We start from the raw sequence: 144,179 nt of genomic DNA, 5'->3' as shown, positions 1-144,179 counted from the left end.
CATGGACTGCTGGAGACCATTTCTGACCCGGATTTTTACGGGTGTGACCCAACAAGTATGCCTCAAATTCAAGCAAAGTACATAGAATGTGATTAAATTTCTTTCAACGTGTCCACATGATATCTAACATGTAATATATTTGCCAAGAACTGATATTCAGCAACCCAGGTTGTGGCGACTAACGGGATGGGATGGTCAGACTTGCGGACTTGTTTGTCATCATATTCCAACTGCGTAAAACGAAGTTCATGATGTTGATCACTAGATTATCTGGTCCAGACTCGACCTTTCCCATATAGCTGGAACACTGCTCAATACCAACCAAATATTTACCAAGAAAACGCGTCACGAAAATAAACCTGCATCAGCTTAAAACCTGATACGGGAGAGAGCTAAATCCCCCGAAATGACATGCATGGAAAAGTAATTGTTTTTATTTATAAACTCTCTTGTTGACAACTTGGGGGCAAGGTGACGAGCTGACTAAGAGGCGCTCGGTTAGTCGAGAGAGTCGGAGGTGTCGGGATCCCTGTCACCGGGTGTCAAAATTTTGGAGTCAACCTTGTGAACAGACTCTTTCTGTGTTGTCAGAACCGCTAGTGTACAGTACACAACCCTGTGCACTTAAAAGTAATTACGTTATATATCCGTTGGTATATGACCAGATGGTGGCCACAGGAATACGTGCAAACACCTAGTTGTGGTTACAGCAGTGTGCGGTAAACGTGGACAAAATGCTATCACTGTGTGTCCCCGGGTCCAAGCATCTGTGAATGGGTACCTCGTAAGAACGAGAAAGTCCCAATACTTCTGTGCGCGTAGGGGCTGCAAGAGTTGTGTGATTGACAAATTGACATCCAGTGATCGAGGGTGTGGGTGGGGAGGTGTATGTTGGATGGTGGGTGGTGGAGGAATACCAAGGACTGAACATGTACTATTTTCCTGAACATGTGCACTGCATAAATATCCTATGAAATGTCGATTATGCAATGAATTTACAGAGACTGTTCATCTTAAAAGAACATGATGACATGCCTCGCTGTTTTAACTACCGTCTTCGCCACGCCTGTGGCTTTGACTTCGAGGTCCATCAGTGTTGCGACCCTGAACATGTCCAGGGCGTCATTGAAAATGATGCTTTCAAGTTTCTTTGGAACAGGCCCATATGCAGCCTCAGAAGAATTCCTGTGAACAAACCTGATCTTGTCCTTTTTGGTAAAGCCAATGGATTAATTTATATCACTTAATTTTCTAACCCTTTTAACAGCAATGTGATTGGCACGAAAAGTGTGCTACGTATGCGGGCCTCGCCTTTGAAACGTCTCGCTTACATCCCAAGTACACTGTCGTCAGACTCCCCAGCTGTTCTCGGTGCGGTTTGGTACCTCCGGAACTCTTGGCGAAGATCAGGAGAGTGCCTGGTACTCAACCGGAAGCACAGCCCGACTAACAGTCTCGGTGTAATGCAGAAGGCTGCAGTGTTGGGAAGTCTACGTATTCTCCGAAAAGTTCTTGGTGGGTTCGACTAGGCTGCGCTTCTTGGGAGAAGCCCAGTTCGCTCTGTGGGGTGCTTGTAGAAGGAGCAAGGGTCCCATGCTGATGATGAACCTTACCAGCCTGACTGTGCCAGGATCTCCCTAACCCTCTCTGCTGCACATCTATCTTTAATCTGTGAAACATTATGATAATGATACCAGCCTGACTGTGCCTGGATTACCCTAACCCTCTGTGCTGCATTTTATCATTTTAATCTGTAAACTGTAATAAAAACAACAAGGTTATGTTTCAGGAACATTGTACTATTGCGGTCCTTCACCGACGGTGTACATTTCAGGATCGCCCCGTCGTCTTCCTATTGTTAACCCTTGTTTTTATATTGAAAGTGGATATGCTGCTACTTATGCACTGTTAAGAACACCGTGAGTAATATTAGATATTTCTTTCTGCTTCAGGTTTCGTTTTTTTCATTTGTAGCTTTCAAGTTAGTTTCCACATCCGCGGCATGTTCATTCATACTCGTATTTACATAATGACTTTAACTTTTTGTGTTTGTTTTTGTAGCATCACTAACATCTGACATTATACTGTTAAAATGACAACACTATTTATATCGCCTTTTCTCATGTATTTCGGGGAAAATGACATTGGAAAAGTGCATAATGGAAACCTTATTTGAAAAGTTATAAAAGTAACCTTGGATAAACATGTAGCAATATAGTTGATGTCACGTATCACGTGCAGCACGTGCACTTTGTGCACAATAACGTTTTAGTCACGTTTCGCGTTATTTTTTACATCTGATGTTCACTCACCTTATGTGGGGAAATGAAGAACGTTTGACTATTCTGAATGGTGTGGAAAACACGTTAATTTCAGTCTACGCTACGTCATGCCACGGCGTACTGAAAATCAGCGTCACCGCTCTGTGGATTTGCCAATACGAAGTGCCAGACATTTTGGTGTGGATCGAAACACGACCTAACCCATATGGAGGTGTTTCGAGCATAGTGGGAATAGTGAGACAACTTGGAAAACTACATTCCACTGACCAATCTAAGGAAACGATTCGAGACTGCCACTTTGACTGCTTCGTCGACTCTTGCCTTACGTGCAATCCGTTGTACAACTGTATGGAACCGACTTAGGTGGCACAGCATCCGGCTCCGACGGCCTGCAATACGTTCTGTTTTGCCCCAACGTCACCGACAGGCACGTCCTTGTGCAGACAGCATCTACGGTAAGGAGTCAATATCGGGATGGTGTTATGTTCACGGACGAGTAAAGATTTCTGGACAACCGAGATGGCAGGACAAGGGTGTACAGACCGCGAAGTGCGCGGTAAGCTGATGTGTGAGTTGTTCAACGTCTACAGTTTGTTAACGGAAGCATCTCATGTCAGGGACACAAACATTGTCATGTCAGTCTGACAGGTCTACCGTACAGGGATGAGATCATGGGCCTCGTGTACAGCCGTTCTTTCAAGGACAGAGACTTAGCTGTGACTTAGCTCTTCAGCAAGAAAATGTCCGCCCACATGTGCTGGTGTTGTGACAGATTTCCTGTTACAGCAGAACATTTTGGTACTCACCTGGCCAGCTATTTCTCGGGACCTGTATCCAGTACGCTTGGGACGAAATGAAGTAACGTTAAGGCAAAGCCCGGAGTCAACCTCTGACGTCAACTAAATTGGGACAGATACGGAGCAACATTCCCCCAGCTTTCTTCAATCGCTTTGTGTCGTCTTTGCGTCGTTGTTGTCAAGCTTGCATTAACGTCACTGGTGGACACACACGATAATGAAATTTGTGAACTGACTTCCCCACGTCTTTTCACGGGCGTACCATGATCCAAGTGTCGAATCTTACAGCTTTCGATATTATCCTGTCAACAGTTAAACACTGATTAAGAAAGCGTCACAAATCACAGTATCGTTTTTGTATTAAAATGGCATATCATCAAATAGTTCACAGTTACTTCATTGCAGGTCTATATATGATAAACAGCAAAAGAAACGAAATTTTCGAAAACATGTAATATTTAAAAGTAAGCGTTTATGTCGTTTATTTAAATACTTGGCAAAAAGCCAGAGCTGCGTTTCTTTTGCTGTTCAGTATATTCAGCATGCCAATTCGTATCTTTCTCCGTGCAGCTACTCATGTATTCTCTTCCCACAGTGGTTACTTGTCGTATCTTCCTGCGAACTTCAGTTCTAATACGGCCATATTTCCAGGTTCTCATGAAATCCCCAAGTGGCAAGAAATCACAAGACGAATCTCCCTTCTTTCTATCTTTCGACTTATATCCAACTTGACTAACGTTACGAGTGTGTATTTTCTGTATACATGTATCTTTGTTATTGATTCAGTAATAATTATTACTGGGTCACAACATTTAGTGTTTTGAATAATAGCTATGATAGGCCACAATTCGTTTTAATAGCTGGCCAACACTTTTAGCATTCTGGTTTTCCGGAATTTATGTGCTCCTAGTTTTCTATGTGTCTACTTCCGGGAGACTTATTCGAGGGCATTCTAAAGTGTTCACGATGTTCGTTTGTGCCCGAACTTTCGGGAATGACTTAGTAAATATATAAAAAGGATGGATGCCGTGTTGAGGGCGACACTCACATTCATTCATATTTGCTGGAGATATCTCTGCCACGCTTGATCATCAAAACCCGTCAACACCTGACCCACATTATCTGCTGTCGCACCGGTCGCTGTGTTGACAAATATCCCTCAATCTGCTGGGGACATGCGTTGATGTGACACACCAGAATCTAGCGGTTCTAGGTTTCCCTAAGCATAGGGGAATTATCGAGGCCTTACGAATTCACTGTTGAAATAACGTCGCTGACTGAACAACTAAACCTGATTGCAACCAATCACGAATCTTGAACTCTTACAGCCCGTAAGGGTCGTATTACAACATAGGGTTGTAGTAAGGTATGACAAGTAACCTCTGCTGGAAGAGAACACTTCTCATCAACCTTGGCATTACAATCACATCACGCATCTGACGTTCAAAGAGAGTTCGAATAGCTAAAACAATAAACTGATGAACGTTTCATGATGCACATAAAATATTGAATACTTTTAAACAACAGGGAACTGGCTGTGATGTGGAAAAGCGATCCCAAGAAGAATTTTCGTTATTCCCTGCAACGCCCGGTTTCTAAAGGAGGTCTAAAGGTGAGGAGATGTGAAAGCTTGTACTCAAAAATTGGCGCCCGTCAGACTTGACGGTGATAGTTGTATTGCTTTTTTGTGGAATTTAGATAAACCTGATTTGTTTTCTCAGAAAACTAGGACTGACAGAAGAGATCGATAATCGGAAATACCGTCGTCAGCAAACAACATTTCACTCACCAGTGATGTGAAATATATCAATTTTTTTCAGACTTCGTATCTTATCAATATTTATCGATAATTGATTGATGTTTAGTAATCGATTATCGATCATTCACACCGGTACATACTGTAACTCAGTAGTTTATCACAGGCTCACGAATGTCATGGCGTAAGAACAGGTGTCTTTATTACTTGGTTTATGGATCCGTAGGTTACGCTAAGAAGGAAAAACAACAAGGCATACAAGGCATAAAAAATCCAAATAAATAACTTAAAAACCTACTTTACTGAAATCGACTTTTGGCATGAATTTAGCATCGTTACAAAAGTATAAATACTGAAATGAGTTAACGTTTATAGTGGGAAAACATAAGAAACAGACTTTTTTTACAGTACCAGGAATATTGCTTTAAAAACAAGTAATTAAAAACGTGTGGCCTAACATACGTTTTGCGGCTCCTGGTTCTAGACATCCTGTCAAGCATTGAGAGATATGTAATCCCTGGCTTGGTATGTATTACGGGAGTGAAAGAGTCAATACCGTACATGATGTTTATTGGCTAACAACTAATCTACACGCTATTTTACTTAAAGTTGATGGTACAGACTTGCTAATTTGTGTGTTCATATATGGTTTAAAACAACATTCTCTCATATAATTATGTTTACTTTTCAGGTTTTGGAGTAGGTCGGTCGGTGAGATCAGGGCCATGTGGTGTACGTAATCGCTTATAATAAATATAAAAAGAACAAACAGTAAGTCAGTTCTTTCTCAAGTACACAAACACAACACTGCAACACATAGATTCATCTGCGAGTCATATGAATAGGCAAGTATGGTTTTACGCTTCTTTTTGCAATATTCCAGCAATATTTGGGGTACACCATTTATATTTTTGGGGTTACACCAAAACTGTGCCTCACACATTGTGTCCATGCGGGGAATCGAACTCGGGTTTTCGGCGTGAAGAGTGAACGTTTTAGCACCAGGCTACCCCATAACCCAGGTCTGCGCATTTGGGATACCATGACATGTTTCAACCAAGTCAGCGAACCAGACCACCCGATCCCGTTGTCGCCTCTTACACGACAAGCATGGGTTACTGAAGATCAATTTCTAACCCGGATGTTCACGGGTCTAAACAATCTACTCAACTGGGATGCAATGACATATGTAAACCAAGTCATCGAGCTAGACCACGCTATCCCATTGGTCGCCTCTTACTACAAGCAAGGGTTACTGAAGATAAATTCTAACGTGAATTCAACTCCTACCTCAAGCATGGGTTGATGGTCAGTTCTAACCAGGAACGTCTTTGATGAAGCACTTGATGACCCAGTCTCGACAATAAGATTGACAGCACTTGTCTTGTTAATCGATACAAGTACTTTCTCGTATTGGTGGATGTGATAAAACTGTATGAACCGATTTTTGTGTCAAACAGCAGCGTGCTTACATCAAATATTTATGCTTTAAATAACTCGAACTTTCAGATGGACACCTTTCCATTTACATCGAAACATATCCCTGCAGTTCTAGCCATTGGTATTCATATTTCAAAACTTTACACACAAGCTATTTTCTTTCAAAACTACACCAACTACTTTCATAACAGAAAAGTTTCATATTATTGGTAAAATCTGATTTTGAATATGGCACTTCTTCAACTGGGTCGAGTATACATACCATAACATTACAGTCCATTTGCATTGTGCTAGTTACATGCTAAAGGCTTGTTGAAAGTGCACCGTTGAGAGAAGATTCGGGGAGGAAAAGCTTGTCTGAAAAGATAGGTTTTAAGGCTTGTTTTCAAAGTTGATAGATAGATCTCCAGAGATACGAATCGTCAGAGGAAGAGAGTTCCAACGTGTGGAGGCGGCAAGACAAATGGACGTTGAGGAGAAGGTTGTCGTTCTGATGAGCTGCTTTGATTCGGAGCTCAGAGAACGGCAGGGGACGTAGTGGTTGAGTAAATCAGAGAGATAAGAAGGGTGATTGTTGAGGCACTTGTAGGTTAGGCAAAGGACCTTGGATGTGATTCTGTGAGAGACTGGAAATCAGTGTCGGTTCCTTATAATTCTTGTTTCGTGGTCTCGTTTCTGACTTTTTGAGATGACTCTGGCGGCGGTGTTCGGCACTCGTTGGAGCTTGTTTAGGATCTCCATAGAGGACACCATTACAATAGTCCAGTCTCGAGCTGACGATGGAAAGAAACACAATTTCGGTGGAGTCAGCTGTCAGATATTTTGTTAAGTTCACGATATTCCAGAGTTGAAAATATGACACTTTGACAGGATGGTTGTCACTGTGCATCCTCGCATAGTACACTGATTGAGGAAAGTTTTACCCCGTCAATATTCCAGTTGTATGGCGGCTGTCCGTAACTAATCAAGTCTGGACTAGACACTCGTGTGATCAGCATCATGAATATAGATCAAAGCAGTTGGAATGCGATGACGTGTATCAACCAAATAATGTGACCACCTGATCCATGAATTCCAATTCTATTCTGGATCTTCTCGGGTGAACCAAATAATATGACACAACACACAAATCATATTGCACTTAAGTGGATCTATGCTCACCCGATTGGCTTATACAACCTCTAATATTTACATATCACTGCCACATAGCTGGAATAGTGCTCAGTGCGGCGTTAATTAACACACAAGCCAACCGTCACTCACCGAAAAGACCGTAAACCCCAACAAGAAAATAAGTTTTACATCGGACATTTTACTGAATATTTGATGTACTACTCCTAAACCCTTCTTTTTCAGTAATATATAATTCACATCCGTCCAATTTAGTCGAGCGCTATCGGCGTGAGAAATCGCCCCGGTCGTATATCTCGCAGATTAAACTGACAAAGCAAATATGGACATTGACTCATTGATTCTTCACGAGTCCTTGAAAGAGGTAACAACATTTATGTATACGTCTTTTTGCAAATATGGCGTTAGAAAAATGTGTCATAATTTTTGCAGCTGTTTGCATCGCACGTGTGAACTGTTACATCAGAAATACGTATCTAAAACGAATCGGAAATGGGATGTTAAATGGATCTGTGTCTTCAGCTGCATGTTGTACCGAGCTTGACTGTTTAACGGATACATTGACAAAGGAAGAGGATATACATCTCTCTATGATAATACAGTGCAACTGCCAAATCCTTCACAGTGATCTCCACAAGAAGACTCGATGGAAAGTTATACATGAGAAAAAAGGAACTTACTCGCAGGTGAAGAATTCGGGCTAAAAATATTCGAAAAAATACTGTTTAGATGAATGTTTAGGAATGTTTAGATGATATACGGTTCTTTTCTTCAATGAGTAACCAAACTATTGTTTTGGAAACTCAGTCTCATTATTAATATGTTTCTAATTTGTTGTTTATAACCTCGCTCAGTAATATTGCATCTATATGTCGACGGTTTGTAAATATTCCAGCTATTTGTAGGCGCTCAGTAATATTCCATCTGTATGTCGACGGTTTGTAAATATTCCAGCTATTTGTCGGCGCTCAGTAATATTGCATCTATATGTCGACGGTTTGTAAATATTCCAGCTATTTGTCGGCGGTCTGTAAATATTCTAGCTATTTGTCGGCGGTCTGTAAATATTCCAGCTATTTGTCGGCGGTCTGTGAATATTCCAGCTATTTGTCGGCGGTCTGTAAATATTCCAGTTACACCAGTGATTGTCATAATGAGCATCGGTCAACACGATAGGGACAATCGACTCTTTAGTCGCCTCATAGGGACAAGTATAAGTGAAGAAAATCAGTTCTACCTCGATGTTTGATGAATCCATTATGGTTAAGTCAGCTGTCATGTCCTTTTCGAAATAGTATAAAACTATGAGGTCAAACCTACCATGATTTGACCTGTTGAAAAGTCATACACATTTAGCCATTTTGTTTCACAACGTCACAAATCTCGGGCTTGCCAAAAGGCGAGCATGTCCAATGTTCATGCAACATGTTGAGTGATATAATTGCATGCCATTAGATTTCACCATTGCAAGTGCCGGAAATAGGAAAATAATTTCTGTACGTAGAAGTGCCTCAAGTAGGGTAGAAAATATGAATTCAGACGCGGTTAAATCTGTGTTAATGTCAAACATGTACAAAATCGAGTTTTCAGGAGGCTAGAAGCAAAGAATAATGTTCCGTTAACCCAGCATGATATGTTTTCATAGCAAATAATGTGTGTCTCGTGTAGCTGATCTAATAATGTGTGTCTCGTGTAGCTGATCTAATAATGTGTGTCTTGTATAGCTGATCTAATAATGTTTGCTTTGTATGGCTTAACCTGTTAGAATTACTAACGGGATCGGGTGGGCAGGCTCGCTGATTTGGTTGACACTTGCCATCGTATCCCAGTAGGGTTGTTCGATGCTCATGCTGTTGATCGTTGGATAGTCTGGTCCAGACTCGAATATTTACCGATTAATTCCATATGGTAAGGATATTTCTGAATACAACAAACAAGCATTTATTCCTGCCACACATGTTGCTAACGGTCATCAGTCGCAACGCAGGCTACTACATGTATTTCAGGTTCCTGAAATCACCTACACTAGGCGTGAAGAAACTGATGCATTTAGCTACGTCAACGACACCAGAGTAAACACAACAGAGGGAAAGCTAAACAAGGACAGCATGGTTCTGCCTGCAAAGCTGCTGATGGACACCGTGCCTTCAGTCCGCAGGCAATCTACAGTTGGTGAGGGCATGGTTTCAATCAGTGCGGACAGAACAACTGTTGGTATGACGAATCGGGAATTGTCGCCACAAGGAGATAGTAGGTCCAAGCATGTCACGACAACTATTGGTAAGAAGGATCAGGGATTGTCGCCACAAGGAAATAGTACGTCCAAGCATGCCACAACTGCTGCCACAAGTTCAACTAAGGGTAGAAACTTTTCCACTCAAATGCCCGAGCAACCTCCAGGTTAGTTCGCCAAAATCAACCCATCATTTCCCCTTCTACACGGCGAACATATCTTATCATAACTCTGAAAACGTGAAAACGAGAAAGAAATCGAAGACGGGGTCACCAATTAAGTCACTATTTAAGTCAGATGGAGTTGTATAATTATGGATTCGAAATCGTATAACTATGTGTTTCAGTAACTATAAACAGTAGTTACAACTAGTTATTATAAACTTCAATTTTATTGAATGGCCTTTTGGTTGAACGTTTAGTCATGATCAGGGTTCGATTCCCCGATAACACATACAATGTTCGTTTTGCTGTCTTTCTCATATGGCGGAGGGAGATGCTGAAATAGGTCTACAGCCGTATCAATATACGCTAAAATAAGGTAACCATACATAGCAGTATCTGTATTTCTAACTACATATAGCAATTACAAACTCTTATTTTCAGATGGGCCCAAGGACGGTGGCTTGACCCACTGTCATTGGATCCAGAACAATATCTTCTCGATTACCAGATTTTCACTGCAGAAGCAAATGCCATATTGACGGCACTTAAATAATTCAAAACACCCTAAACATAAACAGTACATAATCTATTCCGACTCTCGTTCTTGCCTTCAGGCTATTAAAAATTTGTCTTGTAAACATCCACTTTTAATTGAAATTATTGAAATGTATAATGATCTTACTACTGGCCAATACGACATCGTCTTTCGTTGGTTACCCAGTTAAGTAGACATTTCAGGGAATACATTGGCTGATGTTGCTGCAAACGCAGCGCTCAACAAATCTGTGACTCCACTTCCTGTTCCATACTCAGACTATAAATCTGCTCTTGGATCTTATATCCGTGATCTGATGCAAAAGAAGTGGGACACCCAAGCAGGCATCAATAAATTACATGAGATAAATCCTTACATTGGTTATACCCACTTGGGTTGTCAGTCCAGATTTGAAGAGGTCATCCTACGACGAGGTCGCATTGGTCATACGAGGTCATACACATGCATACCTGTTGAAAGGTGAAGAGCCTCCGTTTTGCATTCCTTGTTATGAGAGAACCACGGTCAAGCATATCCTGCTTGACTGTGTTGAATTCTCCATCATAAGGGATAAATATTTCAATGTAAAAAACACTTTCTGGTCTTTTTAACACAATGCTCATTTAATTATTGGATTTTTAAAGGGAATTGATTTTCTTGTTGAATTGTAATTGATATGTTCTGTAGATAGTTGTATTCAATAATTGGTAGCATAGATTAGAAACATAGATTATTACAGGCGGTACCCTCAAAGGGGGTTGAAATATTGTAAAATTATTGTCCTCCTGTAAGGGTACGAAAGTAAAAAAAATTCAAAGTCAATTTATACTTACCAGGATTTTTAAGCGTAGTATTTTTGTATTTTTAATTTGGCTAAAATTTCTTGATGGTGTAAATCCAACTAGGGTCCATACAGGTAGCAAAGGTACTGTAAGTCCCCATGGTACTTTGTGTAGTGATCTAACTTCCGTTGTTGGCGATCTATAGCCTGTTTTTATACTGTATCGTCCATACAATGAAATCAGTTTTAACTTTCCACACTAGTTTTAATGCTAATTGTGATATTCTAGTTGTTTTACTGTTCTTCGTTGACAGGTTTTATAATGTACATATGGTCATTTTCATTGTTGAAACATTGCCGATATGACTTTAAATAACTCACTCACTTTGTATTTCCTGTTTAAAGAATTGCTTTGTATTTATTTCATAACAAAGGGCAAATACAGGGTTTGGTGCCAAAGTAGCCATGATCAGAAGCTGTGATTGTCAGATTTTACCTCACGGGAAACGGTTTCTTAAGCGGAACAAACCTATGAATGGATTAATTTTATTATGCTATTTGTTTCAAAGATGTTCCTCATGGTAATGACTCCTAACCCTACCTACTTCATGACATGACATGGAGGTGGGGTAGCTAGCATGGTGGTTGTTGATCACGAAGGGTGTGTGAGTGTAGTTTTATCACTTTTTTAGCTTTCATCAATTTTCCAGCAAAATCACTGCGGAAGACATCAGAAATGGGCTTCGCACATTGCACCCATGTGGAGAATCAAACCCAGTTCTTCGGAATGCCTTAGCCACTTGGAATGCTTTAATCAGTGTGCTATCCCATCGCATGGGTTACTCTCACTCACTGTTATAACAGTAAATTTGAAGTTAGACGTGAAATTTTTATCCTGAACTTAATTATTGCATTAATGCTGGAACACAATTCTTTTCATAAGTCGCAGATGTTTCTCCTGGGAAGGACTTTTTCATCGTTAAAGACCTGGACATGAAGCGAGTCTACCTATACAGACTACCCAACAATACGTACTTTGGCTATCAGGAGCTTCGTGTTGACGGGAACGTTACTGCCATAGAGATCTGCTTCCCTAACCATACACTACAATGGTTTTTAGACGATGGACGGACTTGTTTCATGAATCACTCGAGATGGCAGTGCACAGACAGAGACAAAGAACTGAGTATGTTGAAATTATTTTTTTCTTAACCGTGAAGATCCGTGTAGGAATTATCCTCGATATGTCCAGGGTATACGTTCAGATAAGTCTCCACTATACCCTGGATGCATCTACGGGTCGGCCAGATAATTTTATTGCCTCCCTTTCCTCATTCCGCATTCTCACAGTAGCCTAGTGTCAACAAAGATAGCGGTCGCAGCTGCGACGGTTTGTTCGCAGTGCAACTCAGATTTGGGGGAAATCATACAGAACAAATTAACAGGTCCGAAAATATATGCAAGAACACTTTCTACCTCTTTCAGAGAACCTCTGCATGGTTTGTGTTGCCAATGTAAAAAGCGAAAGTGAGTTGTGATTGGTACGCTCAACATCCCGGCGTAGACACCTGATTGGCTTATAAAACAGCTAAGGGAGGTAATAAATTCATGGGGCTGAGTCGTAGATGCATCCAGGGTATAGTGGGGACGTATCGGAACGTATACCCTGGAGATATCGAGGATTGGTTAGAATTGGTGTCCAGTAACCCTTGCCTGTCGTAAGAGACGACTTACTGACTTGGTTGACACGTCATCGTATCCTATTTGCGTATGACAGTATGGCAAGTAAGAAGAATAGGCAGAAAGAATATAAAAATCACTTGATCATTTACACATGAATTAAGCTGAACGCAAGGGCAAGTCGCGTCATTTTCACCCGTACAATCGTTTTTAGTAAAAACATGTCCCATCAATGGCAGGTGAAGCTAAGTTCATCAAGTGTGACGACAACATAATGCTGTTCATGACTGACACGGAACTGAGAAGAAAGACGGGTGCAAACAGACCAACAGTATTGAAAGCTGTGAATCAATCAATTAATATGATGATTTCAACAAAGGAAAAGTAAGTCGCAAGCAGTTTATGCCAGTCCAGTATACCAAGAAATGGCAGAAATATTTTCGATATGACCATAGTTAATAAACGCATGTACAGGACGTTCTAATAGACTGACGATCAAAAGAAAGTTGTCACATGTTTTGGTGCTTTATTAAATAAAAACGAACACCCAGGTAATGTTGATGTAAACAAATATTTATATATGTTATTCATGTGTTATCATTCTTGTGCAATATCGAGGCGATGGACTTATTCACACAACCTGGAATAGCAGCTGTGGCCAATAACGGTGAACTTTGTGACTGGTGACTTTAGAGACGGCATCAATACCTCGTGTGGCAAGAATGCATGCTTCACAACGCCTTCTCATGGATGACGTCAGCTGTCGGATGACGTAAGCTTGATGTTGGGCGGTCACGATCGGTAGGCTCTGATACCTAAATGAAGAAGTCGTCTCCTCTCTCTGTGTCGACTTACCCGGTGACCCAAAGCCGTTGCTGCAGATTCCGTCACTGTCAGGAACCGATTGCATAGATGTAATGTGCGTAGATATCTATCTTCTCCGGGTGTTGTGACGCGTGGTCTGCCACTCCGAGGTCTGTCACAGATTCTGCCAGTCTGGTTGCACCGCTGGAACAACTTAGTGGTGGTCTGACGTAAGCATCCAAAGGTTCTTGCAATACGTGTTTTTGTCGTCCCCGTCATGGCCATGCCAATGGCTTTCTCCCTCTCTTCTGCGCTTAAACGTGGCATCGCATTGATGTTTTTTGGGTTGATGTGACAGTGTGTGACCATTTGGATTAAATATATAGTGGTATCTGCATGGAGATTCGTATTCGAAAAAGCGTATTTTTGGTTTTAGGGTCGCAGCATGTGCTTTGACGGGTGCATGAGCAGGGTTCTTTGCAAATGGGTTGATTGTGTTCGCATGCAGTGTTTCCGTAAGTCACTAACGTGTTCTCATCCGTTTTGGAACTATTCGCAATTTCAACGTGACAACTTTCTTTTGATCGTCAGTTTAGTTGTTTCGTCGTCTTGGGTGCGTTGTTTAATCCATGGAATTCTGTCAAGATGATTAATATTGAAATGGACAACATCAGTGCTTAGCATAGGTTCCGATCTGTTAATTGCTGAGAAGTCAATAAGTACAAATACTTGATTTTATCACTGATAAAATTTGAGGGTAAACAATTGAGACATCAACAGGCATTCCCACTGGAACCACTGGTGCTGCCTTTTTAAGAGTCTATTTCTTTAATCATATGACTCGTGGAGGGCCGGTTTAGAACTGATCTTCAGTAAACCGTAAGAGGCGACTAACGGGATCAGGTGGTCAGGCTCGCTGACTGAGTTGACACATGTCATCGTATACCAGTTGCGTAGGATCGAGGCTCTTGCTGTTGGTCCCTGTTGTTTCTGGTCTAGACTCGATTTTTAACAGGTCGCCGCGTGGTGCCTATGTACTATCTATCTCCTTGGCAAAATCAAAACAAGGTAATTCGACCAGGAAGTGTAGATTAAGGACAAATGTTGATTTTATATCATTCAATTTGGTTTTGATAGCCAATGTCCTTCTAATAAACCTACCCAATTTTGACATAAAGGAAATAAGTGAGACCACATCGGTTTCTTATTCTGATCTGCGCTTAAAGATTTGGAGTGACGAAAACTTCCACAAAGCTGTATGACAAGAGTGATGACTTCAGCTTTCCAATAGCTATTTCACTTTTTGTCGAGCAGTACTCCAACAGTCCCAGCTGCAGCTCTATTTACATTCCACTTTTGAGTTACTGTCGAACATGCTTTTTCAGCAAGATTTGTCACATGACGTTTGTTCAGAAGTTGTTTGGTCAATGTCACATTAATAAAGGTCAAACTTGACGTGTCTGTTACAAACATGATGTCCATCGCAATTTGCTTTTTTTAAACTTGTACCCATTCCAGATACATATCCCTAACACTTTCCCATTTGGATTCCCAGATGTGTCTACTGGACGTCTATACTTCTTGGCATGCCGTTATTGTCGAAGATCACGTATGAGGGCAAACCTGAGACACTGAAGAAGCGTTACTTTCCTAACGTCAAATACATAGACACAGAGGGTAAGGTAAAATATTGCCCCGAGACTGACATCAGTAGAGATTTCAGCCAATTTTGCGGGCATGTTGATTTTTCTGCCACCACTGCTGAGTTTGATCCATGTTCAAAAATATTTGGAATTATTCGATGTATAGTTGCTCCAAATTCGCACAATAGTGCAAATTTTTTTATCAAATCCTACCTTAACTGCACCACTCAATAATGATAATGAAGACAATCTTTATCAATAAAGATGTACATAATACTAACTTTACAAGGAGAGTGTGTGAGTTTAGTTTTACGCCGCTTTTAGCAATATTCCAGCAGTACATATCAAGGTGGATATCCCAGAAAATGGGCTCACACAGTGTAAACATTAAGGTAATCGAACCCTGATCTTCGGCGTGAGGAACGAACGCTTTAACAACTAGGCTACCAACGCACTTGATGATCAACGACATTGTTCAAAACATTGACACAACACTTGCCGTACCCACTCGTACATAATCAGATCAGAAGTTTGCAAGCAGGTGTGTTTTAACTTAATGGAAGCTTCATTTTCAAAAGACTTCTATGGTGAACCACAAAAGAAACGCGATTTTCTCAAAAATGAAACAGATAAAAGTAAGCGTCCATGCTTTAGTCTTCTATTTACAAAATTGACAAGAAGCTGAGTGGCGTTTCTTTTGCTGTTCAGTATATATGTGAACTCTACTCAGTAGATATTTACCTGTATGAATGGATGTCGACAAAGGTGCTTGAGACCTAAGGAAATTTAGCATCTAGCCACCAAGTGTTTTCTTGCATGGTGAGTTACAGCATGACCTGTTAGTATAAAGAAATACAAATGATAGTGTAGATAACACCGAGAAGCCTCATTAGCTCATTGACAAACTTTCAAAACATCCCATGACATCATGAGGGTAGCCTAATGGTTAACGTGTTCGCTCGTCACAGGTTCGATTCCCAGCATGGGAACACTGTGTGAAGACATGTCCCATTAAATATTGTTGAAAATATAAGTATCCATTTGCCCATTTGCTAGTGCTCAAAAGAAACGTCCCACTTGGTTTGACCAAATGGGAAAAGAAAACAGGAAAAAACAATGGGAAAAGCAAAGATAAATGAACTTATATTCAATTTCAATAGAATATTCAATTCTACTGCAAATGTTAGGCGTGATACGTTGCCATTCCTCGCCAAGACATTGTTCCAGTTCTTGAACGGTGGTAGGTGGCGCTGGGCGTCTTCTGACATGCCGATCCAGGTAGTCCCATAGGTGCTCGATCGGATTCATGTCCGGGTACATCGCTGGCCATGGCAACACAACGACGTTGGCGTTCTGAAGGAAGTCGTTTGTGAGTCTTGCTGTATGGGGTCTTGCGTTGTCGTGCTGGAAGACAATACCACGTGGCTGTTGCCGGATAACTGGTCGCAAAACCTCGTCTCTGTATCTTTGCATTCAGGTTGCCATGAATCGTCACAAGTGGCGTTTTGAGATCACCGCAGATCCCTCCCCACACCATCACACTACCGGCTCCAAACGGTCCGGCTTCCTGAACACAGTTTGGTGCTAAACGTTCACCGACACGTCTGTAAATACGAGCCCGGTCGTCATTAGTATACAGAGAAAACCTACTCTCGTCCGTGAACATCACACGCTGCCAATCATACATCTGCCATCGTAAAACTCGCCTAGCCCACCTCAGTCGACGACGTCGGTGTTGAAGAGTGCGGTGCGCACCACGGTAGGGGCGACGTGCTCGAATACCACGTTCCCTTAGTCGTCGGTACACTGTGTGTCGACTGATGCGGTGTCCTAGTGCCGTCGTTGCCGATGACGTCGCCGTCACAAAACGATTCCTCAGATGAATTGTCCTGATGTGGCGGTCCTCAGCTGGCGTTGTGACACGTGGTCGACCACTCCCAGGCCTGTCTGATGTACTGCCTGTCTGCCTGAAACGCTGCATAAGTCTCGTCATAGTTTTTCGGGAACAGCCGAAGGTTCTTGCAATGACGGCGTTGTAGGCTCCCTGTTGCGCCATTCCCACAGCTCTCTCTCTTTCTAGTCTCAAACGTGGCATAGTTCTTCTGTTTTTCTGTCGACTGTGTTGCTAACGTGTCCCTCATCATGCACGTGCATTTCGTGCCACATCAGAAATTGCGTTTTTTCACATCTGGCGTTTGTGCGGTTCATTCCCTTATTTCACAGTTTGTTTAAGAAAAGTGTTCGCTTATCCATTTGTGGGATGGATCAATATGGTTTTATCACTTAATTTTTACTTTTTTTAATTTTTCATGTAATATTTTTAGGTGGGACGATTTTTTTAGCACTAGTTTATGATGCAATTAAACGTTGTTAAAACAAACTTCCAGGGATCACTTAGATTGGTTCGTTACAGCATTGGTTCGTTATACACATTTCGATTAGAATATAAACAGGTAGTCGAAGAAAAGACTCTGATTTGTGTATTTTGTGTTACGACTGATTAGAGTACGAAGTGATGAATTTCAATGGTATTACCAGCTGTTTATACCACGACTGTTCATTTTAGGTACACATGCTTATTCATGTGCTCCAGCACCAACATTTACAACATTGAAGCTATCGACGTCTCACCCTTTCATGGTGAAACAGATCACAGCGTCATGTTTAGATTTTGCCGAGTATAGAGACAGACTGTACATACTGACACCGTCAAGGTAAGGCCATCAGTGTTACCCTACTTGTTGAAGATCCGGGGTAGAAATTGTTTGAAATACTTTCCAAATTGTACTAGCCAATCGAGCCGGCCATACCTGAAAGTTACTGGCCCACAAAGTAATTCACTAGCCCGACATTTGAATGTAGAAACAAGCAAAGAATTACAGAAAAAATGAGAATAGGATATTGTCTGCATGACACGGTTTTCATCATTAACCTGTTTATATAATGAACATTTTCATCGGGGCATAACCTTGCACGATTTAAAATTGTATTAGAACTTAACAAATCGTAGAGAGTGATATGTTTACAAAGCGACCCCATGAAAATTCACAATCCAGTTTTGCCAGTGACTGTGGAGATTTTCTGGCCCGACTAGATTTTTTTGTAGCCACCGGCTAGCGGGCCAGTAGAACTGGTTTTCAGTAAGAAGAAACTTACGGGAACTGGTGGTCCGATTCGAATGACTTCAATAACGTATGTCATCGTGTCCTGACGAATCGTTTTATGTCCTTTTCTGTGATATTCTAGTTGGTCTTGGTGTTTTTAACTGGTGTTGGTCACCATATGGCTTAAATATTGCCAGTGTGACTGTACGTCTTAACTCATTCACTCACTCTACAACATCATTGTCCACTTGAGCTGCCTATCAGCGGCTCCTTCCGTAAAGCAGTCTTCACTAAGGTTAACCTTAACCCCCATTCCTTATATTGCACTAAGGTTACTTTAGTGATTTATGATCACCTTAGTGTTTTGTGAAAGGAGACCAAGGGCGCCATCATGTGTGTTAATCTTGAATCGCATGGGTGAGTGTGAGTGTTAGTTATAACACCTCTTTTAACGTCACCTCATGACTCTGGCCATAATGGTTTTTGAGGTTGTCCGTATTGGTGTGGTTGTGTGCCTTCACTTATGAATTTCTGTTTTAGTGGAATATTTATAATGACCCGTAAAAACCACACAAGACAAGAATTGCCATACAAACAAAGAATTACACGTGGCGAGATACAAGTAAGTTGAAACATAAAGCTATGGTCAACTATCAGACCCCTCTCTTTCGCTCGCTCTCTCTTGTTTTGCCTGGGTGTGCCAGTTTCTTGCTTTTTTTCTCTCTCCTTCTCATGTGTCTCTAACGCTCCTCTCGCTGTCTCCTCCATCTGTCCCGACTCGTTTCTCTCTCACTCCTCTGCCTCTGCTCTCTCACGCTCTGCTCGCACTTGCTGTTTCTCTCTCTCTCTCTCCTGTTTCTCACGCTCCTTTGCTTTTTCTCTCTCGCGCGCTTTCTTTCTCTCTCTCCTGTGTCTCTTCTCTCTCACTCCTCTCGGTTTGTCCATCTGTTTGTCTGTAGCTTTCGCTCTCTCCTTTTCAGTGTGCCTCTCTCCGTCTGTGTGTCTCTCATGATCCTCTCGCTCTGTCGTTCTGTCTGTGTCTGTATGACTCTCTCTCTCTCTCTCTCTCTCTCTCTCTCTCCCCTCTCTCATCCATTGCAACCCATTTTACAACCATGGAAAAGTATTTTCTAATCCTGGTTATAATTGTACATCATTGGCAGATTGGTGGCATTAACGAATAACCTTTCCATAGGTCTGTTCTTGACTTGTTTTGCCCTTTTTGTCTGTAATAATAACGGCTGGCGATCAACTTAACCTAGTCCTTGCCTTAGAGCTGGCCTTCAGCAACTCATGGATGTCTTAAGAAGCGCTTAACAGGATCCTGTGGTCAGGAACGCTTACTTGGTTGATACATGTTTTCGTATGCCAACTGCGTAGATCGATGCCGTTGATCACTGGATGTTCTAACTCGTTTATTTACAGACCGCTCTATAGCTGAAATTTGCTGATTGCGGTATTAAGCAACAAGCAGACAAACTGATGAAGTAAGTCTAACATGTTCATGTATTTTTACCGAGTAATATCTCGGTGTCGTATTTTATAGGTTGTAGCGGCCGTAGACACACGGAATACTCCACAAAAACAACGCAGGTCTAAAAAAGGCAAGTTAAAAATAATTTCATTGAATTTTGCTTTCAGTCTAACAGATGTATAATTCTTTATGTAGATCGCGTGTCGAACAAAAGTTCTTGGCTTTTCAAGGCAAGATCGTCATTTTTGGCGCTTGAATTATCTCTTTGACCGAAATGTGAAGAAAATGACCGTTCGGTCGATTTAGAACTGCAAGAAAAAGCATAGGTTCTTTGTTCTGAGCTTGCATTTGAAGGCTTCTTCACATCCTTTTTCAACTGGTTTACAGTCTCTCTACAATTCCTCGATCCCTTTCTAAACCATTATCGGCTGTGTTGCTGTGGAATTGGTAGCTCGGAACATTAGTGATTGGCTGCCACATTTGTTTTGGTATTACAAAGGCTCACAGTGCACGTATACAGTATGTTTTCGCATATAAAAGCATCGAAAGTAACACATAAATGAGCATGCAAGATCGAAAACGAAACAAAGCAATGTTTTTTTCTAACAGAAACAACATTTAGTTCATTTCAGGTTCACACTGCTTCAAGAATTGTAACAGAGAACATCTCTTAAATATACGAGTCAGAACTATTATTTCGTGTATTTCAGCGTTTACCTCAAAATTTCAGGAAATAAGAAAACTAAGGTTAAAAAGGATGCTTCCTTGTTGGTAATGGCAGCAGAAAATAAAGCTGCGTACGAGTTCCAGCTGCCCAAACCCAGGAGAGCCATCCAGATCAGTTTTCCGAAGAAGAACAAACTTGTAGCTGTGGAGTTTTGCCCATTCTATGATGCACTGAAATGGGTCAGCGAAAAAAGTGTGTTTTCATCAGATCTGGTGGATAAGGCTCCGAAAAGGTTTACTGAGATGTATTGGACACAAGGTATTTATCTAAAACTGTATTCATGTGCCACGTCGTTTTTAAGTTTTCTAAAATTAGTCGTCACAGCTTACCAATTTCAAAGACACATTGGAATCGTGCTGTAGAGATTCCTCTCGTGACATTGATGATGTCTTTTTTGTAGCAGTGTCACCCGAGCAGATGTATGCTTCTCCATCGTGTGGCACTGCTAGAAAGAGGCGTACATAATACAGTTACTGTATTACCCGATGAAGCATACAACGTATCTTATATACATACATACATACATACATACATACATACATACATACATATACATACACATGTACTTTCTGAAATAACTACACACACATACAAACATACATACACACACACACACACACACACACATACATACATACATACATACATACATACATACATACATACTGTGATAAACAACAAACAAGCTGACAAAAGTGAATCTGTTCCAACGAATGCATATCTGTAAAATGATTATGATCCTTCAGAGTATACAATTTATTAGACTGTTCATCGTAATTAGCGCATGATCCAACTTATATTCCTGCTGCTGAAAATCGGCTGACTTGACTGAAGTATGTCTTCGTAACACAAGTGCGTAGATCGTAGCTCATGATATCAGTCACTGGATTCGATTATACCATTTAAAGAACGCTTCACATAGCTTGAAAATTACCGAGTACGGCGTTAAAGAGTAAGTGAGTGTGGTGTTCCGCCTTTTTAACAATGTTTCAGCGATATCAAAGCTGTGGTTCAAGTGCGTATGTGGATGACATGGTTTGACAACAGTTAAGTTTCACATACTCTATTCTGGTGGCACATCCCATTTACAAATTTCCAGCAATATCACAGCTGGGGACACCAGAAATGTGCTTCACACATTGTACCGAAGTGGGGACTCGAACCAGGTTCTTCAGCGTGATGAGCGAACGCTTTAACCACGCCTCCGCAATGCCTTTTATATAAGCTGTGCTGCCACTCGCACAATGAGATTCAAAATAGTTATTTCGTGAGCGAGTGTGTGGTTTTACACTGCTTTTAACAATATCACGGCGTACACATTGTACCCATGTGGGAATCGAACCTGAGTCTTCAGCGTGACGATTAGACGCTTGAATCATTAGGCTACCCCACCAGCCGCAGCGTAAAGGAACTACCTGAGTAACACTGAAGAGCCAGGAGCGTAGCTACCATAATGTAAAAAAAAAACAGAAACAGGGCGTACTTGATGGTTGCTGGATGGTCAATGTGACGAAATTCTCGCTTTTCGTTCAAGGCACACTGGTCACCGTAAAGTATGACAGTAAAGCAAAGCTGATCTTCTACGTGACAACAAATGGCATACACAAGATGAAATGGAAGACTCCTAATAAACCGCGGATCATTGCAAACAGCATCAAGCCCATACACGTGGAACTTGACGAAGATAAAAGGTACAGTTTATAGCAAATTTGACTTTTGATCTGCATCAAACCACAGAGTGAGTGAGTGAGTTTAGTTTCATACCGCTTTTAGCAATACCCTAGCAAAACCACGACGGGGGACGCCACAAATGGGCTTCATCCACTATACCCGTGTGAGGATTCGAACCCGGGTCTTCGCAAACTTCATAACCACAAGCAACGAAGGCTTTAATTACTAGGCTATTCCACTAAAAGATGTCAAATAGTAGTATAGGGAATGAGGGTAAATTTGGGTTTAGACTTTACACCATACCCTATACTACTTAAATATATATACTTGGTTATCTGTCAACTAATTGCCGATGCTATCGTAGGCTAATCAGGGGGAAATGGGGTAACCTAGAGGTTAAAGCGATCGCTCGTCACGCCGAAAAGGGGGTTCGATTCCTACCATGGGTACATTATGTGGACCCCATTCCTGTTGTTCTCTGCCGTGATATTGCTAGAATACTGCTAAGGGTGGCGTAAAACACAACTCACTCTATTGGATTCGAATTGAAAATTCGACACCAGTTATTACTGTAACGTCGATGCTACTTGAACCAACTGAACTATTGTCCAGTGTCACGTCATATAGGTCATCCAGTTTGTTTCCCTTAGACACATCTACTGGTCACAAAAAGAAGCCGGTTCGATGACCTTTAGAAGAGTGGATTATGGTGGGTCCAAGGAAGAGAGGATTGCTGTACTAAAAAAGAGAGAGGTGTACAGATTTAGCATTTTTGGTAAGTGTTCTTCTTGTTTGTACACTAACAGTCTGCTGATATAAACAGTCACACTGCTTTTTATATGTGCAGGCATGATAATAAACTACCGTCAGAGCGGTTTTTCATGTACATCTATTAGATGAACACCTATTTAAATGTATTACAAGCTGATGAACGCCCTATTACTTGTACGGCTAATTGATGAAAGTCTTGGTAAATGTACGTCTGGTTGATGAACTCCCTAAAAATGTGCATCCGTTAGATGAACGTCTATCTAAACATATAGCTTGTTGATGAACACCCTATTATACGCACATCTATTGAATGAAGATATGTCTGTTTGATGAACTCCCTGATAAATGTGCATCTATTAAATGAACGCGCATATAAACGTATAGCAAGTTGATGAACGCCCTATTACATGTACATCTAGTGGATGAACACCTTGGTAAATATTGGTTTGTTAGATGAACTTCCTCATAAATGTATACCTATAAGATGGACGTTAAAGCCTATTTAAATGTATAGCTTGTTGATGAACGCTCTATTACATGCGTGTCTAGTGGATGAACGCCCTGTTAAATATACACGTAGGTCCGTTAGATGAAGTCCCTGATGAATTGACTCCATTAGATGAAAGTCCATTTAAACGTATTGCAAACTGATGAATATTCAGCCAGTAGATGAAGCTCCCTATTAAATGTACATCTGGTCTGTTAACGCTCTGATATACATACATCTTGGATATGAACGCTCTGATATATACGCATCTAGTGGAACAACGCTCTGCCAGTGCACCCTCTGACATATGTAAATAAAGAAGACAAGCGCTCTGGTTCTTCTGGTACATTTAAGCTCTGGTAATACACTCCCTGGCAAATACCCCTATACGGAAGATGAACACTATTCATAGTGGAAGGTGGTGAATATACCTCCACTAGATGTACATGAGGGCGATTCATACAATATGAAGAAGTATGTGCAGTGATATAACAAGAGTCGTAGGTTAGCGTCATTTAGTGTGGCGAGACGAGCATAGAACCACTCACTTTCCGCTCTCTGTGCTGACCTCTGCCGGGGAACGACACAATGGGGATTTGGTAAAGGTATTTAATAGCTGCAAATATGATAGACATTGTTATCACTACAGAAATGACGTGGTGTCTTGAAACTCCGTATAGCGGGTAATAGTGAAGAATCCAGTTAGTTTCAATTTACTAATACAGTAACTGAGTTTCCAACTAGATTCCATTTTTGATTCTGTGCTTTTTCTGTAAATGGAAACAAACAAGAAACTAAGGTCACAGGTTTCGTGTTTTCCATTCCTGGAATCTGTAATTGAAGATTTCTTTAAATGGAAATGAACATAAACCATAAAACGTGGAAACCAAGTTGAAACCTTCACTACACTAAAGTAAAACCTGGAAACCATCTTGTTGGAACTCACTGAAAACCATCCGGAAATGGTGCAAATTCAATGTCAGTTTTCATGGAAGCCACAATGAAACTGTGCGAAAATACCAACTGGACATGTTGGTTTCCGTTGCGTTTATTCTCATTTTCAGTGCTCCTGAAACTTTTATTTGTGGTGATATTATCCGCGTTCAACGTAACCGGGTTTCAATCTATTCAATGGCTTTTTGTTTGTTTGTTTGCCTTTAAGAGAAATATATCTACTTCTGTGGGCCTGTACCTCAAGTGATGTATCGGAAGAAAACAGTGGAAGTCTTGGACCCCAAAGAGAAATGCTTGCACGTCATCCGCCATAAGGCTGTTGTGTATTACCTCACACATTCATCGTAAGTGTTAATGAACTTGTCCATAATGGTGCTCGCAAACTTAGAAACGTAATCACGGACAACGATCAGAGCTTCCTGTCGTACCAAAGGCACGCAACTCTTTTCAGCAAAATATGATTTTAGGATCTATAATCATAAGAACGACATCATATGATCAGGGATCACCCCAGCGTGTTTCCGTGTCACATTTATCTCATTTTAAGAATAAAACATGTATTTTATACTCGTCACAGGTTCGCATAATGCAATTATGTTCAAAATGTGAATGAAAGAGTGATTATACTGAAAACTGATGGTTACGATACGAAGCCACGGCGTTTATAACATCTATATGTAGCACTCGAAAAATGTAGGGCATATTGGATTTACAAGATTGATAAAATGCAAATGATGACGCCGAGTAGGAAACTGATGAGGAGGAGAAATTAAGGAAAAATGTGACAATTTATTCCATTCCTTTGGAAATGTCTCATTTGTATGGACGTGTATTCCTTTTTCACATATACATTGGCATTTACTAGTGGTGTAGAATATCAAAATGAAATATCCCCTACTTTTTTAATGGTGTAAATACCGAACCTTGCCTTTTTTAGCTAATGCCTATTGTTGCCATCAAATCTAAGACCATTATTCATGGTCAGTGACTATCAGCTTTTACTTTTCAGTAACGTGAAAGTCTGGAATAGGAAAACTGACCAAAAAAAGTTGTGGTCTCTTCCCCGAGACATCACCACAGGGTTTCTTCAGGTGAGTACACGTTAAACAATGTCCTGCCATTTATTCGTATATTTATAATATGACGGACTCTGTATACTGACAGTGAGGTAGCCATGTGGTTAAAGCGTTTGCTCGTCACGAGGAAGACCCTGGTTCGATTCTCCACATGGGTACACTGCATGTCCCCCGTTATATTGCTGGAAGATTGCTGAAAGCGGCGTAAAACTAAGTCACTACACCCCTCCATAAAAATGTTTGTGTAGCATATTGGTAAAACACATTTTACTCTATACAGTGCGTATATATCTACAGATGACATAGCACATTAAACAATAACAATTTTTCAAGTATTCTGTTTCATTATCTCAAAAACAAATTGTTTTTCTTTATTGTCAAACATCAATTGTAATATGCGTTTCAGTATATACGTATTTAGCATGTTCCAAGACTAACCGGGTTGGAATTGTCATCTTGCCAACATCCGTGCATCACAATATCAGTCAACACCAACCACTTTACCTACATGTCAGATAGTGGTGCTTAAAGCAGTGCCCTAAACACCAACCAATGTACCTAGATATCAGTTTATCTGCATGTCAGACATTTACCCTCAAACAGCAACCAATTTACCTACATATTAGATAGTGGTGCTCACAGCAATGTCAAAAACACCAATTAATTTATCTACATGCCAGATAGTGGTGTTTAAAGTAATGTCCAAAACATAAACCAGTTTACCTACGTATCAGATAGTGGTGCTTAAGGAAATGGCCAAAACACCAACCAACATAGTGGTGCTTAAAGTTATGCCCACAATACTATTAACTATGAGTTCCTCTAGAGCTTCTGTGTGCACACGTACCAGTTGTAGATCATGCATGATTTGAAGTTTCATCGGTATAAAATGATGTAACGCGTCGGTAAGGTGGATGTGCACCTCAACATTAGGTAACTGCAAAATCGTTAGTTTCCTTCGTTTATGGTGGGTAAATATGCGTGGGCCTGTGTAGGTCCTTTGCATATATTTCTGAATAAAGAAAGTCGATATCTGTGCAACTCTATTGGACTTAATTTACAGCTCGTTGGAGGTGGTGAGAAAAAGGCAAAAAGCAAACAGAAGGACAGACATAAACCGACCACGAAGTCGTCAAGGAAAAAGAAACAGAAACGTAAACCCTCGAACACTCGTAGAGACTCGTCCAGAAGGTCCAAAGAGTCACGCCCCAGCGGCTATGACAGTTCGAGCAGTTCGAGAGGGTCACGTCCCAGCGGCTATGACAGTTCTAGCAGGTCGAGAGGGTCACGTCCCAGCAGATATGACAGTTCTAGCAGGTCGAGAGGATCACGTCCCAGCAGCTATGACGGTTTTAGCAGGTCGAGAGGATCACGTCCCAGCAGATATGATGGTTCTAGCAGGTCGAGAGGGTCACGTCCCGGCTTCTATGACAGTTCTAGCAGGTCGAGAGGGTCCCGTCCCAGCAGCTATGACGGTTTTAGCAGGTCGAGAGGATCACGTCCCAGCAGCTATGACGGTTTTAGCGGGTCGAGAGGATCACGTCCCAGCAGATATGATGGTTCTAGCAGGTCGAGAGGATCACGTCCCAGCAGCTATGGTGGTCCTAGCAGGTCGAGAGGGAAACGTTCCCACGGCTACGATGGTGATGGGCGGTCTACATGGTCCAGTAGCAGCTCCGGTATGTTAAACACAAAACGTTTCCATGTGAGAAATCGCTTTATATGTGTCATATGTAAATCGCAACTAGGAAATATATTATTGAATGCTTAAATGATACAGACCAGGGTTTTGGACTGAAAGAACCTTAGTCTCCGCCTTTACGAACAATGCAGAAACAATACACTTCCCTGTTGCGTAATGACGTATATTATGTAGTGTATATTCTTGCAAATGAACGCTTTAACCACTTGTCTATCTTGACGCCTAGACAGATTTTGTATTTACTGACAATTTGACAAACAAGTGAACATGTATGGTACGTGTGGTTGTGTGTGTGCCTGTCTCTCTGCCTGTCTCCCTGTGTTATTATGTACAGAAATGAAAACCTACCATCTATTTTATGAGACTGTAATGCATTCTAAATATGCCACTTCAGGGTAAACTGCAGACCATGGTTTTACAACTTTTGGAACAATTAATTAGTAAATAGAATGCGTCGTGTTGATTTTTTACGGATTATTGTGGAAGTATATGAATAAACATAAGTAGCCACTGCAAGATTATAAGATCAGAGAAAAACCCCAAATTATGCAGTTCAAAGATGTTTACCACGTTGTGGCACTTTACAATCACATCATGGTAGTGAGTTGCAGCTGCAGTCTGTCCGAATCAGACAGCCCAAAACTTTAAAACTACAGGATCCTGGATCATCTTAGCAAGGTCACCCCGACAACAAACTGTGGCGATTCAGACCCACTGACCCCTGACTTTTTCATACTTGCCGTACAATTCACTGGGCAACACTATGCTATTTTGTTTACCAGGGCATCTGTTGGTAATGGATCCCCAAAACAGATTGGTGTGGAAGATAAATCTGTTAAACTTCAATCTCAAGTACGAAATACGCCTACCTGGAGACGATCGGATAAAGGACATTGAATATTCTGTGTCAGAGCGGAAGTTGTTGTGGATAAGTTCATTTCAGATTATAAAGACACCCTTAAAGACACCTCGGAAGTCAGACATGTCCACAACGTCGTGGGTGAAAAGTGGTAAGGAACATGTGTAAAACTTGCACACTTCGCAATGGTTATATGTACGAGGTATGGTCCTTTTGGGACATGAAAGATGTTTCAGTCTCTGGTAAATACCAATATGAAAACTATCTGCAGTGAGCAATGTTGCAGTCTCTATTGATTTACTAAAATCAAAACTATCGGAGATAACACTTAACACTATTTGTTTCACCATAACACGTGATCATTTCCTGAAATACGTCACCAATTTCTAGTAGGTGAAAATACGGCTTTTACTCATAATGAGACAAAATTATGAGCATCTTACCCTGACATCTTTGTTCAACTTGGGCCAGCACATGCAGTAATATTTCAGCTTAACACTTCATGAGTATGTTTCCTTGATTGTCGTAAGAGGTTACTAACGGAACTGGGTGATACAGGTTCGTAGGCATGGTTAACACTTGCCATGGTATCCCTGTTGCGTAGGGAGCTGAAGCTGTTGATCATTGAACTGTCCGGTCCAGACTGGATTATTTACAAACCACTTCAATGTAGCTGGAATATTGCTGAGTGCGGCGTTAAACAGGAACACGTCTCCATGCCTGTTTTGGACATCCACTTTTCCTCTTGCCTTGTGGGTTCCAGTCACGCACTTGTCTCGCGACATTCTTGCACTTGCCTTAACAGCAGAGCAACAGATTAATACATTCAGACACTGCACTTGCTCCTGTAGAACCCATTGAGTGGTTTAAACCTCGTTTCGTTCTTGACATACAGGATTAGGATTATAAGTGATCTTCAGCAGCCGTTTGCTGTAATATTAGTCTTAAGATCAGAATGATGTGAACGTGATCAATGATGTCAATCACTGGATTGCCTGACCCTTGCTCGAGTATTTACATACCGCATTCATATAGTGTCAGTTCATTAAGTAACATGGTTGTTCCACCACCGGCTGAACATTCGATTGTCTGGTCCAGGCTCGATTATTTACAGACCAACGATTAGCTGGGACTGAATATTAGATGGCCCCATTTTTCTCATATGAAGTTTCAATAGGTAAATGGCACATAAAAGCTTGAACATTCAGTGTAACTTTTAGTTTTCATTGATGGAGAAGATGCACGAAATTCTCAAGCTTTCAGTGATCATGACATCATTTAGAAGACGTCCCATGTATCATGTGTGCTCATTTTGATCCGTTTTCTTGATTTGCAGAGAAGCTCCTGAGAGTGAAAACTGGCAACCGTCAGATATTTTTCATAACGGTGAAGAACATATACAGGGCATACATGCCTTTCGATAAGAAGTCTCACGTGCACTTCGTCACTAGAGTTCATTTACCTACAGATGCTGCGTTGGACGAAACAAACGAGCAAGTATATCTGTAACTGTAACGCTTTCAAATCTAAAACGTTATTGTTTAGTACACGCACACACACATACACACACACACACACACACACACACACACACACACATGATATATATGGTGTGTGTGTGTGTGTGTGTGGCGTTATTTCATGTTTTGCTTTAAATCTTTAAATCAATTGTCTCGTCAGGAAGTTTGTTAATTTTTTCTGAGATTATGCTCTAATTTCAGTTTTACTTTAAAAAATTATTTCAGGGAAAATACTTGAAATGTAAACGAGTGCCGATATACCACAACACTGCTATATTCAACGTTTTCTATTTCATGTTCATAAACTTTAGCAACATATGTATTTCGTGTATTTCAAAAGTTCAAGGAAGGTGAACCGGAATAATGAAATGGTTTATCTAACTCTGACATAGGTTTTGTGTCAAATTTGCAAAGTAGAAGTCATACCTAAAACATGCCATGTTGTGTTGTGGTAATATTCAGAATAGAATGAAATATGTAAAAAAATGAAGATTTTCACACAATCGCGCATTTTGTTGATAAAACAACTCGAGCGATTGTTATGGGTTGTGGGACTGGATGTGCCTGTTAAGAGGTTGCGTTCATCAATTTTTGTGCAGTTGCATCTCTGAGGAATGAGATCAAGATTCATGTGGAAATCATTGAGAGAGACTCACAGTAGTTTGGACCAGTGAATTCGGGTTAGAATTGATCTTCAGCATTTCAGACTTGCTGACCTGGTTGACATAAGTCATCGTAATAATGGTATATACGTTCATTTGTATAGTGACCTATATCCAAGTATCGATTGGCTGCACACCGTATCCCAACAGTGTAGATCGATGCTCATGATGTCAATCACTGGCTTGTCTGGTATTGAGTTACACAAAAACACACTAAATAAAACCGTGTGACTTTATTTTGTAGGAACGTGTTTTGGACTGAATTGAGCCGTGGACTCTACTCTGTTAATCGGATTTCATATTCTGGCGGCAACAGCGTAGCAGTGTCGCACTTCAAAGCTTTGGCTGGATTTACTGTTGGTCCAAACGGTAAGACGATAGGACAATTCGCTTTACATACACGTTAAGGACAGCTTTGGTAAACTATCAGAGATGATTGTTCACTGACATGAAAACATTACTTAATTTCCTTTTAAGTCTTCTGTTTCGGGTAATTTGGTGCTGAGAACCTACTCTGGCCGAAAGAGGCGCCAGCTTTGATGCATGGAATGGTCTCGTCGGGCTGGATGTCTGCCACCCCTAAAACGTCACGCGTTGCCTAAACTGACTGATGGAGACTGAATATTTTCACTCATGTGTAGATTAAAATTTAATATTGTTGAGTGCGGAGTTGAAACTGTGAACTGAGGACAAAAATTGTTCGTTCACAATGATCTGTGGTGTTCATTGCTGCCAATTTCCTCCTGAACGCAACATGGCACTGTGTTCACCCCCTCTATCAGCTGTTAACCGACGGAACCTGATTCAGTCAGTGAAGACAATCTTCTGCCAGTCGCGTTAGGGCCCGTCTCAGTGTCAGAAGACGATACGGTTTAAACCTTTTCTCTATTAGCCATAATTCCTTCATCCCTGTGTCAAATTCGTTACGAGTTACCTTGATGGAGTTTCTTTGCTCTCTTGGCAGGAATTATGTACCTGTGTTCACCAAATTCGGCTAAATTAGTCATGAAATCGAATTCAAGGCCACAGTATTTATGGGGCCGAAACAAATGCAGTGATATCACATCGGATGGTAACAAAGTCTACATGTTGGAGCCAGCCGCGTACGTATCAACTTCATACTTACCACAGTCACTATGTTTAGATGTAGATAATGACACAAACTTCAAAACCTAGGAAAAAGCAATTACAAAGCAAACTGACCCATCTGTCTTGTTCCATCGCTCTTACAGTGCTGTATGTAAGTATGTATATCTGTATGTATGTTTGTATGAATGTCTGTGCTTTTGTTTGTGTGTCTGTACGTATCTTTGTATGTATGTAAGCACGTATGTTAGCTTTGTATGTACATCAAAACGTATGTTTGTACGTATGTCTGTACGTATGTTTGCATGTATGTAAGTACGTATGTTTGTATGTATGTAAATACGAATGTTTGTAAGTATGTAAGACTCATCGGCTCTGACTGGGTTCGGTATCACGGCTGCTTCGTTTCCAGGGAGGTAATCCCAAGTACACAATATTGCACTTAATTTGCGATTATACTCTTATAATCTTATATGTTTGTTTCTTCTTAATCAACAATGCATTTTATATATCATGAATAAGTGATAAATGTGTTTTAATTATGTTTAATTTTTTGGTTGCGTTTGACTTTAAACTAACTCTCTCACTAATGAATCCAGTGATCTGACCGCCGGTGTTAGCATGCAACATGTGGTTTTGTATTAATGCATTGCCAGTTCAACACACTAGACAGATTTACATGTCTTCATGATATACCGGGAACCCGTCAACATCAGGTTTAGGATTTGATAACCCATGCTTTTCGTAAGATGCGGCTAACGGGATCGGACGGTCAGATTGGCTGACTTGATTCACAAATGTCATCGCATCCCAGTAGTGTAGATCGATGCTCATGCTGTTGATCTCTTATTGTCAGGCCCCGAGTCGATTATATACAGGCCGCCACCTTAAAGCCGTAATATTATAAACAACAAGGAAACAAACGTATAGCTGGAGTATTGCTATTTGCATTATAATACGACACACAGTAACCATCAACTTGTCAATGTCATCACATCCGTGAAGATCTGGGTTAGAATTGATCTTACAATGCTTGTCGTAAGAGACACGCTGACTTAGATAACACATGACATCGTATCCAAAATGCATACATCGATCCACATGGTGCTGTGACTGAATTGTCTGATCCGGACTCGATCGCCACCATATAGCTAGAATATTGTTGAGTAAGGCGTAAAACTAAACTCACTCTTTCAGGCACTCAGTGTCATGAAGCATCCATGTCATGCTTTTATTTCCTTCAGCACACCAACGACATTATTTTTTATTTATGTATTGTGGATATGTAACCAAATTGTTTAACCAATGTACCTGAATGTTTGCACTGTTTTCTAAATGCAGAACAATAGTCGTGGCCCGGGCTAACGGAGACCTCTCGACCAATATGAGGCGTTATGCTTTGGATAGTAACATCGACAGGGGTTTCCTTAAAGTGAGTTTGGAACATGACCTCATCTCGATTGGATCTAAAACTTACATTATACATTAAACTCAAGAAACTTAAAAATGCAGGACATAACTGATCTTCAGCGACCCACGCTTTCCGTTAGAGGCGACTAACATTGACATGGTAAATGTGATAGCAATTGATAAATGCTCGCCATGTCACTTACTTCTGGCGCAAATTTTATTATTTACACACAGGCATCTGACTGCTCTAATGTTGCTGAATGGGGTGGCGAGTAAGAAAGATAACAATGAAAAGTGTTTTGACCTCATGCAACGTCAGTGCGTGTAAGTTCTGAAAACGTTTTGAAACGCCTGACCCTCTCTGCTAAAATTCTTGAACAGACAGTATGCAGTGTACACCAACTTTTGTATCGCTTGTTATTGCTTAATGTACTTTCTTCTCTTCTGTACTTTCAGATCATCGATTGAGACTCTATCACACCTCGCTCCCCATATATGCACATTTGTTATACCATACAAAGGAATGCAATTTTACTAACATTTTATTAATTAAGAATGTAGGACACTGACTAAGGTGATCAGTCAGCGCCGTCAGGGCAAAAAAGAAATACCCTCATGTTTAACATTGACTGATGCCGAAACAAAGAAGAAATGATTGCGATGATTCACTGGATACTAAGTTTACATATTTTGATAACGTCTGTAACCGTTTCGTCACAACCGGTTTTCAAGCCTCTTTTGCCTGTCATTTCATACATGTAATGCATTCTGTATAACAACATACAGAGGAAGCTTCCACTGCAGATATCAAGACAAAGTGGATCTTGTATAAACAATTTGCATCATAATGACACACATCAAATGGTTTAACTTATCTGCATTTGTTGATGTTCATAGTACATTGTATTCGATACATACCAGAAGTGAAATTTAGAAGGTAATTTCAAGAATGGGGACATTTATTTCCGCATTTTCATTGTGGAAAATGAAGTATGATATACGGAATATCATATGATACCATTTTTCTCATTACATTTCTTATCATCAGTTTTCCTCTAGGAACCAAAAAGGTTACAATGAATACTCATAAATTAAACCATACTCATTAGCCAGCAGAGATAGTCTGAGGCTAGTTTGACGTTTTGTATCAGATTGAACACAAGATATGCGGGAGTATTTAGGACTCAAGCTATAATGATGGCGTGTGTTCAACCTGCCAATGAAAGTTTAATTTCATCTTAGTCCTAATGAATGTTTACTATGGAATCAGTACTCAACTTGGTTCTCATGAACGTTCAGTTTCGGATCAATGTTCAACTTGGTATTAAAGAATGTTTAAATTCACATCAATGTTCAATTTGTATGAAAGAATGTTTAATTTTAGATCAGTGTTTAACTTCGTAGCAATGAATGGCCAGCTCCAGATCAATGATGCAATCCATATCAGTACACTATTTCTTATATATGTTCAGCTTGGTTTCGATGTTAAACTTTGTATCAGTGTTAATTTTGTGAAACCGATAAGTTTGGTACTATTTATTACTCTTGTGACAAAACATCTGTTTCAAAGATTCATCTTGAGTTTGGCATTAGAAGCAGAATGAGGAGGGTTTATTAAGGCGGCAGAATGTCGCCCAGGAAAAGGCAAAGACTCGTCCTGACATATGGAAGAGAGATCAGTCGAATCTGTCGAATGTAAATACGCCTTCATTATTTCTCTTTCTTCTATGTTCATCTTTCTACAACAAACCAACACCAACTTTCAGTCAATAAAGCTACAGCTGCTCTACGCGATATGTCGTTGATCATTTGGAACATTACATTTAACTATTGGATTACGCCAGTCCAGTCGGTGTCCTTCTGAACTGCGGACAACAAAGAAACAAGCATATAGCTGGAGTATTGCTGTCTGCATTGTATAACGACGCACAGTAACCATCAAGTTGTCAGTGTCATCAAACAGGTGAAGATCCGGGTTAGAATTGATCTTCAGCAACAATGCTTGTCGTAACAGGCGACTAACGGCATGGTCAAACCTCCACATATAGTTGTTTATTGTGACTAAAAAGTCAACGAACCCAACTAGACCGTGAAGTCCGTTTTTGAATTGCGGTATATGACACCAACCTTTGAATTAAGGCCCAACTAGATGAATGTCTTACATCAGAAGAATCGCTGGAATGTACTTTGATTCCTTGTACAAGATGTTCGACGAAAACCATTGTGTAATTATAATCTGATTACTAACTCGGGATCACGACTCTGATGAAGTAGAAAGAACTACCAGGTAATAGACACACCATGATGTGAGGTATGATCTAGTAGGAAGGAAGATGGCTTTTTTTATTTTACATACATACATACATACATACATACATACATACATACATACATACATACATACATACATACATACATACATACATACATACATACATACATACATACATACATACATACATGTATGTGTCAACCAAGTCAGCGATCCTCATCACCCAATCCTATTACCCGCCTTTTACGACAAACCAGAAATTGTTTCAGAATATGTGTCACAACAATCATCTTCTGTAGCGCAGTCTCCAAACACCAAGTGATAGCTCACGGCGCTTAATCAGAATCTGTTTTTGCCCAGGATAACCCAGGCTGCCTGCGTTACAAGGTTATAGTCATATGACTTTATCCAACCTGGTACCCATCTTCTGCTTTCTGAACAGAGACAATTTTGAACAAATTCACTAGCTTAACGTGAGACCACTTGTGTCAACTGTGCTTCTTTGTGAGGTAGGACTGAAGTCCTAGAAACTCTCAGGAGTCAAGCTGCGGTAATTCAACGATGCAGTATTCAAAAATATATTATTTGAAAAGTAATCCCATAAGAACCTCAACCTATGGATCATAGTCATTTGAAGGATTTGAATCAAGTAGTTTTCAATCATGAATCCATATACCTTCAACTCAGAAACATATTACTGCGACCACTTTCCTGCATAATACGCTATAAATAGCCAAAGATCTTCAGATCCATCGGAGTATAATAACACAGGTTTAATTTGCATGTATGATGAGGACATTTTATGAACGATAAATTCTTAGCCAACTACAGACTTGGCTATAATATGGTATGTGGAAAATTCAAGTGGAGAACCGGTTCATATCTCTGCTAAATCCAAACTTAGCAACAATAAACGAACAGATAAGTATTTCAATAAATTCCATTGAGACAAACATTACAGAATTTGATTGAAACAGAACGATCAAAAGTGCAGAATATGTGAAACAATCTCCATGAATAAGATTCACACAGACCAGACCAGAAGACGAAGCATGAATGTAAATGTTGTTCTCACCGTGTACCTCGTCACGCTTATAAGACACTGGATGTATGCAAGAAAATGTAAGTAAAGCCTTCAAGATGTGTTTCCCTATGAGTTATCTAAATTAGAACATAATTTTATAATTTTATATGCATGAAAATTGCCAACTTCAAATTTGTATAATAACTATTTTTCCAAATAATTTTTCATCGCCATGGAGTGTTTGTTTTTCATGCCTAAGATCAGTTTATCATAACATGTCGTGTCTATTTTCCTTCCATTGTCATTTCGAAACGTTAAATTTTGAAAATGAATATTTTCAATACTATTTCTAAAATAAATAGTGCATATAGACGTCTTCCTTCTACAGGATGTTGTGTTTGGGCGTTTGAATCAAACGTAATGCTCCATCGTTACAGCACCCTTGTTTTTGACGTCTGTGACAATGTTTCACTTCAATCAAACTCAGCGAATAATACAGTTGCCTCCCTGCATGTTCTAACATGTCGTTTAAGTGTTCATTAGACACCCAAACAGTTGCATTTATTGTAGAGAATACATGTCCTCATCATGTTTAATTTTAAAAATAGCTCTCAAAAGTAGGGCGTTCCCATCATTTTTGTTCGTGGTATATGTTTGGCAAAATTGTGAAAACCCGGTTTCGATATTCATTACGAAAACTATTTTGACCCAAAGGAACTGGAATGGAAACTGGGCTAGAGTTATTTTAAGTTCTTGCATTTCATCAATTACTGCAGCGTAATTATATCTCTAGCGAATCATATATTAGTTTTGAAAGTGAAATTTATTTATATATAAAGTTATGTTTGACGATGCCAAATGTATATTACCCATCAAATGTTTTGACTCACGTTTATATGTATGGTCACACTGAAGATGAATTTTTCCACTAACGTTCGGGAACCAACTGTAAACCTCATACAGATGAACCTGACGATGCATCAGATTGCTTTATCGTGTATGTGAACTGTTGCGTTTTGGTGTATACTTTTGTTAAGAATTCGCAAATTTTCACTGAGTTTCAACATTTAATGAACTCATAACAATAATCTTTTCAAAGTTACGAATTAGTTTTACAAATGCATCCGTTCATGTGTAAACAGTACCTTTAAACCTAATTGAATATCTTGCGAATTTATACTTAGAATATTTAACGAAGTGGCTACATTTACACTCTGGAGTCGGACCTTTTGATGGGTAGAATATTTATTATGCTTTGAATAAAAGAAATAAGTGTGAGTATTTACACAGTGTATACCATATATACCCTTGGTCGTGGACAATGTCATAATTATCGCAAATTATTAACACTTGAAGTTATACAGTGTGTATAATCCTGTACTGAAGATCAATATATTGTCAATGGCAGTATTATCTTTTTTTTGTTTTTTTGTTTTGTTTTAGTTTTTTACCTAATAAATTTGTGTCTTGTCTTTTCTTCAAAGATGTAATTATAGACCAGGTCAGTGAAGTTATTGGAATATTAGGCTGTGAAGAGCAGTGCCTGTTACATGTGGACTGTGTTGGTGTCAGAATTTACCACGTTCCGACATTAAATTGTCTGTTGCACCTGGAGGCAGGGGCACATCCTGACCGTGACGGCCCCAAGCTCTTTACTTACCGGTCAGATTTTCAAATGGTATGTTTTGGGGTTTTTTTTATGTTTTTGTTTTTTGTCTGATAAACTGCTTGTTCAGAAACAGACAATGCGTACCTTTAAGACGTTTATGGACTTCACGCAGTGTAGAAAAGGGATCGGACCTGGGCCTCACTTACATTGATACTGTTCGTTAAACATGTGTATATTTGTGTGTGTGCGTGTGCGTGTGCGTGTTTCGGTTCGTACAGGCGAGCGCGCGTTTCTGTTTCTCTCTCTCTCTCTTTCTCTCTCTCTGTGTGTGTGTGTCTCTGTGTGTGTGTAAACCGCTGTAATTTTATGTAATTCATTCATTTAATTTTCATCCCTTCTTTGATTGAAGCTGCATAAAGACACACATTCGCTAACGATGTGCTATAGACTTACCGCTTACCAGTTGAAATGATATGCCAGCTGCAAATTCGTGATAGTATTCGCTTTATTGTGTCTTTCGTGACAGTTACAACATTACAACTATGATCTATGTACATTGATGTATATGTAAATAGCGGCGTGTCTTTGCGAGGATTAAAGGTTTATAAAATGTTGTTGAGACCTCACGACTCGAAAGGCTTTACAGTCATGATTTATTGTAGCATTGGAGCCAAACAAAACTGACAATGGTGATAATGTTCTTGCCAACAACATTTGTCCATATTAATTGCAGTCCAGAACAAACAAACTGATGGTGCTAAACTGTTTCAGAAACTAAACGAACCTTGTCGTTCTACAGTATGTGATGTATCCAAAAGATGTCTTACTGACAGGCATGGGAGGCCTCGATGCGTCACGAATGGTATGTGCTTCAAGGTTTACGTCGTGAATGATCGATAATCGTTTGCTAAATATCGATCGATTATCGATAAGTATCGATAAAATAAGAAATCTGAACGAAACTGATACACTCCATATCACTGGTGAGTGGCGGTCTGTTTACACAGAGGTTTCTACCAAGGCATCGATAACAACATCGAAGAGACCTGTGAATACCGAACTTTATGTATTGTGTGAGTAAATTAAAACTTGATTCTGTCACAAATATTTATGAACGATATTATGACATGATGACACTGTTTTCATGTCGATAATCATTGATACGTTTTCCTTACGGCGATATCGAGCTTTTCAGCCAACCCTAATAGTTGGAGAGGGTTGGTGATATATCCATGTGGGACAGGTGCTCTCTCATGGCGACTAATGCCTGGGTCGATACACGGCATGGGTCAAATGTTTTACGTATATCTATAAAATTCCCTGTAATATAAATGCAATACCTATTGAAGCGACGTATGACCTAATCCACCAATAAGTGAGTTAGTTTAGTTTTACAAAGCAATAATCCAGCTCTATGACGTCGATATGTAAGTACTCGTGTATGGACCAGAAAATCCAGTGATCATCAGCATGAGCATCTACTCAATTAGGAACCGATAACATGCGTGCACCAAGTCAGTGAGCCTGACCACCATTTTCCGTTAGTCGCCCCTTATGGGAAGTATGGATTACTGAAAATCAATTCTAACTCGGATCACTTGGTTTCTGAGGAGCAGCTAGCTGTGGCACAATGATGCGACTAAAAGCATTTCATACGGTTTAATCCAATTAAAATAACTCATTGCGTATTACTACATCATTTTCATAGACACCGTGCAAGTTCATTCTCACCTTATTTGAATAATTGTTTGAATAGCAGTTTAAAAAGTAAGTATAGCGGTAAAGGTTTGAGTATATCTATATATGGCAATGCTTTTGCAGTGCAAGGCAATGATGCGACGTTATACGACCCGTGAAGATCCGGGTTAGAACTGGTCTTCAGCAAACCATGCTTGTCGTAAGAGGTGATTAACGGGATCGGGTAGTCAGACTCTCTGACACATGTCAATGTTTCCCAACTGCGTAGATGCAATCGGTGCTCATGTTGTTGATCACTGGATTGTATGATGGTGTATTGTGGCGCAAACAACAAATCAAACCGACTTAGGGCCGACACTAGATGGATGACGACTTGCCGTTTACTGGATGTTATATGTAGTTAGAGTATGGACTCGGGACAAGTCATAGCAAGGGCCTTAAGATGCTGCCTACTAAATCAGTTGTGACTGAGGCAACGCCTAGGTGAAACGTTTCTCACACATATGCGTCAGAATAAAGTCAGAGTAAACCATCTGATGGGGAGAATATCGCTGTCAACTTTTTTATTTGGAGGACCATGTTTATATCGCTATCACTATCTACTTTCGAGGTGTGTTTGGTTTCATTATTTATTTATTTATTTATTTATTTATTTATTTATTTATTTATTTATTTATTTATTTATTTATTTATTTATTTATTTATTCGATCGTTCTCGTTCGTTCGTTCGTTCGTTCGTTCGTTCGTTCGTTCGTTCATTCATTCATTCATTCATTCATTCATTACGTCATGAACCGATGAAGCAATAACGCGAAGGCATACTCTTTAATATAAGGGGGTGGTGCGTTTGCCTAGTGATTAAAGCATTCGGTCTTCACGCCGAAGACCCAGGTTCGATTCCCCACACGGGTAGAATTTGTGAAGGATATTCCTGTGTCCCTCATCGTGATATTGCTGGAATATTGCTAAAAGCTGCAAACTAAACTCACTCACTCACTCATTCGCTTTAATATTGGACACTGTAACCGCAGAAATATTTTGTTGTCTTTTATTTCTTTACGATGACCACATATGCGAATACTGTAGTTTTCAAACTGGATTTAAGTCGAACACTACATTTCTTAAATAAAAAATAATAACCTAGCGTAAACAATTATTTTTTAAAAGTGTTTGTATCGAACGTACACTTTTCTTGGACTCATGTCATGTCATGCACCTAACACTCTTGTGCAATATTTATATAAAATATTCAATATAACAAAACCAGAAACTATTTCAGGTAAACGTCAACTTGACAAGATACACACATAGTTTTTTCCTGTATGTATGCATCACTCATAATATAAGTAACTACTTGTTATCATCAGGATGACGTAAACACAATGGGATTAACAATTTCAACCGTATCGTAGCCAAGGGCTATCAGTCAACACTGTCGACACGGCAAATTGTATGCAGCTTGTGTAAACACGTCCGTAAATGTTAAGAACTAAAAGGCCAACTGTGTAGCGTGTACAAACACTTTCGTACATTCAAGAACGATGAAGCATGTATACATAATTTTAAAAAATATCATTTTGCCAAGCACTATCTGCTGGTCGTGCTCTCAAGTATTTGATCAGTAAACGAAGGAGCAAACTATTCTACACATATCACATGGTTGTATCAGACAGTTTTCTAGCTATGTTATAGACAGTAAAATGAATGAACTGATCACGTGCTTACTCATGTCTCAAACACTACTTTCTGCATGCTTATAGTTGTTTTTAAAATTAGAGCTCGCTGACTTGGTAGACGCGTGTCACTGGTTCCCATTTAAGTAGATTGATGCTCTGACTGTTGATCACTGGATTGTCTAATCCAGACTCGATTATTCACCGACCGCCGTCATATAGCTAGAATATTAAGTGTAGCTTAAAAGAGTTCTTTGAAGATCTCTTTCTCTAAAATATGTCACACAGCGAGCAAAACAAGTTAAGTCCGTTTCCTTGGGGTCAGGTGTGTGAGTTGTGTGGGTCAGGTGTGTGAGTTGTGTGGGTCAGGTGTGTGAGTTGTGTGGGTCAGGTGTGTGAGTTGTGTGGGTCAGGTGTGTGAGTTGTGTGGGTCAAGTGTGTGAGTTGTTTAGGCTCATTCGCAGTTATTTCGGATTGATAGATATCAAAGAGTTTACCAGAAAATCATTTCCAAAATTCGAACCTCATTCGGGATGTTAATTGTTTTTGTTTTTTTGGGGGGTTTCTTTTTAGAACACAACTCCCAACTGTAGTCTGAAGTTTCCGTGACAGATGGCGATTCGATGATGTCCTGATGGCGTCATGGCTCATTTGAAGAGCATTCGGGACGTTCTGATTGTATTCCAGGTACATTCGAGCTGTATTCCAACTTCATCTTCCCGATACATTTTAAGTATATTCCTCAATGAAGTCCAGCAGCAATCGACACTCTTTCCGACCCATTTAGACGGGCATTCGAGATATTCTGACAGGACAGTGACTTGCCTTTCCCCCTCGAATAAGCTCAGAATATTTAGAATGCAGGAACAATACATAAGTTAGAATGCAGTTCCACTGAAAAAAGAATACCTAGAATGCAGTCCGAATGTACCTCATATGCCGTTCGATACTTCTCCACTTCGAATGCACCTCGAAAGTTTTGAACATGTTCAAAACATTCCTGCATGTTCCAAGAATTGTCCGGAAAGGTTGGAATGGATTCGGAGTTCCCTATGACGTTTCAGAATTCAGTTCGGATTTCCAGGAAAATTTATTCCCGACAGCATACCGGCTCGTTCTGCCTTGAAGGTGCATTAGTTTTGTTTCAGAGTTTACATTTGGTTCATTTGAGGAAGACAACACTTTTTGTCTGATTCATATGACATATATAAACCCCAGCTTCAGGATTTAGATCTTAAATCCCATAAAATCCCATGCGGACGCATCCTTCCCTGCACTTAAACCGCTAAGGAAAGTTATGTCCATTATTCTTGGAAGTGTTTTCTTAGCACAACTGGTTAACCGACCAAAGACATTTCCTTTTGAAAACAATAAAATTGTGCTCATAAGTGTGCAGCGACGGGACACACAAATGCCCCTCCTCTGCGATAGGTCGGGTAGGGTTTGGGGTGGGGATGTGTGTCGTTGAGAGGATAGAACTGGGTAAATCGGCGTGAATTTCACTTGGTGTGGTTATTTGGAATGATTGGCGATGGGACAGGGTTGCAATGTGCTCTGAAGGGGATGGGTTCGTGGTTTGTTCGTTATAATTTCTTTTTCACTTTGCTATTGTTTTGTATGTGTGTGTCTGTGTGTGTCTGTGTGTGCCTCTGTATTCATACCGAAACATGAGTCTCATTGACCTATTCAGACAATGACCTACTTTTCATGCGATCCATATTTTGCTCGTGTGAGTGAAAATAGATACCACAAACACCTCTGGTTACACTGGCTTCTACACAACTTCTCATGTTTCATACGAAAATGGTATTTACAAATGAATTTTTATTTTAAACTTTAATAACACGGTATTTCTATATTTTATATCGAGGTTCAGGCAACATACCTTAACCAAGAAATCACAGACTCCTCCTGTTTGATGAGGTCGTAAAATGACCCACAATGCAAGAGGCTCACTGGTTACACATGTTATGTGTGTGTTTTAGTTTATTCAGTGTAGGACTGTAGCGCACAATGTCATTGATGCAATATCAATTCCGTACCAAAACTTTCTAGTTGCAGAGCCTCGTTTTGAAATTTCCACATATCCCAGCTTTCCGTTTGTCACAGATCGCTGTACGATGTGTTTGCAAATAATACTGATTAGTTTTTATGCATCCAGTTAAATTAGTTAGTCTAAAAATTATGGACTGGTTATCGCATTAAGAGTTTTTGCGCAATAGAACAGAACTCATTAAACAGGAAATGTTTTGACTTGTGAGAGTGTATACGTGTTCTTGCATGTGTGTGCTTACGTGTGTGTGTGTGTGTACTTGCATGTGTGTCTGTGCATGCGTTTGTGTGTGTGTGTGTGCGTGTGTGTGTACATGGTGACATATGACAAGGGGAGATGACATATTATGATTATATGGTTTACATGTAACTATTTCAGGTGTAACAGGTTGCTTACCTCCGAGATTTTACAATGTGCAGTTTATAGTCCAAACAACAAGCACAACGACTCAAATGGCCTGCCAAATAATGTCGATGGCTCTCGACTACGTCGCTCGCCCAACGATTCACACCTTGGCGTGCAGCGGAGGACACTGGAGTAAGGATGTGGATATTTGCAAGTTTGTCCGAAAAGTCGACATACAGGTGCGTTAAAACAAGTGAAGATCCGGGTTAGAATCGATTTTCATTAACCCATGATTGTCGTAAGAGACGACTAAAGGGATCGGGTGGTGAGGCTTGCTGACTTGATTGACATATGTCATCGTATCCTACTTGCGTAAATCGATGCTCATGCTGTTGACCACTGAATTATTTGGTCCAGACATGTTTCCACATAGCTGGAATATTGCTGTGAAATGTGTTAAACAACAAACCAACCTAAACAAAACCAAGGTGTGTTGTTCAGAAAGCTTCCCCGTTTATTCAACATTCCTCTGAACCATACACTTGTCCAACACTCGCAGGAATGTTATTGTGTTGTTCTTGCAACGCTGCACATTCATTAGCCATATACGTCAAGGTATGAGGTCACCACATCATTGTGAGCGAATGAGTCTAGTTTTTCGCCACGTTTAACCGTATTCAAGCAATATTGGCTTCACCCACTGTTCCGACATCGGAAATCGAACCCGGTCTACAGCATGACCAACGAACACTTTAACCACTAGGCTAACCTCACTGAGACAGCTAGTTGATCTGATAAAAGGACCGGTGGGGTTAGAGCGTTCGCTACATGGGCACAATACGTGAAGCCAATTTCTGGTGTATCCCTCCGAGATATTACTGGAATATTGATAAAAGCAGCGTGAAACTAAACTCAGTCATCTGAAAAGACGCTCCAGTGTGCCCTATTTACCTTCAGGAAATGAGGACTCCACAGTTCCGTGCTCTTTTACCTCTTCCATTCGACACAGACCGCACCATCATCCTCGAAGGTCAGCAAATAGCCAAATTCCAGTAAGTTTGTTTGTTGGCTTGCTTTTTTGTGCATCAATCATTAATATTAATTCAAGGCGCCGAATAACAGTAAGTAGCCACTGAGATCACGTGATAACATTTCAAACATCCACTGAATTTACAAAACAAGCAACAACGAGACTTCCTTTTTGCTTTGATAATTATCTTTGTGTGTGTGTGTGTGTGTGTGTTTGTATGTGTGTGTGTTTAGATTTATGATTTGTTTTCTTTGCTGTGAGAGAAATGTGTTCGATTTTTCTTTACATTCTTCTATCATATCATTTTCCCCGGAACTTCGTTACATTCATTTATTTAGATCATCTAGCCACAAATCCAAACCATTTGAAAACAATGATCCCATGATACTAGTTTTTGTTTTGCTCTCTGTTTGCGACATTGTTTGTAAACAGGAATGTTTATTTTTTCATATTTCTTTTCACAGAAACCGATAATGTTCATGTAAGTCGTATCCTGGTCAAAACTTCATTACAACAATTTCTTGTAAAAAATGTCAGTGTATATATTTTGAGAATACCTCATGTCCTATACCTACTATAGACAGATAGACAGATAGACAGATAGACAGATAGACAGATAGACAGATAGATAGATAGATAGATAGATAGTTGGATGTGATCAACAACATGAGCATCCATCTACTCAACTGAGTGAGTGAGTGAGTGAGTGAGTTTAGTTTTTACACCGCACTCAGCAATATTCCAGCTATATGGCGGCGGGCTGTAGATAAATCAGCCTGGACCAGATAATCCAGTGATCAACATCATGAGCATAGATCTGCGAAACTGGGAACCGATGACATGTGTCAACCAAGTCAGCGAGCCTGGCCACCCGATCCCGTTAGTCGCCTCTTACGACAAGCATAGTTGTCTGTTATGGCGAGCATGGGTAGCTGAAGGTCTGTTCTACCCTGGGAACTTCGCGGGTCATCTATTCAATTGGGATACGATGACATGTGTCTGTAATAAGCCTTATAGCCGGAAGGGTGCTGAGTGCAGCGTTAAAAGAAAAACAAAGAACAAAGTGAATTAAATTTATTTTTGTACTTAACAAACACAAACAAAATCTGGCATAAAATATTATCGTTCAATAGCAGACAATACTTTAGGGATGATCAAATTCTTTATTTAGACAATGGCGACTCTTTCAAACACATACTTAAAAACGCATACTTGAAAACACATGCTTGAAAACGGTATAAGAATCTTTACCGAGACGTCGCCATTGTCAAAATACCGAAGTTGATCATTCACAAAGTTTTTTCATCTTCAAGAATGGCACTCAGACAAATAATTATCGTTCAAGGTTCGGCTTCAACCTGCTGTTTATGAACAATACGATGCTATACTTCAATCCCCGGTTCCTGGTGAAGGACAAAAAGGGAAAGTTACACGATCAAGTTCTTTTGTTACATAACATCCAGGGCCAGAGAGTGACTTCAATCATGGACAAGCACAATCCTTTTATCTTCATGGGTCGGTTTGTTCTAAAAGTGGTCCACGACGACGGCAGATATGTGGTAAGACATAACTGATATATCCCGGCTCAGTATTTTTTTTTCAGAAAATATACACCGTTAAAAAGTAGGGGATGTTCCATTTAATATGTGTCCTTACAGATCAGGCATTTCCAAAGAAATGGAAGGATTGTCGCATTTTCCCTTCATCATCTTTTTCCTTGTTGGCTTAATCATTTGCATTTTATCAATCTTGTACATCAGTTATCCCTTACTTTTTAAACGGACATTATGTTCAGACGTCTTGTTCCCACCTTTTCTTTTTAACGTCGCAATGAGCAATATCTCAGGAGTAAAACAAATCCAGTCATGACCAGGCAATTCAGTGATTTAGCGTCATGAGCATCGATTTACGCATTTGGGCAAAACAAAAGTCAGCAAATTTGACGATCCATCCCGTTAGTCGCCCCTTACGACAGGTATGTGTTACTGAGGACCAAAATATGTAGTTGGTAGGTTGGTTAATGATTAACGATGCTCTCAGCAGTATTCCAGCAATAGTCCAGCTCTATGCAAATAATCGGGTATCAGCATCGATCTACTCAAGCTAGACCCGTGAAAGTTCAGGGGTAGTAGACATTAAGATATGGTACTTGCTGGTCTGACTGGTCCGGGGTAGAATAGGGCTTCAGCAACCCATGCTTGCCATAACAGACAACTATGCTTGTCGCGACTAACGGGATCGGGTGGTCAGGCTCGCTGTCTTGATTGACACATGTCATCGGTTCCCAATTGCGCAGATCGATGTTCATCTTGTTGATCACTGGATTGTCTGGTCCAGACTGATTTATTTACAAACCGCCGCCATATAGCTGGAATATTGCTGAGTGCGACGTAAACCTAAGCTCACTCACTCACTCTACTCATTTGGGATACGATGGCATGTGTCAACCAAGTCAGTAACCTTGACCTTCCGATTAGTTGCCTCTCACGACAAACAAGGGTCACTGAAGACCAATTCTTAACAGCGTCTTCGCACATTCTCTGACCATGCCAAGTCCGTATGTGTGGATCGTGACTTCAGGTCACATTACAATCCGAAATTTCTCAGCAGATGACTGTGAGGAGAGTGTTGTAAATTAAAATAAATACAGAATTATTGTATGGTCTCTTGCCGATTCGTTTATGCACAGCGCGCCATCACATAGCGTACAATAGCTCAGTGTGATTAAACAGCCAACAAATACAATGCATATCTGCACTCAACAAACACAAAGAATCGTTCAGCGGAAGTCTCACGTTTTCTTAGTGTGACACATTTTTAGTGCATGGTAGCATCTTATGTTTCAGGTGTCGTATGGGAAATTCAAATGGATGTTAAACGACGTCACGGGATTACCTCCAATGGAAATATTCATGTTTGGTGTCAACATGACCTCGATCGTGACCTATTAGGACAGTGTCAGCGGGTCCTGTGTCATGTAACTATACACTTAACTTGAATACAGACATTGGCTTCAGACAGTGTACCCATGTAAGGAATCGAACCCGGGTCTTCAGGCATTGCGCTTTGACCACTGGGTTACCTCACTGCCCATCATTGTACGAGAACACGAATCGCTTAAAGGTTTTGATGTTTGACGAAAGACAATTCAACTGACAGTAAAGACTGCTTTCCATCATGTGAAATGTTTAATGTATTTTTGTAGCTTTCCTTTTTGTTTTTCTTTTCTTGATTTACATTATTGGGATAAAAGTACTTGCAAAGGGTAGATAACTCGAACGATACCATTTTCCCAAGTTGATGCTTATCTAATCTTACCACATACACTTCAAACACTAACTACTGATAAATATACATATTATTACATAGATTATACTAACATATATATTCTGAAAAAAATTCCTGAACATCAAACAAAACTACTGAAAAAGTGCTACTTAAATATAAACAAGCCTATAAAGTCGAATTAAATATTTCTATTTATATTTTAATTAAACCTGTCAGCTATTCAAAGTTGACATATTTTTATAAAAAATTAAGGCAAGAAAGATTTATGGATGTCAACTTCTTTATAGTGAATAGCACGACGTTTCGGTGTGCATACTTGTTTCTTCATTCATTTCTCATGCATTCCACTTCTAACCGCTCTTCAAAGATTTTGTCAGAACTTCCTTTCTACTTAAATTAATACAAACGTTTCTGTAGGGACCCTTTGTTGCCCTAGAAACGCCCCCATAACAATGTAACATTTCTTGTGTCATATACTTTTGGCTTCTTGTCATCCGTTGACGTCAAAGACATGTTTATCTAACCATCCACGTGACACCTCGAATAAACGTGGTTACTTACTGACACTTCCAAAGACAATTTTAGTACTCGAGAAAAGAACATCAAAACAACGGCCGATAAATACTTCCAAAATTTTCTCGAGAAATCCACAATTAATTCTCTTTACTTTGATCTGTCACGAATTTTAATTTGTCAGATATTTGTCAGATTTGTCTGTGGCCGGTTGTTGTATAACTCCGCACTCAGTAATATTCCAGCTCTATGTAAATAATCGAGTCTGGACTGGACAGTCTAGTTATGATGTGTCAACCAGGTCAGCGAGTCTGACCACCCGCCCCTGTTAGTCGCCTCTCGTGACAAGCATGGGTTGCTGGAGATCAGTTCTAACCCTGATTTTCACGGGTGCCAAGCGAACAAATAGGTGTAATCTTTTGTCGTCTATTTGACCGAGAGGTTTATCCCAACAACTGTTGCTAGATGTTTTGCCTGTTTCATTTACCATGTCTTACAGCTAGGGCATGCTATTGCAAAGTGAATCCTTATGTACTGCTCTAACACTTCTCTCATATCTACATACATATGTGTTATGGACCAGTCAGTGTTGTACCCGGACTGCTGGACATCATCTGCACTGAAACGAATAAATGGACAAGGATGGGTTTCTAGGCCTATTCTAACCCAGATCTTCATGGGTAATTTTTGTTAGAATTGTGGCGTGTACCTAATAGTTAGGGGATGTCTCCAGTTATGGTTCAGCATGAACAGCATGTTAAAGTTTTCTGACAGCCGAAATATCAACAAATTATTATATATGATATAAGTCAGTGAGTGAATGTGGATTTACGCTACTTTTAGCAGTTATCCGATGTGGGGCAACAGAAATGGGCTTCATAACATTGTACTGTTATTGGGATTCGAATCTGGACTTTCGCTATAACCACTGGGCTATCCCACCGCCTGTGGATGTTGAGACCAGTAAGTCGAATGGTGATGTATGAATAAAATTATATAATAACTATCGGTAACAATCTGTATAACTATTTTGTGTAGTAAAATCTAGTAATTGTAAATGTGGTGAAATCAGTAGTGGGTGTGTTTGCTTGTTTGCTGAACGCGGTACTCAGTAAACATTCATCATGCGCACCAGTACCGCAGTTGCGGTGAGCCGCTTCATAGTAGTAGTAGTAGTAGTAGTAATAGCAGCAGTAGCAATTTGATTAGTTTGTTGTTCTTTAACACGGCACTAAGCAATATTCCAGCTATATGGTGGCTGTCTGTAAATATTCGAATCTGGATCAAACAATCCCGAGATCGGTCACATGAACATCCATTTACACAACTGGGATACGATAACGTACCAACCGATCCCGTTAGTAGCCTCTTGCGACAAGTGTGGGTTGCTGAAGATCAGGTCTAACTCTGATCTTCACGAGTCGCAGTAGTAGTAGCAGTAGCAGTAGTAGTAGTAGTAGTAGTAGCAGCAGCAGCAGCAGTAGTAGCAGTAGTAGTAGTAGTAGTAGTAGTAGTAGTAGTAGTAGTAGTAGTAGTAGTAGTAGTAGTAGTAGTAGTAATCGTCGCCGTCGTTAAGGCTTTGTGCACTGATTAACTTCGTTCGGAGGAAACTGGACCCAGAAAACACTCGGTGCGTTGAACACACTGAGTATCCTTTACCTTGCCCATGTACTGTTAACACATTCTTAACACATTTAACGTAATACAGTCGTCTATAGAACACACAGTAGAACACTCCATGAACCCAATAATTCATGAAGGCATTCATTTCTACAGACACATTGGATTACGTTCCATGCATGCCAACTACCATCGCACCAAAGGGAGCCTTAATCCTCGCAGACAGTAACATAACATGTACTCCATTTCCTTCTCATTCGTCATTCGGCCATAAAATAAACTCACTTTCTCTTCTGAACCTGTAAAAACAAAACGTTCACAGCTCGAGATTGGTTTTTAGATGATGTGTTTGCTCTGTCAGCAGATTGTTCAGTGTTTAAAGCTTCAGTTTGAAACTAATATTATATATGCAATGTCGGTTCTATGTAAATGCTGAATTTTGTTCTTCAGAATGATTGTGTTGGATATATGTGCCGTGGTAAAATTCACTGGATTTCACTGGTACGTTGGGAATATTTCAGCAAGAAGTAAACGTTTTTGGGTTTTTTAACTGCCTGTATTTAGTCTGTTTATGAAGTCTCATGTCATGAGTGTTAGTCAGCTAGAGTTAAACTTTTCTAAAATTGTTTTGTGATTTCGTACGCAACATATAAATATCGTATCTCTTCTACCTAGAAGGACCTGAATGTATAGTCACACAAATACGTTCCATCAGCGGCCTCTCCAGTGCTCTCCAAAATACCCTTGAACTGCCTTGTAAACCAGCCTTCACCTGTGATTCAGCAAATGACCTTTTAGAGAAAACAACTATCATCAAGTGCAATAATTATTATATTTAAGATTACATTTTCTCAGTAGCGTACAGATTCTAGCACTCTTGTTGGGTGAAGTCCCATCCTGGATTCAAACCCACACCCTTGAAGCCACGGTGGTTGAGTGGGTTAGATGGCGTAACTTTGTGTGGTGGCCAACAAAGCACTAGACTCTGTACTTTACTGAGTAAGTGCAATCCTAGATATGACGTGCAGTATTTGACGATTTTCTGAACGTTGTTGTGTGCATCTCGTCCAAGCCACGATTTTAAATGGAGTAATCTGGATCAAACTATGGTATTGTGTCAGACTGTGCATGATGCCGCTCAGACATAACTAACTGAATTCGTTCACGTCTTCAAGAAATGTGTTACCAATGAGAGCGTTCTTGTCCTTCTATGAGAATTATGAGCTGTTTATCTGATATATGAGAAGCTTATATCAGTGGCAGCCTTCATATCATTTTGTGAGAGGTAAGTTGTAGCCTGTTTGATGTATGAGAAACTATATCAAGGACAGCCTTCTTATGAGCAGCCCCGTGACCCTTTTCCCGTGGAATAGAAACCATCTTCAGTGACATGTGTCACATTGGCTCGGATTCCGAGTAATGTACAACGTTTACACAACGTTGTTCGAAGATTGCAGATTGGTAACGTCATGATACAACGTTAGTATTACGTCATTCCATAACGTTAAACCACAACGTTGGTATTACGTCATTCCATAACGTTAAACCACAACGTTGGTATTACGTCATTCCATAACGTTAAACCACAACGTTGGTATTACGTCATTTCATAACGACATGTCACAACGTCAGTATTACGTCATTTCATACCGACATGTCACGTCGTAATGACACCGCTGCAAATTTACGTTGAGGAAACATTATGTTTTGAGCTCCTCACAACGTTATAACTTGTCATGATAGAGCTTTCTGTAAACCTTTTCACTTTGAGATTTTCTTCTCATTTCAGCTACAGCTTCAGATAACACAAGACCAAATCAACATGCAATTTGAGGAATATCCTAAGTCTTTGTAGTACATTTCTGATTTGTTTCTTATGTAGAGTTCACTGTTGGGAAATATGTTGAACGTTAAACAGAACACCAAGGCAACGTAAAGAACGTTAGCATGAAATACCTTGAAATACTTGTGGCGACATAAAAAAACGTATAACATCAGACCACAACGTTGTGACAACATGAATGGGAGTCAACAGAATAACGATACGACAACGAGAAATTGATATGTCGTATGACAAATTCAAGAGGTCAGAAACATTTACTACTTAGAATATGTCAGAGCACGTGTACAAAAGATGCATTAGACCACTGCTGTTTTGTTGTGAAGAATGGTCTAACTGACAATGGCTGGGAATACTTTCTCAAGCAAAAGAGTTAAGAGTTGTTCTAACTCTAATGTACTTTAAATACTGGATACAAATTGGCTATTCATTTCCAATCAGATGTTCATACCCACAGATGTTTTGAAGATGTCTGACAACTTAGGACTGATCATCAGGCCCTACTTGACACGCACAAAGAAGCGGGCTACAAAGACATATTTTATTGGAAAGATCTCGAGGAGAAAATGTAAACTATAATAACGTGCCAGTGTGTTCATGTGTTCATATGGTCACAAACTGAAAATGCAGAAATTTCTGGCAGAATTCTTGCTTAAGGTTTTACCAGTTCAACAGCAAAACATGCAGTCGGCAAGTCTAGCGTCACAGACATGTCCAGCCACAGGCTTTGTCGTATCTGTGGACGAAGAAATAGCACTTCTAGGACATATACCTTTACGAAGACCTTGCACGATATGACTGTCCCTTCCCTCTGTCTTGGAATTAGGTATAGCTTAGATTTTACTCTGTTGTCCAGTTCGCTTGAACAGTGGAAGAAATCAGAAAGACTTCAGCAGTAAGACGGAGGTCTGTATATGACCATTAGTGGACTCCAGCCAGAGCGAACTTGGCTCGAGTAGGGAACGTTTGGGGCCAAACGGACGACAAAATATAATACCTATTTCCCTGCTGGGCATCTGTGAAGATCTGGGTCAGAATTGATCTTAAGTGAGCCATGTTCGTCGTAAGAAATGACTAACGGGACTTGGATCGGGTGGTCGGGCTCCTCACTTGATTGACACGTCATCATATTCCAACTGGGTAGAACGATGCTCATGCTGTTGGTTACTGGATTGTCCGGACTGACAAGATTATTTAAAAACTGCCGCCATGCAGCTGGAATACTGCTGAGTTCGGCGTTAAACAGCCAACCAACCAACAACTCGAATGTCCAAATGATCTTCCCAATTGTCAATAACATTCAGAAAGAATACCGTTCGACCTCGTAACCTAGTTCTAAGCAAGTAGGTTCACATAAGCACGCGTGTGATACCTAAACTTTGCGAGGCCCATTTCCTGTGTACCCCACCGTTATACTGCTGCAATATTGCTAAAAGCTGTGGCCTATGACGTTCACGAACATGTCGCGAAATGCACCTGTGTGGTCGACCTGAAAGACAAAACGTCGTCCACACACCTTACAAACAGAACAGCAAAGGATGTCGGTTTGTTGTCAAGATAGTACTATCCAAAGACCGTTCCTATTGCTCGTCACGCCAAAGAGTCGAGTCCGATTCCCACAAAGCAGCGTAAAAGCATTATCACTCACTTCATTGCAAACAGGGCAAAAATGGGTGTCGGTAAGTTTCTCTGAATGTTGTATCCAGAGACCCTTCATATTTTCGATCGCCCTCAACAGCCAGTTAAGTCACAGTCACAATGATTAAGGGCATAGTTGTAGCTTGTCTACCCCATAAAGTGGAGATGACATTACCACTCATCACTCTCACGCAGTGGGCATGCCATGCATTTGTCACCATGATCTGTCTGTGGTGATATGTCAGAGTGTCTTGACAACTCGACAGTCAAATATGTTACTCCAATCATTAGAATGGAAAACCATCTTCACATTGTAAATGAATATGATGCTGCTACTTCCTTGTTTACATCAAGTCGGTAGGTCCAGTAACAACAATAAGGAATAATTTACTTTGGGAAACGTTTCTTGAGAACACGATGAACTCATGAACTCGGTTTCAGTTAACTAACTGATTTAACTGACTTTGATTCACTATCAACACATTGGAGCAATGACTCGCAGATAACGTGAAGCAACTACGACATATTGTCAACTTTTTTCATTGAAGACTCACAGCTGAAGCGAAGCATCCTTTACTCGCCGCCAATGCGTGGCATTTATGATTCACCGCCGAAATATGATAGTACATAACTCATCAGGACCAAAGGATTTAGAAAACATACTGGACAGATATTTGCATAACCACCCCTAAATAATACCTGTCTCCGCATTTAATTCTAATAATTCAATTTCATAATAAGTCTATGTATCCAAATCTAAAAAAATGTTCTCTTTCCCTTTACATGATATCGCTAATTTTGTTCGTAGATATGATCTTGCATTTGGAATAAACACCATCTTTCACAAATCTTTGCAAGCTGAATACTCGGTGTTTATTCTTAATTCAAGCTATTTAGCAAACTCGAAAGGTTTGATAACCTTTTAATCATACAATGTCACCCTTGAATTCTACCGTTGAAAAACCTGTTTTGATCTCTTTATCAAAACATTGCTAGCTTTCTTGGAGTGTTCTTACTTGCAGATCATGACAGAAGGTCGGCGATGTGTCAGTAGGACTTTGACAACAGCCCTTTATCAATGGGAAGCTACTCTGACCCTATTCTACGAGGCGTCACTTTTGTTTAGACTTTACGTAGCCTGTGCTCAACTGGTTAAAACGTTAGAGAGTGTAGAGTGGGATGTACACACAGAAATAAATCATGAATTCAAAGTGACAGAGGTAAAGTGGGGGAAAGGACATTTGCATCACAGAGACCTGCTCATAACAGACGCCGTTAAGCTTGCTTGCTCACTGAACTGTTTTCACTGTGTCCGAAGTTCCCAAAGTTGTTAAATGTTTCAGCTACGCTCCACGATCCTGATTTTCAGCTATCTTCGGCTCTTTTAAAATAATGATAACCGCCAATCCACTAGTTTCTTCATATTCTGCCTTGAGGGCCGATCCGGAAGGGCGCGTAGTGCAGGTTTGTTAATAAAGCCATACATACTTGCACTTTCTTACTTGGATCAAATTATGTTGACAAAATGACACACTAAACACCATATTTTACAAGTTTCGTTCGATTTACAACTGCAGTTGTCCCTCATGGCGTCACCGTAAGTTGTTGGAGTTGTGACTTGGGCACTCAAGAACCCTATAATTGTGGGTTCGAATCATGTTAACCCCATTTGTGGTTGTAAGTTTGTCTGCACAGTATCCGTGCTGGTTGGTTTTGCCGAAGTGTAATAATCTGTGACCTACATCGCTTAGGCCTTTCCTTCCGACATGACATCACATAATACATCTGGACGTTGTCCTAAACTCCCCAGTGCCATTATGCCGGTTTTATTCATTTGAGTATATGGCTGTTTGACCAGTGGGCCAAGGGTCTCAACATAGAATCTCAGTGGGCAATAATTTTGAATTTATCTTCCCCTCACTAATCCGCTATGGTGCGCTGATCCGGACAGTCTAAGCTCTAGCTGACAGCGCATGTCCTATGCGCGATGAGAGCTCTACGTTACTATTCCGCTTAAGAATGTTAATTAGTACAACCGTCACCTTCACTGGTAACATTCACGCCGGTCCATGGGCAGTATATTTTGTCCCTTTTACAATAATACATCAAGTGTTATGTCCTGAATTATTTGTTCCGCGATTCAATGATACATCGGTGATAGCCATGACTGATTGTATGGCAAAGATGAATCGCAAAATGGTCGTTTGAAGCGATTCGGTGGAACTAGCCGTTCATGTCTTGTCCTGTCGTTTTGTTGACGTAACTTCAGGCTACCACTAGATGTTGGAATATCACACTTTTAAACCCGCAGTGTATTTTCATTCTGCTGATTAGACTGAATTCATGTACTTCAGTATGGTGGGGAGCGAATGCGGGTGCGCGAAATAAAAAAGTATGGTATGACAACGTGTGAATTTTTGACAAAATAAATACGGTGTAAATATTTTACAGGCGTTGTCCAGAAAACATTCTACCTGTCAAAAGGAGCTCTTCATGGTGTGACTGAATCACGTGAAATTATCTATTCCTGCTCCCAGAGGACACAGAAGGCTGGAAACGTGTTTGTGTTACGGTTCGCGAGAGCTAAACCTGAACAAGCACAACCCATGGTTGATCTCCAGCTAACGCCCTGTCTATATTAAGATAGTATGACAAGCGTCAGAACTATTTATCGGTGACCTGTTTCGGAGGTGTTCATGCCTGTTTTGCCTTATAAGTCTTCCCTGTGGCTTTTTGGTTTGTGGAATGATTGAATGAGTGTGGTTTTACTCCGTTTTAGCATTTTTTTAGCAATATCACGACGGGTGACACCAGAAATGGGTTTCACTCATTCCCAATCCTCTGGCGCTGATGTTTTGTGTTTTGGGGATAATCGGCAACTCATCCAGATCGTGTAGATTGTAATAATGTGAGTGAGTGAGTGAGTGAGTGAGTTTCTAGCAATTACCCAGCAATCTCATTTCCTGGGACACCGAAAATGTGCTTCACACAGTGGGCAATCCCGCCCGTATCTGCGATGTGACGAAGGACCACTAGACATTCATTACCCCAGTCTTTCATAATTATGAAAAGCTGACCATGGTCGTGCGCTAGGACATGAAAGATGTCGTGAGTCAAATTCGAAATTCGGCCCAGTGTTGAAACCACCTCAGTTTGCCTGAGATGCTTCATACTTCAAGGCATGTTCTGATGTTCGATGTGATCTTGACTCATGCTGTTCCACGCTTTAGTGAGAACAACGCCAACTCCATTGAGAGTGGTTTGAGTGATTTTGACGTTAATGTCTTCCAAAGACGTCCAGGACGTCTTCAACATAGAAGAGTCATGAGTGGGTGCTCTTAAAGCCACGGCAGTGGTATATAGGCCACTTGGGTTTTTACCTATATTCTTACACCAGTTCTTGTTTCAACCGGTTTCTTGTTATGAGCTTGAAGACCATTTTCATATTTATTGTTATTGGTTCGACTATTATGTCCTGGAACAGTAACAATATACTTACATTACGGATAACGGAGCTAACATCCGTATATGTTCACCTTTTATGTGTATCACTTCTGACTGCCGTTCGAACACTTGAGTCGATGCTCTTTGACGTCCAGAGCGTACTGGCAACAATATCTCAGTTAGGTAGGATAGTCGCAAAAGCGTTCGCTCGTAACGCCGAAGACCTAGGTTTGATTCCCTACTTGGGCACAACATCTGAAGCCCATTTCTGATGTCCCCTGGCATCATATTGCTAGAATATTGCTGAAAGCGGAGTGAAACCTTATTCACTCACACACCTCTTCCGTGCGTATAGTAAGTGAGCGTGTAGAGTGTTTCTAACGCTGATTGAGCAATGATGTTGATTCCGCAACGTGTTTAATATATAGGGTATAAGGTGCCTTTCAGCATTTGGTTTCATCTAAATAATATAAAAATGTAAATTTGTCCACAAACGAATCTGAGCGCCAATTTGAGGTCATTTGCTCCATAGCTTTCACAATGTTGTTTGGTAGCTTGATCTTTTTGTGGGCGTCCCTGTCATATATTTTAGTGGCAGACATTGGTGTATGTACCATAACAGTTTCGGCTGACAAACAAATGCCGTCTACCTCTTGTGCACTATGATAAACAAGCCCGTCTGTGATAACACCACATCAGGATAATACTAGAAGTTCGCTTTTACAGAGCCATCAATGGCACAAACACAGGGCAAGTTAAATTTGTCTCACCAAAAACAAAAACACAGCTAGAAATATACATTCATGTCAAAATAGGGGACGGCATTGGACATAATTTCGGTGTCGTCAATGTGGAATGTCGGAATGCGTCTCCTTGTTATCATTACTTCATCACAACGTTGAGCGACCGTCGAGCATGACGGAAATGCTCTTCAAAACCGACTTGACCATGTTCACGCCATGTTTACACATCAAACTGGCGTCAATAAACCGATTAGTAAATCAGGGATGCATGTCAAGTGTCATCATGTGGTTCTATAGTTGCAAACTATTGTTAATCTTTAAATCCCGTATTATAATCCATCCACCGTCATTAAGTATAACCCGTGAAGGTCCGCGCCTTCAGCAACCCATGCTTGCCATAAAAGGCGACTGACCTTGTGGTAAGAGGCGACTAACGGGATCGGGTGGTCAGACTCGATAAACTTGGTTGACACATGTCATCGGTTCCCAATTGCGCAGATCTATGCTCATGTTGTTGATCACTGGATTGTCTGGTCCAGATTGGATTATTTACAGGCCGCCGCCATGTAGACGGAATATTGCTGAATATCACCATTTAAAGGTCAGTTTGTACATGTTACACTCAGATTGTGAAAGAGTAAGAGGCTCAGCCATTTCGCGTCATTTTGTGTAACAAACAATCAATATACTTCATCATTTCATGAAATTTCACCAAATTACTTAATCTACAAAAGTGGGTCAAAATTTGAATATCACTTATTTGTACAGTTAAAACAATTGTCGTGGCGAATTTTGCGCTTCAGCATGTCTTTGAAGCATGTACACCTGCTTGTTTGACACTTGTTGTGTCCAGAGCAGCCACACCTCACAAACCCCTGTTCCTCACATATTGATGAAACGAAATTTCATGAAATGACTGCAGTAAAATTTATATTGATTGTTTTTACTCAAAATGACGCGAAATGGCTGAACCCCTTAGTCATTTTATGAAATCTGACTGTAACATATACACACATAAGTATACCATTTTTCATGCGTGTGACACATGAGGGAACTTATGGTATGCGACAGGTACAATGTAGCAATTTGGGCGCTGTCACTGTGTTCGTGATCATTCTGGGATATTTATGTATGTCACGAAACTAGACCTGTGACCTATCAGTGACGTACGCGAGAGTGTGATCAACAAAGATTATACGTGTCTCCTCTTACTAAATATAATTAATTATCACGACACAGAATAATCTCATATTATCTCGATAAGAAAAAGCAACGGCTCAGAACTGTATCAGCGGGTGAATAATTATGTAAATATGAACGGTCACGTTGTGCTACTGTTTACAAACAAATATTCCGTGTTTTTAGCCTATCGTCATTTGAATGTGAACAGACGTGGATTCTGGAAGCGTTCTTTTCTTCATTTTATCGTTCTCAGTTTTAGAAAAGGGATACAGACCACAGGAAGTAATAGTCATATTATGCGAGAAAGTGGTTAGTTTAATTAGGTTGTATTTTCATATTGCATGACATTTATGCTTCCGGACACTATTGATATTGTAACATATACTGTATTTGAGATTACACTTTGTTAGTAAAATACAGACTCTGGTACATTTGTTGGATTGATCAGGTGCTGCCTCCTCAGAGTCAGATAATCGGCAACCCACCGTTCGAATCAGAAGGGCGGATCACGCTTATTAGAAACAGCGTTAGAAAGATATAACGGTAAATAGGCTCTACCCTATTACTACATAAAAGGATCCTGTTATATAGTATGGATGGGACTCAACCCAACACAAGCCCTAGTATCTGTACTTTACAAAGACAGTGTAATGCTGTATGTAACATTAATATTTGGCCACTTCCTAAATAGCACTGGGTAATCACTCTCTGTATCGTTGGGAGGCAGGGAAAGACACTGATTACCTTACCAGACATGAAATGTGTGTGTAAATACGTTTCTGAATGCTAGGATCCAGGCGATCTTATGATCTAACCCACGATATATCGTCACAGTGTATCTTGTGTATCAGCAGTGAGAAGGCCATGGCAATCTGCGAGCTCTCCTCAAGCATTAAGCTTGAACATTATTTTATGATGTAAAAGGTCGGCAGAGAATATCGACCGATCGGTGCTTTAAGAGTAAATGATTGGTAGAAGATACATGAAACGATCACTCTAAATCAGTGATGAACACGATGTTTTAGTTATAGCAACGGTCGACATCAATATATACTCATCTCGCAAATAGGTGTTATCTTTGATTTTGGCTATTACCTTTGGACAACGCTAAGTTGCCGTTACTGAGGTAGAGTAAGTCACTCACTCACTCACTCACTCGACTCTCTCACTCACTCACTCATACCAAACATTTCTCTCTTTGATGTCCTTGAAATATTTAGCTCCTTGACCGAAAACAATTGTTACAAAATGCCCCTAAAAGCGAAAAAACTTTCAACTTGTTGTTCCTATTTCAAATTCAAACCATAAGGAAAAGCTCGTAATTCATGTTGTAGCAAAAATAGAGTAAAACACGAAAGCCAGCTCAGCACGCCCTTCTTCATTTCACGATGTTTACTTTGGAATGCACCACAGCATTGAAGCCCTTTGTTCGTATCTGTCAGTCGAGGTATACACGGGAAACACCTGAAAGTTAAAGGTCTTCGTTGTCGTCACGACTGCGGTGGTTCAGTATGGTGGTCTCAATGTTGAGGCTGACGGGTAGGCAAAATAGATGTTACACCGGGCATTCACATTCGTCAGACAGGTAAACATCATATTAAATATATTATCTCATGGTAGATATACAAGGTCGATTTTGCGCTGAATAAACGAAGTTAGGTAGTGTAGAGGGACCTTACATCCGTATTCACTTACATAAAACAGATAAAAGTAATATGAAATGCACATTATGACATGGTAGATATACAAGGTCAATATTGTATCTGTATAACGTTTGTTGGATAGAGCAGGGCGATATAACACCATCATGTATATAAGTCACACATGTAGATAAAAGTGATATTCCATATACATTACCGGTGGGCATACAAGAGGGATATTGCATCTGTATAACCGGATGTTACATAAAGTACACCTGTCTTGTTATCTGAGTGGTCTACAAAGATGATAACATACCACACCTGCATTGTCACACGATAAATAAATCGACATGCGATAGAAAAAATACCATACTACATCTGCACATGTTATTGATATAAAATGTGACACTACATATGCAATATCACATTATAGATACGCAACTGCGTTATTACATCTGTAGTATCGCATGGTTAATATTCAAATGCGTTGTTACACTTCCATTACCATAATGACTACAATAACTACACAGCTACGTTATTACAATTGCATTATCACATAAAAGATATACAAACGAGTTGTTACATTTGTGTAATTACATGATATACAGTCTAACGCAATATTATACCTTATTACACATTATCATATATATATCATCATATATAACAGCTATACAAATGCGTCATTACACTTGCATTATCACATGACAGACATTCTAAAGCAATATTAGACTTTCATCATCATATAATAATATAAATATGCGTCATTACATGATAGTCATTCTAATGCTATATTACATTTTCATCATCATATGATAAATTTACAAATACGTCATTACGCTTGGATTATCACATGATAGACATGCTAATGCGATATTACACCTTCATTATCATATAATAAATGTAAAAATGTGTTATTACTCTTGTATTATCACATGGCAGATACTCTAAAGCACAATTACACTTTTATCATCATATAATAATATTCAAATGCGTCATTGCATGATAGACATTCTAATGCTATATTACATTTTAATCATCATATAATAAACATACAAATGCGTTATTACGCTTGTATTATCACACGATAGACATATTCTAATTCAATATTACACCTTCATTATCATATACAGTAGATGTACAATGCATTATTTCAGCGTCATCATCATGTAATCGATATGCAATGGATATTACACCTTGACACATGATAGACATACACATGTTCTATTACACATGTCAGGGAAACCAAGGATTAACAGCTGTGATTAAACCATGGTAATTAATCCCCGTCTATGTACACTTAGTTCCCAGTATGAATGTGTTTAGTTTACTGTAGTGGACATGCTTCAGGTTACGGTGATTAATTATCGTCTTTAAGGGAAAGTGCTGAAAAGGTCGTGGAGAGGGTACGCACTTGGGCTGTGGAAATATATGTGCTCCTTTTCACAAACACCCTGGCTTGTTATCCCAGCCACTGGATATCGATTCATCAATGCGCGCTAATCACATGATTCAATTCGTACAATGGGCTCTAATTTACTAGAGGCTCCTTATGACATGTATTTTTTGTCGCTGTTGGTGGTTTTGATATTGTTGTTGTTGTCGGTGGTGGTGGTATTTTTGTTGTTATGTCTGTTCCAAAACATTCCTTGACAGACATCTGAGATATCAGACAAACTCACCTATAACTATGCACATTCCCATCCTGTTCTTGCGAAGATATTTCAGATAAATAAGTAGCTGAGATGTCAGATTAACCCGCCTCTAGCTTTTTACAGGCTCATGCGTTATTTCAAACCTTAAGTAAATCTCAGACTGTTAGCACAGACATAGCATGTGATACCTTGGAAAACAAACAGGATGCTAGCGGTATAGTATAACTTCCTCGTTTGGAATGGAATTGTTTAGTAAGGAGGTACCTGTTTGTCTCTCCTATATGTAGACAAACTGGAATAGAGAAGCAACAAGCATCTCATTCTGAAAATAACAGCTGAAAGTTGAGACCATTCCAGAATTTACGCCACATCATATAGAATCAGTTGTCTTTCGCCTTTTGGTATTCACAGATGGTTGTATCGGTGTGAAATTGTTTGACATTGTTTGGTTCCTTAACGATATCACACATAGTATCTGACACAACTGTTTGGTTCTTACCTTATCGACGTCAAAAGGGGATGTGACATAATATTAATTGTTTGGTCCTTGCCTTATCGACATCAAATGTGGGGACTGACAGAATTTTTGGGTTCTTCCTTTATCGGCGTCAACTATGGGACCCGCTTCTTCCCTGATCGACATCAAATGTAGAACCAGACACAATTGTTTACCTTATCGGCGTCAAATAGGGGACTTCACATAATTGTTTGATTCTTTCCTTATCGACATCAAATGTGGAGCCTGACCCAATTGTTTGGGTCTCCTATTATCATTGTCATATCCAGGATATGACATAATGGTATGGCTCTCCTTCAATTGGTGTCATACGGAAAACTGTTTTGACTTTCCTTATCATCGATAATAGGTGGGATCCGCCAAAATGTTTTGCTTTTTTTCCCTTATCCATACGGTGTCTGAGACCTGTTTCGTCTCCCCGTTCAGATCTTGTCTGACTTGAAAGGTGCTCTTTCTCCGACAACCTTTTCTGGTGTCCCCTTCCATGATATAATTGCTAAATGTTGCTAAAAGTAAACTCACTGACTCTTATCTCTTACAGCAACAAGAGATACTGCTGTGACAAAGGTACACTACTCAGCAAACCAGTTGAACTTTAATATACAACTGTGACAGCAATAAATAAGGACACCACATCAAAAACACATTTACATTTCAAGTTTTATTTATAATTGACTATTCTAGAACAAAATCTTATCCATACAAACCGTAGGGCGTATACAGCACACACTATATATGTTACATAAAATATCATAAAGAATAATGTATGCGATACATATATAGAAGATCCAGGTCACAGTTAGGGTTATTAATGTCTTCTGTCAAGTTGCTGTGTACAGTCGCGACGATGTATGGGATCTTAGCCCTTTACTGTGATGAGGATGAATGCCAGAGCTTGTTAACCTTGCACTGTGTGAGCGGTATTAATTAATGTCAGCAAATACCTTCAAGATGTTTTCTATGTATAAGTGTGTTTGTTTTGTAAATACCCGTGACAAAATCTGTTATATAGACAGACATACAAAACAGACACATACATTTATTCAATAAAAGGCAACAGGCCCATCGTATAGTTATTTGCACTTAGTGCACATGTTGCTTAAGTGTGACAATGCGCTACAGTACATAATAGAGACATATACTAACATCTTTTCTGATACAGATACTATTTGTTTTCATAATATTGAAATTGGCATTTGGATCAAAATCAATCAAATATTTCTGAAAACGCCTTAACCTTAAATCAGAAATACGTTCACACTAAAGGAATGCATGAAATCCATCTTTAATAACATTTTGTCATTCAGTTTACAGAATACACATAATCCCTCTTTGCAACTAACCTTATTGTGTCTTCCAGCTTCAACTGCTAGATTTAAATTACCACGTCTATGTTTCGACAGTATAGATCTGAGATGTAACGAAATATCATAATCTAAATATCTTTCCACATTTAATTATTAGTCTTAACTTGGGAGTAATAAAAACGTAAGCAATCTTTTTCAATTACCGCGTTGATTCAATATTGTTGCATTCACGGTGTTAAGAGAAACAATGCATATATATTTATCTGTGAAAAATGGGGCATTAAAGTTATATATTTATTCCAACATGAGCCAGAGCGGTTAGTGTCTGAAAATATAAATATACATGTCTAATGGAACCATCTAATATAACCACACTGGAATTCAAAAGGAGTCACAGTGACCGATTAATACTGGACCTACTAAAAAAATACTAAACTTAAGTTCTTACAATGCGGAGATGGCTGAGCGGAAATAAATGACTCAGGTTTTATTTCGAGTATAGTCTTGCATATATTGCGGTGCACCATCACAACATGTCAGGTTAAACTGTGTAAAATAGGTAAAATGTGAACATGCATAATTGTTTGCACAAGCATAATATCACGGACACAAATTATATTGATGATTCCGTGATGTTCTCACAAATTGACGTTTTTCAGCTACTTCAACCATGCTCCTGATCGGAACATAACGACAAGGCATTGAGATGCTTAAAACATCAAGTGAGTGAATAAATTTTGATAAGTCCACGTCACCAATGTTGCAGATACTCGCAGCGGCGAGTGTAGAAGATAAAAGAGTTGTTGTCATTTATATATTTGAACATGCCATGTGTTTTTCGTACAAGTACTGTATTCCGACTAATTTATGGAATGGCCCAGTTCGATGACTTGAATGAGTATTTTTCAGTGTCATTATCTCGCGGCATTCGCGTTGCTCATAATTTTATTCTCTGAACAAAAACTGGAGTATTTACTATTTTCGTCATGTCACCAGAATATTAATGTGAATATTGGTAGAAAAGCAATACACAATTGATCGCACTTTCCCATTTCAACAAAATACCTGAAACAAAGTTTTTTTCCAGGCAATAGCTCCTGTAAATCGCTTTCGGCTAAAATGGTTCCATGCCCTCTTTACCTATGCTAACTTGTCACGTGCCAGACAGGGCGCAGCTTACTTCCTGTGGTAGACTTTTGTGAGAAGCGTATACTCAAGAACCAGCCCTGGATCCAAACTGCACAAGATTCAAATTTGACTTCACTAGACCGGACCAAGTGCACTACCTTGCTGTCATAGCTGTTGAAAGTGGTAATAGTTGTCTAATTTGAGAATGGTTTGATCGGAAAATTGACTTTCCTACAAGGAGTGTCAGGTCCTTCTTGTCAAGTGACAACCACGAGACCTTTCGAAAAGGTATGACATGCTTGTCGCCCGAAGTACTAAGGTGTCGCGAAGTACCGTGACCTTCTTTCTGGCCCTGTTCTTTCTGTTTCAGGTCACATGTCAGATTGCTCCAGTATCACAATATGAACGCTGCAGTCCTGACACACGTCATTCTATTCTGTACTGGTGTACAGCACTGCATTCTCATCTTCATCAAAACTGACATTTCACAGTTTACACAGTGTATAAGGGTGCTTTGTCCGTGAACACGCACTGTTGAGTACAAGGTTGTCATCAATTTCACTCATAGTGGACATAGGTGTCATATATTTCCTTACCAGTAGGTGCATTTTACTCTGTTCTGTTGACATGTTGCCATGTATTCCATTCACTGTTGGTTGACATTTATTTTGGGGGCGTTAGGTCACCACTGCCGTGGACTATGGCAGTATCAACAGGTACATCGGCATGCCAGTTGTATTTTTCTGGATTGCTTAATGCTGCAGTCATCAATATTCGGGTTGTATGGTACAAACCTTTAGTGAGAGTTGTTTCGTGAACCCATGGCCGAAGAACATTAATGAGAGTGAGTGAGTAAGTGAGTGAGTGAGTGAGTGAGTGATTGAGTGAGTGAGTGCCTCACATGGCAGTATTCCATATAATGACTGGTCTGTAAATAACAGGGTCTGGGCCAGAAAATCCAGGGATGACATGTGTCAACCAAGTCAGCGAGCCTGACAATCGGACCCCATTAACCGGCTCTTACGACAAGCATGGGTTAATGGATACTAGTTCTCTTGTCACTGGTAGGCTCAGTTTTATGTGGAACGATAAACCATAGTGATCCAGATCTCAGGCGTTTCATATTTCTGTGACCCGTGAAGATCCGGGCAAGAACTGGTCTTCAGTAACCCATTCTTTTCATTACAGGCGACTAACGGGATCAGGATTGGGTGGTGGGTCTCGCTGACTTGGTTGACACGTCATCGTATCCTATTTGCTTAGAACGATGCTCATGATGTTGATCACTGAAATGTCTGGTCCAGACACGATCATTTACAGACCGCCGTTATATAGATGCTAGGTGCGGCGTAACACTACATTGACTCACTGACTTGCTACGTACTATTTCGGTGAAGCCCACGATCACGACTATTGTGATGTAAACGTAGCAATAGCACCAGGGCAAACCGAGCTCACATTTATTTAAAGAGTGTAATACGTATCTTGAGTCAGTCTCCTCTAATCCTCTAATAAGTCACAGTAAAGTACTATAAACCCTGGTTGGTAGGTGGACAACACTTTCAAATTTCTCCATATGGTGTATACCGTGAGTAAGCGTGGCCTAGACCATTAATGCCATAAAGTTATGTTAGATGGCAAGCAAACAGGTCACATACCCCTCATATTTGACCGAGTTTTTAATAGCAAGGCCCCGTTACATGTGATTAAATGTTAAGCAGATTAAACATTACCGCTGAGCAGAATGAGTTGAATCTAGTGTCTTAAGTGATTTGCACGTACGTCTGTGCAGGCATTTATCATGCCATATGATACCTGATGTTGTGTGCGTCAGTGAGTGACGGGAAGAATGTTTGATTGATTTTTACTATGTGTTCCTGTATTGGTTGAATAGTTGACTTGACCTGCCTATTTGTGTGATTGTAAAGGGCGCCGGTTGTCATCATTACGTGTTAGTGATTTGTACGATGAACAATATGGAATGAAGAATTTATGACACTTAACATGTTTTCTTAGTGCAGTGTTACATCACTTTTAGATCGTGAAATAGAGAACGTTTGCAAATGATAATAACAGTTACACCCGTTCATTCGGTTTAAGTTCCTTTTTCCTTCCTTCCTTCCTTCATTCAGCAATAATGGTTACTCTCTAGCTTAGAAAGGTCTAATGCATTTTTTATGACTGAATATTTTGATGCATCATGAATTTGCGTGCTCTGCTTGCTCTTGCCTCAAACTAATCGTGATCCCTTAATAGCTTTATTCAGCATATATGATCCGGAGGACTAACGTGCAATAGACACCCTCGACAACAGAATTGTATGTCCAACCCATCTGCACCATCCCAATGGTTCTTTCTCTTCAGCTGCTAATCGTTGCGTATTCTCACACTTGTCTATCATACCATGCAGTCTAGTCTCTGCTTATGCACTATAGAATCATCTACACGTGAGATTGATGCCAGTACTGCTTGAATGTTTTGACGATTGATTGATATTGCTATCATATATGAAAATGGAAATAAGTTTCCTTGCAAGCAAAGATGTTACCAAAGATAATTATAGGTGTTCCTTAACACATGTTCACAATATGAATAAGTTTTACTTTCCCCTAATGCAAATCAACAGGAAATGGTTTCTAAGACAGAAATCATATGAATGATTCTTTTATAATTCTACACATTCTACAGATGTTGTGTAGAGATAGCTTTTCAGTACTTCATAGAGGCAGGCCGGTAACGTTTAATTTCATTTTAGTGTACATCGTGACTTTGCTACTGACATAGGCAGTTAGTACACGAACGAGTGATGAAATCTATAATTGATATATACTTATGGTGCCGCGGGTTAGTCCTCGGACACAACTGCTCTTTGATACAACACACCTTGAGGTCATTTTTAGCATGTAAACAAGTTTCTGGAAGTCGAATTGATTTATACGGTAGTTGTCTCAGATATAAGTGTATGTACCTGTCGCCACGATAGAGAGCCTCTCTTCACTCAAACGAAAAAGGTCCTTTTTCATGTACTTAACAAGACCTGACTTCAGATGAATTCTTATGGCTAAAGCACGTTTTGTATCTCGCGATGATATACGAGACGAGAGTGGCTGTTCATCCAGTCACCTATAACATATTATGGGATTATGTCAGTAACAGCGGTCACTTTGACACTGGATCTGAGTTGACATGTTTGTTTTATAAGTAAACACAACATACGTGACTATGGGTATTTTATTGCATCAATCATAACCGAACGGAATGCTATTGCATTGTACAGTGTAGCGTGTTTTCCTGTTCGCACTAACACATATTTTATTGACCAATTACGTGTGTCAAAGGAATGTTTCTATTTCATAATGTATAAATAATCTATACACAATTAAACCTATCTATCATCCTTGACGGACTCTATGAAGAAATATTACTTTGTGCACAAAAAAATATTTATGTATTTATTTCGCTAAGAACCTGTTGTAGAAAATATATAAATAAAATAAATAAATTTTAAGCCAAAATATTATGCAAGGAACATCTTGGAGGATTATCAAAGATTTTGCATCATACCTTTATTTACTGCAAAAACGTATCCTCCACTGTCTCATGATATTGTCTACATACATGTACTTTAGGCAAGTAGAAAGTTTCGGACTAATCAGTACTCTCAAGTGCATGTGCTTGCACAGAAACGACCTGTTGAGGATGCTCTGTCCTTGCTTATATGTTTCAACAGGTACTTCCATAGTCATGTATCAGGCATCTCTACTGTTGTTCATGATGATTAAATGCCTATTAAGCCGTGGAAACTGTTTCTCAGCCATCCTTTACTAACATGTAATCGTTTATGATTAATGTTATTGTAACATCCTCATATCCATTCTGTTCATTGTGTTCACAGTTATTAATCTTAAAATTCCACAGTTTATGTTACGGCGTTCACAGTCATTCATCACATAATTCTTCAGTTCTTGACTCTGTATATGTTGTTCTCTGTTCTATTTCTCATAATTCAACAGTTATTCATTCTGCAATGGTGGTCACAGTTTTTCAACGCATACCAATTTTAAAGTTATTCTTATATACATATTTCCTTTTAGTTCAAATTTTCCCACTGCTCAATTGTGTGAACTTAGATTTTCCAAGATATTGATTATGTTCGTGTATTTCAATGGTTATTCATCAGACACACTAGTTGAACGGTTTTTCATCAGACACACTAGTTCAACAGTTATTCATCAGACACACTAGTTCAACAGTTATTCATCAGACACTAGTTGAACGGTTATTCATCAGACACACTAGTTCAACAGTTATTAATCAGACACAATCGTTCAACAGTTATTCATAAGACACACTAGTTCAACACTTATCCAGCTGGAACAATATTTCAATTGTTATTCATTAAATGCACTATTTATAAAAAGTCCATTATTTACAAGTCTTCCAATAGTTTACATAAATGTTGTCCAGTAACTATCCTCTATGTACATGTATTTCAGCAGTCATTTACTATGTAAATGTACTTCAACAGCTATTCACTATGCAAATGTACTTCAACAGTTATTTAGTATGCACATGTACAGTATGGTTCAAAATTATTGAGAATAGCTAAAGCATTTCATATTATTAAACGAGACCAAATCAGATAAAATTGAATGTATTGTGAAAGTGAACTGACCTTTTCATATTGTGTAGGTAACAATTTAATATTTTATCAAGTCTCCTTGAGCTTCACGGCACAGTCTAAGACGGGTAGGCATACTTCCTATCAGAGAGGTTAGTGTCTCGTGAGTTATGCTGTCCCAGTATCGGACCACTTCTCTCTTCATGTCTTCAATTTTTGTCAACCCCTTTTGATTCACACATTCCTTCATCATCCCCCAAATGTTCTCAATGGGATTTAAGTCAGGACTATATGCAGGGAATGGTAATGCAGTCACATTTTTCTCCTGAAACCACTGCTTGGCATGTTTTGCGGTGTGTTTAGGATCATTATCTTGCTGCAAAATCCAGTCATTTCCATAAAACACATGTGCACTTGGAAGGAGAAAATGATCTAATATGTTAGTGTAGCGTTGACTTGTCAGATTTCCCTCAAACACACACAGCGGGGTCGTTCCTAATAAGGATATCCCTCCCCATACATGAAACTTTGGGCTGTATTTAGGTCGTCGATACAACGGTGCTGACGCAGACTTTGTCCATATTTTCACATTATTGGGATATACCCATATTGAGCTTTCATCAGTAAAAGTAACATTTTCCCAGTCAAAGTTTTCATGTGCCAAACACCACTCAACACGCCTGTCTTTATGTTCTTGTTTCATGAGAGGAGAAGGAATTCCAGTCTTTTTCTCCCATCCAAGATCAATCAAATTTCTTCTAACTGTAGATTTTGATACAACTGTTGATCCCCTTTCTATCATTTCATACCTGATGTTGGAGATGCTTGCCCTTTGCTTTTTAGACGCTAAAATTCCCAGCCGGACGCGATCTGAGAAGTCCAGTTTTCTGGATCTCCCTGCTCCTTTCTGGTGCCCAAAATCCTTTCCCTCTTTAAAATTCTTCCTAATCCTATACACAGTAGAAAGAGGAGTTCCTGTTCTCTCTGCCAGTGTATTTACAGCATCAATTCCTTGATTACACAACTCAAAAATCAACCTTCTTTTATCTTCAGCAGACATTGTTGACAGTGCTGAGGAAAAATGACGTCTGCTATAAATTCAGGGGAGGTAACTCTAATTGTACTATACTCAGTAGGCCAAGATGAGTTACCTCCCTTATACCATTACTTAGTTTTAAGTATCAGTGAATCAGTTGAGGTGTTAGGATAGCTCAAAGTAAGAAGAAAAATTCTCAATAATTATGAACCAGACTATACTTCAACAGCTATACAGTATTGAACTCTACTTTAACAGTTATTCACTGTGTGAATGTACTTCAACAGTCATTCACTATGTAAATGTACTTCAACAGCTATTCAGTGTGTAAATGTACTTTAACAGTTATTCACTGTGTGAATGTACTTCAACAATTATCCAGTATGTAAATGTACTTCAACAGTTATTCAGTATGTAAATGTACTTCAACAGTTATTCACTGTGTGAGGGTAAACGTTTCAATAGCACCGTCCCATGAAGCACGCTTACACTGCAAACCACAGCCATGGGAATGAATAGAATAGAATAGATCGGAATGGGCAATGTGTTTAAGAGTGAAAATAGGCTAATAATGAACGATCAGATCAGACTGGAGTGTCTTTACTAAAATGTAGTTTGGAAACTACAACAATTGTGTGTGAGTATCACAGATACTAGTTCCATTTTATAAGTATCATATACTGACAAGATATAATTCAAAGATTTGACGAGTACATTAAAACCTTGTTGTCACTACTGGTATGGATCAGCTGTCATGATGTATTTACATTGTGGCATATTTCAAGAAAGAAATATTACCAGGATGCTAGATTCCAGGAACATACATCAAAAGAAAAATCGTGAGATCATCGATGTCAAGATGACATTATTTTCACACACGCGTGTCCGCAAAAAAAATCAACTTCCCCATCCACATGACGAGATGTATATCACACCTGGCGCCGTATCCCCCTTGAAAATACGTCACAGGTAGAACAACAAATGCCCATCACGGAGATATGCGTGCAGCAACTTGACACATCATGAAAAACGAGTGTCTGCTTGAAGACATGCTGAAGTCATCTGTCTCCTCCTCACCATCTCCAGCCAGCCATGACCCCCTCCCCTTTCTCCTCCCCTCCTCTTCTGAGGAAAGATATATGGACTGACCGTAGGAGACTGTCACGTGACACGGACGGAAGGGTATATATTAATGTTCTAGTTCCACTTGTGTCCAACAACACCAAGCAACTTCTGAGCCTCATCAGATATAACACTAAAGATGAAGCTGTGCATTCTCTTGGTGAGTATATGTGAACTGATATATCCAACTGTTCACAGATGTGTTCTCATATATATTTTTACGCTTCTCATTCGCTCATGACTTGTTTTCAAATTTTTAAACATATACTGGTATACGTTGATATTTCTGAAATCAAATGATTCTATTTAAGACTTCCAGAATTATGAATGGCTTAATAGTTGCATTGTGTCCTAGTCACATTCGAGAGCGGGTACACTATTTCACAGACCAAACTCTTTAGGGGATCGCGCCAAACTTGCCTTTATGCTAGACTCTGGGTTATCACTGAAACGTCCAACAAACTGATGATTACTTCGCTTTGATTCCATTTTGAGCCTTTCTCTGGAAAGAAACTGTCAGAAGAGAAGTGAATAAAACAGAAAATTCTCACCTAACGTTAAATGTTCAGTTAAATGAGCTTCAACGTTTGGTGGCTAATACTGTTCTTCAGAGATCTGAAAACCAGAAACTGCAACCGATGATGTAGTCAAATGTCACACAATGTATTAACTGTATTCGATGTACTCTGAAATACGTTCTCGCGTACGAGGAACATGGTTTTCATTGCTGATGATTGATTCTAGAAATAGGTATATGTTATAAGCCATGCACCGCCATGACATGGTTGCAGTATTGAGAAAAAGGGGCGTAACCACTGACTATCTATACATTTTAGTCTTCAAACAAAATATTAACTCCGCTTCTCGCACAAATATCTGGTGCATTTTCCTATTTTCGTACAACTGAAAGGTAGTTCATTGATTGCGTTTACATATTTGTCTGTGTTCACTTTCAAAACTATATTAATTTTTTTAAAGTAAATCAGTATCTGGCTATAGTGTAGGATGGTGTTTGAAGCAATATATTATCTCTCCTAGAGACCTTTGTTTTCTTTTTTTCTATTTTTAATGTACTGAAATAAATACTTCGAGTTATGCACGGTTCGACACAGCCGCTGTTTTTATTTCGAGACAGTCGTGCGAAAGACATATCACTGTTTGGCAGTAGATTCTCCAGGACCATTCGACGGTCTTGAAGACCATAGATGAGTTAGTCGTTGGAAGAGGTATCACAGTTGGGAGTGTTGACGAAAACGGTTTACATTTAAACCGGAAAATGATATCTTTACGGCATAACAGATTTTGTACAGTGTTGTTCCTCATCCCAATCCCACTCAGTCATGTTTGGCCATAAGTCTGGTCGTCTTGCTCCAGGTCTCGGTATCGCGTAAACCGGTGATCACGTTTATTTTGTTCTCCTCTTCTGTCTAATTTATTACCATGATACTGAGGGAACAAATACATACCATACCCTTGGATGTGCATTTAGCTAAACATTATCACTTTGCACATGGCGGTGTTCTAATGCTACTGTGTAACCCATTTCTGGTGTCCCGTGCCGTGCTTGTATATTGTTAAAGCGGCATAAAACCCAAACTCACTGACTCTGGGACGGTAACCTATTTGTTAAAGCGTTTGCTCGTCACAACGTGACCCGAAATTGATTTATCACACTGGTACAATGTGTGAAGCCGATTGTGGTGTCCCCAGAAATTCAGTGGTATTAATAAATGCGGCGTAAAACTAAACTCACTCTCCGTAATGCCGTTAATGTCTCCCCTGTCACGTCCCTCTCCGCAGATCGCTGCATCACTGGCTGTGGTGTATGGGCAAGGGCCGTCACAGAACAACCCAACGCCAACGGGTCCCGCCCCCGGGATGTCAGGTCCTCTTTCGACATATGCACAGCAGCAACAGCGAATGCAGCAGCAAAGAATGGCTCAACAACAGCAACAACAACAATGTAAGTATAGTAATCTCCGGTTATAGCTAACTCAAAGGGACCACTGATAATACTCCCTTTACATGCGTACTAAGGTTTCGGGCCAAAGGATTTTTACTCTTGAAAACAGAATTTGACCTCGATATCCTCTTGAAGGGGTAGTCAGTGAAAAAAGCAATGGGTTATAATCACAGACACGTGCAGGTATTGTAGTTCCTTTTGGTAGTTCCAATGTGAATGGTAATTCCACTGAAATTACAGTGTCATAATTCTTCATTCTGATGTTCTAGTCATGTGTTTTAAATCATAGCAAACACCTTGCGACTTCACAGACGCAAAAAAACTTTAAGCATTATATTTATCCAATCCGTATTATCCGGAAGCTGTAATCTTTATGTTTAGACAAGGGATTGTTGTTTATCTGTCCGGATAGAATTAGTTTTGAAAATTCCGATCATTCTCGGAGGACAAACAATCCGAAAGTCGCTCCGTGCTGGTTTCGGTGAGAAACTAAAATCAAGATAAAATGATGAGTAGTTTTCAATACGTTCGTTCACTACGCATTCCGATTTTATGATTTAACTCAACAGTTCCAATTACAAGCCACTTCAAGCAACACACGTAGATTCATATGTTTTAATTGCATATGCATATCCTGCATGAAAATAATAATTTTGTATCATTTGTGTCAATAATAAACCTTTTCGAACACCACATGTAAAGTGATAGCCTTGATACTGCTGGAACATTGCTAGAGCGGCAGAAACGCGTACTCACTCACTCACTCACTCGGGTGTGTACTACTTCGTCACAACGGTGTAATCATACAGAGCTCGCAAAGTCTTGAACAGTTAAAGGTTATAATGGGTGACAAATATGATGACCTCAGTCTGTATTTAACGCTGCACTCAGCAATTGTTCAGCTATATGACGGCGGTTTGTTAATAACTGCTTCTGCATAGCTACAGTGTTACTAATAATATATCCCTCTACACAGTCATACCCTTCACAAAGTGCTTGACAAATAATCCTGGTCAAATGAGTAAATTAAGTTCTAAACTCCTTGGTAGGCTCCTACCAACAAAATCCCAGTCGGTTTACTACCGTGGTTTTATATATTCTACAGGCTTGACAAGTGGACGTTCACGTCACCATAACATAAGTTGCCACTTGTGAAACTACTTGATGGATTACACATTAACACTAGCCTTCGGCAAGAACCTGACATGGGCGTTCATTGTTTTAGGGTGTAGTCTTTCGCTATTTATATACACATTAAAGGAATACTTCAAGCATGTCATCGGATCACTTCTTTCATATATATAGCACATAAAGATGTTCATTTTCGCCTCTTTTTGTTGGCCTTCTACAATAATGAGCTTGCTATTGTAGATGATCTGTCACGAAAGGATTAATTGTTTTCAAATTCCCATCCTTGACGGAGAACATGACATATAAAAGTTGGGTTTTTCGTGTGAAGAAAATATCAAGCTTCAAGGAATTGTTCATCACTTGTCCAGGGGGAATTAATTTGTTTACATTCTCATCCTTCCCGGAGGACATAATCTCCTACAGTTGAGATCCTCATGTGTAGAAATAAGCAGCTTCAAGGAATTGTTTATCACATGTCCCAAGGGAATTAATTTGTGTAAATTCCTATCAATCTCGGAGGACAAACATATCCGAAAGTTGGGATCTTCCTGTATTGATATTAACGAGATTCAAGGAATTGTTTATTGTACGGGTGGTGGATTTTTTAAAAATTAATCCCGATCCTTCTGGGAGAACATCCAATCCGAAAGACTGAAGTAGGATATTCTTCATATTGTGACAGTGCACAATTTATCTCTGTATTCTTCATATTTGTATATTTTTTGCATGTGCGTATTTTGTATATATTTCAAATGTCACTTTAATTAGCCATGGAATGAGGGCTGATTAAAGTGTCATTTCAATGTTAACAACTCTTCAAAATGGATGTGAACTTTCACTCTAATACATACATACATACATACATACATACATACATACATACATACATACATACATACATACATACATACATACATACATACATACATACATACATACATACATACATACATGCATACATACATACATACATACATACATACACAGAGAAAAAATATATGTGGCGAATATATACAAATATATACATTCAAAAAATATTCAAATGTGAAGAATACAAAGATAAATTGTGTAATGTCACAGTATAATCTTCCCATGTGTCTATGACAGGTGCCCCTCTCTCATGATACGTCTTGTATTATCATGATATTGATTCATAAGTGTATGCTCTGTCAATGTGTGGCACGGTGTCGATCACCTGATTGTCTGGCCCAGTCGTGACTGTGTACAGACGGCGCCGTAAACTGCTGTGCAACCGAATACCACTCAAAGAAACACATACTCGTGATAGATTCAGTGTTGTACAATGGTATGCTCTTTTTCAGCAGACATATCGAACGGATGCTGAGATATTGTTGTCGTCTATATTTACCTGTCATTGATACGTTCGTTTTTATTTCAGATTTCAACCCGTGGTCATTCTACATGTAAGTATATGCAGCTTTGCCTATTTCACAAACAGTCCGTTACTACAGTAGTCAGATTTTGATACCGGTGAATTGACCGATAAAAAACAAGAATTAGTATTTCATTCATAAGTGTAATCCGCAATATACCATGTGTCACTAGGCAGCACTTGGAGTTTTTGACTGCAGGCAATTATGTGTCCATGCCGATGCCGTACTGTAGTTCCTTGCCCGCGTTACATATAGTGCCTACCTCTCCTGGATTGCTTAAAAGGCAATATGGAACACTTCTAACCCTTCTCCTAGGCGGGCTAATGTCCGAGAATATTTGTTCAAAATTCTTTTTTTTTCGTATTTTATGGATTGTAAATTAATGAAATGATCTTTATAAGTGCTATGGCACAGAATGTGACTCACATTGACTTAATTCAGCTACTTTGGAGCAGTATTAAAATATCTCGTCCATTCGCGAAAATATTTGGCACCCTGGGCGAGAATATCTGCTCTGGCTCAAAAGTCATGGTGTCTTTTTTCATGTTTTGGATTTTGTAATTACATGATGGTATCCTTTTGGCTTACCCAGTTCAATGTATTCGTGTGACAAGCACATGTCACATGAATAACCAAACAAACTTTCAGTAGATGCTGAACGTTGTTTGGTCTCCATTCTGTCAAAGATTACTTTTGCCAAAAGTCTCCGTGTTTTTTGTTTCAGACTCAACCAGATTGACAACCCATGGTTGAGGTACATGGCTCTCTCTCAAGGTGGCTTCAATCCATACTGGTTCTTGTTTGCCAACTAAACTCTCAACATAAGGATTGTCTACCTCAACATACGAACCTTCATTCTTTGTCTTCCCTTTTCATCACTCAGCGTTGCCCTGGAAACAGGGACCAGCCAAGTGGTTCATACGTTAATTCTGTATTCGTTTTTGTAAGAATCGAGAATGGAAACGCTTGTTCTTTCGATTTTGTAGACTTTGATCTGAGAAAACCAAGTACAGTGAGAAATTCGAAGTGATGAATTAACATAGAAGGGTTTTGATTCTCAAGTTTCTCACATGTGTACACATTTCAGGAAACGTCTCTGTTTGCCCCTTGTGTACTCCATTATCTGTATGTATGCTTGTATACCTTGGTCCATCTGTATAAATAAAGTAATTGTTTATCAGTCAATATTGTGTTTGTGATGTTTAGGTGAAAACATGATGGATTGTTCAGTGTTGTGAGGCTTTAAATATACAATGGAGTCTCTCTACTCTTTGTGGTGTTGACGTCCAGTGGGTCAAGCGTTCGCCCAAGCCCGGGTGCAATGTGTGAAGCTGATGTCTGATGTTCCTCACCGAGATATTGCTGGACTATTGAAAGCGGCGCAAAACCATATTCACTCTGTTCGCTACATTCCGACCTTGAACATTTACTTTGATATACTCCTGAAATTAGTAGCTGTATCAGCCATTCAATAAATCCCTATCCGGATCACTTCCCTTAACATTTGTTAAAATACTAGGTGTATCACTGAATTACTGCATTTCTACCTGGAATATTTATCTTGACATTTCTCAAATTAGAAAGTATGACACTGTTTCACTACATTCCTTCCTGGAATATATATCCTGACAGTCCTCAAATTAGAAAATGTATTAATTTACCGATTCACTATATTTCTACATTGAATATTTATCTTGACATTTCTTAAATTAGTAGGTTAATCACTGATTCACTACATTTCTACATGGAATATCTGTCTTGACACTTCTCAAATTAGTAACTGGATTACTGATTCACCACATTCCTACCTGGTATATGTACCTTGCCAATGCTCATATTAGATATTACATATTATTTTTTTAATTGTAACGTATACCACTGTTTCACTACATTCTTACCTGTAACATTTATCTTGACATTTCTGAAATAAGACGGTTCATCGCTGATTCACTGAATTCCTACCCGGAATATGTATTTTGACATATTCTCAAATTAGAAAGTGTACAACTGATTCATTTAATTCCTACCTAGATCATATATCTTCATATAGTGTTTTGTTTGAATCTTTTTTTCAAACTAGTGCATCGGTGATTAACTACATTCCTACCTGGAATATTTATCTTGACATTTCTCAAATTAGAAACTGTATCAATGATTCACTAAATTCCCGCTTTTAACATATATCTTACCATTTTTCAAATTAGAAAGTATATCACTGATTAACTACATTCCTACCCGGAATATTTATCTTGACATTTTCTTAAATTAGAGAGTGTATCAATGATTCACTAAATTCCTGCTTTTAACATATATCTTGCCATTATTAAATTAAAAAGTATATCACTGCTTCAATACATTCCTTCCTTTAACATGTATCTTCACATTCCATTCACCGTTTACTACATGTATATTCCCCACCTGGAGCATTTATCATGTCAGTACTCAAATTAATAGCTGTATGACCGTTTCACCACATTCCTACCTGGAACATGTATATTCACATTTCTCAAATTGGAAAATATATCATTGCTTCGCTCCATTCCTACCTCAAACATTTATCTTGATACTTCTGAAAGTAGTAAGTGTAATTGACTGAATGTGGAGTTACCACAGGTCAGAAACATGCATGACCAAGTAGGATTCGTGAATTGGTTATTTGTAAATGATAGTGATTTTGCACAGAAATAAAGAAATAAGTTTGACTTTTAATAGATGAACATCACGAAGACCACTCAAGATTGTCAGACACTAGCTACGTTGTCTACCAATGGCCATTTTACGACCGCCTCGCGAGCTTTTAAACATTGTACGCTCAGACACTACGGGTGGTGACAAAAATTGTGACATGTTGTGAATATTTTCTGTGGTAGAACGTGTATTTCCACGTTAGTGCTTGATGTGCATAAATCGGTTGAATTTGACTTCGTCATTTTGACTTCTTTCTGAGAATTTTTTTGGACATAAAACTATTAATCTGTGAAAGGTGGCGTTTCGACAAATTTATTGACAACGTCGCCTTATTTTTATATCCATAAAGAAATCTCATCATTCTTCCTCGTTTTTTTTTATTTCCCGTTCATTAAAAACTGATGTAAATTAATATGGCGAAGGTAGACGTTTCGATTACAGCATGTCACTGATGGAAGTTCCTTCATTGAAAAGAAGCACAGCTATAAGTGCCAGAGGACACCTCTTGAACATTTGTCGTCAGTCCGATTCGCCCTTCGTGCTTATTTATTTTCTCGGTAATTTTACAACGGGATATTAATATTCCATCTCACTGTTGCACACGAACACGAACACGAACACGAACACGAACACGAACACGAACACGAACACGAACACGAACACGCGCACGCACGTGTTGTCAGTTACATTTGCAAATTGAGGTAATCTTGGAGACGATTTAAAGTGTGCCACAGCTCTTGTACAGCTTCATTGCAGCTGGCATCACTCAGCAATTAAGATATATCAATAAACCAACGAATGTCAGACAATGTCATATGTGTTCGGATGCTTACAATGTAAACGAACTTCATTTTCTCTTATATATGTTCTGCTTTTGATCATGTACGTGCATCATATATACTCAGTAACAAAAAGTTTAGGAACACCCAGTGAAACGGTCCACTATGCTTAAAGAAACGAGGATAAGAATCAGTGCATCGTTGCAAACTTTACTTTGACCATTTTCGAAAGTTGTGGCATCATTAAAAACTCTAGTGCACTACAAAGTGAGAGGGGTGGATCAGTGAGATTCACACATGTAAACAAGAAGCACGGGACCCAGCACAACGGAAACGATTACGGATGAGCAGCGGATGCACTCGTGTTTGATTTTGAGCAAGATCTCACAGATTTGTTGCGACGTGATGACGTCACGGGGTCATTTTCCGAGATCTGCCAGTGCCTGGAAAAGTGAAAATGTCTGGCAACCTGTCGTAAGTCTGCTCGTAGCAAGCCATTTGTATCGTGTTAGCCCGATAGGCCGCAAAGCTTTATTTTTATATAGTATTGAGGACTTGTTCAACCTTTTTGGCAACAATCATGTGTAAACCCAGGCTTTTTCATAATGGTTGATGCACCACATGACTGGAAGGACATTCAGAAAATTAAAAAAGGTTTCATCCTCACTGTTACTGGAATAAATACTCCCTTGTGAGCCACAAAACGTGCTCCTCACAAAGCTGCAAAACATTAGAGATGAATTCAACTTCCAATTATCAGTTTTCCCCGGCACTTTGAGCAGTATTCCATTGTTTCTAGCCTTTCTTGTCTGCATCATACAACTTTGCTGTTTCAGTAAGACATGCACCTTTCAAAGAGCGTCATATGTTGTTACACTATGGTTACTTCAGGATCTTAACAAAGTTTCAAAAATGTTTTATGGTAGACATTTGGAAGGTGTTTTCCTATTAGAACACATCAGTGAAAACATATTGGGCTCACACCGATTTGTACCATTGGTTCGCTCATTCAAGTTAGGTAGGTCGATGCTCGTGATGTTGATTACTGGATTTTCTCGTCTAGGCTCGTTTATTTACAGACTGCAACCATATATCTGTGATGTTGCTGAGTGCGGCGTAAAGGGCTGAAGTTATTGACACTCTCAGCAATCAAGCTGCCAAACACGGTCACCCATGCAAGCATTGTACGAGCTCAGCGGTGCTTCATTTCAACTGATTTGTGAGTGAGCTCTATGCACAGGACCACATGCCACTGGCCAGCTGGTCTATGACTGAGTGCAGTGTAAGCAACCTTAGTCTCAGTATGATTCGTTAAACTCCTCTTTTGAGTCTAACAAACTCTTTCGGCTTGACCAATCAGAACACAGCTTACCAAATCGCAAAAATGGACAATCGCACATAGCTTTTGGACTTTATCCTTGAAAAGTTCTGTAGCCGAGGCTTCTGGATGCTATTTTCCGTTCGATCGCTTCCGGGTGATGATAATGATAATAATGATAATAATTCACTTATATTGGACATAGTATCCATCTGACTAGTTGCTCACCGGACGCTGTAGTCAGAATCTGATATTCATTACCCCGGATAACCCAAGCTGCCTCTTAGGCGCTAGAAGGTTATAGTCACAGGACTTTATCTCACCGGGTACGCATTTTCTGCTGGGTGAACAAATTTGAACAAACTCACGTGCCTAAGGTGAGCACTGTCCGAGCTCGACGGTGCTTAACTTCAACTGATAGTGACCGGAGCTCTACGCACAGGACCTAACGCCACCACATGGAGCACGGTACAGTAGTGAGTAAACAGTCACGTGAAAATAGCGTTTTTGTCAATGTTCAATGATGTCAGCTTACGGAAATGTTGACTGATGGTAACCATGTCATCAGAAAGCCCTAAGAGTATATTTTGCAGTTCAAATATCTATGTTTTATGCGGTTTTTCGTTTGCTGTGGGATCAGTATCAGTGACAAAGCCCCGCCAAACCCTAAATAATAGCCGTGGTCAGATTGGTTAAATCCGTCTCGCATAGTTTTATACTTTTGTAAAAGTAACTGTATGTTACTTGATGCAAAAGGAAACATGATCTGTGGCGTTCTCCTTAATCGCTGTTAAATGTTGACAAGACATCTGTATAATTTGAAACTAGGCATGCCCTTGAAGAGATATTGTGTCAAAAGGCAGTGCCATGTCTGAATTTAAGCTTGTCCCAATTTAGCTCACGTCAGTGATTGGTTACTGGCTGGACGTAAACGCAGTTAATACTTTGTCAAGTCACCATGGCCAGCAATACAGACTTCAGAGTGGTGGGGCATACTGCTGATCAAATAGTCAGAAAGTCGTGGCCCATGCTGTCCCAATATCGGACCACCTAATCTTTCATTTCAGCAATATTTATTAGATATTACTTAATGACTTTCTTTCATAAGCCACCAAACATTTTCTATTGGATTTAGGTGAGGGTAATAGCTTGGCCAATCTAATAATGTCATATTTTGGGTACAAAACCAGGCCTGTGAATGCTTTGAACGATGTTTTGAGTCGTTGTCCTGCGGGAAAATCCGAAAATTTCCACAGGGCAAGTGAGCAGATGCAATTAAATGTCCCTCGGGAATATCTGTGTACCGCTCACTGTTCATAATCCCTTCCAATACTCAGAGGGGCGTTGCCCCCAACATAGATATGCCAACCCACACGTTTAATTTGGCAGTACTTTGGGAGCTGATACAAAATAGTTTTTTTTCAGTTTGTTTGGTCCAGAATTTAAGTGTATAAGGAAACGGAGACACAGAACGTTCATCTGAGAAAATCACATTGTCCCAGTTAAAAGTTCTGTGCTGTAAGCACAAGTTCAACCTTCGCTCCTTTTGTTCAGGTTTCATGATCGGTGATAGGATTCCCCGACTCTCCAGTTGGTACCCATCAGCTTTCTTTTCTCTAAATCATCCATATTGAGAATCACTGGAAATGTCGTCTGCTAGCAAGTAAACAAAGGGGGATGACTCTTCACAAACTAATACAAAATATTCACGGAGTTGTCTCACTTGAATGAAACCATGCACTTGATAGCTGTCAAGGTTGTTCAACATATTCCTAAAATTCTCAATAATTTCTGGTCATACTATGTTTTTAAAATAAAAAAGTCAGCTGTTGATTTTATTGCAAACAACGAATAAACAGCCACACATAAAGCCAAAGAAACAAAACATTCATTTACATAATGTAACGAAAAAGCTGCAAACAAAGAAAAAGCTAACTTACGGTTCTCGTACTTACAGAACATATGTAGCGTCACGTTCAAAGCAGGCGTCCTCAATACCTATAGGGCGGGGCGCTCCCGAAAGGTACATTCTCGGTGAAGGATCGCAGTAGTACAAAGTCTCTGAAACATAGCGATGTCAACAAGATAAAATGGAACTTTTCACTGTGTTCACGAGAAGCTCAAACGCGCGAAAAGATGTTACATAGAAATTAGGTGATTGGGAAGTACTAGCTTTTATCTGCGGTCATTCACTCTGTGTAATCAGGATGTACAAACATTATAAATACCTTATTTAACTTATATTCTCACTAATCTATTGTAAAAACACCGTGGCTTCATATACACACTATATATACCTCTGTAAAACAACTCTGAAGCTTCCTGTACATACTGTGGATACCTCTGTTACTATTGGATGTCATTCACGTGATGAAGGGGCACGTTTTAGCCCAGAAACGTTGTGTGTAAATAATAAAGACGTTGCACATCCATATTAAGTGTCATGTGTCATTAGGCATGGTTCATTCTGACTTATCTTACCTCTCTTGCTCCATGTCTCCTGTGAGACATCTCTTGATATCAGCCGTGACTTCACGGGCGTCACACAAATCTTCCGAGGTGTAATCCCATAGAATTTGTCTTCATCGACCGAGTACTGGATGCCCACAACATATTCTAGTCAAGGGAACGTGACTGTAAATTGCGGTTCCAAGAGTTTGGATATCATCTTCATCACTTGGCGGCGTTGGCAGTTCATGATTAATAGATATTCAGCCATATTATCTGTAATGGCCAATGTACATCACTATTAAGCTTGTTGGATTGGCGGTTTGTTGTTTTGCGCCTCATTCAGCACTTTCCTATCTGTCCGTAAGTAATCGAGTCTGAACCAGACAATCAAGTGATCAAACGGATGAGCAGCGATCAACAAATGTTTCACGACAAGGACATACCTACTGAAAGAACGTCTTCTTCACGAGGTCCACGTCTAACTGTGCTGCACATACTGCAAAGCAACAAGTACGTTTGTCCAGAGGCAGTTATCAAGGAGTGTATACAATGAAAACACGGTTGACTATTCACCAGCAAAGTTACTGTGAATCTACACTAGTCCGGAAATCCACGAGGCCAAACGACAGTATTGAAACTAGTTCAAGGTTAATGTAATAAGAATAATTATTGTCCAGATTGTGTGGCGGGAAACTTCCGACCATGTCCGAACCAAGTGGTCGGACCCAAGTTCCATGGTGGCGTCGTTTGTGTAGTATAATGTTTCTTCGTTCTGAGAAACGATATGTAAGTATAGTTTATCATAGTGGAGCAGATAAACGCAAATATGACCCAAACTAGTTCACTTAATTTCCATGCATAAAATTTGGGGCATACATTCTCAGAGTGCCACTTTTTCATAAAAGGGCTCCAAAATCTGAGATGGCTCGGTATTTGGACTGGCTCCCTAGTAGAAGAAGGTGTGGTTTCTTCTGATCAATGGCACTGCAGATCAATTGTAAGTCTCGCTAAAGCACGACAAATGCACCAGGTCACTGCCTACACCCTTTACAGATTGCTACAATGTGCCTACAACAGTTATTGCACAGAACAAGCAGAGATCAATGAAGCTGTATTAGGCTTTGAGAAATGGTGTCAGAACAAAGGCCAACAAAGTCCGCAATTTCAGTTCACGCATTTGGTGCTGTCAGTAGAACTTGCAGTCTTCGTGCTGATCTGATGATTCCGTGAAGCCAATTGCAACTTCAACCTATATTATCAGGCACCGAAGGAGTTGATCCCATACTTGTTTGCAAATAACAATTCAACCAATTATTCCCGATGGTAAGGACGTAGCATAGGTAGACAGGTCTACCACAGTATATGGTGTACCCGAGGCTAGACTATGAGACCATGTGAAGCTATCCCTCCAACCAGAGCAGCTCTAATTCAACCTGCAGTATGTCAGGCAGGTTGTGTGTGGGCTCAAGCCGTTCTGCGTCAGCCAGAAGCAGAGAATCCGGTTAAATGGGATGGGAGAAGATTGGCGAAGAATGAAAAACCTCCAGGAAAACCAACTCTCCCGTTGCAACGATTTATGAAGAGCTCACTAAGTGTGGTCATGCTGGAAGTCTGTCGTTGCAGGTGCAAATGCTACCGGTTTGATCTGACATACGCAGCCTTGTACAGTTGCCTATGTGATGGCACTTTCTTACCATTTGGATAGACCAAATTTATCTGTGATACATATCTGTCAGATTTCACGGCAGATGACCTGAAAGTCTTGTAGTTCAGTTTGTACAGCACAGGTCTGCCAAGTTATAACGTGTACCATCTGCCCGTTATAGATACCTTCAAGTAGGACAGTAGAATGATCAGGCATCCTTCAACCCTGAGTCAGAATCGTTACTGAATTGTTGGCATATATATAAACGTTTGCAGTGCGGATCTTGCTATGGCGGAAGATAAAACTGAGTGCACGACTATCAGAAAATATTCATTTGATCCATGTCGGAATCCACTCTGGTTTGGACATACCACGTAATATGCAAATGATAAACGTGGCTGAGTGAATTTAGTTTTACATTTAGTTTTGCAACGTTCCAGTACTATCACGACGGGGGACACCATTCCTGGACTTCACCCATTGCGGGGAATCAAACTCAGGTCTTAGGCGTGAATTGCGAACGTTTTACTACCAATGAGAGAGAAATGCTTGTATTTTAACAGAAAATCAGGTTTCGATTCGTTGCTGTTTCTGACCTCAGGGCTAAAAATGGGTCTAGCTTTAGGAAGGGAGATTTGACACGGATGACATAAGTCATGATGCTGATGTATTTCACAATTTACACAGCTTCAACCTATGTACTGTTAGTGAGTGAGGTCACAAATGTTCAAAGACGTTGTCCTTGACCTTGGTTATTTTTGTCTTATTATTCTGCAAACATATGTTTGTCTGGAAATATGGTCTGGCCCCGATTTCTCGATGCAAAGTTAAGTTTTTACTCGAATCTCAAACTGAGTTTCAGAATTTGAAACAGCTGAATTTTTCTTAACTCAGCTGCACTTTTGACATATAAAATCCAAACAAATTAAGTAATCTGTTCACGAAACTCAAATTGTCTCCTACAGTTTGAGTTTTGTGCCGATTTCATGTCATTCTGAGAAATGCGTTTTTCCAAATTTGAGTAAAATCTCAGACTTATGTCAAAACTCAGACTTAAGTTTGTTTCGAGAAATCGGGGCCTGGTGCCTTCATATTCTTCCTCTATTCATTTTTCTCCGGTTGTGCCGATCCTTGGAGAACTCGATGTTACTTGCGACGTGGTTTCAAGCTACCTTGCGGTGGTCTCTTAACAATCGAGTCTGGACCAGACAATCCAATGATCAACGGCATGAGCATCGATAAATGCAAATCAGATCGGGTTATAGATTGTGGCTGCAAGTTCGGGACTCTTGCTTCCACTTTTCATCCACAACCTTGTCTTCGTCATGTAGAATATGACGTCCTTATCGCACTTGAGAAATACGGTACTGTCTGGAAATAGCAAGTGAGTGAGTGAGATCAATACCACGGCGGGGCTTACCAGAAAAAGGTTTGCTCATAGGGAAATCAATACGTTCTCAGCATTATGAGTACAACCATTAGTCAACCCCAACGCCCCTTCAACAAAAAGTGAAATTAGAGTCATTTTGTTCACGTTGTTTTTTTAAGTGTATTAAGAACCATTTCAAACTATCAATGAGACAATCAACTTCAGTGACACACGTGTAGGACCTGTGCAGTAGTGAAGTTGATTCGTCAGAAACACGGAATCTTCGAAAACTAGGTGAGTGAGTTTAGTGGCTTCTAGCTATATTCCAGCCATATCGCGGCGGGGGACACCATAAATGTGCTTCATACATTGTGCCTGTGTGGAGAATCGAACCTGGGTCTTCAACGTGTCCAGCGAGCGAGCGAGCGAGCGCTTTAACCACCAGACTACTCCTCATCTGTTGGGTGACACGCATTCAGATCACAATGCAGAAAAAGATATCATGTCATAGGTAATATACCACCTTGGATTAATCGGGAAATTAAACAAACTTATTTGAAGCGCTCTGTCAATGACAAAATGTCTACAAGATTGTTCTACTTAGATACGGTTCGTCGAAGCAGTCACCATCAGTCATATCTGAATCAGAACGACATACAGCGACATAAAGCAGGGTTAAAGCTGGGAAAGAGGGTGGGCAAGAGGGAAAGAGTAGAGACAGCGGCAGCGAGGGAGAGGGAAAAAGGGAGAGAGAAAGCGAGAAAAGGAGAGAGGGGCGAGAGAGAGGGGGGCAAAAGAGAGAGGAGAGAGAGAGTTTCTCTTGACTATAACTTGTTAGATCTCAGATCGAAGTGATTTTGAAGTATCGAGTGATTGAGCTGAACGAATGTCATCGTGGGACGTGGGTCAGTGCTCGTTATATCAACCACTGGTGTATCTAGCGCAGCCTGGATAATCTACAGACCATCATCACAGGGGTGGAGTGTACTATGACGTAAACTAACAAACCGAAACCAACAGTCCTTCAGACCATATATGTCCACACATACATCTTTACCATACTCGTTGCTCTTCATTGTTCGAAATGGGAACTGCTGCCTAGTATAATGAGTAATTACACATTTATTCGAATCACCAACAGAACGGGTTCGATTCCCTATGTCGTCTGTCTTTGAATATTGTTACAATTGTCGTTTGAGCAAATTATTGAGTGACAGTTATGGAAGATGCTATGTGATATTATAACACTCGATGGGCATGGCATGTTTTATGTGACCTGGGAATGGAACTGCATTGCCACATTGGCAATAGTTTCATCGCTGGTGACTAGAAACAGCCTGAGAAGGACGCTATTTCATGTAGTGCGAATGTGTAAATCAGCACGTTCAATGAAACTGTGTGTTAAGCAAAGCAGACAACAGAAAATTGTTCAGGACGGGTACTCCAAGTCAAAGTACTGCCAAAAGTAAAAGTATATACTTTATAAACGTCACTTTTAGAAAGTGTTGAAAAATCACTTTAAACTTCGGAATATGAATTTACAACGAAATACCCTTCTTTACATGTCTCCCTGGTACAAAGTCTACTGTTCAGTCAAAAGCCTTTGCGTGACGTAAAGATTTACATTTTGCCCGTTTGTCACTTTTGTCAATCGAGACGTCGACTTAAATGGGTTTGTTACGAGACGGCTATTACACATTGACATGTATACGACTTGGACATCATCTTGTTTGTTGCACAGAGTAATGGAAATTCTGACAAATTTGTACACCGTTTCCAATCTAAAAGTGACTACAACCAAGTTCTGTATGCGAAATAGCCACTGATCGGTAACCCGTAGCTTGTACATGTAACAGTCCTGTCAGTAAATCACAGTGACTGGTCTGACTGGTTTTTGAATTTTCAAAGTGTCATTTGTTGTATATATCACTCTCTCCGTCAGGTTAAAATACATATTTAAACCATGCATGATTATCGCTCCATAAATGATGATGTTTTACCTTTTAGTAATTCTTTGCTTCAAAAATAGTTTCTTCATTCACATTTCGGACAAATGAATTTGTGGGCTGGTAACTGTCAGGCACAGATAGCCTGACTGGAAAATTTGGAAACTATGTCGTAGACTGCACCAAGTAATAAGAAGTGTCAATGCAAAATACCCTCATGTTTAGAGACAATCAGTGGGAAATCATTTACAATAATTACATATCGAACTGGCTTCAAACTAAATATTTACTGTAGATACTTGTATAGGAATGAAACAAACAAGAGTCCTGTTGATGACATCCAGCACTGCAACATGTTAGGTAATGTCGATGTTAGGCTGTTGGTAACTTTTAATGTTTACGACGTCTTTCAGGTAAGACGGCATGTCGCCAGAAGGCTATATGTCTTCACTCAGTGACAATCGGTGTAAGCTGAACTGGCTAGACACAAGTATTCATAATGATGGCACATTCTGCGATCATTTGTCACCGTCCTCTAACTCTGTGGGCACTAGGTCAGGGAGGTATCGCAGCTACAGTGCTGAGCTAATTTGACGTAGTTTCGTAACGTTGTATACTATATGTATATGTTCCGTTCTTTTCAGTAGACGTCATCGCTATACAGACATACGTGTGTGTAACTGTCCACGATAACCACGAGAGAGAGAGAGAGAGGTTGTCTGCGACCATCCTCATCGTCCAGCTACCTTTACATTTTATTGACCAGATCACCGAGTACGAGCAACTTATCCACCAGGTATCCTCTTGTAAAGCTAACCCATATACTCCAAAGTTTAGTCTTGCTCTGGGTTTAGCAATATTCCAGCAATATCACGGTAGGTGACACCAGAAATGAGCTTAAAACATTGTACCAATTTGGAGAATCGAACCCGGGTCTTCGGCGAGACGAGGGAACGCCATCACAGGGCCACCACACCGCCCCCACCTCAGATCCCCCATCGCATTCGAGCAGGAGCTATTAACCGCGTCACAGAACGGAAGCAAATCGTGCAAAGTGTATTTATCAAACCATGCATAGGTCTTGCAATGTCTTGTAGCTGAAGAAGTAGTTCTTCTCTCCGTATGGGGCTCATTTCCGGTTTTCCTTGACCTGATGTTGTTAAATCATTGCAAAAGTGGTGTTAACCCCCTAAATGCTAGCAGGGTACATATCTCTCTCCTCTTCAACCCCCACACTCAAGTCGAGCATAATTCAACACGCATCGCCCCCACAAATACAACTGTGGGAAATGGTGGAAATTTCATAAGTTTTTTTAGATAACTCAGTGAGTGTCATTTTCGACAATCGTAAATCTGGCCATTTTTGACAACGCCCATTTTTATATTTGTGTAAAAATGTACACATCGGATATGTAATCGGAGAATGAAATAATAATAAATGAAGAATGGAAAAAATCTACCTTTTCCAGCTTATTTCAAAATTTCTGACAACACTTAGTAGTGTTATATCTTCAAATCGCCTCAGATTTTAACTTTACTAGTACACCAGTTGGTAGGGGATTTAATTTTCTACATTTCTGAATAATTTTACAGCCATTTGCAGATCTAGTGCCGAATGCAATAATTATTCTTGCACAACGTTCACTTTCGCACCAAAAGCCACACACATGAGTCAATGAAACTAATGTTGATGTGATCTTAATTTTACGTGTGCTTTAGTTGAATCTACATGGAAGCTCATGATTTTCTGAAAGGAGCTAACCCAATTGTCGGTCTGACGGTACCTCCCCGTTTGAGAAGTAAGGCTCTTATGCCGCAAAATGAACTTCTTGCGGTTAACCGAGCTCTGCAATTTTTGTTGGCTTGTAATTTTGTGGAAGCTTTTGCTCAAACTTCAGCTGCCTTTCAACTAGCCTGTTATGTCGTGCATATACAATATGTAAGGCTTTTGTATACCTTAGTTTACGGATCCGCCGACCCGAAATGTGATGGAAGTGGGAAATAATGAAAACTGTTTTGTTTTGTTTTATTTCATCCATTATAAATCCCGACCCGATAAAAACAGTGATAAAAACAAAGAAAGTGAAAAAAATAGAAATAGCAATTTATACCTTTCAATATTCCCTGAAACTCCGTGGAACAAAAAGATAATGCCACAAGCTGCCCAGCTTTTTCTTTTCATTGTTACCTCGCTACCGAGGTAAAAACGTTTGCTATAAAATCCGGAGATTAGTACTTTAAAAGGCGTAGGTACTGAGTAGGTACATGTTGCTGTTAAAGTACCTCTAGTGAACTAAAACGTCATGTAGGCGTTGAAGTGCCTTCTGTTTGATTTAGCTGGTGTTACGGTTGCCGTTGTACACAGCCATCTTGGATCTAAGATGATCGTGCGTCCCACAACCATTACATACACTTACGACAGTCGTTGTTTTGTACAACGGATCCTTGCCCCGCCCAAGGAGGGATACAAGCGCTGAGGTGATCGTAAAGTTTTCCCATACTTTAACACAGGTGTAGGCTGAAAATAACTGAATCTGGTCCAGCCTGAACGACCAATGCGGTGAGTCGGTTCTTACATCAAGCATGGGTTGCTGAAGATTTGCTCTGACATGTGTGAGGTGAGGTGAAATGGGGTGTAATGTCGTACTTTAGAATATATCGCTCATATGACGACGTGCATGGGTGGGTATGTGAGGATGCTTGTATTAGCTCAGACTTATGCTGGGTGAGATACAATGCGGCAGTTAGGCATGAATACCGCACTCAGACACATTATACTGACTCCGAACAGACCAGTCCTTCTTGTACCCATTAATGCTGAGCGTCAGGCAGGGACCAGAAAGTACCTACGTCATTTGGTATGACGAAGTCGGGATGGTGACATACAAGCTTCCGCTCTCCGAGCCGACGTTCTAATACGGGTCTTCAGGGGCCATGTTGCTCCAAGCCAGTACACGCCATGTTACCCAACCTGCACACACTGTAATAGCTCAGTGTGCTCTTGGACGGTCTTTACAGGGTCTTTTTGTTCAAACCCATGAGTGTCTTGTTACTCAGTCCAGTACACAATAAGGTAACGTCATGTGTTCTCATGTTGATCGTAACCATGTCACTCCGACAAGACAATGAAAGAAATTTATGTTCAAATGAAATAAATGATTTTTATATAAAATATCATTGTTTGCCCAGCTGCTAGTAACATGCATGTTATGTAAACAAATTACTCTAAATAAATATTAATGAGTGCTTGGGTGGGTGATGGGTGGATGAATGAGTGTCTTGATTATCATACTAGAGTAGCTGAAAAGTTATCTTTCTATACACAGATTAGAACAAATCTCCCCGACTTTCTGATCGTGATGCACAGTTTGAATGGAAGCGGTGGGGTAGCCTGGCGATTAAAGCGTTTGCCCTCCACGCCGAAGACCCGGGTTCGAATACCTGCATGGGTATAATGCGTGAAGCCAGTTTCTGGTGTCACCCGCCGAGATATTGCTGGAATAATGCTAAAGGTGGCGTAAACCTAACTCACCTTTTTGAGTCTGAATGCGACTGTTTTAGTTGAAAGCATGATACTCACGTACATGAACAACACACACGCACTCGGAGACAGAGAGAGAAAGGGGGGGGGGGGAGAGAGAGAGAGAGAGAGAGAGAGAGAGAAAGGGAGAGAGACTGAGGCACATGTACAGCTGCCAAGAACTTTTAAAATCTCTTTGTTTAACCTACTCAAAGGTAACGCGATGTCACGGCTTCCATCTCGCTGCCGTGGATGTGTGGCAAAGCAACCTAACTGGAGAAATTAGAATAAATGTGTTAAATTTCACATTTAACACGTCACAATATCACCTGTTCTGAAGCAATGACGAGGTCCATGTCTGGAGTCATGGCAACCGAATAACCCGATTTCGTTGCTTCATTTACGGCATAGTTACCAAACTGCCAAATTTACAGCACGGACAATTCCTGGTAGGACACATAACAAAATTGATAAGGGCAAACAAACTGTTATGACAGACCAGGCAGACCCTAAAATCAAGACTAACAGTGAGTGAGCGCACTGCGGGGTGCATCAGAAATGGGCTTCAGGCATTGTACCAGTGTGGAGATTCCAACCCAGGTCTTCGGCGTGACGAACCGAATTAAGAAGCTATAGTCATTGGGCTACTCCACCGACTTACACACTGAAGGAGCTTCGTTTCAATAAAGTATAATTATTCTTGCGGGCGAGCGATCACGGGTAAGTTGAAACATTGCTCGTAGCCAGTTGTCATTTTCCTCTATGATGATTTCGCCACTGTCTAAACCAATCAGTTAGAGCTATGTCGACTGTATTACTGTCCGACCAATCACGTACGTGTAACAGACTCTCCAGACAAAGTAGGGGATATTGGAAAATGATAGATGATGACGGAAATTGACACAGGTGTCAAGTGATTGTGATGGATTGGTAATAAAGTGTCCGTAACATGACAATTGGCAAAATGTGTTGATACAAGCAAAAACCAAAGACGACAAGGATGCGTAGCCCAAACTGAACGTTAGACATGATTTGAGACATAGCTTGTCTTGCTTCTAACATTTAATAGACATTCCATGGCTTCCAATCTCCCAGTGACAACATGAGGGAGTCTACCCTACTCTTCATGCAGAGCTTTGTCATTTGATATTGCCTTCACGTCTCCAGAGTGAGTGAGTTTTAGCATTTAACAGTTTTTACAGCAATATCTCGGCAGGGGACGCTAGAAATGAGCTTCGGCGTGATGAGTCTTAGGCGTGATGGTCTTCGGCGTGATGAGTCTTCAGCGTGATGGATCTTCAGCGTGATGAGTTCAGCGTGATGAGTCTTCGGCGTGATGGATCTTGGCCGTGATGAGTCTTCAGCGTGATGGTCTTCGGCGTGATGAGTCTTCAGCGTGATGGATCTTCAGCGTGATGAGTTCAGCGTGATGAGTCTTCGGCGTGATGGATCTTGGCCGTGATGAGTCTTAGGCGTGATGGTCTTCGGCGTGATGAGTCTTCAGCGTGATGGATCTTCAGCGTGATGAGTCTTCGGCGTGATGGATCTTGGCCGTGATAAGTCTTCAGCGTGATGAGTCTTCGGCGTTATGGGTGTTCGGCGTGATGGGTCTTCGCCGTGATGAGTCTTCAGCGTGATGAGTCTTCGCCGTGATGAGTCTTCAGCGTGATGAGTCTTCGGCGTGATGGGTCTTCGGCGTGATGAGTCTTCAGCGTGATGAGTCTTCAGCGTGATGGGTCTTCGCCGTGATGGGTCTTCGGCGTGATGAGTCTTCAGCGTGATGAGTCTTCGCCGTGATGGATCTTGGCCGTGATGAGTCTTCAGCATGATGAGTCTTCGGCGTGATGGGTGTTCGGCGTGATGGGTCTTCATCCTGATGAGTCTTCGGCGTGATGAGTCTTCGGCGTGATGGGTCTTCGCCGTGATGAGTCTTCGGCGTGATGAGTCTTCAGCGTGATGAGTCTTCAGCGTGATGGGTCTTCGCCGTGATGAGTCTTCGGCGTGATGAGTCTTCGGCGTGATGGGTTTTAGGCGTGATGAGCGAACGCTTTAACTACTTGGCCTCACCGCCACCATTGTCTCCGGACGCCCTATGTAGGAGAGATCATTTACTGTGTGTGCGTGGTAGGCACAGAGATTACAGTCTTAAACGAATGAGTGAGTGAGTTTAGGTTTAAGTCACTTTTAGCAGTATTTCGGCAATATCATGGCAGTGAACACCAGAAATCGGCTTCTGGCCTTGTGAGGAACAGAACTCGGGTCTTCAGCGTGACGAGCGGATGCTTCATCCATTAGGCTACCACATTGCCAGGTGTTAACAGCACGGCAGGAAGACGCAACTATAGCTGACAGTATTTTGTCACTGATACTGTTCAGTCACCATGAAGAATAGGCGTTCTAGTAGTCAGAGAGATCCTGTTCCATATCGATACAGACCCACCCCTGAAGTTGTTGTGTTCCCTTACGATGACGTTGGCAAGACGTTGAATCTGCTTTCATCTGAAAACAGTTGAAAACATGACATTCAGCTATGACGCATGACGTGATTGATTTTGTTCACCATCTAAGGCATTAATGTGTTATTTATTGATGGAGAAGCGCCCCACACCTGTATGCAACACATGTTTGCCTCTACCTGGATATGATCAATGTCTGTATTTTGCGATAGATCCTCGCCCTTTCACAAATAGTCAACATTCGCATGGCTGAAACCGTCACACCGTGATAAATGATATGAAAAATATAAATCTTCAAAAGTTGGGGTAAATCGAAAAGGCGATAAGTTTGAGTTCAGACACGTTAAAGACCCGCGTGCTGTCAGAGTGATTTTCATATTTTATGGCTTGGATATACGGAAGTTGATCACACACAGTGTGAGAAACAAGTACGAAATAGTTGTAATCGCATGAACACTTACTCAATTCTGTATAGCTGGTGACCGGTGCATGGCACAGTAATAAACCCGCTGATAATTGCCACAATACATAGACCGACACTGTACACATCAAATGCAGTACACGTACAGTACATTATTAAGCCAAGAAGTGACAGAAGGTTTCACGTGGACATTCATATTGACATTATACTGCGTGTTCCTGATCCACTCCCTATAAAACATAACATAAGTTGTGTGTAAAATACGATCTATTACCAAATTGACTTCGGTCAAAGGCACGTTCTGCCAATTACGTGTGGTTAACAAAGACGGATGGTGCTACTTGTCACACAGCTGTCCATCAACTGCTCGTCCTGCACACGGTATGGGCGGAGTCTAAAGTAGAAACGAAAATAAATAGCAACTTTTATGCAAAAAACACCAGAGTCACTGGCAAGCCGGCCCTCGTAGAGGTTCTGGACATACTGCACTAACCATGGCTTTCTTTCGAATTTTGGCGGTAAGTAACCATTCATTTCTATCAAAGACTATCTGAAGTTGATGAAACAAGACAGGGGGTAAGAAATTACGTGTCGATTTCAACACAGCTTCCCACTTCGTTTCATAAAAAGAGGCATATCCGATTTGATAGCAGCTTGAAAAGTTGAACTTTGAAATTTGACAGGTTATCACAGAAGCAGAAGCAGTAGTAGCAGTAGTAGTAGTAGTAGTAGTAGAAGGAGGAATAGTAGTAGTGGTAGAAACTATTAACGACAACAGTTTTAAAGATGAATAGTATGATATATATTTAATCAGTTTCATTGACAAAAGGCGACAGTTTAAATATTCGTATCACCAACCACATAGATTTTCCATAAAAAAGAGGTGTTTGTTGCCTTGCACAGTTATATAGCCAGGCGAACGCAGCCTGTCAGCAACCAGACAATTATGTTTGCAGACTAGACAGATCTGAAACACGTCTGCAGCGTGAAATAGCAGATTCTTCTGTTGCATCAAAGTTTAAACAAAAATGAATACCTGTAGGGATACACCGAAGCATTGCTCACTAACACAATCACATGAAATGTACAGACCAACTCTGATGATTTGTCTCGTAATTTTGGACACCCAAATTAAAAGGCTGTTTAACAAAATATCATTATTGTTTTATCACTTTTCGCTGTTTTTCACATTTCTATTCAGGTGTCAAATTTATTAGGCAAATCATCAGAGCTGGCCTGTCCAATTCATGTAACTGTGCAAATTTGGGTTTCGTTGCAGTTTTTTTACATTTTTGCTAGTGGGCAATTAATCGATCTCAAATGACATCGAACGGACTGTACTTAATTAACTCAGCATACCCGATAAAAGCTTCAAATGTATCAACCTTGTCTTTCCAAGGTGTAGTGATTCTTCGAATTGTGACCATTTATTTTGTACGTAAATGTGTTTTTCTAGATACGACAAGGGACTAGCATTGTTACTGAAACGATATTTTTTCTTAATCTAACATCTAGCCATAATGGCACTAAACATTGGCAAGAACGTCTCGCTCGGATCACTGGAACTATTTCAACTACTAGAGTGAAACAGTTTTATGCTAAATTATCCTGACAGTGATGTTAGGGCAACTATGTTGATAACATTGAGGAGATAAATTATTTGTGTTTCAAATACAGTAAATAATAAGATTACAATAACGACAGAAGATGTTACTGTCTATGGCTCGAGATGCGTTACTTCGGGTTTCAATCCTCAACCAACCCAACACGCCGCTGGTTTATGTAGCATGGTTTCTTTTAAAGAGGCTTGGACTGTACATGTTGGCCTTAACACAATTTCTGACGGCTCTTCCTCGGTCTTGATAACACAACGTCTACTGATGAAAGTCAAAAATATCAATCAATTCTTTAAGTTAAATGCTATATTCCTATTGACACTGAGTGGATTTTAATGATTTCGAATGAGTCACTATCTCTAGTGACCAAAGCACCGTCGTTCCGCTTGACGGTAGGAATGCTGAAACCTTTCGTTTGTTTATTTAACGCTACAGATAGCAGTATTCCTGACATACATATGAACGCAGTCTGTATTTATACAAATGAAAGCAAGAAAAGTTAGAAAGGGCATTATTTGCATTTTCTGTGTTCCTCAACGCCCGACAGACCCTTCTAATTCCATTAGGACAGAACTAGTAAAATTTCGAAACGTTTAGTAACATTAACTTTCTTTTGGTCGTCAGTATAAGAGCTTATGACTACGACAAACTTGAGATTGATTTTCCGACGAAAGATCCACGCCGTTGTTTAAAGCGTTCATTCGTCATGCCGAAGTTCCGGGTTCGATTTCCCACATTGGTACAGTGTGTGAAGTCCCTATCTGGTGAGGTATTGCTGGAATAATGCTAACAGCTGAGTAGAACTAAACTCACTCGTTCGCTCACTCGAGATAGGTACCTATGAAGATCCGAATTGTTCTTACTCAAGTCATGCTTATCATAAAAGTCGACCAACGGACAGGCTCGCTGACGTCCTTGAACCATGTCATCGTATCCCAGTTGCGCAGATCGATGCTCATGCTGTTCATCACTGGATTGTTTGGTCCAGATACGTTTATTTACAGAACGCATCCATATTGTTGGAACATTGCTGAGTGCGGCGTTAAACAACAAACCAACCAACCAGCCAGACCAACCCGCGAGGGACTCTCCTCCACATCCAGCTTGTGTCACAACCATTATGCTATTCATCTTGGTACAGTGTCACCTCAGTTACAGTCGTCATCTAGATGACAAGCACATCCTAAACGTTAGTGACAGGTTACAAGCCTCCTCCCGTTTCAATCATTCATGTCCCCTGGCGCAGACTGGAGTCAAGGGGGATTCGTGACTAAAATACACATCTTGCGTCACTTGTTACAAATGAGAGGTAATAAATGGAACACTGTACCGTAGCCGCTTCTGTCTTTCACCTCTCTGTATCTGATTCCAAAACCGGGATTTCTATCTTAGAAATTCTAAAAATATTTACGGAAGTTGTTAACTAGTGGCATGGATGAATGGGTAATTTGAATATGGTCATTGTCTTCGACTGGTGATGTCTTCGACTAAAAGCTACAAGGGTGATGTCCCATCCCGCTAACTGTACAAAGTAAATGTCGAGTTCGGTTTACGGTAAGTATTAAATTCCACTTAAGTATATTTCTAGGACCGGGTAATAAGAAATTCGGTTGGTACAAAATAAACTTTATTCCTCTTAGAGTATACATACATTGTAAATCTAAGAACAAATAACAGCCAAAACGCAGGTGCATGATCCTTTGGCGGTTGTGAGAGCAGCTTAAATTCTTCAGTGTCAGTGCAAGACACATTTCACTTCTAAATCATGTCTACCCCGAGGGCGTTCTCATAAACTTTGAGCACACACTTTGGCCGCTATCTGAGAACATATTCGTAAGGAAGCAGCCAAGCTTACCTTGCTTCAGCTCTTTCTTGGTTCACAACTTGTCCTCTATGTGCGTATTAATGTTTCACTGTGTGAAGACAACCTGGAGAGAGTTCAAGTTTACGTGAAGACTTAACGTGGAGAGCCCACGAACACTGCATGAAGACTTAAGCTGGAGAGTCTGCACACATTGCGTGAAGACTTACCTGGAGATTCTTCAAACATTGCATGATGATTTAAACTAAAGAGTCTTCACATAATACTTGAAGGTTTAACCTGGAGAGCCTTCAAACATTGCGTGAAGACTTACCTAGAGATTCTTCAAACGTTGCATGAAGATTTAACCTGAAGAGACTTCAATTATTGTTTGAAGGCTTAACCTGGGGAGCCTTCCAACATTGAGAAAAGACTTAATCTGGAGAGCCTTCAAACGATATTTTACGATTTGATCTTGATCTTTAACCCAAATATTCATGTCCTTGTCTTTTGCATGCATTCGCCAGTAACCGCTCGCTTTTTATTTTCATAATTATCTTGTGACAATACCCTAACCTGATATGGCTGACATTCATGGGACACAAGGGTTTTACACAGACCTTGCGAAACGGGAATCATAGTAACTCACAGTAAAACGTTTTTGTTGCTGCTGCATTCTTAGTTTTTACATTTAGCAATGTATGTATGTATTTTGAATAACTGACCACCAACAGCCGGTAATTTCTTTGAATGAAATGATAGATCAAATATATTGTTTTGCCGATTGCAGTTTAAAGCCAAACCATTTTATACTGCTATTGCCTTCATTGGGGTTCCTTGGATTAAGGTACGCTTGCCTGGATATATTTAACGCGCTTGTTGTGGCTCGTATTAAAATATTTTGGGGTTCCATGATTGTTAAGTCAAATACGCAGTAGTTACGCGACAACTAAAACTTTGTCACGATAAGTCATCGATCAAGACATGGCATAAATGGTGACCCATAAAGTACATGGGTGGCGATAGCAGCTCGTTGTCGCCATTCCAAATCCCTCCTAATGTTTCGCGGCGTTGTTGTTCTACCCACCTCTGTGGAAGGGCATGTCCACTTATTTAGCAGTGTCTTGGTTGTCTCGGACAAGGCCTAACTTATTTTATGTTTAAAAATATAACAATGTAACTTTACGAACAAAATGTGAGTGAGTGAGTGGTTTTACGCCGTTTTAGCAATATTTCAGCAATATCACGACTGGGAAAACCAGAAATGGGCTTCAAACATTGAAGCCATGAGAATAATCGAACACGAGTCTTCGGCGTGGTGAGCGAACGCTCTAACCACTAGGCCACCCCACAGCCCAACAAAATCTATTCCATATAACGTGTTGACTTACTGGATTGAGTTTAGGTTTAGGCCGCTTATTGCAATATTCCAGCAATATCACGACGTGGGACACCACAAGTGGGCTTCACACATTGGATCCATGTGGGGGAATCGAACCCCATGCGACCCCATAGTCTCTAACTTACTGGACTTATTACATAGAGTTGTAAAATGTTTTAAAGTAGAAGATGTTTTAATAAGTATTAATTAGATACTAGTGTTACGTACATTTATTTCCAATTTCTCCCGTTACGAAAGAGAAAATCTTCATTAGAATAAACAGTCAAGCATATACAGAGAACACGTGTAATTTAAACTCGAATTTGCTTCAGTATTGTCATGGAAATACCATTCAGAGGTCTGTTTCGACGTAATAAGTAATGACGTAACTGACTGTAAGTGTTTATGTTCTGGTGACCCCATTACGTTTTGGACACATGGCATCATATCAGATTGTTGACTGTTGTTTATACAATTATCCTAATCCAGCACATAAAAAGTCGAAACGCTTATAAAAAAACATGATAAATTGTGTGAAAACCTAAAAACAAAACGTTTTGTGATGAATTCAAGAAATAGTTTATTCAAAAATAGTTTTGTAACCTATATTATTTTTAAGAGGTTTCGCTACTCTTATTTCAATCAGTGCAGCAAGTTGCACAGCGATCTATCGTGTGATGAAAAAGGTACATTTCTGATGATCATCTTGACACAAGTAGAAAGCCTTACGGCAATTTTATAAAGGCCTTTCACTTTCGAGATGACGTTTATTGGGCATTAACACCGTTTTTCTCTAAAAGCTAGCTTTTCATTTTATCATGGATGATTAAATATATTTTTACAAACTGAAGATAGATAACTGTCAAAAAAGATTAAGAGTTAATTGCGCACATGGGTATATTTCAAGTAAAAGTATGTTTCAAAATTTACGAGCTCACCTGACACACTTTTCTCCCCTGTCAACTTTACTAGACATATGACAGTTGTGATTGACAGGTGTTTATATACAGGTACCAGATGACAATGTGTGACACATCTGGATGTCAAATGACGCAGGTAACACGCGGAAAAAGGATAGTGCGGCTTTGGGGATGAGCTCGTTAAAGAACATCTGGAAAGCCTGTTAAAATCGCTTGGCTCAGCATTTTGCTATCTGCAACATTATCCTATCAGATGGGTTAATATGTAATATTTTTTTTATTACTGCTTCCTATTTCATGATCCCCTAAAAGATTTGTGATGGGCGACGCTTGTTATAAACATGTCTTGATTCTTTCGCCAACACCTGGTGGTCTTACTCATTTTCAGTGGTCATTTCAAATACTTTGCATAAACAATTGCCAAAATTGCCGGACGTGCTCCAAACGTGGACGACATCTCTATGTCTGAGTCACAAATTAGTTTCACGTCCAACGGACGCACTTGATGTTTTGGTAAAACAATTAAGACGAAATATGTTCAACACATGAAATAACTGAATACGAAAATAGGCATGTTTATATATGAATAATATTAATCATTTGGCCAGTTCCCGGGAGTTGGGTTGCGATGAGTGGGGGTGGGGTTGGGTGGGGATGGAGGGTCCTTCAACTCCTCTTGTAGCGCCTTGGCAAGTTCAACTAACGATGTGGTTGTCATTTGTTATCACTTTCACGTCTCCAGAGTGAGTGAGTGAGTTTGGTTTTAGCAATATAGTCCGGAGATATCACGACAGGGAACACCAGAATACCCTTGTGTGTGCATTTGTTGGTGTGTGTGTGCGCATGTGCGTGTGCGTGTGTGTGGAGGGTAGGGGAGGTTGTCGAATCTGGGCCTTCAGGTGTGACGGGCGATCGCTTCAACTAGCACGCTGTCCCCTTGGTTTTGAAAAAATGTAACCGTATCTTCTGTTATGTTTGTCTGGCAGGTGAGTGTATGTGTGCAGATGGCGTTTACCATGATGCCGACGTCACAACAGTCCCCGCAGCAGGTGACTGGCGGCGTTGACATGTACGTCATGGACCCAAACACCGCCAGTGCAGCTCTAGGAGGTAACATCAACGTTTCATTGACAGAAAATATATAAAGACGCTTTGCAAACCACAAAACTATGTGGGCATCGAGTAAAAACGATCGTAAGGAATATTTCAGAACAGTTCCGATGAAGATGGCCCTTAATATGATTTATGGCTAATATTTAGAAATCAAATGTTATGGTGTGTTTCTAAACACCGACGTAAACTTAGACGTGCAACGGTGCTTCAAATTGTATCGAGGTTATTGTTCTAGGGTGGAGAATCTGATTATTTGCCGTTCAAATACGTCTGAATATTTGAAAGCGGCTAAAGAAAATATGCCTTGGAATACACCAAAATATTCCAAAATGTTTATGTTTCGAGACTTTAATAGCATCTTAGCAAGTGGAGTACTGCTAAAACATTTTCAGTACTGAAAACCGTGTAGAAAATACTTATTTTGCATTTGTACATGTCTCATTCCTGTTTTTATCTTCTCTAGATCTTTTGAATAGAATGTTGTTTTCCGCTCGACATCAAACAGGCTAACATGATTGCTATGTCTGTGGTTGAAGCGTGAGCTCATAAAACCGAAGAAATAGTTCAGTTCCAACCATGGCTAGAAAGTGAAGAAACTTTAGGACGTCGTAAGGATAAGGACTATATAATTTCATTTATTCACAGGACCCGAGGCCGTAGTAGCTCCAGGTGATCCTTCTCTAACCAACCTCGTGCCTAACGGACCTGAACCCCTACCCGCTCCCGATATAGTTCCCACCCAGCTTACAGACCCTAGCGCACCACAGCCAACATATATAGACCCCGTCATTACTGATCCTGTCCCCCAAACAGAACCCTCTGCTGCAGGTGGAAATCTTCCCGTAGCTCCCACCCAGAATACAGTAACTAACCTCGATCCTACCGCTGAGGCGCCGATAGGGGTTGACGGCACGGCTAAACCTTTTACTCCTACAGTTGTTGGCCAGGAACCACCTCTTCCTTCAGGGTCTGCCCCTGTTGGCGCGGGAACAGATCCCGCATACATCCCGCCATCTGATCCAGTTCAGCAAGGGTCCGCTGCTCCCTCACAACCTGCAGGGAACAGCCTTCTGTCCGTAGGTGAGTATACTTGTACAATTTAAATTTGGGAATTTGGTGAGAACTTTCATGAGGAACGTAGTTCTTTGGGACTTCGTAAGCTCTTTGAATGGCATTTAGACGGGATAGACATAAAGAAGAGATATTTTATGGATGTCAACGTAAAGGATGAAGTGATGAAGGGGTAAGGATATACTCCGAAACGTTGTGTTCCTCATAATAAAGACGTTGACATCCATAAAAAAACTCTCTAAAACTCTCTTCCTTTATTAGGTGTTTCAAACTTTTTCATAAAAATAAGTCAGAGTATTCTCTTTTTGTGTGGATGGTGTTAGACCAAAATGTTCAGTATGGTGATATGGGTGTAGGTTCTACTCTCGAATTACGGCATTACATTTTGCAGCTTTAAGTCAAGGTGCCCCAGCCTCTCTACCAGCCACAGACCCTGCGGGACCGATGCCTTCATACGACCCTGCAGGAACCGGCACATCTTTTGTCGGAGGAGCTGCAGTTGGACCAGCACCTCAGCCACCTGTACCTCTTGGAGGGGCACCACTGTTGAATGCGCCATCTTCACAGACGGGGGCAGCGCCTACCGAGTTTATGTCGCCACTACAGGGTGGGGCACCTCTTCTCAACGCCCCATCATCACCAACGGTGGAAGCATCACAGTTCAATGCACCATCTTCACCGACGGGAGTAGCGCCAACACAGTTTATGTCACCACCACCAATGGGCAGTGCACCTCTTCTCAATGCGCCATCAGCACCGACGGGCGGAGCATCTCAGCTCAATGTGGCATCCTTACCGGCGGGAGCAGCACAGCCATCAATGGGAGGAACACCTCTGCTGAATGCGCCATCATCCCCGACGGGAGCAGTCCAACCAGTATTGGGAGGAGCACCTCTGCTGAATGCGCCATCATCCCCGACGGGAGCAGTGCAACCAGCAATGGGAGGAGCACCTCTGCTGAATGCGCCATCATCCCCGACTGGAGCACTACAGCCAGCAATGGGAGGAGCACCTATGCTCAATACGCAATCAGCATCAACGGGAGCAGCACAGCCACCAATGGGAGGAGCACCAGTGCTGAGTGCACCATCATCATCACTGCTTAACGCAGTATCATCCCGCATGGCAGGATCTGGCCGCCCATCAAATCCATTCAACCCTAACCCCTATCGAGGAAGTCCATACTCGCGGAACCCGCAGTCACCATTTGGATCTAACTCTTTCCAGCGTCCATCCACCCCGTGGGGACAGCCTTCGCATGGTTCATACATAAGTGGTGGACCTCTGGATCAGTTTTCGGGCACCGGGAACCAGATGGGCCAGTTTGGACAAAGACGCCCCTATAATCCATACACGGGTAAGTTTACCTGGTGATTAGTATAGCAATACTGAGATGTGCTTCCTAAATGATTCCCGATTTTTTAACACAATCTTCATTGTTCCAGTTTTATCGCGTGGGTCTTGACATAGCCCAGTTTGTTCCGACAAACCAAAGATTAAATATGACTGCGAGCGTTGAAGTGAGCGAAGAAAAATACGTCTTCAGCTGAGTTAGAAAAGAGTGTTTTGTTGGACAATTTCTGATTCAAGCCGTAGAACACTCAAATGATTTGGAGCTGCAAAGCATAGCGCTACTTCATCCATCCATGTATTTGTTTGAGGAACTTAAAGCAATCATCGTTCGTACAACCATCTTTGTCTCCTTTTAATAAGAAACAGTTACATGTACTTTTGACCAGTTTGAATCCGGCTTTGGTAGCAACTGATATATTACATGTTGACTATTGTTCATGCTATCACCTTCTTCCTTACTGAATTTGACTCGGTTACTTACAGGCAGCCTTAATCTAGCTAGATAAGTGCAACATAATCGTATGGACACCATAAACGGACATAGGGCCCATGTTGATCCATATTGGGAATCGAACTCGATTCGCATTAACCACAAGGCAACCCCACCGCTCCGAATGTGTCAGAAATTTCTAAATAATAGCAGTAGTAAATGTTTATTGATAGACATGCTATTGTTCTAAACGTTTCAGGCTACCAATCACAACACCGGCGACAGCAACAGCAACAGCAACAGCAACAGCAGCAACAACCTCCATTGCCCTTCCCTTTACTGTTGTAAGTATTCATGTTACACAAAAGAAAGTTTTGATTCTCCTACACTCGGTGAATGAGAACGTCCCTCTAATCTATACGAAATATGGACGGGTGGTCAGACTCGCTGACTTGCCTGACACATGTCATCGTACCCCGACAGCCTGGATCAATGCTCATGATGTTGATCACTGGATTGTCTTGCCCAGGCTCCATTATTTACACATTGCCGCCATATGACTGGAATAGTTGAAGTGCGGCGTTAAACAACAACCAACAAACAAACCAACGTGGTAGCATACCGAGAATTCCAAGGTCATCGCTCCGCCCATTACCTTCAGAGTACCAATTGCACCAACTTAGAATTAGGCTTTAGAAACCCGTGATTGTCCTAAGAGGAGATTAAAGGGATCAGACTAAATTTGTGCATCCCATCATACCACAATTGCATAGAGACGTGCTCCTGATTCTGATCACAGGATTGTTTGATCCAGACTTCACAGAGTGCCACTTTACCTGTGATATTGCTGAGTTATTGTCCTAAGAGGGGATGAAGGGGATCAGACTAAATTTGTGCGTCCCATCATACCACAATTGCATATATACGTGCTCGTGATTTTGATCACTGGATTGTTTGTTCGAGACTTTAGTGATCACAGACTGCCATTTTACCTGTGAAACAGTCCTGCAAAGTATCATTATTATGAGGTGCAACTGTGGTAACATGTTTGCCATTAGACTAACATACACGTACAATCACATCCACTGAATCTGTTTTCATCTTCAGCTCATTACTAGGGGGTGGAGGAGGAGAGATGGGACTCGGAACGCTGTTGTACCTGAATGCAATGGGTGAGGACTTCACATAGTGTACTCAGTTCGTGGCCATTTCTATTGGGTGTCCTAATTTTCATTGACAAACCAAATAAGTTGTACACCCAGATTCAAATTAATTTGGGTATTTTGCCATTTTTATTGAAAAACTGTTGGTTAACGTGTTTGTTATATATATTTGATCTGTCATTTGAGACACAATAAGAATAACTGCAACTTGGCAATTTCATATGCTGAAATAAACCCTCACAGTATACGTCAGTTATGTTAATTATCCGTAGGTACGCAAACTCAACATTTGACATTTAGTATGTACACATACAAGACCAAATCAAGTATTTACAAAACTTCATGCGTGCTTGCACGCAATAGACTTAATACGTGCTGAGTTTTAGCATTACTATTTTTCATCTTTGTTGAAAATGAACTTTTTTTTCCTCAATACTGCAGACTTACTTATTTGTTGATGTATTTTTCTGTGGTAAAAGATAATAATTTTCCTGATAAACACTGTACGTTAACAAAATGGAAAACACAGTTACTGAAAACAGATATATCGGTTATAATTTATGTTTACGATTTCTCTCAAAAAAGGACGAATCTTAGTGTTGTTTGGAGTCTGCAGTCTAACCCACTCAGCCATCGCGCCTTCGACATAATGGAATAGGAGTAGGGCTCAACCCTCAAATGAATACTAGAATCTGTACTTCACAGACAAAGCGTAATTCCAAATGTAACATTTGACCACTGTGTTTAGCGTATTTTTTCCATATTGATACCGGCGATAACTGCATACTTGTACACACATGGTGTTATCTCTTTCAGGACAAGGTCAAGGGCAAGGACAGCAGATGCCAGTTCCTCTGTTGATGTAAGTTCAGGTCCTTTCTAAGGTCAAACCTAACCAAACCTAGCCACACCTCACCTAAACGAAACTAACCAGACCTCATCCAAACCAGTCCAAACCCTACCCAACCAAGCCTAACAACACCTCAATGAATTAATCCTTACCACACCTCACCCGACCGAACTTAACCACACCTCACCCAAACCAGTCCACACCTCACCCAACCAAACCTTGCCACAACTCACGCAACCATAGGTAACCACAGCTCCCTGAACCAGTCTCATCTCACCCAACCAAACCTGGCAACATTGTCATGTCCCCACGTCTGATCAAGACATTCCCTTCTGCAACAGTTCAGCTAGTCTATTGGTAGCACACACCATCTTGCTGTCCAAAACATATTTATTCTTTAAGTATCAAACACAATGAACTATTCATAGATTGCTTTGCTAATATCGTCAAGGATGTGTACACAGTAGAAAGAATTATTGCACGTAAGGACAATGTTTGCCTAAATTTCACTCCAAATGGAAACATTTGAATAACGTATTATAATACGTATAATCATTCACCTGACGTGTCCATCAGTTTATAAGCGTTTCATTTTATATGCCCTACTTTGACAAATGTAACATATGTATACCTAATGAACCGAAACGAATAATATGAATTTGAAAAAAAGACACGTCAAGCAAACAAACGTAACCACCCCTCACCGAACCAGTCCCACCTCACGTAACCAAACCTAACCACACTTCACCCAACCAGTCCCACCACACCTCATCAAATCATATCAAATCACATCTCTGATCATATCAACCAAATGGTCCTTATTTTTTCACGTCCAAATCCATTTCAGGTCCATGTTGGGAGGCGGAGGTGGAGAGATCTCGCCATGGATGTACGTAAGAACAATGTTTGCCTAAATTTCATTCCAAATGGAAACATTTGAATAACGTATTATAATACGTATAATCATTCACCTGACGTGTCCATCAGTTTATAAGCGCTTCATTTTATATGCCCTACTTTGACAAATGTAACATATGTATACCTAATGAACCGAAACGAATAATATGAATTTGAAAAAAAGACACATCAAGCAAACAAACGTAACCACCCCTCACCGAACCGGTCCCACCTCACGTAACCAAACCTAACCACACTTCACCCAACCAGTCCCACCACACCTCATCAAATCACATCAAATCACATTTCTGATCATATCACCCAAATGGTCCTTATTTTTTCACGTCCAAATCCATTTCAGGTCCATGTTGGGAGGCGGAGGTGGAGAGATCTCGCCATGGATGTACATGATGGGGAGCCAATCGTCTCAGATGATGCAGAACCCGGTTCTGATGAGTTTCCTCTTCCGGTCTCTACTTGGTTGATGGCGTGCACTGAGTTGCACCTGAACCACGTTTTCGTATACCTGTTGCGGGACGTCCCATTACAAAGCATTGTCCTGCATTCACATCTGCATTTCATCGTGGCAGCCTGTGTGTCATACTCTCAGTCATTTCGTCTATTCATACCATACATGCATTCGGGCAATTTGAAGGGATTGGTAACACAATACTTGACTTATAGATACTTCAACACATTGTATTAGTATGTATTTATTATTATCAAAACATTTGAAAATAAATATGTTTTTGTTAACATTATTAGTGCTAGCTGTTGTATTTGCACAAGAACACTATTTCACCTTGGTAAACGAGTATTTGCATCATTTGCACATGATAATGCATGGACACTACCGGACACTACTGGACACCTCTGACAAATGGATTTCAAAATAAGACTTACACAAGAAAACACAGCCACCAATATCCCCCGCATTACCTCCAGTTACAGTCGAAGTCCAACTTGTTGCCATGGAAACGCCAAAAATATTTTATTCAGAATTCCAAAACTATCAAAAGGCGTCAGAACACCACTAGACCAATCTATGTGTCAAATTTGGTGATGACATATTGAACGGTTTTAGAGTTCTGCTCCGGAAAAGATAAACGGACGGACGAACGGACGCACGAATGGATGCGATGCATTTTAATACCCCCGCAAAATGTGGGGTATAAACAGTCGCCGGATCACGTGATACACGCACCAAATAGATCACTATCGATTAACCATGAGTTGATTGTTTCACGTTTTGCCACCAGGAAACGTGTTTGCGTACTTTCTTTCGCCTGGCAGTTTACCAATCCAGTTTCCAACAGAATGACACCAAGGATTGAGTGTTACAGAAGTAAGTTATTCCATAAAGTATTCATACCATTATTTACAGACCTTTCCTATTTACACTACAGTGAGTGAATGTTTTTACGTTGGGGGTCATCAAATATCCTTCCGGGTGGTCATTGTTTGCTGGATGAGGCATCGAAAGGAGGTCACGAGCACAAAACAGTAACAAGGTGACCAAGTAATGTACAATATATGTAATATATACCATAAAAGATGTATCATAAACAGTCTGAAGACATGCCTCGCAAAGATTAGTGGAACATGATTCCGACATTAACCTGTCACCTAGGGAAGTGAAGTTACACGTGACGATGTTAGGGGAGGTAAAGATAGCATTAATGCACCACTAAACTATACAGCTGGAAGAAAGTATCACGTTTTTGTATCCATCACTGTACGGGTCACCCTAGTGCTTCAGACAAGCTGGGGTTGGTGGCCGTGTGTTCGGACATCTGTCAATGTTGATTTGTGGGTCCTCTCAAGTGCGATTACATTAATTACATTGCCAGGTACGTTCGTGACTAGTCGTGTTATTTCGGTACAGCAATCGACAAACCTCGCCATTCCCGTCACCACAAAGATGACTCGGCTGTGAATGTAAGGATCTTACACATACGCAGTACCTATTATCATAAGACATTTAATCATACATATTCATATTTCACCACGCAAATACACCTGTTTTAGTGTGAATATTGTCAATATCTTTCATCTAGTAGAAGTTCCAAGTCATATACCACGACCAGATTACCATGTTTCTGTGACTGTCTCGGGGTGGGAAGAGTTGCTCGAGTACTCATCTTCTTTACTCGTGTGTTACGGTTAAGAATTTACCGTGACAAACGATGTAAGAAGTCACCCTGTGAACCAGCAAAACAGAACAAAGACAAGTCGTAAACGTTCAAATTATGTAGTATTATGCAACGGGAGCAAGGTATACAATGTCACAAGTCAATAGTCACAATGCTGATTATAAATTCAATACTGATGAGACAAAGTCTAAGGCAATGGGTCACACGATGTAATATATCAAACTCACCAAAGTCACAGTACGAGAGATAATGCATTGTGACATCGGGATGAAGCGAACTTCGTATGAATATTAATGAATGAACACCACAATAAAGAATTCTTTAGTAGAGTAAAGCGGAGGTTTTGTCAAAACATGACTAAAAGCCACTTTTGTAAAGTTTCAGTCACCTAGATTGTCATATAATACCCATTAAAAGTTTAGACTCACTAGTGCAAATACAGCCATTTACTTAAGTCAGTTGTTGTAAACTAGATTTTATAAAATATTCCAAGCTATTCAAAGGCGCTGTGTACACATGAACCGATGTATTGTAAAACAAATTGGTAAAGTTGAAAAGTTTATTGTCGTGAGTTCAATAAATGATTAAAAACTGACGAAAACTGACGAATACGAATTCTTTACAAAACTCTGCACCAAGTTGCAGCTGTTCACATGCAAGATATTTACAAATGCATTTCGGCACTTTGATACGTTCAGTTCATCTGCATACTCTTTGCAGCTGGTGATGTGATTTAGATACCATGTCGTTAAGTAAAATGCCACAGACAGCCCCTGTTTAAAGCGGTCGTACAGTGATTCACAATTCATGTGGCTCCCTGATCACACCTGTTATGTGTTCTTACTTTTCTAACGTGCAATGTGATGTCCAGTCCGTATGAGACCGCCAGACATTCCCAGCGACCATGCCTCGCCAAGAGATTTCCATAATTTCCAGATTTTCCTATTGTCAGGGCGCGCTGCACCAAATATTGCAATATACAAGTGATTAGATTTTCAAATAATACTGATTACTATTTATATATTCAGTTGAACGAGTTGCTCTCAATCATCTGGACTTATTAGTGTACAAAGCTGCGCAATAGATGGGAACACAGTCGGCAGGAAATGTTTTGAATTGTATTTGAATTGATTTGAAAGCTCTTTCGATACCATGGCTGTTTTCTTGGGATATCTAATGTACAATTCAAGGTATGCGCTCGTCAACCATACATTTATCTCTGATCTACTTTGAGACTGGTTTCCACAAGTTTTGAAAATTCAAAATGTCGACGCCAGAATAGTCTGCCGAAACAGATTCCAACTGACGTAAAAGGAAAACAAGTGCAAGGTATTGCCTATAGAAGCGTCTGTAAAATGAAATAGAATCGTAGGACGAACCCAATGCATTGCATGGGATGTTGAGATAACTCGAAGGGTATGTATTGTACTCTTAACACAAAGAATGTCACGGTATATGCCCGACAATTTGTTTGGTTTTGTTCATAGACATCAACATGTCTATACGCAAATATACCAGTCATTGAAAGTGGATGGCACTGAAACCTATAAGCTGTCACTAAGAACCGAAAATGTTCAGTCCTTGAAGGTTCGATCCAGTGTATGGCGATGTCTGCTCAAAAGTGATTAATACATATACGATGTTATCGCATGTTATTCTAAACTTCCAACCAAAAGTGACTGGGAAAAACAAAAACATGCTAAAATGCCGCGGTGATAATATCAATTAATCATCCGTTAAATAAACAGTTAATCAGAGGTTGTTACCCCTGAGTGTGCTGTCAGAATCGAGATTATTCAAATACATTATGGTCAACAGATGTTGATGATTATAATGCATATCATTGATTGATTGATTGATTGATTGATTGATTGATTGATTTAATAACCGCAATACAATTAATATAAAGTGCTACCGCCTAATATCATCAGGTTTTTTTTATTTTATACATATTAACATGCTTGTGATGAAGATATTTTCTGTGATCACTTTTTTGACAGATACGTCCTCATTAGAATAATCTTGAGAATATCCTGAAAGCCACGGCCTTATTCAAAGGCAATTATGCATTAAACCTCTATTTTAATATATTTATATTCACAACATACTGACGGCGCACAGCTTATGCGAGCACACGTGTTTAACCAGTCTCGAACTGGTTACTGTCCTGCTTCCCAGATCCTATTAAAGGTTCCTCTTATTACACATCAGCGGTCTTTGTTTTGAAACTTCATGAAATATGCGAGTTACATCCTTGACACAGAAGGAAATTATAGCGTTCCTCCTAGCTGAATGTCAAGCTGTTTCCGTCTTACATCAAAACCAGGTCATAAATCTCGAGATGCATCAGAGAAGTGGAGGTGCAAGTGATAGTGGACCTGCAAGTGATAGTGGACCTGCAAGAGTTTCCCTGCCTACTGTAGTACTGTCTGGCTGCTTTAGGGAACAATTTACCGCAAATGTCATATTTTCTGTTTACAGTTACTTAAGGGAGTTCAATGTTTAGTTTCCCTTTGAGGACGTAGTCACTATAGTTGACACATTCCCGATGTGACTCTAACGTTACGCTCACTCACTCTCTCATTTAGGAAACGTCCACAAATTATGATTAGGAGGGGATGGTCGAGAAGGGTAGTCGATGATTGTGACCCATTTTGTCCTGGGGAGGCAGGGGTCATTCATTTTGTACTGATGTACAGAGGGGCGTACTGTGTTCATGTACTGATACTGATTTTGTACGCAACATGCAGGTTGGGGTCAGTTACAGTCTTTTACTTTCAGGCCGCCAAGTGGACCTCATTTTAAAACAAAAAGAGTACGCATTTCTTTTTTCCGGAAAATATTCGACCTTTAGTTGAGTGTTAACTGTTGAGGGTTTTTTTGTTTATTGTTTTTTTTTTTTTTTTTTTTGTTGTTGTTGTTGTTGTTGTTGTTTGTTTGTTTGTTTTGTTGTTATTCATTAGCTTATAATTACAAACCAATTTTGCATGCCATCATTGATTTGATCAAACACATATTTTATCAGCACTCGAAATGCCTGCCTGCCCGATCACCTGAGAAGGGCTATTTCCAACATGGACTGACAGATTCTCAAATTCACCTGCCCGACGGTCCTGTTAAAATGTAGACATGTATACGAAGGTATTTGGAGGGCAGGTAAGTTTTGGTCAAGACTGGCAAGTTTTTCATCTAACCAGCCATTATCTGGCTGAATTTTTGTTTTGAGTTACATATCCTGTGTTTTTGTAATATTCATACCAAAACGTGCGTGCGCGCGTGCGTGTGTGTGTCGCTTTGTGATTGCTGATTCGATATTAAAGTTTAACTGACTCAGTCCAGTGAAATCAGCTTCTGCGGTCTTTTAATAAATGTAAACAAGGAGCAAGTATGCATTCAGCATGAATGTCAACAATAAAAACATGGTTCAAGTGGATTCAATATACAAAACATTAGTTAATAATGATACCAAATACTCCAGTTATGTTTTATTGATATTGTTCATTCATATACGTCTATCAGTTCCCTGCGCACAATGTGACAAGCCCAGTTCTAGTGTCCCACGCCGTGATATCGCGGGAATATCGCTAAAGCGGCGTAAAACTATCAATTTCATCGCATTGTTTCTTATCTATATAGTTTGGTTCAAAGTGTGATAAATCTATCAATAAAACAAAAAACGAAACAAATGACAGAGTAAGTACCTAAGACAATAAGACGGAGGGTGTTTCTCTGTTTCGCAGCTGTGAGTAACTCATGAGCATCCTCAGTCTTAGAACAGACAGTCTCACACGTACACATATTGTGCCGTACGTGAACTCTCGCGACCACACCCAATGAGTCATGGCGGCAGTGCGGGAAGAATACTCGCCAAAACAGTAGAGTAGAGAAAGATAAATATTTGAACTTTTTTCCATCGGGCTGAGAACGAAAGTCCAATATTATCGTGTTTCTATGTCAACAGTCACGTGACTACTTAAAAGGCTCAGCGGATTGGCGTGAGTGAGAAGATGCTTTCGAGGTTCTGGAGGGGTAACCTTAGGTGTCGTTGCAGGTGTTTTAAGAGGGTCAAGAGGAAGTACTACGACATGCGTGTTTTGTATTTGGGTAGCAGCAATGATATTGCGGGTTTCTTTTACCGAAATACAAGTGCCTAGGTGTCGTTGCAGAGATATTTAAGGGTCAAGAGGAAGCACTACATCGTGCACGCTTAGTATACATGTATTCAATTTTAACGAGAATATTCTGAGATTTTTCCAAAACAACGAAACACTGAGATGAGACTTTGAGTTTGACTTCCACACGTCTCTAAGGTAAAAACTAATGGTTTAAATGACAACTTCCAAAAGTATTGAATAACAGATCGGAGAACCGTCCGAATATCTAGACTTGCCTCTTCTAAGAATAGAATACATCAATATACATCCATGGGCCCAGCATTCGGTACAAACTTGGAGCAAGGCTAACTTCTAGTGTATCCACTATATAATACTCATTGGCTCTGCTATTATTGAACGGTTTGGCTAAGGTGATATGACGCCCGTTCTAATTCTAGAGAAGACCTAGGCCCACATGCACAAAGCCATCGAAGCGCCACGATTGCGTTATTTACATACGCTGTCATGCTCTTAAGGCGGTCCTAGCGCTACAATCACTTTGTACTCATGGGCACAGATCCCCATTTGCCAATGGTTGTAGCACGAATTGGTGATAACAGGTCTCTGATTTTAGGCTGCATACATGTGCGGTTGTAATAGAATTGGACAAATGTTAGATTTCAGAGAACAGTCTTGGTGAGTGTCAGCGCGGCTTATAATACGAAGTTCAATACTATACGGATTCTCAAGTTATGTAACAGAGAGCTATTTCGACGTCATGTATTTGGAAGGCCAAAACAGCACCATTTCTCGAACTAGTGGTTGGTTGACATCGACCTTCTCTAAGTTCACCCATTTATGTTTTCAATGGTTATGATTACATCATTTTACCAGGATCAACATGTACAATGTATATCCGCGAAAATCCGGGTTTAAATTGGTCTTAAGCAACCCCGGTTTGCCTGCAACTAACGCTAACGGTTGTCAGTCTCGCTGATGATCGTATCCGAACTCTTTGAATGAATGCTCGTGATGTCAGCCACTGAATTGTCAGGCCCAAACTCTCGATTATTTACAGATCGTCTCACATAGCTGGAATGCTGTTGAACGCAGTTAAACAAGTAAACAAATACAAAAACATACAGGAAATGCTGGGTTCTGGTACGACTGAAGGGTATCTCGTTAAGGTATGAAGTGAAGCAATCGTGGAAGACAGTGGTATGTGTGTGGTGTGTTGTGAGGGCGTATGACTGTAGCAGAGGCAGTAAGGATAGTTTATGCACGGCGTTTTCTGAGCTTTCCATTCGATGGAACCAGGTTGTGTCCTGATTCGTCTGGATTCCAAAATGTTTCAAATCAGTGAGTGCGCTTAGTTTTAGAAACATTCAGCAGTATAACCCCGGGGGACACAGAAATGGGTTTTACAAATTGTGTCCGTATAGGGAACCGAACCCTGGGTCTTCTGCGCGACGACTGCTTTAACCACTGAGCTACCCCACCATCCGTGTCAACTGATCAAGAAGGATCTGTAAACCGCAATAACTGTCACCGGTTCGCGGCGCAGCCATCCAGCTCAGTTATCATTTTATCCTGTTCTCTTAAAATCGTTGAGCCTTTTTTTCCGAAGTCTCATTTATGGTTAAATATCCAAGGAAAACATTTAATATCATCGACACAAATAACTGAAAGAGCACAGCTATACTGTATTATTATTTAGAGACTTGATGATTTATCGGAAAATAACATGCTCAGTTATTCAATACGTCCCAGCACAGACGCAATTACACGTTTGAACCCGTATTGAAAACCTAGATGAAATTTTTATACATTAAGAGAGGGGACTTTTTCCCGCTCCATAGTCAATATTCAAGGAATAACATTGCGGGGGTATGAAGAATAGCAATGTGTGAAGCCCTTTTATGGTGTCCCCTAGCCTGATATTGCTGGAATATTGCTAAAAGCTGCGTACAACCACTTTCATGTACGCATATAACACTCACTCACATATAACTCAACCAACCATCCCATGTCTTTAAAGGTCACGAAAGCCATTCTAAAAGATTGGAAATCTTAACTAAAATTAAACGTATATTGTTCTATTCCGAATGCATTACATACTTGAGAATTATTAATGAATGGTGACGATACCATCTTCGCTATAAGATAAGGTCAACTTTATTGTCCCGGAAGGGAAATTTGTCAACACAGAGTATATAGCAACAAATAATTAAACGTTCATATAGACAATGTCAAGTTAATCACAAAATAATGATGAACCATAACATAATTAAACTACATGATACAAAAATCATTCGTACCTCATCAAAGATTTCACTATTAGACTTTTTATGCTGCATGGGACAAATGACTTTGAAGTTATGTCAGTTACGTTATGTTAGTTGTGTATTACATGATTTTGAAACAGCTGTTAGAGGGAGAAATTCATAGTATTCATTTAAAATATGTGATGATTTCGATTAAATGGCCTCAGGTTTCTTCTTATATATCTTTGCTCATGCTGAGGTCAGAAATTAAAATCGCAAATGCTACTGGAAATGATACAAGTTTGTTTTTCTGTGTGAGAGAAAGATTGCCATACCAGGCATGAAAGCAGAAAGTTTAAATACTGTCAATGAATATTTGGTAGAATCATTTTAAGATATCAGTGTCTATATGTAATCAACGTACAAACGTGACGCGTCTTTTTAACACTGATAATACCTATCCATCACAACAAATGGCAATGGCCAGTCGATTGTTCATTTTAGAAGTCGGGAAAAGTTGGTACAAATCAAAATTAAGAATGGCATCCTTAACACTAATACGTCAAATTTAAAAATGTCTAGCACAAATGCCATTGGAATATTGTATTTTCAAGTCATGTTTATTCACACGATTGCATAAATCACACAAACATGCCTGTTTCCTTTAAATATAAAGCAGCTATATTTTGCGCAGAAAACGTTGACGTTCAATACATCTGAAGTATTGTTATGCAGTGCCATTGATCGTCTAATACCATTGTTCGTCTTGATCTTACCGACTTTCGAAGAACACGTGATACTTAAATCACTGCGCTAAAGAGGTCATGGATCTATCCTAATTATCATTTAGTGAAACGGAACTCAAACGGAAAGCTGGCTCGCGGGATGGCAAATGAATTTCAGATCGTTCTAACATTACCTTGAATATCCGCATAGTAAACTGTGAACCAGTCAAGTAGCTAATGACTACAAAGACGATGTTTCTCGTGTGGCACTGGTTTAAAAGTCGACACCGACACTCGTCTCCTAAAAAATGCAGTCTTCATAATATCGTTACCGTAGTTCTTCAATAAACTGACTGTCAAAAGAAACCATACACCAAATTGGTATGTGGCTGCAAATTACCTAAACAACATTTTTTTTGTTTTCTACTATAGACACACGTTTGAAATTGAATAAAATTAAAAAATGAAATAGACATCTGATTGTGATATGTTTCATATAGGAATTATAGACGATATTACCGTATTCTATCAATAAATGTCTGACAACGTAATCGACCATTTCCACCACGAGTACATGGCTTTACGTGGAACTGGGATTTGCAATATAAGAGCATACAGAAATGTGTAGAGTTAATTATCCATTTTCAAATGTATCCTTCTTTTGCCCGGCCATATATATCGATTTTATCATTATCGATCAAACGGGATCCAGTGTGTGTAGTATTACACGCTTGAAATGTTTGCGATGGTATTGGTTATGCTAGGCTGGGAGATGTATGAGTGAGTTAAATATGCTCATGCCGTCATTTGGGCAATTCATGGTCAACGTTCGATGGGTTCAAGGGTCAGATAATCGTTCACGGGACAGCCTTGGATGGGGTCAGTTGTCAGGTAATCGTCCATGGCGACGCAAATTGCTGCGGAGAGTGATGTCCTGTTGGCCTGCATTGGGTTCGAATCCCGATTCGTGATTATTGTGTTTCTATTCTGCACCATACACGTAACCATGGTTGTCACTACAAATGAAAACGCCTGAGACCTGCATTACTTCGGCTTTGCTCTCACGTCACCCTGACACGCCAAGGTGTAAAATTTACGAGAATCCATGTTACATATATCTGATACCATGTTTGTCGTAAGAGGCGACTAAATGGATCGGGTGGTCAGTTTTGCTTACTTGATTTGCACATGCCATCGTATCCCAATAGCGTAGACCAATGCTCAAGCCGTGGATCACTGGATTATATGGCCCATACTCGTTTATTTGAATATTACCGCTATGTAGCTGGTATATTGCAGCGTCAAATAACAAAAAAAACTTACGAGAAACCCGAGCCTCTAAAGATATTTTCAGCATGGAATCCCCCACAGACAGAAAGTAAAATAAACGTCAGTTCACACGTTCTTCCAAAAGTTTTATATTTTACTCAAATTCTGCAATATGCATGACAGTGATGCTGATTACCGTTTTTTATTCCATTGGACACTACAGAAAGACGGCTGTTTTCAAAGACGTGGATCAGATGCTGCAATCAATGGCGTGCTCACTCATGTATGTCTGGGCGTTTGATGCAATGCAAAAGATACTGTTTGATTCCTGACATCCTATATATATTGGTGTCTCATACATCAAACACCACTCACTGAACACACCCGTTGTCAATGAGCGTTCGTGCATAAAATATAATGAATGTATGTTACCCGATTGTCTGCCGATGTGCTCAGCAAGTTCAACAATATCAATTCCATTTGCCGAACCGGAGATGTCAATGTGTATCCTTGGGGAGTCCATGTGGACCGGGGACTGTCAAAGAAAGCAATAACATGGTCTAGGCTTTAAAACGATCCAAAATGTGCTGAAAATCCTTGAATGAAGTTTTTCTTGTGATAAACAAAACTGCGTTAATTTACTTGTAAAAAGTTGAAGATGATATATACACTTTATCAAAATTTCACGAGGCTGAATGTCTGGGCTAATCGTGACATCACCATATTTCTCTTTTGGAAATTGTATCGATCATGGCCGCTACATAATATATCCCGATAGTTAAGAAACAATGAACAATAATGAACGCACTTTAATCAATGGTTCAATAAGGACAGAGCATATTATATTGTTATATGGGTACTTCTCAATTACTCGTGAAGATCAGGGTTAGAATAGGCCTTCAGCAGCTCACTCTTGTCGTAAGACGCAATCAGCGGCATCGTGTGGCCAGAGTTGTTTGGCACATGTCATCCTGTCCCAAATGCGTGTAGCGATACTCATGCTGTTGATCACTGGGTTGTCTGGTCCAGATTTTACTGTTCACAGACCATCGTCATACAGCTGGAATATTGCTGAGTGCCCATTTAAACAAGAAACAAACAAAACATAAAAAGATAACCATTTGAAAATAACTCGCCTATGCAAATGCTTCATATGAAGGAATATACTTTCTATATGATATAACATGCGACAGAAAAACTAGTCTCGGTTTTCCGACGAAAGAAAGTACATGGACAACGACAAAATCACACGAATAGATCACTGACACAGGAATTTGCGAGAAAAAGGGTAAGCATGTTGGGTCTTGGTTTATTATATTCGTCATCAAAACAACATGTTTCGCCCACTGGCGACCCACTAAAATAGCCCCCTAACACACACATCCTGGTAGATGCGAACCACATGGCAACCAAGGGGAAGTTAGCCGCGCCCTGCACTGTACTCCCTGCTCAGCGGTGGACTGTTCCAGTAGATGGTGTACTCTCGCTGTTCAATGCCAGTGACAAAGAGAAAGCCATGGTCTGCAGCAGAGCGATAGGCTTTATCAATTTTGAATTAACGGTTCGCTTTGACGGAGAGCACGCAAGTTGGCGCATCAGTTGAATATTGGCGGGGAATACGCAGCGTTGAGATACAGCTAGTGTAGCTTAGCTGTGGTTTGTGACGCTGAGTTGCCTGTGCATGTGGATGTAATAGCGACAACTCGTGCTGTACAGAAACTGTACGGAAGACAAACGCGCGGATTTGATGGATTGTTGAGTTTGACGCTAACAACAAGCTTGTTAAAACTTTGTAGCATCACGAGCGATATTACCAGGAAGTGACTGACATATTCTGGAGTGGGTTGAGCTGACATCACTGTCAACAAGGAGCCAGTTGTCTCTCATCCCGGATTAGGATTAAAGAGGATAAGGATTAACACTGAAGTATGACGAGGCAGGGAAACTCCGGACAGGTACAGGTTATCGATGGGAAGAAGAAGTCTTTGTGTAGAAAGGTGAGATATCTATTTGCAGTGACCGCTGACTGGCCACTGACTGTACCAAGTGCAGGTCAAGTGATGGAGGAATGTGGAAAAAAGAGGGCAGTGAAAGATTGGTTTAAGTTATCCTCAGTTTTACAAAGCTAGCGGAAGGAATATGTAGTTTTTGCCGGTAGAAAGGAAATGTAGTATTGCTGTTGGCTACTTTACATTAATACACGTTCACACTAACGTGCATTGTATTATCGCACCATTGGAACAGACTATGTTATAATAATATTGCCCATGGTGTAGTGAATGAGTTTAGCTTTACGACGCTTTTTTACCGTCACAACGGAGAACACCAGTAATGGATTTACACCATGTAGGGAATCTAACCCCGGTCTTCGGAGTGAAGAAAGAACGCCTTAACCTCTTGACTAACCCGTGAAATAAGGTAGGTAACGGAACAATCCGAGTGAATCTGAATGTGGAGGTGTGTCGTGACCAATGGGCATTAAGCTGGACAACCAGCTGGTCACTCTACCACATACCTAAGAGATCCTTATACAAATACAGCATAAAACAGGCTTCTTTCGGGGTTGAGTGTTAGAACACGTTACGACGTTCCCAATCCCATGGCTACACTGACTGATTGATTAATCTTGTGTTATCATCAACTTGATATCTAGAGTTATTGTTCATAGTATCTACATCAGATTGAGACGCGAATTTCAGTTGCCGCCATTTAATAGCTGCAATGTTGTCGAGTGCAGCGTTAAAGAAATCAAGACACATGATTATCACAGTGCCAACGTTCTTCCTATCTCGCTCGTATTACTCCCTTAATAAACAGATTACATTTAATAATCGTATTTAATAAATAACAGACCCAAATATCCGAATACAAATATCCTACACTCTCAATTTAAGCTAGTTGCTATTTTCTTATAAAGTGAATTAGTTTCAAAACTTATTTAAAGTTAGTGTTTGTTTTTCAGTCAGGGGGTAGTGGGGTTGCTTATCTGGTTATAGCAGTTGCTCGTCACGCCCAAGGTCCGGGTTCGAAACCCCACATAGGTAGGCGAAGCCCATTTTTTTCTGGTGTCCCCCGCTGTGATACTAGCGCAAAATTTCTAAATTCCACTCACTCATCTAATTAAATGCAAATAATTTAATAATAATTTAATTGTTTAATCGAACCTAGTACACGACATCCCCTGTCCTTGTCTAAACAAGGAAACAGTATACAACATTACAACATTTAATCAATATTGTCAACTATTTTATTCACAAAATGAAAAAAATACTCTTAATATGTGACACTAATTCATATATATATGAATTGCACATATATATATTTCGGTGCCTTGGTCTTAAACGCAAATGTAAACCATCAAATATGCCTGCAAATGTCTGAAAGGAAACTACAAAATATGGGGTGTTTAATGGCTACCAATCTATTCAATTATTCAGAAATTATCTGGTTCTAGTCAATGTGGTGTGTCATTGATGCTGCTGTCGGCAACGTTCGCCTCATTGTGGACACAGCTGTGCTCAGGCTTAAACATTGTTTTGCTTATTCCAACAAACTATGATCGATAATGGAATATGTTCATCAGGGTAATGCACAATAATATCCCATGCAGGAGCTGTTTACTATCGTCCTATAGCAGCAGTGATATTTTACGACATATAGCATGGCGATTGGTTGGCGCTTATTCCAGTACTGTGCACGTGTTATATATTTTCCAATACTGAAATGGACACAACTAAAAATAGCAACTGAAGCTTCCGTCAATTGTTGCTTTGTCAACATCTTGCAGAAATGTTGGCCTAGTGTTTTTAATTCACCGACATTACATTGCATATTTATAAGTTGAAATGGCCTTTGAGTAAGTAGACTAGTTATATGTCGATTGCTGCTTAGAGCAAGTGTAAATAGCCGTACCCAGTGTGTCAATTTCTGTCAGTCAGTAGGGAATTCCACTCACGTTGTCAATTTCAGTAATTGATTGGCAGCAATTCATCTGTTATGATTCGTCAGTGGTTTTAATATTCTCCATTTTTTAGGAATATGTTACATTGTTAGTTACACTTAAAAAGAAATAATCAATTATCTCATTAACACTAGTATGTGTTACAGTTTTTATATTGTATTCTATACAGTGAGTGAGTTTAGTTTTACGCCGCACTCAGCAATATTACAGCTATATGGCGGCGGTCTGTAAATAATCGAGTCTGGACCAGACAATCCAGTGGTCAACAACATGAGCATCGATCTGCGCAATTGGGAACCGATGACATGTGTCAACCAAGTCAGCGAGCCTGACCACCCGATCCCGTTAGTCGCCTCTTACGACAAGCTGAGTCGCCTTTTATGGCAAGCATAGGTTGCTGAAGGCCTATTCTACCCCGGGACCTTCACGGGTCTGTATTCTATACAGGGATCAGATGGATGCAAACTGACTGAAATTGCTTTCAGTTTAAGTATTCATGCCGTCATTAGCTAACAAGCGTAATTTGTAATGGCACCTGTCGCATCAATCAATCAAACACCTGATCACTGGTGCATTTAACGAATAATCCATAGTGTTGTATATGTCACCCGAGCACTTATAACAGTAAATATCAATTTTAAAGTGATATTGATTTGTGACCAAAACTCGCCACGGGTGTTTAAATGGTTCCTGTATTTGCTAGATATTAGTTCAAGGCAATAATATATGGATTTCTGCTTCTTTATTTTGAGGAAGAGGAAGCGAATATACTCCGAAAAGTCGAGTCCATCCAAATAGAAACGCTGACTTCCATAAATTCCTGCCTTTACGTGTATTAGCACGCACGCACGCAAGTACGTGCGTGCGAGTGTGCCCACGCAAGTAGTACATCCTCAAGGCGCTGGTATTTTACATGGGGCATTGGATGTCAGTCTCAACGACACATTGTATTATCAATATCAACTCCCCGGGGAGTATGCGAGACTATCAACGGATTCGCTGGGTTCTTTTAAATGCATAGGGTTGAGTGTTGTAAACAGTGACAACACTACAAGAGTCTGCACACAAAGTCAACTCCAAGGTTTTTATACCCGATCACAGGTTGACTCGATCCCGACACTTCAAGCCCTCTGGATCACGAGCCTGGCGCCTTAGGGAGGTCGCCTACTATCACTATCTTGATCACTTCCAAAGACTAATATCTAAAAGTGAGGGAATGAGTGAGTTTGACTCTGCTTTTAAACAGTTAAACAGCCACGTGTCAGCTTGCTGTTGGAGAAAGAACCGCTTGCTGTGGGAGAGATCTGAGTCTAAATTGATCTTCAGAAACCTATTCTAAGAGGTGACAAATGGAATCGGGTGGTCAGACTCGCAGACTTGACTGACACAAATGTCATCCTCATGTTGATGATCACTGGATTGTCTGGTCCGGATTCGATTGTTGATAGGATGCGGCTCTATACAGCTATTTATCGTGAGTATTGTTTTACGCCTCTTTCATAACTATTAGAGCAATACCACAGCGAGGAACATCTGAAGATTAATCCAGACATCATACCCAAGTGGGGAATCGAACCCGGACGAGCGAACGCTTAAACAACTGGACTATCCCTACCATCCCAACAGCGGAATGAAATCAAGCTGCGTTGTGAAACAACACTCACTTATTTGTTGGTCGGTGTAGAGGGCTACTGGCTAACAAGGATAAGGATATTGCTTAAAGCGGCGTAAAACCATATTCAAGTGCAATATGCACGTTACGTAAACACCATCAAAGACATACTGAGCCGATGATTTCATGCCAGTCATCCACATAACTCAAGTTCCAGTTCTACAACACATCCGGCGTTATTTGCCAAACGTATTCTAAACCAATTCCAGTCGTTTTACCATTTCCCCATGTGGAAACGCAGAGCGAGAAATAACCATTCCACACACGTGTTGCTAACCCCACAACTTTCCACGTGGTGCTCCTGTTTTCGTGCTGAAGCCTTCGTCGACGACGATCAACACCTCGCGCGATGTGTGTTCCTCATGGGAAGATTCGGGCGTGTCCATTAAGTTGCGTTTTGACGAAAAAAGCATGGCTGGAAACAGTTTAAAAAGTATTATCACTACAGTTGTGGAGGTTACCCTGTGTTCAGTATCTGAGGCATGTGTCAACTGCCGATTTTTCTTGATTCTGTAAGTCTTTTGCGATTTGTACGGTTCTTACTTGGTGAAATACAATGAACGCAATAATAGTGCTTTGTAGACTAAGTTAACAGGGATTAATTTTCGAGTTGGCATGCATCGAAATGATATGACGGGCGTATACATCGACAAAATATGCTTCAGCAGTTGACGAATCGAAACGAATGGCTTCGTTAGTTCCTGCAGGAAAAGGTATCTGTTAGACGTGTTCTTGCTTAGGAAACATGGCAACATCCTGAGTGAGTGAGTGAGTTAAGTTTTACGCCCTTTTAGCATTATTCCGGTAATTACAAACCGGGGAACACGGGCAATGGGCTTCGCATTTCATCCATGTGTGGAACCGAACCCGGGTCTTCGGAGTGACAAGCGAACGCTTTAAGCAGACCGGTACATCTTTATATCATTTAGCCTAATACCAAAACATTCCAAACATCTAGATCTAACAGAGATCCGATAGCAAAATACATTGCATGTCTTCTTGTTTTTTTTTCTTCTTCTTTTATTTTATTATTTTTTTGTTTGTTTTTATTTTGTTTTCTTAACGCTGCACTCAGTAAGATTTCAGCCATATCAATAATGAATACTGGACGGGTGATCGACATCATGAGCATCTGTTTATGCAAATGGGATTCGATGACATACATGGGACAAGTCGCCTTTTATGGGTTGCTGAAGATCAGTTCTAACCCGGATTCACCTTCTATGACAAGCATGGATCGCTGGAGACCAGTTCCAATTTACCCGTATTCAACTCCTTCGACAAGCATGGATTGCTGAAGATCACTTCTAAACCAGATCTTCTTTTATGAACCACGGATGTAAACGAATGCTTTACGAGCTACATGAGAGAGAAAGTAAGCATTACCCGCGATATGGTGTTCACGTGACATTGTATCCCAATTACATAGATCGAAGCTCATGGTATCAAACACTGGTTCAGACTCGGAGTGTGTCGTTACACAACCCGCATCTTATACAACACCACTTTAATTGATTAGTGCTTCCGAAATTATCGTTGAAAACGAGGACGATTAGGCTTGGAAGCAACAACTCAGGGGGTGATATTTTCATTAAAGTGACATTTGGGAATTGCCGTTTGCATATATACGAATGTCAATCACATTATTATCTCAATCATAGTCGTAATGCGGGCGTTCATGTCCTACCAACTGATGTGCATACGAAAGGCACTGCTGAGTGTCACGTGCATTCTGATTAAAGACAAACAACAGCACCTTTCGTTGTAATATTAGACTTGGTTTCGTCTTAGGGTTAAAGGAAAGGAACACCCGTCTCGATAGACGACCTCCAACATGGCTGCCTCGTGTTACATAGATCAGTGGCAATACCGGTCGCTCGGCTTATACCGTTAACAATCGACATGACTTTCAGTAGTAATCCTCAAGAATGCTGAAACACCGTTTATAACAATCACTCTTATGACGAAATGATGGATATATCGAACACTTGCGTGTTTGATCCCAGTCTGTTGCTCAATACAGTAGTCGAAATGAAAATAGTGAGTGAGTGAGTTTAGTTTCACGCCCAACTCATCAATGTTCAGGGAATATGGTGACGCGGTATGAAAAAATCTACTGTTTTACCGAACTAACTTAACTGATCCTTCGAGTAAATGAAATTAGAGTTAACTTATGGCATGAAATATATCCAAATATACTGAGCCAAAAAAGAAACTTAACAAAGTATAATTTTCAAAAATAAAGAATAAATTTTTTAGCAGAACCCACTCAAACCCATCCATTCGTCGTGCAAATGACGTTAGGGCCAAATCAGGTTTTGCGCGTGCAGTCATGTGATCTTCGCTTTGAAGTTTTCTTGATTTGCACGTGTTTGCACGAGTACTTTAAATGCCGCGATTGTTGCAAATGTGCAACGTGAACGTGTCGTTGGCATGTTCCAAACGGGCAGATCAGTTATTGACGTCGCAAGAGCAACGGGATGCAGCCGTCGTACTGTGTATGACTTGCGAGGTCGTCTACAACAAACTGGCACCACTTCTAATCCCCCAAAGTCACCTACGTAACAGATTTCTGCCGGCTACACGAACCAGCTTGGGCTGAGATGTTTAGAGTCGACTGCCCTTACAGACCATTCGAAATCGGTTGTAGGCTGCCAATCTCCATTCTCGACGTCCATATTGTGACTTGACATTCTGTATACCTATGTTATGGAACGTCGGTGTAGCCTAATGGAACTGATTGTGGCACTGTCAGTGTATCGAGTACATCACACAGATCTCAGCAATGAAATAATAACAGTTTAACCATCTTACCATCTCTTGTTCTTTTATAACCCCCTAAAGAAAGAATGTGAAGTTTCTATTTTGACTCAGTGTATGTGTGCCACCTTGCTTATCCATGATGCGTCAACGCTGTAGTGAATGATCAACAACCCGTTCGTAAAATAGCCGACTTTAGAAAGGTCAGTAGACTGACATATCCAAGGAAGTCCATACAAGTCTACAAAATGTGGCAACTCTAGATTTCCACAGCGTCAGGGTCTCTGGAAAGTAAGAAAGGCTCAGGGTTCTTTTTCATTACATTTTACTATTTATAGTGTGAACATTTTTATATGTAAAATGTGTTCATTTCTGAGACTAGTTGTTAGTTTGGGAGGGTTTCGAAGGTGATGGGGGTTGTATTTTACGATGCATGCATCAACATAGCAACCGCACACCCTTGTGTGGCTGTGTGGCTGTGTTACACGGAATTATGCATCATTCATAACGTTAGTCTCATTGTTTCGTGTTTTTGTTGTTTTACGCCGCATCCAGCAATATTCCAGCTTTGTGGCGATTACCTATAATTTAACTGAGTCTGGACCAGACAATCCAGTGATCATCAACATGAGTATCGATCTGCGCAATCGGGATACAATGACGCGTCAACCAAAACCTCAGCGAGCCTGACCACCCAGTCACGTTAGTCGCCTCTTACGACAAGCATGGGTTGCTGAAGATCAACTCTACCCCGTACCATAACGTTCATGCTATGCCATTCCTTATCCAGCTATATATCGCCACACGTTGCCTTAAACCGTGTTTGCAAACATGAAGCGATCGCCGAAACGTGCACGATTTGTTTGGCTCAGGGAAAGGTCGGTTATTCGCGGTCGTGACCTGCGTGGGGCGTGATACCAAGTCACAGCACATGTTGTTGGAACAACGTCTAGGGATTTGCTCAAAACTACAAATAAATGTTATGTTCATTTAGACGTACGTTTGATTATGTGGTACATTAATAACAACACAACTAATAACCAATAACGGAGACGGAAATACCAAAAGGACTACAAATGTCACAGCTGTAAACGCCACATCTGTACCGAAATACAATATTTAGAAGGAAACAGTTGATACGACCCCTTTTCTGGATTCACACAGGTGACAGTACCTTGAACCTCTTCACATTTTTTGACAATGCAACTTTCCGTGGCTTTACATGTGTGTTGTCTGTTTCATGATTAAATATTTATCATTTAACTATATCATTTTCCGTGTAATAATTACTGGATGACTTCTAGTATCTCATCGGACTCTGTACACAGGCTGTGCATCTACACTTGTTGGGATGGTGATGGGTCAATCTTGTGATTAAAGCACGGGTAATTTTGCTGGAATATTGCTAATAACTAAAAACTAAAAACGTAGAAACGTAAAAACCTAAAAAGCGTAAAACTAAACCCCCTCATTTATGCTCTGTTCTGTAAAATATATCTATTTCAAGTATTGTTATATCATCCCATACTGATATCTTTAAGAAAATCAGTATATGTGCTGTTCTTTCGACACTTTTTAAACAGGACTGATGCAATCGCAGAGTAATGTCTTGTCCCGGAATTGTTTAAGCTATATATTTTTGCACGTGATTACCAAGCCCCTGTTTTACATACTGAGGCAAGAACAAGTCACATGAAAGACATAATCAATTTAACAGTAATTCTTTCCAATTCCATACACAATAACAATCTCGGTGTGTTCTGTTCTGCCCTTCGAGTGAGTGAGTTTAATCTTACGCCACACTCAGCACCATTCCAGTTATGTGGCAGCGTTATGTAAATAATGGCATCTGGACCAGACAATCCGGGGATCAACAGCATGAAAATCGATCGATGCCATGTGTCAACCCAGTTAGCGAGCCTGAACACCCGTTCCCGTTTGTCGCAAGCATCAATTCAAAGGCGGATCTTCACGGGTCTCTGCCCTTTGATGAGTGAGTGAGTGAGTGAGTTTAGTTCTACGCCGCTTTTTAGCAATAATCCAGCACGATGAGGGACACCAGTAAACCCGGGCCTTCGGCGTGACGAGCGAACGCTGTAACCACTAGGCTACCCCCACCCCCCAGGCCTATTCTGGTCTTCTCCAGCGGGAGGGTTACGAGATTCGGGCTCGCTGGCTTAGTTGATGCATCATCGTATCGTAACTGCGTAGATCGATGCTCGTGTTGTAGATCACTAGATTGTTTGCTCCAGCAGTTTCGGAAGGGCATATAGAAGCTGAATGAGCATGAATACAAGATACGTTTATATTGATAACACCTTCTTTACATCTTTACACGACGTTTCAGAGCTAATTCGGGAGCAAGAATCGGTATATTCGAGAATTAGCTCCGAGACGTCGTATAAAGATTAGAAAGAACTGTTTTCCATATAAAAAAAGGAAGTCAATACAATCGCAAAAGATTGCAGGTTTTTTTTTGTAGGATTACTGGTAACGCATTTCTATCCACCACCACCACCACCAAATGTTTTTGTAATATATTCAAACAACAATCGGTTGTTTTCTTTTTTATGAATTTATTACATCCCTCGAGAGGATATATATCACACGACCACGCACGTGAACGCTCTAGCGACCTCCTTATTACCAACACTACAATCATTGTTAAATCGATCTTTCAACAGGTACCAGTGAATGAGCGACTGTGATTGTGTGAGAGGGCTTTAGACAAAAGATGAAAAAAAACAATGCTCCTGTCGTATAACGGCGGGTCACGCCATTTAATGACCTTCACGCGAGTGAATTCCGACAGCTGGTGATTGAGTCAATGTTAAGGCCCGGGCCTGATCGAAATATACTGAACAGCAAAACAAACTGAAGTTTCGGAAGAATGAAATCTCATTATGGTTATGTCTCCTTTTTGAAAACTTGACAAAACACATTAGCGTTTCGTTTGCTGTTCAGTACATATCAAATATTCTAACCTTTTCAGGTGCAAGAGATGGGCCCAAAGTTTTGCAAGTCTCAAACGTTTGCATCTTAGGAGTCAATGATGTTTAAGCTAGAAGTGAGTGAGTTCACTTTTACGCCGCACGCAGCAGTGTTCCAGATATACTGCGGAAGTGTGAAAATAATCGAGTCTGAACCAGACAAGCCAGTGGACAACAACATGAGCATTGATCTGCGCAATTGGCAATTGTGTCAACCAAGTCAGCGAGTCTGACCACAGGATACCGTTAGTCGCATTTTACGACATGTTTAACCTAGGAGAATATTCGTGAGAACAGTTTTATCCCAAATCAAGTTTATAAAAGCTACAAAACCCGTTCGGTAATCACAAAAAATATCTGCTAAAAGCCTTCCCGGTGGACAATGTTATGATGAGTGCGGGTTTAGGAATCACTGGTAAATCTGAATGACACCCACAGAAGACACCTATCACAAACACATGCAGAGGCAAATCAATTGTTCACCTGAAAACTAGAACGGATACCCATGAACTGCTGACCCTGACGCAGCAACACCAACTAATATCAAAAAAGAGTTGCCCAGTATGTTCTAAAACTATTAATTGTTAGCATATGTACAGGTGGAAAACCGAAGGAATTATTGAATCCTTGTTCAACTGCTGTTCAAATTCTAATCTTTCACATACATTAAATGTTATCAGTACTACTGTTGATGTATTACATTTCTGTAATGATTACACTACACAGATGTTACAGTGATTATGAATGTAATTTTCACGGTCACAGTTGATTTCAGGCTATAGTTGAGTTATATATTGCCCACAGAGCAGCTTGCATGTACATGTGCTGCAGTCAAGCTGCGTGACATAGATATTGATGGCATAACGATAACCGTAATTTATGCTATTACACATGTACGACATAAGTCACATGCCAGACATATCCAAGGTCACGAACTGCGTAACTGTGTCAAGCAGTCTCTCTGTATGTAAACAAGGCAGCGAAGGCTTTTGAAGCGCCAATAAAATTATGTCTGCCATAAGCGAGAGGTACACCTGTGGCGTGTTGGCCCTGAGCCACCCGCATTGGCCCTGAGCGCTTGGTTACATCAAACCATTCGTAAGCAACTCATGTTGATTCTAGAGAAGCCGAATAGCCCCTTTGCGGATCCATGTTATATGTAGGTTTCGGAAAGGGGCAAGTGGTGACGAAATATGGGTTGTTTACGATGGCGAAATTCACTGTGTAAAGAAGCGTCAATATGTATATCAGGATCAACTAATCATGAGTCCGAATCCTAAACTTCATTTCTCCACACCATACAAATATTCAGTGGTTTCACGAAAAAAGACAACATCTGACAGCTTTCTGAACTTGCGAAACCTCTGAACAACAATCCTTTCTGTACAGCTTGTTTATTTATTATATTTTCAAATCTTTGTTTCAGACTGCGTGTTACAAGTTCACCCTATTCATCATAGCTGTCACGCTGGCGTCCCTCATCGTGTCATGCGTGGTTGTGGTGGTCTGTAAGTACTAATATGCACTACGTCACAACTTCTCTAAAACATACTGTGAGGAAATACAAACGCATTTCACTAATAAATGTCAGACATATTTCCAAAAATTACATATCACGGTAGAGAAAGTGGTATTATGACGAATTCTTAAGAGTATTGTAGTGTTTACAGAGGATTACGTTTGCTTTTGGAAACAGCAACATCTCTAAAACGGACTTATGTAGAGAGTCCAGTATGCGTTTTTATGTCTCTCAGTATACATAGTGCATTTATCGTACTAACTGAACTGTCAGCCCTCAGGGACGCTACCATATAATATCTTTTCCCCAAAAATTACCTATTTAGATTACAGCATAAAATTAATAACTTCAAATGGATTAATGCAACGTTGTATTAAATAAACTCTCAGGCCTTCTATCAGCCGAGCATAATTTCAAGCATTCTCTTCCCACAGAGGCTACTTGTCACATGCATACGGGAATTACGAATGATTACTTTTGAAAGAACGTCGCTGATTGCACAACTAAATCAGATGGCAACCTATCACAAATCTTAAATACTCGCACCATGAAAGAGCCGTATTAGAACAGAGGTTCATAGGAAGATATGACAAGTAACCTCTGTGGGAAGAGAATGAATTTCAAGCGAACCCCATAGAGTTATGTCCCTTGGGGCGATTTGCACGAATGTCCTGTAAGCCAACTTGGGACTGAAAGCAGTTCGGCAACCACAAATAACACCGACAGTTTTTTATGTCAGGTTTACATAGTTTACACGCCATATATGGCAAGTGTTATCTGTTGGGTAGTAAGTATTACTTGCATCAATACGAAGCTGAAGGGAGAGCAAATGTTCCCGACATGGAAAATGTAGGCGAAAATATCATCGAAAATGTGTGACATTGTGCCTTTAAGTGAACAATCTGACAGACAGTCACAACTGCTTGAAGCTATCCGCCCTAACACTTTCTGGCAAGCTTTGTATGTCTGTGTGGAGGCGCCAGGCTAGTGATTCAGCGAGCTTGAGGTGCCGAGATCGGTCCCACCTGTAAAAAAATCTCTTAGTCAATTTTACATGCAGACCACTGCAGTGTTTTGACAACCCCAAGGGTACAGTACACAATTCTGTGTACCTAAAGGAACTCGCGAATCCGTTCGTAAATGACGTGATGGTGGTGGCCATATGAATACGTGCAAACATCAGGGCGTAGGTAATGTGACTATGCGCCCCAGTTCACCCAGCTGTGAAAGGATATCTCGTAAGAACGGGAAAGCCACATAACTCGGTGCGCCTTGTGGGTGCAACAGTTGTGTACACACCAGGGAGTTGAGATTGATTAGACAGTGTGCCGTTTGAGACTGACATCCAATGATCGAGAGAAAAAAAAACCAATGCGTCTTTGAGGAGCGCAGCTGGATGTTGACGCCATAAATGAATTAATTAGTCAGTCAATCAATATATATGCCAAATAGCGATCAATCGCTAAGTTCTCATAATATAGTGTAAGGGAAATACGAAATGTGTGTATATCATTACAATAACTGAACGTGACTCCTTAGCCTGTTCAGTGTCCGCAAGTTAGTTGTCAATCACATGAACGATGCACCTTTTCTTCAATGAAATATACGCTATCAAATATACCATATTTGGTAACTTGCATATGTGGCGTTAAACAGCAAACTGATTATATACTAAACATTAAAGAGATAGTCATATATTTGATGATATGATAATTTAGTGTAAAATTCTATTTTCAGTGCGTGGTCAATTGATTGAACCAGAAAAGGTGAAGGTCACAGTGGGAAACCTCGAGCTGTAAGTAAGACCCGGATGCTGCGGGTTAAAGAATCAGTTTAAGCGGTGAATGATTGAGGTTGCTTTATATTCACTAGATTTATAAATAATCGAGGAAGAAATGACGTTAGTCGCTGGGGTTTCAAGGACTGGTAATGTATTATAGTTCGTATGGGACCAGTGATGGGTGAGACAGCGACCAACCACCTCCATTTTGTAATAATGACCAGTCCCTGAATATATGTTCCCCTTTATCAATATACTAATAAGTTACTTTGCAATGTTTTCATGATACATGTCCAAAAGTATCACTTCACGCTGCACTCCTTATTTCCACAATCCTCCTTAAAATATATGACGAATCCCTACATTCGTTCCTATTTATCATGTTGTTTACTTTATCATTTTTCATAACACAACCGTACCAAAGAATGAAGATATTTATGGATATCAACTTCTTTATATGAGAACACAACGTTTCGGAGTTAATGCTTACTCCTTCATCAGGTGATGAATTTCAGGTGATGAAGGAGTAAGCATTAACTCCGAAACGTTGTGTTCTCATATAAAGAAGTTGACATCCATAAAAATCTTCATTCTTATGTATTTCACTTCTAAATGCCCTTCAAAGATAGCCGTACCACTTTACGCTTCTATCCTCATGCCCACAACCGTTCCTATGACATAAGACCAGTCCCTAAATATATGTCCTCATGTGTTATGCTGTTGACTTGTTAAACAATTTTAATTGAAAGTATTTTGTATTTTTTCATGGCAAAACGCAAACATTACTCGTTACACTGCAATCCTTATGTTCATGTTTTCTCCACATTGCAGGGAAGTAAACAGAAATGTTTACGACAAGCTGAATGACTACTATCGCATGCTCGACGTCGACGGAAACGGAACTTACTCGATACAAGCTGCTAAAGCTCACTTCAAATTTATGGACAAAGACAGTAAGTTGAAATGAAAACCGTGAAATACGTCATGGAAAAGGCACTCTTGCTCTCTTTTGTACCCTGACGATATTTTATATTGCTGGAATACTGCTCAAGGCAGCCTAAAACCAGACTCACTCACATTTTGTAATTCCAGAAAATGTTGAGATGGGTTTGAAGCATCTATAAGGCTTTGGCATGATACACATGGGAGGAAATCTTATAATTTCCATTTATTGAAACCCTCAACCACAGGTATGGTGCCGACAAACAAAGAAAGAAACCTCGAGTGAATCAGGATTCGAACTCGCAAACGTCGGTTTCTTATCCGTCGGTTTCTTAGCCTCAAAGGAAAAGAACTGTCTTACAGTGAAATCACTTCTTGCTGCTTTTACACGACCTCACTGACACTTTTGTTAACTGTGCCACTTGTTTTTCTTTCATTAACTATGGTTATATGACCATTGGACTGGCATCAAATACCTCGTGGAATGTCCTTCATCATCACCAGACATTATCCATACGACGATACGACTGAAGTAGGGGAGAAAGCACAGGAAGGAATACATTTCATTATCACAATTCTGATAATGAAAAGCGTATCAACTATGTCGGTCCCAAAGCTTTTGACATCTGGAAAAAGGCTCTGTTTGAAGCTGATCGAGGCACAGGATAGAATACATTCATTACCACGATTCTGGCAATGGAGAAAGTAACAACTCTATCGGTACGATCGGTTTTAACATCTGAAAAAATAGCTCTGTTCGAAGCTGATCGTGAAAGATTATTGCACCGTTTGTCTTTCTGTGTGAGACTACACCGTGTATCTCGCCACATGGAATCGCAGCATTTGTAACCCTGTGATAAAGAGTCTGTATGAGCCCCCAACAAATATGGAATAATAAACCCAAGAATCTGCACTCGTTAAAAGTTATGTTCCACAACTAGATGAAACTGTCCTGGCTAACCGTAAGACGCACACCGAGGTGGAGTATGCAGCTGATCCCCTCCCATACAGCACAGGCGGAACCATGAATTTTCCAAATGGGGGTGTCGCACCTATTGTTTTCTCCACACACACGCACGCACGCACGCACGCACGCACGCACGCACGCACGCACGCACACACACACACACACACCACCTCTCCCCACTTGGATCCGCCAATATACAGACAAACATGCTACAAGTACTTTTGCTTTAGGGTTTAGCTTTACTTGTTTTGAACTTTGCGAGAGTCTGTGTTTTATATCATAAATATTTCAAATTTTCATTTTCACAGAGCGTGCAGATAAACTATTGCTGAAATAATCTGGCGTTATTCTGTATCCAGGGAATGGAGAATTGACATCAATGGAGGCTAGGGAAGCTACTGGTCGACAGTACAGGTTCATCTTCGAGGCAGAAGATTTTGATTCAGATGGCATCATTACATCAAACGACGTCATTGACGTACACAAAAGAGTGGACATCGACGGTAAGACCATTGACGTTGTGGTTGTAAACGTTTGTAAGCTGCTCTGAGACCCCGCGTTAATCGTTATAAATGTTGCTTACACTAGGGCAGCCACGTTTCCATGTGTTATGCGCACTTGTATGATCATTTTACGAGCTTTTTTACGTCAGACCAGTCTGGTTAACTGGGCAATATTCCGTTGTACTCAAGCTTATTTCAAGCTCTGTTCCACCTGTCTAACATACATGTTCCAACTATTTCATTTTTCTGACCTACGCGTAATGCTACTTCCCGCAACATTCCACTGATGGAACCGGTGAAGATCAGGGTTAGAAATGATACAGTAACCCATGCTAATTCGCAAGAGGCGACTAACGGGGTCGGGTGGTCGGTCTCGGTGACTTGGTGGACACGTCATCGATTCACAATTGCAAAGATCAATGCTCATGCTGTTGACCTCTGGGTTATCTGTTCAAGACTGGATTATTTAAAGACTGCCGCCATATAGCTGGAGTGAGTGAGCACTCAGCAATATTCCAGACATTCCAGTGATCAACAGCATGAGCACTGATTTGCACAATTGGGAACCCATGACATGTGCCAACCAAGTCAGCGAGCCTGATCAGCCGATCCCATTAGTCGACTCTTATGTCAAGTATAGTCGCCTTTTGTGGCAAGCATGGGTTGCTGAAGACCTATTCTACTCTGGATCTTCACGGGTCCATATAGCTGGAATGTTGCTGAGTGCGGTCAAAAACAAAACTCACTCGCTCCACTAATGGATATTTAATTATGCACTTCATAGGAATGGACACATACAATATCCACATGGCCAGTAGACATTAGGGCCTTAATAAAGTTGTTTCATGTCTTTGTTCCAGATGATGAACTGGTATCAAAAGATGAATTTATCTTTTACCATGAAATGGTAAGTTATGACGAAGAGACTACACTTTAATACTTTCTTAGAAGCCCATGTAAACGAATGTGTAGAACATTACACCACAAGTGACAACATGTTTTCCACTGTTTACAAGAGCTGTATTGTTCATGTTTATGTGTATGAACACTAGGTGTTCAGGTGTTCAGGTGTTCAGGTAAACCTATCAGGTAAAGTGAAGTAGAACTATTTGGTAATTCAACAATATCATGTTATGGATGTGCTTTGAAAAGTGCTTCCTCCCTACAGTCCATTGTTTTGAATCCGAAAATCCCAACAGGGATTTCTGTCGGGATGCTTTACTAAATCCATCGGCATTGTGCTTGCCTTTTGTCTAACTGTCTAATATCCATTTCCATAAAAGGTGTCTTTGACTAAGTACAGCATTACTTTGACTGGCATTCTAGAAGTTGAGAAAAAACTTGAAGACAATTTTTATGCATATACAACTTCTTCATTCTGTATAGGCGACGATTCAACATAGATTTTAAGATCATTGTCAAGTGAGTAAGTGATTTAGTTTAGTTTTACGCCACTCTCAGCTATATGTCGGTGGTCTGTAAATAATCGAGTCTGACCAGACAATCCAGCAATCAACTCGTTCTCAAGCAAGTGTTGACAACGGTGTTAGAATCTACGTCGAAACACCCTATACAGAATAAAGTAGTTGTATGTCCATTTAAAGCATCTCCATTCTTAAGTACAGAATTTCATATATTCCCTGATAACATTTTATTTTTTTCACAAATTTTCCCGAATCTTCCCCCTAATTAAATAAAGGGATTTGTGCAAATTTGCAAAATCAGTTGTTTTGACAGATTAAGATCATCCCGAGTGATGATATCAAACGGTATCTGAATCATTTTATATTGTTATGATCAACTAGTGTTAATACCAGCACATTTGAAAAGAGAGTCTAAATTGATGTTGGTTTGCAATGCTAAAACCTCTCCTCAAATGCTTCAACATTCCATGAAAATTGTATTATCTTGGTAGACTCTTCAAAACAGATCATTTTTTCAATATATTTTACAGGCTCGTCGAGCGGCGCACGACCGAGGGGCCCTTTAACATGACACGCAATAACTGCCACTGTCGTTTACACGTTATGATGTTTATGTATGTGCATTTCATCTTTGGAAACATCGACACATTTCCGAGGCATTAATGGGTGAAACTCGGTTTGTTTCTTCCTTGGGAGTTTCCATAACATGTTTTTAGATAGATTAAACCTTCACGATCATGCAACATTAATTCGGTCCACGAGAAAAGGCATGCAAAAGCTTTGCTTTTAAACCCTACTCTCTTATTTACGCTATGTTACATACATCTAGTCATAATTATCAGAGCCTTGGAATCTGTAACGAAACCTGTAACGAAAGTCTAGACCACGAGATAAATAACAGCACAGCATGTTCGTGTTAAATTTCTAAAAAAAAATTACATTTTGAATTTACACTTAAACTCGAGATGGTTCTTCCATAGGACAGAGCTCTGCATTGAATATGTTTTAGTTGAAATAATTTCAGTCATTTGAAAATACGGCTATGTAATGTTACGATCTCTACGAACTTCTACAGGAACGATTGTGTTTACTTGCATATAATATATACCCAAAATAACATTCTCATGATTCCTGTCAAAGGTCAAGGCCACCGTTGAAGTTGTTGTGAAACATTGTTGTGACATTGATTGACAGCTACTGTTGCCCTGTCCCTAATGCAATCCAGAGAGGTGATAATTGTTGGAAAATGAGAATGAGGAAAATGTCTTAATCAAGGATTAGAGAAAAGGTATGGTCTGACAGTACCCTCAAGTTTTTTTTTCAAGATTTTAGAAGCTTTGTGAAAATCACAGTTACAGACTTCCGTCTGCTATCCAGTCCTCCAGACACTTGTCACATATCATTTCTTTCATATGGTTTCTTCCTAGATTCAGTGTATTTAACATTTCCATGTTTTTTCATAACATTAACCAACAACGAGATTACCAAGGCATCGGCATCAATTTCTTCCACAGAAGAACACGGGGAAGTTCTATTTGTTCATATTCAAAAATCAAAGTTATTCGTATATAAGGGGTGGTGGGGTAGCGTAGTGGTTAAGGCGTTCGCTCGTCACGCCGAAGACCCGGGTTCGATTCCCCACATGGGTACAATGTGTGAAGCCCATTTTCTGGTGTCCCCCGCCGTGATATTGCTGGAATATTGCTAAAAGCGGCGTAAAACGTAATTCACTCACTCACTATTCGTATATAAACAAGTTAAAGTATGTTTGAAAATGTAAAGGATTGTCTATCATTTCAACCTAGACCACAGTACACCGTCAGAGCAACGCCTTCTCTACTTCCGCTGAATTGATACATTTGCCTAGCGCCGTGAGGCTCTATTTCCAATGAAAGGTGTTTAAATCTAAAATAAACTAAGTCTTGCAGCAGCGAGTATCCCGCAACTTATGAAAAAATGTTAACGACAGCGGGTTATTGCGCAAAGAAGCTTTTTGACAGACATGTTATATAGTAAAAAACGTTTAAGGGCCCGTTTTTCGTGTAATCTTAATATTGGAATCCTCGGTTCAACGTGTATCTCTCATGTACATTCCATCAATACTATCAGTATCAGAACTCATCATCATGTGTTGATCAACGCCTGGAAAAAGTCATGTCCATCGTATATGCATATACTTGTAAATATGAAGGTATTTATATATTTTGTTTATGGTTAGTAGGTCATGGCATATATCCTTTAAATTAATGCTAATAATAGTACAGTTTTAATCAATTTTGCATAATTTTATAATTGACAGTAGACAATAGAATTTGTTGTTTCGTTGTATCTATTAGTTGCCGTTTTCTCTGCCCATAATGTATTTTCAACCGCTTGACATATGGTCATAATATAATTTGAACGTTGTACAATAAATTTTGTATTGGTATTTTGTGTTTTGTTGTACAATCGACATGTTGTTGTTTTTCATTGGGTCCTCGCCACGGGAAAGACTGGACTGGTTATAAATTTGGATTAGATTATCGTCCGTTTTATCAATGTGAGCACATGGCAGTCCAATGTGTGATCCTTTTTCCGAGATTCACTTAAAACGATGCATGTATTACTAAGCTTGTGATACCTACTTTCAACCAAACAATCTCCTGCGAATCACATCCATTATTTGGTCTTCTGCAACCGTTGCTTGTCGTCAGAGTCGACTCAGGTGAGCACACCTCAGATTCTCACACCATGAGAGCTGAATGGTCACTTGTAAATTTTCCAAAACAATTCAACAGAATATTACATGACGGCTTGAGGTAATAATACGAAATATAACAAGTTGTACATTATTAACCCAAGCGAGTTGATGAAGTACTGGGCGAACGCATGCCCATTCAAATGGCAATTCTATAAAGCACATTGTCCAATGATCTTCAAAGAAGTGGAGACCCCTTTTGGCGAAAAATGCAGGAGACAAAAAACTCGCAATACATTTGTAAAATAGAGATAGTGTAACGTCTGACAGTGTATACGACAATACATGCGTGATATTACACCTCGTTTGCAGAGCAATATTCAACTTGATACACGAGTGGGTGACGAGCGGACGTGGAGTGAAATTTGAATCTTGTAATTTGTTAGGCATTGACATAGGCACCGTACAAAAGTTTCAGTTTTAACAGAGACTTGACTTCTTAAGCACATTTTGGTCGACGTGGGTTCAAAATAGAGATTTCACTGTCAGACGTCAATAATAGCGAGTATGTCCACCTTGAATACACGCAAACACGCGTGTTGTCATTGAAGTGGTAAGCCATCTGATGACGTCAGCTGGTATACGCCTCCATTCGTCAACAAGTGCTTGAGCCATTTGTTGAGCTGTGACTGGTGGGTTCTCTTTCTGTCGAATCTGTCGATCGAGGTGATCCCCCAACAAGTGCTCGACATGTCAGGAGGGCATGCAGGCCATGGAAGGGCGTTAACGTTGTTGACGTGAAGGAAGTTCAGCACAACTCTAGCAACGTGCGGTCAAGCATTGTCCTGTGGGAACAATATCCCCTGTCGATGTTTTCGAAGGAATGACAGTCGGTCAAAGAACCTGGTCAATGTATCGGTGGCCGGTCATATTACCGTTGATGACCACCAATTAAGTCTTTCGGTCAACGAAAATGCCACCCCATACATTAACGCTTCCCTCACCATACGCCTTTGCTTCCTGGATGCAGCGGTGAGCTGTCCTTTCGCCTATTCTTCTATATACTCGGAACCCGGAGTCAGTCACGGAATTGTCAACGTCTAACTCTAGTTGCCCATTGCGAAATCAGATGACGTAATCTGTCAGTCAGCAGCGTTCCGGGGTGCAGTCAATAGGCCATGATACCATGAGCACGTAGTCTTCTTGTTACCATCCGTTGACTGACTGGGTGACAGAAGGCCGTTGCTGCTGATGACGTCACCGCCATGCAGCGGTGCAATAGCCTCAGGTGGAGAAGCTTCCTGCACAGTTGTCAACATTGTCCTGCCTGTCCTGAGACTCTCTGAGGTCAGGCCAGTTGATGACGCCGACGAAGGTTCCTGACGGTAACGACAGAACAGTGGAACGTTCTTTAAAAGTCACCCGTAGTGGCGCCCTTCTGCAGCCCTACGATGGCCCTCTCTCGCTCTTCTGTTACCTTGGCATTGTTAAGTGTTTTTCTGTTGAAGTGCGATATGCTTGGCACAGTGGGGTGGTTTTATACCATACATGCAAGTGCGTTGTACCCTTACAAGCATAACACATGCATTTTGCTGTTTTCGTCCGAAGTGGCCAAGAGGTGCGTTCGGGCGCTGTTCTTTGTGGTACTCAAACTCATGTTTGAGGCAATAACGAATGAACAATGTGTATTTGATCATGATTTCATATGTTGAAAATATGATACATTTTGCAGCAGAAAGTTTCTTTTGCCTGTCACTTTAGTGAAACTTTTCGTCACAATATGGCTGAGATATTGTCGATGTGACGTTGAATATTAACTCACTACTCCCCCACAAGACAGATCTTATGGATAACAACTTTATTTACTGATCACACTGTTCCTGTTCATGGTGCTGTGCTGGTGGTGGTGACGCTGGGATGGGATGAGTGAGCTGCACTGAAGGTTCCTAAATTCCCTAGTCTGACGTTGTTTCATCTTATCGTTGATGGATGCATTGCTGCTGGTTGTCAGTGACGGAACGTTCTGCAGGAACTCATAGCTTCTCGATCGGCAGATCTGCCCCACCTGAAGTCGGGGCAGGAACTAGCCCAGAAACATTGTGAAAAATAAATCAAGAAATTGTTATCCTTACGATGTGTCTTGTATAACGTTCAAGATACTATCTTCGTAATCCATGCGTGTAGGATATAATCCCACGGACAGTTTCTCACAATGTGCTAACCTCAAGAGTATCATGTTAAGATTTCTGAGAAATATTAGATAGGCATACCAAGGATAATGTTTTGTTGCTCATGGAACACGATCTGAGGAAAAATATGATAAATGGGCGGATATGCCATCGTTTACCCAGCTGTCCTGATTGACGATAGATAGTGAAAGTGTGACTGTAATCGTGATGTTTTGGACTATGCATTTGCAGGCTAAGGACTAAGAGGATATCACGTCTTCATGTCCTCTATACTACAAAAACTGAGGAAGGTTGGGTAGCCTAGTGATTAAAGCGTTCGTCGTAGATCCGGGTTCGATTCCCCACAAAATTCTGTACTGTTGACTTTGTCGTTCAGTACGCATTGGCATATATACAGCGTGCAGTGAGAACCTGACTGTTGTAGCACTGATATTGAACAAAAAGAGTCATGTTCACCTACAAGTATCATTGTCGCGGGTTCATTCATGGCCATGATAGGTTATTTAAATGTGAGTTATATTTTTTGAACTGCACGATGATTACAACAACATTTATGCTAGCGCCAGTAAAGGTATGTCAATGGTGGGAAGTAAAACCAGTAATCACATATTACCACTGAAGTATAAATGTTTTAAGAGCACAACAAAGTGCCTAAAGCTTTAGAAGACGGTGCAATATAAAACTTGACAATCTGCGCCAGAATCCTGGGGTCGATCACCTGTTGCAGTGTATCTTACACTAGCTCCTGCACGTTACAGATTAGCTGATCTGACGGCTGAATAGACTATCGCTTTAACCATGCAGCCTACAGTGGATTGTGTTACTTGCCATATCTGGCAATGGTGTGACGTGACGGTGGGTTCTAAATAAAAAGCGACGATAATAAACTGAAATAAGTGAGGAGATACGTTCTGGAACTCTCTTGTGGTATCAATGGTTCTAGTTCTATCAGGGCTCTTTGTCCTTCTGGCCTGTGCATCAGGCCAGACTGGCTTTATTCCGGCTTTGTCAGGAGGCCTGTTTAAGCCCCCTGTCACTAATACTGCTCCGGTTGGTAGTCCTGTACAGGTTGCACCTCTTACACAAGCTCTAGCACCTGTTCTCGTGAATCCTTCCCTTCCTGGTGAATTTCCATCTGTGTCTGTACCTGCAGCTGCACCCGAATCATCATCAAATTCTCTGTCAGGAGTTCCTTTTCCAGCAGGTAGGAATTTTAAATCTTCATTTATAAGATTAGGAGCAACAAACCCTGAACATTTCCTTGCTTCTCTCAGTAATCTAAAGAAAAACAATCTAAAGGGTAAATCTGTACTTTACAGCTTGATCTTGCCGTGGAAATGTTTCGTAAGGCGAACCAGTAACCGACTCTTTTAAACTGAGTAAATAAACTCTCACTCAAACAAGGTCTGTTCTAGTTTAATTTAACAATATTTCTGAGAATGTAATTGGAAAAGTGTAATTGCGGGTATGTACAAACGTTTGCATATACATTTCCTTGCTTTTCTCAGTAATCTAAAGAAAAACAATCTCAAGGGTAAATCTGTACTTTACAGCTTGATCTTGCCGTGGAAATGTTTCGTAAGGCGAACCAGTAACCGACTCTTTTAAACTGAGTAAATAAACTCTCACTCAAACAAGGTCTGTTCTAGTTTACTTTAACAATATTTCTGAGAATGTAATTGGAAAAGTGTAATTGCGGGTATGTACAAACGTTTGCATATACATTTCCTTGCTTTTCTCAGTAATCTAAAGAAAAACAATCTCAAGGGTAAATCTGTACTTTACAGCTTGATCTTGCCGTGGAAATGTTTCGTAAGGCGAACCAGTAACCGACTCTTTTAAACTGAGTAAATAAACTCTCACTCAAACAAGGTCTGTTCTAGTTTAATTTAACAATATTTCTGAGAATGTAATTGGAAAAGTGTAATTGCGGGTATGTACAAACGTTTGCATATACATTTCCTTGCTTTTCTCAGTAATCTAAAGAAAAACAATCTCAAGGGTAAATCTGTACTTTACAGCTTGATCTTGCCGTGGAAATGTTTCGTAAGGCGAACCAGTAATCGACTCTTTAAACTGAAACTCGCCATGACTGTGTCATGAGTGTACAACTGTTTCACTTATATTACAGCTGTGCGACGTTGTTTGTAAACATCCATCCCTGGATCAGACAATCAATTTATTGTGACAATGCACACAGTGCAGTGAGGCTGGGTTTATTTAAACGAGCAGTCTGTGCAACATAATCATTACCTATCTCCTTTCGCAATTACACTTTTCCAATTACATTCTCAGAAATATTGTTAAATTAAACTAGAACAGACCTTGTTTGAGTGAGAGTTTATTTACTCAGTTTAAAAGAGTCGGTTACTGGTTCGCCTTACGAAACATTTCCATGGCTAGATCAAGCTGTAAAGTACAGATTTACCCTTGAGATTGTTTTTCTTTAGATTACTGAGAAAAGCAAGGAAATGTATATGCAAACGTTTCACGAAATTATAATCATTTGGCGAGACATATTCCCTGACAAGGGACCCTTCTTAATTTATGTCTAGAGCTGATGATGATTTTCTCTTATGGAGAATCATATACAACGTGAATGACCCCCCCTAAAATTTATGTACAAACTAAGTTACCCCCATAGATGTCTTGTTCAAAATCAGTGACGCCCTGCTCCCACTTCCCATATTTTTAAGTGGGAGCAGGGCGTCACTGATTTTGAACAACAATTGATTAACAAAATTGCTGACCCCGGTTGTACATAATCACAAAATAGAAACACCACCACCCCCTCCCAGGGTATCATTCATCGAGATGCCAGTCCTGTGGAAACCACTAATGACATCAGAAACCATTATGTCTGTCATCTT

At 40.2% G+C, this 144,179-nt stretch overlaps 4 protein-coding genes across 5 annotated transcripts in view; all 4 read left to right on the top strand.

Moving 5' to 3' along the window:
* The first annotated feature begins 71,765 nt into the window (after positions 1-71,765).
* On the top strand, positions 71,766-77,417 carry LOC137273632 (uncharacterized). Its single transcript, XM_067806399.1, has 4 exons — positions 71,766-71,904; positions 73,545-73,707; positions 76,238-76,262; positions 76,957-77,417. The coding sequence occupies exons 1-4, from the start codon at positions 71,884-71,886 to the stop codon at positions 77,042-77,044; spliced, it is 297 nt and encodes a 98-aa protein (XP_067662500.1). The 5' UTR covers positions 71,766-71,883; the 3' UTR covers positions 77,045-77,417.
* A 17,864-nt stretch (positions 77,418-95,281) lies between these two features.
* Positions 95,282-108,181, top strand: LOC137272497 (nascent polypeptide-associated complex subunit alpha, muscle-specific form-like). 2 transcript variants are annotated; one of them, XM_067804882.1, is made up of 9 exons: positions 95,282-95,343; positions 101,530-101,653; positions 102,302-102,736; positions 103,119-104,084; positions 104,770-104,854; positions 105,618-105,682; positions 106,490-106,535; positions 107,371-107,412; positions 107,782-108,181. In XM_067804882.1, exons 1-9 carry the CDS (start codon positions 95,320-95,322, stop codon positions 107,903-107,905), a joined length of 1,911 nt encoding a protein of 636 aa, XP_067660983.1. In that variant the 5' UTR covers positions 95,282-95,319; the 3' UTR covers positions 107,906-108,181. The 2 variants fall into 2 exon arrangements, with proteins under 2 accessions (XP_067660983.1, XP_067660984.1); XM_067804883.1 differs by lacking the exon at positions 107,371-107,412 and having other exon boundaries at positions 107,782-108,142.
* Positions 108,182-119,332: 11,151 nt separating this feature from the next.
* Positions 119,333-138,871, top strand: LOC137273645 (uncharacterized). Its single transcript, XM_067806425.1, has 7 exons — positions 119,333-119,922; positions 130,735-130,816; positions 132,565-132,622; positions 133,439-133,560; positions 134,876-135,019; positions 135,880-135,926; positions 136,974-138,871. Exons 1-7 carry the CDS (start codon positions 119,854-119,856, stop codon positions 137,007-137,009), a joined length of 558 nt encoding a protein of 185 aa, XP_067662526.1. The 5' UTR covers positions 119,333-119,853; the 3' UTR covers positions 137,010-138,871.
* A 3,371-nt stretch (positions 138,872-142,242) lies between these two features.
* The window catches only part of LOC137271758 (mucin-2-like), a 6,136-nt gene continuing 4,199 nt past the window's right edge, over positions 142,243-144,179 (top strand). Inside the window, exon 1 of the mRNA XM_067804162.1 lies at positions 142,243-142,513. Coding sequence (XP_067660263.1) covers positions 142,243-142,513 — 271 coding nt within the window. The remainder of the gene's footprint in view (positions 142,514-144,179) is intronic.

This window comes from Haliotis asinina, chromosome 2 (assembly GCF_037392515.1).
Source record: "Haliotis asinina isolate JCU_RB_2024 chromosome 2, JCU_Hal_asi_v2, whole genome shotgun sequence".
Taxonomy (NCBI): domain Eukaryota; kingdom Metazoa; phylum Mollusca; class Gastropoda; order Lepetellida; family Haliotidae; genus Haliotis; species Haliotis asinina.
Note: the sequence above shows the minus strand (reverse complement) of the source record. Positions and strands in the feature narration are given on the sequence as shown.

Excerpts from the sequence above, each read along its gene's own strand:
- LOC137273632 (XM_067806399.1), top strand. The coding sequence starts at position 71,884 with ATGAAGCTGTGCATTCTCTTG. Across the intron at positions 71,905-73,544 it reads TGAAGCTGTGCATTCTCTTG|ATCGCTGCATCACTGGCTGT; the intron begins GTGAGTATATGT and ends CCCTCTCCGCAG. Across the intron at positions 76,263-76,956 it reads AACCCGTGGTCATTCTACAT|ACTCAACCAGATTGACAACC; the intron begins GTAAGTATATGC and ends TTTTTGTTTCAG.
- LOC137272497 (XM_067804882.1), top strand. The coding sequence starts at position 95,320 with ATGGCTTTCTTTCGAATTTTGGCG. Across the intron at positions 104,855-105,617 it reads TTGCCCTTCCCTTTACTGTT|CTCATTACTAGGGGGTGGAG; the intron begins GTAAGTATTCAT and ends TTTCATCTTCAG. Across the intron at positions 106,536-107,370 it reads ATGCCAGTTCCTCTGTTGAT|GTCCATGTTGGGAGGCGGAG; the intron begins GTAAGTTCAGGT and ends AATCCATTTCAG.
- LOC137273645 (XM_067806425.1), top strand. The coding sequence starts at position 119,854 with ATGACGAGGCAGGGAAACTCCGGACAGGTACAGGTTATCGATGGGAAG. Across the intron at positions 135,020-135,879 it reads CAAAAGAGTGGACATCGACG|ATGATGAACTGGTATCAAAA; the intron begins GTAAGACCATTG and ends TCTTTGTTCCAG. Across the intron at positions 135,927-136,973 it reads TTATCTTTTACCATGAAATG|GCTCGTCGAGCGGCGCACGA; the intron begins GTAAGTTATGAC and ends TATATTTTACAG.